Source organism: Trachypithecus francoisi, unplaced genomic scaffold (assembly GCF_009764315.1).
Source record: "Trachypithecus francoisi isolate TF-2019V2 unplaced genomic scaffold, Tfra_2.0 Lachesis_group0, whole genome shotgun sequence".
NCBI classification, from domain to species: Eukaryota; Metazoa; Chordata; class Mammalia; order Primates; family Cercopithecidae; genus Trachypithecus; species Trachypithecus francoisi.
In genome coordinates, this window is record NW_022681453.1 from 181,564,342 (window position 1) to 181,697,627 (window position 133,286).

Consider the following 133,286-nt stretch of genomic DNA (forward strand, 5'->3'; position numbering starts at 1 on the left):
CCCTGTCTCTACTAAAAATATAAAAAATTAACCGGGCGCGGTGGCTCAAGCCTGTAATCCCAGAACTTTGGGAGGCCGAGACGGGCGCATCACAAGGTCAGGAAATCGAGACCATCCTGGCTAACACGGTGAAACCCCGTCTCTACTAAAAACTACAAAAAACTAGCCGGGCGAGGTGGCGGCACCTGTAGTCCCAGCTACCCGGGAGGCTGAGGCAGGAGAATGGCATGAACCCGGGAGGCGGAGCTTGCAGTGAGCTGAGATCCGGCCACAGCACTCCAGCCTGAGTGACAGAGCAAGACTGTGTCTCAAACAAAAACTAAAACAAAAACAAAAACAAAAAACAAAAAATTAGCTGGGCGTGGTGGCGAGCACCTACAGTCCCAGCTACTCAGGAGGCTGAGGCAGGAGAATGGCGTGAACCCGGGAGGTGGAGGCTGCAGTGAGCCGAGATGGCGCCACTGCACTCCAGCCTGGGAAATAGAGCGAGACTCTGTCTCAAAATAAAAAAAGAAAAAAGAAAAAAAGAAGACTTCCCCCATTTTTTTTTTTTTTTTGAGACAGAGTCTCGCTCTGTTGCCGAGGCTGGAGTGCAGTGGTGCTATCTCAGCTCACTGCAGCCTCCGCCTCCTGGGTTCAAGCGATTCTCCTGCCTCAGCCTCCTGAGTAGCTAGGACTGCAGGCGCGCACCACCATGCTCGGCTAATTTTTGTATTTTTAGTAGAGACCATGTTGGCCAGGATGATCTCAATCTCCTGACCTCGTGATCCACCCGCCTCAGCCTCCCAAAATGCTGGGATTACAGGTGTGAGCCACCATGCCCGGCCTTAAAAATTTTTTCTTTAATTTAAATGTTTTGTAGAGATGAGGGTCCTGCTGTGTTGCTCAGGCTGGTCTCAAACTCCTGGGCCCATGAGATCCTCCTTCTTTGGCCTCCCAAAGTGCTGGGATTACAGGTATGAGCTACTGTGCCTGGCCAATGAAGCTGTTTTTTTAAAAAAAGCTGGGAGTGGCCGGACACTGTCGCTCAAGCCTGTAATCCCAGTACTTTGGGAGGCTGAGGAGGGTGGATCAGGAGGTCAGAGGTTTGAGACCAGCCTGGCCAACATGGTGAAACCCCTTGTCTACAAAAAATTAAAAAATTAGCTGGGTGTGGTGGTGTACGCCTGTAATCCCAGCTACTCGGGAGGCTGAGGCAGGAGAATCACTTGAATTTGGGAGGCGGAGGTTGCAGTAAACCTAGACTGTGCCATTGTACTCCAGCCTGGGCAACAGAGCAAGACCTATCTAAAAAAAAGAAGAAGAGCTGGGAGTAACAGATGTCCCAATTATTTATTCCTGTGCTGCAGCAAATGACCCCAAAATATAGTGGCTTAAAGCAACAGTCATACCATTATGTTTCACAATTTTGTGGATCAGGAATTCAGACAGGCTTGGCTGGGTGGGATGTGCAAGGATGGAGGTTTCAAGATGGCTTCACTCTTACACCTACCACCTTGGCAGGGACAGCTGGAAGGCTGGGCTCCAGTGGGTCCCTGTCCTTCGTGGAGATTCTGAGCCTCTTCATGTGGTCTCTCTAGAAGGAAGGTCAGACTTCTTACATCGTGGCTCAGGCTATGAGAGACCAAGGTGGAAGCTGCCAATTATCTTAAAGGTTAGGCCTGGACCTGAAATAGCATTACTTCTGCCATGCTTTATTAATCAAAGTAGTCATGTTCTGGGAGGAGGGAAAAGGCTGAGTTGGAACTGCCAGGCAGAGCTATGATGGCACAAGTGCACTCCAGCCTGGACAACACAGTGAGACCCTGTCTCTAATAATAATAATAATAATAATAATAATGATGCAAAATAAAAAAGGAAGCCATAATGGGTCCTAAGCAGTTGAGTCTGGGTATATGATGGTTGTAGGTGGGCCTTGTGTGGAAGAGTGATGGAAATAATACTGAGTCGGGCACGGTGGCTCACGCCTGTAATCCCAGCACTTTGGAAGGCTGAAGCGGTTTAATCACCTGAGGTCAGGAGTTTGAGACCTGCCTGGCCAACATGGTGAAACCTCATCTCTACTAAAAATAAAAAAATTAGCTGGTATGGTGGTGCATGCCTGTAATCTCAGCTACTCGGGAGGTTGAGGCAGGAGTATCACTTGAACCTGGGAGGTAGAGGTTGTAGCGAGCCAAGATTGCGCCACTGTACTCCAGCCTGGTGACAGAGCAGACTCTCTCTCTCAAAAAAAAAAAATTAAATTAAATTTAAAAACAAACAAAAAAAGGAAGCAATGCTGGACAGGGAGTTATGAGACTAGAGAGGTCCTCGGCTGCCAGGTTAAGCACCTGAGTTACCTTTTCTAGGTAAAAGGGTAGTCCTTGAATTCTACAGCAGGTGAAGTCAAGGAATGAGTGAAAGACAGGATTAGGCCAAACAAGGATGAATAAATGGCATAAAATTTTTCAGCTACAAAATCAGGCAGCATTTGGAGTAAGAAGCTGGTCAGGCTTAACAGCATATATTGATTTATATATCTTTTTATTTTTCTGCTTTATTTATTTATTTATTTATTTGAGATAAGGTCTCGCCCTGTAATTCAGTCTGGGGTGCAGTGGCACGATCTCAGCTCACTGCAACCTCCACCTCCCGGGTTCAAGCGATTCTCCTACCTCAGCCTCCCAAGTATCTGGGATTACAGGCGTGTGCCACCACGTCCGGCTAATTTTTGTATTTTTAGTAGACACAGGGATTCACCATGTTGGCCAGGCTGGTGTTGAACTCCTGACCTCAGGTGATCTGCCTGCCTCGGTGAGCCACCATGCCCAGCTCGGATAGTTTTTCGTATTTTTTGTAGAGATGGGTTTTCCTCATGTTGCCCAGGCTGGTCTCGAACTACCGGGCCCAAGCAATCCGCCCTCCTCGGCCTCTCAAAGTGCTGGAATCACAGGCATGAGCCACCACGCCCAGCCTATATTTTAAAAAAACTTTCGGCCGGGCGCGGTGGCTCAAGCCTGTAATCCCAGCACTTTGGGAGGCCGAGACGGGTGGATCACGAGGTCAGGAGATCGAGACCATCCTGGCTAACATGGTGAAACCCCGTCTCTACTAAAAAATACAAAAAACTAGCCGGGCGAGGTGGCGGGCGCCTGTAGTCCCAGCTACTCCGGGGACTGAGGCAGGAGAATGGCGTAAACCCGGGAGGCGGAGCTTGCAGTGAGCTGATATCCGGCCACTGCACTCCAGCCTGGGCGACAGAGCCAGACACCGTCTCAAAAAAAAAAAAAAAAAAACTTTCATTGTTTTTACCCTTATTATGAAAGACACAAATTTCATTTTCAAAAATCCAGAATGACAGTTTAGCTTTAAAATGGTTGGCAGCAGGTAGCCACTTTGGGGTCTTGAGCTGGGAATGACAGGAGGCAAGACTGCAACTTTCATTGATGGAGGAGAAGGAGGATGTGGTTTGTTGTGTGAGATGCTGAGGTCCAGGGGAGGGTAGTGATTAGACAATGACAAAATTAAGGGTCGGCAGGCAATTTGCAAACCACTCTGCTGAATACCAATTATTATACTTTTTTTTTCTTTTTTTCCCCCCTTTTTGTGGAGAACGAGGTCTCATTATATTACCCAGGTAGGTCTCGAACTCCTGGGCTCAAGCTATCCTCCCGCTTCTGCCTCCATGAGAGTGGGGATTACAGGCGTGAACCACTGCACACAGTGAATACCAATGATTAAAAAACAGTGAACGTGGGGCCTGGCGCCGTGGCTCACGTCTGTAATCTCAGAATTTTGAGAGGCTGAGGCAGGTGAATCATGAGGCAGGAGTTCAAGACCAGCCTGGCCAGCATGGTGAAATCCCATCTCCACTAAAAATACAAACAAACTAGCTGGGCATGGTGACATGCTCCTGTAGTCCTAGCCACTTGGGAGGCTAAGGCAGAATTGCTTGAACCTGGGAGGCAGAGGTTGCAGTGAGCAAAAATTGTGCCACTGCACTCTAGCCTGGTGACAGAAGGAGACTCCATCTCAAAAACAAACAAACAAACAAAAAGCAGTGAACATTTATTGAACACTTACACATGCTTGGTATTATACTAAACACTGTACATTTAGTAACCCATTTAACCCTGATAGTCAGGTACCTGTATCATTCTCATTATATGTATTAAAAATTTGAGGCACCAGGCCGGGCGCAGTGGCTCACGCCTGTAATCCCAGCACTTTAGGGGGCCGAGACGGGCGGATCACAAGGTCAGGAGATCAAGACCATCCTGGCTAACACGGTGAAACCCCGTCTCTACTAAAAAACACAAAAAACTAGCCGGGCGAGGTGGCGGGCACCTGTAGTCCCAGCTACTCGGGAGGCTGAGGCAGGAGAATGGCGTGAACCCGGGAGGCGGAGCTTGCAGTGAGCTGAGATCTGGCCACTGCAGTCCAGCCCGGGCGACAGAGCGAGACTCTGTCTCAAAAAAAAAAAAAAAATTTTGAGGCACCAAAGGGTTAGGTAACTTGTCCAAAGCTCCAGTTAAGCGTGGTGGAGCTCTCAAGTCTGTAGTCCCAGCACTTTGGGTGGCTGAGGCAGGAGGATTGCTTGAGGCCAGGAGTTTGAGACCAGCCTGGGCAATACAGTAAGACCTTGTCTCTAAAAAAAAAAAAGAGTAGTAGAGATGAAGTGTTAGTTTAGCTGAGTTCTGTAACCACCAAAGCTAGATATTTACTTTTACCTTTTATATGTGCAATTCGGGTTTCTCTTTTCTAATTTATAAAGTTCTAGGTGACCAGAGCTTCCATGATATCATCTGACATGTTGCTGTTCTGGACTCAGGTTTGTTGAAAGCAGCTGACATACTCTGTTAATGATTCCAAGGCCAGAGTCAGGCTGGAGTGAAGAGTTGGCCTGGTGTGTAAGAACTCCATCCCCCCTTAACTGGCAGGATGCAGGCAATGATTCAGTAGGTTAGGCTGGTCACCTCCCCCATCCCTTCACCCCCTGCCATCGTTCAAAATAGTAATTATGATGTAATGTTGGTTTAATGTTTAAAAAAATACTCTGATGATTTATGGACTTAAAAGTTATCTAAATGCACCCTGAGGATGATGGTGAAAGGTGCAATTTTGACATCAAAACAAGCGGGTGCATGGAATATTTAATTAAAGGATCAGATGAAGAAAGCAGATGCAAAGTCGCTTAGATGGAAATGTGGCCTAACCCCCCACCCCAAGGTCTGAGAGTGGCAGAAGCTAGTGTCACCTTTGAATACAAAACACGGCTACAGGCGAATTCAAGAAAGAGTGAGAATGTATTGCTTATATAATTTTAGGGCTTTTTTTTTCTGAGGCGGAGTCTTGCTCTGTTACCCAGGTTGGAGTGCAGTGGCACAATCTCAGCTCACTGCAACCTCTGGGTCCTGGGTTCAAGGAATTCGCCTGCCTCAGCCTCCCAAATAGCTGGGATTACAGGCGCCTGCCTCCACACCCGGCTAATTTTTTGTATTTTTGGTTTCTTTTAAAAAATGATTAATTATTAAACTACAAGATGATTTAAGGATTCTTGAAGGCATATAGACTCCCTTTCAAATGTAAACGAGTGGAGGAAAAACTGGAAGCCTGCACTCCTCCTCCTTTGCTAACAAAGGGTGTTTATTAGCTAGGATGGCAATGAAAAATTTAATACAATGTAGTTTATAGCAGTGGACCGTGTCTTTGGCTCCTCATCTGGATGTGTAGCTCTGGCTTCTCACGGATAAGCTGTAGAAAGCCTTATTAGATTCAAATACTGTCACTATGCCATATTAAAAAAAAATCATAGCTATGAGCTGTATTTCTTATACAAGAGGGGTTAAATTAGTTGATTTAAAGATTTCCCTCTTTCCTACTGGTGCTAAAAAATTGTTAAACAAAATTAGGAATGTGCTAATTTAACAATTTACACTACAGGCCTGCTGCCTGGCAATGTGCTGTCAATTCAAGAAAAGAAAGCAAGCAAGCTACTTCATGATGAGAAATCAAACCTCACCCCCACTTCTCTCTCTTTTCTTCCTTTTTTTTTTTTCCTCTGAGCAATGGTCCCCAGGAAACAAACCCACAAACCGCTGTCAAGTTTGATTCCTCTTTCTGGAGTTACAGCCTTCCTGCTCCTCCGTGATGGCTCAGCTGACACACCACCTCTGCTACTCGTTTTCAAAATACATGTTGAGTCTTAGGACCAGGATCAGGAGGACGATTGAGGTTTTTTTCCTTGTCATCTTTTCTTTTTCTTTCTTTCTTTTTTTTGGTGGTGGGTGGGGCCAAGCTAAGAGGGAGACAGCAGGTCTGCACCATCCCTCCTCTGACCCTCTGGGGCCATCTTCCTTCTGGCAATTCTCTTCCCCCATCTGTTTTCCTCTTGTTTTTGTTTTTTAAAAGAGAAGGAAAAACAATCAAAGAAAGGAAAAGAAACGAAACAAAATTACATGAAACATCTCTGTGGCAAGGCCAGTATGGTAGAAAATTATGGTTAAAAAATTATAGGAGTGCATTGATTCATGTGAGCATTCCATGTTTCCACACAGGTCTCAAATTATGGAAGAAATACATTGCTTAGGCAATAGATGGTGGCATGAGAAGCTTCCTCTTTAATTTTTCAATTATACAAAGTTTGCTTCTTCGTTTGGCAAAGGAGGGGCTCTGTTTTGGTTTTATTTGATCAGTAATTTTTCACTCCTTACACATTTCAGTAAATGTTCACTGATCTTCGCTTTGCTCCAGGTGCTGAGGAGGGAGCTCTGGGGGGAGCTGAGGGCTTAGGCATTCCTGGTGGGGCTGCCAGGCTCTTCCTTAGCCTGGGAAATGCTCCCATCACAGGACAGCACCCTGGCCCCTGAGATGGCTTCATCCTTTTGGAGAGGTACTTCTGCAGCTTCCTAGGGCCTTCAGCACGTGTCTAGCTCGGTTGATTTAAGGGCTCTTTCCAGGGTGATCATCCCATGGATTCCAATGAGCAAAACCAGAGGAGCTGGGGAGTTCCACGTAGTGTATTTTAAAATGTCTCCTTCTTTATGATCCAGGCATAGTTATGAAGGTTGGACACCGACGTGTTTTTTAAATTGCTTATCGAAGTATAAACAGTGAAATTGTGCACAGATCTCAAATGGCATTTATAAGTTTTGACAAATGTACACACATGGCAATCTATTTTTATTTCACTACCCCAGAAGGTTCCTTCATGCCCTTTCCCAGTCAATACCTCCTCATCCCCAAGAGTACTTTTCCACTCCCCATAGCTTAGCTGTCTGTTCTAGAATTTCCTGGAAATGGAATCACGCAGTATGAACTCTTTTGTGTTTGGGTTCTTTCTCACAACACGATGTTTTTGAGAGTCATCAGGTTGTTGCCTGTACCAGGTTAAATAGGGTATCACTAACAGCGAGATAGTGTTAAGAAGGGGACAATTTTTACCCCGTTGGCCTCCAGGCCAGATACTACCTAAATCCTGGTAAGTGGCTCTCCTTGCCCTTCCAAGTGAGTCTCTCTCCAGGGCCATGCAAGTTTCTCTCCCAGAACCGCTCAGGCGGCCTCGGGCACCACCCAGATGGCTGCGGGGCCATCACCAGGTCGCCTCCCCAGAACAGCTGCCCCCTGCTTCCCCCCAGTCCCATTAAAACTCAAAAGGGAACTCTGGCCCCTCTGCCGATCAGAATTCAGATTCGCTTAATTCCACGCATCCAACTGCACACAACCGTGTGATGTTTTGGTGATCACAGATACGCAGAGTCCTTTAAAAAAACGTAAAAAGAAAAAAAGAAAAGGTGGGTAAAAACCGAGATCTCCAAGGCAGTGGATATTAGTCTCGGTTGAGCCAGGGATTCAGAATGAAATCTTTTCTTTTTTAAATAAACGGAAGAGTCGTTCTCTGCTCCTCTCTCAGAAGGTTTCAAAGGTCGTCACACTGAAGCCCGGGGGCGTTCATCTCCCCAGCGGCCGGGAGAAGGGAGGAGGTTGGAGGGAGGAGGGAGGGAGCACACAAAAGCGGGCCGTGCTGAGAGGGCTAATGTTTCCTGTTTGCCTGGAGCCCCCTCCCCTGCCTCCCCTCCCCCAGCCCCCTCCCAGCACTCGGGCGGAAGTGAGTTTGCTCCTTTGGAGATTAAAAGGATTCCGAATTCCGATCAGTCCCAATAACCGGCGTACTGAAGAGAAGAGGAGGAGGAGGAGGAAGAGGCGGCAAAGCAGAGAAAGAGGGGGCGCGCGCGCGCGCACGCAACCCGAATTGGGGGAGTTGTGCAAAGCCCCAGGAGGCCGGGGCACGGCGGGAGCAAAGCCCGGTAGGCGCAGCGCGGCCGAGGCCACCCGCGTCCGGATCGGCGATTCGTTTCAGAAAGAAGATGACGCGGGCGCGATCCGGCGGCGTTGGCCACGCGGCTCCCGAGCTCGCCGCGCCGAGCTGTTGCCGGTTCCACTGATTCCAGCGCGCCTGAGAGAAGCCTCCATCCCCGAGGCTCGGGATCGGAGGGGGGACCAAGGCGAGGGCGAAATGGCCCAATGACAAAGGAAATGTGATCCCCCTTCGCTGCCAAGGTTTCAGAGAGGACGGACGTGAGGAGGAGGAGGGGCGCAGGGCGCGCGCGGAGCTCGGATAGCATTGCACGACGGCCCGCGCGGAGCGGGTACATCTAATATCTTCCTGCCGATGAATAATTCAGGGCGGCCCGCGGGGACCTGCGGCCCCGCGCGCTAAGCCGAAGGGGAAGGAGCGTGCGGGAAGCGCCCAGGCCAGGCAGGCGGGGGCACGAGGGCTCCGGGCCGCGTGGGGCGCGCGTGCGTGTTAAGCGCGGGCAGCCGCGGCCCGGCTGGGCAGGCGCGCGGGAGACTCGAGGCGCGTGGGACGCGCGTGCGTACTGCACGCGTGCGGCCGCAGCTGGGCCACCACGAGCTGCAGCTGCTGCGGGGCCCACCGCCCTGCAGACGAGGCCGCGCCTGGCGGTGCGCAAGCCCCAAGCGCAGCACGCCGGGCCACCCAGGAGCCCCTAGCCGCCGCGTCATGCGGCGGGGCGGCCGGCGTCGCGCGGGGAGACACCGGCTTGGCGACGCGCCGCTCCCGCCTTTACTAGTTTGGGGCGCCTTCCCCTCCCAAGAACAGACTAGATTCGTTTAAAGAAAAGCAACGCACCAAATACTCGTGGAACCAAATTCTGCTCTCGCCAGGACTGGGACTGGGACTGCACAGCGAACTCTCCTTTTGGGAACTCCTTTCGGCTACCGCGAAGCGAAGCCCCAGCTGCTCCGGGGAGTCTTCCGACCTCCCTGCCCCCGCTCGCCTCTCGCCGGTTGGCGCTTGTTCCGGTCTTCTCTCTTCGGAAGGCACGCGGCCCCCAAGTTATCCGGAGGAATCTGTGTTGCCGCTGGATAGTGGCATTTAATGCCTGCAGTGTCGGGGGTGGCAGCGCTCGGGCCGGACGTGGCGAAGCCAAGCGGGCAGCGCTGCTCTGGTGCCGGCTCCCGGATTGCAGGCCTCATCGATGCATTTTTCTGAGTGAGTCGGTGGCTCCCCCACCCACCTCGTCCGCTCTCTCCTCCTCCTCCTCCTCTTCCTCTCTGGTCTCCTCCCTCCTCCGGGCTAGGTTGCAAATGGCTTCGTTCCCCGAGACCGATTTCCAGATCTGCTTGCTGTGCAAGGAGATGTGCGGCTCGCCGGCGCCGCTCTCCTCCAACTCGTCCGCGTCGTCGTCGTCCTCGCAGACGTCCACGTCGTCGGGGGGCGGCGGCGGGGGCCCTGGGGCGGCGGCGCGCCGCCTACACGTCCTACCCTGCCTGCACGCCTTCTGCCGCCCCTGCCTCGAGGCGCACCGGCTGCCGGCGGCGGGCGGCGGCGCGCCTGGAGAGCCGCTCAAGCTGCGCTGCCCGGTGTGCGACCAGAAAGTAGTACTAACAGAGGCGGCGGGCATGGACGCGCTGCCTTCGTCCGCCTTCCTGCTCAGCAACCTGCTTGACGCGGTGGTGGCCACTGCCGACGAGCCGCCGCCCAAGAACGGGCGCGCCGGCGCTCCGGCGGGCGCCGGCGGCCACAGCAACCACCGGCACCACGGTCACCACGCGCACCCGCGCGCGTCCGCCTCCGCACCGCCACTCCCGCAGGCACCGCAGCCGCCCGCGGCTTCCCGCTCGGCACCCGGCGGCCCGGCCGCTTCCCCGTCGGCGTTGCTGCTGCGCCGGCCTCACGGCTGCAGCTCGTGCGATGAGGGCAACGCAGCTTCCTCGCGCTGCCTCGACTGCCAAGAGCACCTGTGCGACAACTGCGTCCGAGCGCACCAGCGCGTGCGCCTCACCAAGGACCACTACATCGAGCGCGGCCCGCCGGGTCCCGGTGCCGCGGCAGCGGCGCAGCAGCTGGGGCTCGGGCCGCCCTTTCCCGGCCCGCCCTTCTCCATCCTCTCAGTGTTTCCCGAGCGCCTCGGCTTCTGCCAGCACCACGACGACGAGGTGAGTGCGTGGGGCGTGTGTTTGCGTTCACCAGATAACTGCGTGTGTGCTCAACAGGGATCTCCCGGCCGGTCCCATAGCGAGGGGAGGAGGCCCTCTCCGGATTTGCTTTGTATTTCCTTTAGCTACGTGGCAGTCCTCGCTACTAAAGTAGATCATGACCTGGGAAGTCTGTGGAAGTGGATTCTGTGTAAGTGTCGCGAGGGGCCCCGAAATATCCCATAGCGTGGGATCCTCCCTTTTCCGATTTTAGTTTGTGTGTGGCAAAACGCGGCAATCGTCTTCAGTTAGGCATGAGTTGGGAAGACAGAGGTGTGTTTGTGTAGACGTGGCCTCCTGGCGCGGGCACGCCAGAGGCCTCCCAACGTGATGAGAAGGCGCTCCTTTATTTTCAGCTTTTTGTTTGGAAAACTCATAGGTTGTTGCCTTTAAGATAGGGCGTGAGCCCGGAAGAGATGGTTGTGTGGTGGTTGTGTGGGTGAGTGCGTGGAGTTGGTGTGCCTCCGTAGACCTGGTTTCCGCGTGCGCACTGGGGAGGGAGGGAGAGACTGGTTTTTTTGTTGCTGGGACAGCATGGTAGTCCTTGCCTCCTTATGTTGGGTAAGAGTGGGAGAGTCTGTGGATCTTTGAGGGCCAAAGGCCCGCGTCTTAAGCCCTTCTCTCTCCGTGGCTGTTTCCTATATTGTTTGAAATGCGTGTTCTGGCCCCTGAACTCTGCTAGCGTGAAATCGCCGTTCGTAGGCCCACGGCTCCACCCCGAGATAGAAGCAGAATAAGGGGACGACGACGTTACCTTCACCCGCCTGAGTCTCTTGGGCCGCGCCCGCCTGCCCGGACTCCAAGCCCTACAGGAACCGGTTTCCCTGGTTAGGAATGGTATCCACCCGGCTCAACCAGGGCCTCGACTTCCTTGGAAAAGACCAAGGCAGCCGTACGCTGCTGGAACGCCGGAGTGCGAAGGGTCTTAGGGCCACATCGCAACCCTCGAGCTTGATTTCGCCCTTTGGGCCGTCGAGTAAACTTTTGCTTATTTTTCACACCGTGTGAACCCTTTCTCCTTTCCTTTGGTATTACGCGAGTATCTTCTACTGCCCCGAACCCAATAAAAGTCAGGCCAAAAGTCTTGAGAAGCGGGCTCTGCCGGAGGGGGTCAGTAACTTGGGCGATCTACCTGTAGACCGGTGAGAGAGGGTGTGGGTGAAAGTCTTGATAGGGTAAGCTGGAGACTGCAGAGGCTTTAAAAACCATAGTGGGGGTCATGGCCTGTGTGAGCTGGAGAGTGGGTACCGAGCACCGCAAAGGTGAGCCCAGCGCTGCTACCTTTTCCATTCCTAACCTGTTATTTGGGGAGGAGGGCGGAGCCATTGCCTGATGGCCTTTAGCTGGCTTCTCCTGTTGGGAAAAAGTTGAAATTCTAATCTACTTGTTGTGGGCATCTCCTTTTAAAGAGTTTTTTCTAGGTAAGAAGCTAGGGGGCAGTTTTCATTTTTAAACTTTGAATGGACTCCTAGTTTAACATATTATGGGTTCATGTTCTGTAAGCACTTTTAGAAAAATGAATGATTGAGGTAAAATACCGATCCAAATCCCAGGAACAGAAAAATGGAGCCAGTTCACTTGCAGATTGGGATCAAATGCAGGGCGAGTAAAATGGGGTTGAATCCAGGAGTTTCCTTCCTGAGAGGTGCTTTTAGTTTAAATGTCTGTTTATATTTCTAGTTAAAGATCCACCTATATTTTTATTTAGACTGAAACAGTAGATGCTCAGTGTTGGCAGACTTGTAAAAGATTTATTCACTTTTAAAATTAGAAAACCCTTCAAACTGCATTGGGGAGTGTGAATTGAGAAGTGAAGCTCTCCACTCACCCTGGGTGGGAGGTACTCCCAAGCGCTTCAGATTCACTTTTTAGCATGTGCAATGTCAGGTTGAAGTAACTAAGACTTAACATAAAATTTGCACAGTTTTGAGCAAGATTCTACTTGCTCTCTTTAGCTTTTCATTAAAAAACGTTTTGGAAATTAATTGCTCGGCCCTTTTATTCATTCTTGGATTTAGAACGCCAGAAATTTGAGATTAAAGGTGACAAACCAGTGTTCTGAGTAGAAGACAAGTGTTTAGGAGAGAAAGCACTGCCAGGTAGTGAGGTTCATAAACGGTTCCACCCACAGCTTAAATAATTCCTTTTCTTTGAAGGAAGTGATCAGGTTAACAGTTTGAGAGTATTGTTCCTTTAAAAAGGACATCCCTCTGGCTGGGAAGGAGCTTTAGGACATTTACATTTGGAGGATGATAGGCCCATATCTTGACTGTGGTATACTGAATGCCTAAATCCACTTATTTAATGTGTATACTGTCTACCTCAATTTTTAAGACGAGCTCCTTAACTGAGTTACTTCCCTTGTCAACAGGCTCCATTAAATAATTCAGAGCAACACCTTTTCCTTATAGTTACTAAGGCCACCTGACCTTGGGAAGGAGGCCCAAACACCCTACCCCAGCCTGCAGGGTCTCTTGCCCAAGGAGACTTTCTTCCATAAGCGTCCCCTTGGAAATGTCTCCTTAGGATTGGCAAGTGAGGTGTCTTGTCTGAGCAATTGGCTTTAAGCCGTAGTGATGATAACCTGGACATCTTTGGGTTTTTCAACGAAATAATGAGACTTGCTTGCTGCTACTCTCTTTGGCTTATTTCAACAGCATAGTTGGGGCTTTTCACTAGTTCTGTGCCTCCAGAGTCCGAAAGACCTACAGGCTCCGTGGCCCAGCCAGCATCCGGGCGGGGAATCCGAGGCCGCCGTCCCCGGAACAGCTGGCCTCGGGCCCGCTGCGTGCCGCGGGTCCCGGGAGAGGCGGGCGCAGGCAGAGTCGCCACGGGCCTGTGCTGCCGCCCGGCTAGCCCGGAGCCTGCCTCGGCTCTGGGGACGTGGCCTGGCCGGCGGCTGCTCTTCTCCCTGCAGGCACTCGCTGGGGTGTTCACGGCCCCCTCTGGTCATGGAGAAGGGTCTTCGCTTGAGTTTTGGAGGAAGAGTTTCACAACTAGGGAGTTGTGAGCGCTGCTCCAGTTGCTCACAAGTGGCCTTTTAGCATTGTTTTGCTTTTGGCACATAGGACATGAGCCCTTTGCAGCCTTGGAGGCAACACCAGGAGCAGAAATCCTGGGTGTGTTCTGTGCCTAAGCTGAGCGTCAGGATTCTGTGAATGGCGGGAAGTTGAGCAAGGTTTGAACCCAGGAAAGCTTCTGTCACTAGTGGTGAGGGGCAGTGCGGGTGACATTGTTGCCACCTGGAAAACATTGTAGCCAACCCCACCCGAGGATGACAATATTGTTCCCAGTTAGGCGGGTCCCGGGGTGGAATTTTCTGGAGTCTCTGGTTGGAAAAAGGGGTGCAGGTGTTGATAGTATCCATGTGGTCCCTGTGTTGGGTTTTAAAATGCCACCTGAAGATAAAAGTTCTAGAATTCCAACCTGATTTGACCCTGAACATTGAGCACTCCCTGGGACTGTCTCCTGGCAGGAAACTTAAAGTGGCTTCAGACTCTTGGAACAAGGTTTGCTGCCTAAAATAATCGGTGGTTGTGTGAATTTCTGTTTTGTATCTTGCAAGTCACCATAAATGGGACTGTACCTGTATTCAGCACCAGTGTATATTATTCTCCTTTCCCAAAGTCTTAAGTTTTTTCGAGCGTGCATATACTCAGTGTATGCATGCTTATTTTTAAATTATATGCATGTTCTTGCTTAAATTATAAAATCCATACCAAAATATTTTTAAAAGCATAATACAAATTTCCCACTTATACTGTCCTATCTTTTCCTTCTTTAGAAGTGACCAGATGTAACTAAGTTGGTGAAATTTATGATAAACTTTGAGAATTTCTAGCTGAAATTGGGATTTTAATTGGAATCTGATTGATTCATATTAATTTCAACAGCTTTTTTTTTTTTTTTTTTTTTTTTAGTAAGGACAAGGAGAGAAAGTGAACAGAAATGGGTATTCTAGTATTTCTGTTACCTGCCTTCAACCTGCTCTACACTACTGGGTGAATATGTCTTTTGAGTGCAGACATCTCACCTACTGTCTGGAAAACCAAACTTTACGTGCCTTGGAAATAGTTACAGAGGTTGCTGCTTTGAATCCAGTTCAGCAGGTAGACATTTGGAAGCCTATTGAATTCAGAGAATGCTTGATAAAAATATATAGGAGGGAAATGTTCATTATTGATATGTTAATTGTTTAGCCTTTGTGGGTTTAAGCTATTTCCACTAAAGTGCATAGGAATGGATTTTTCAACATGGACCTTCAGGAAGTGGGGGGCCATGGCTAGTTTGGCAGGCCTGTACTGATGAGGTTGCCTTGAAGGCACAACGTGTCATGAACTGTGCTAGTAATACGGAGGCTGTTGTGGTATCAGCACTGTCTGGGAAACCTTTTGTGATTATTTGTTCAGTTTCCTTCCTTTGAAAAGATAAACTATAGTGATTTGGAGATTGCATAGATTTGATACAAGATTTTAATTTCCAATTCTAGGAATATACATTTTGGAAAACAAGATATTTGGAAACAAAACGGGTACTTTTTCTAGACTGCCAGGTCTTCATTTGACAATAGTATTTGTTCTTTATCATTGACATTGTTTTCTTTTTTCTTTTTTTTTTTGAGATGGAGTCTCACTCTGTCACCCAGGCTGGAGTGCAGTGGCGCCATCTCGGCTCACTGCAAGCTCCGCCTCCCGGTTTTATGCCATTCTACTGTCTCAGCCTCCCGAGTAGCTGGGAGTACAGGCGCCCGTCACCAGGCACGGCTAATTTTTTTGTATTTTTAGTAGAGACGGGGTTTCACCGTGTTAGCCAGGATGGTCTCCATCTCCTGACCTCGTGATCCGACCGCCTCGGCCTCCCAAAGTACTGGGATTACAGGCGGGAGCCACGGCTCGCGGCCAACATTGTTTTCAAAGTGAAATAGGTGTACTTGAAATGGGGAAACCCGGGAGGCGGAGGTTGCGGTGAGCCGAGGGGTCGCCATGTTGGCTAGGCTGGTCTTGAGCTCCTGACCTCAAGGTGCTCTGCCTGCCTCGACCTACCAAAGTGCTGGGATTCAGGTGTGAGCCACTGTGCCTGGCCGTTAGTTACTTTCTAGAAGGATCTCAGGAGGTTAAAATGTGTAGTTTCTCAAGTACTACTTAATATGGATGTAACTTTCTTCTCACATGTAAAATTATGAGCATAATTGGACTTTTTGTCTTTTTACTGAAAAAAATAACGAATAATCGTGCATGTATAGTAAGGGAGTTAGCTCTTGTGGAAGCTGTCAGTGAGGTGAAATGGCTAAAATGTTTTTTGAAGTGGTTTGCCCGGGTAAAACGTGTTTGTAAGTTTTTCTGGTTCAAGAAGAATTTTTATTAATTCTGTAGGTCTAAAATTTATCCCCCTCCGAGTTATTTCTGGTGCTAAAAGTCACCTGGTTTGCCATTTCTCCGTCCGATTCTCCACACAGGGCAAGGTTTATTTTGTCTGTATTCATTCTTAGCAAATAAAGGACCATTTCAGTGTCAGTTTTGACACTTAGGCAAAAGGGTGAGATGAATTCTATGCTATGCAGGCAGTTTCAAAATACTGCTTCCCCCATTCTCCCACTCCCACCCATAAAACTAATAAAGGTTAAAGGCCTGGCTCACTAAGGCTGTTTTTGCTATCTCTGCCATTTTGGAAGAGAGCAAGAGAAAGATAATGATAAAGAATTACATTTGCCTTAAGGGAGCAAGATGCCACCCATTGAAGCCTACTCTGTTACCGCTTTTCTTCTTGACCTTTCATGCATTGTGGCTTGCAAGAGTAAGCTTGATCCATCTTTCCTCTAAAGCTGATGTGACCTCCTACTTGTTCAATACTAAATTTTTCCCCTCCTTTTGAGGTTTTGTCTATACTCACAAACTGAGTTGGCTGAAACCAGATTGACTGTTTTGATTGACAAGACTCTGACTTGTCAACCTAAAAAGTGGGAGGAGTAGGGGGCCTAGTGGTGTCCCTTTACATTTGAAACTGTTTGACTTAAACTGTATTCCAAAGTAAATCTTTGCCTCTCCCATGCCGTTTCTTGCCTTCCTCATGGTGTAGATAAATGCAGTTTACTTACAACTGGCTTTGAAGGTAGAATGAAATGAAATGGGGGACAATCCCACTCAACTGCCATCCAGGGCGGGGTGCGGTGGCTTATGCCTGTAATCCCAGCACTTTGGGAGGCCGACGTGGGCAGATCACATAAGGCCTGGAGTGGGAGACCAGCCTGACTAACATGGTGAAACCCCTTTGCTACTAAAATTACAAAAATTAACCGGGCGAATCCCAGCTAGTGAGGCTGAGGCAGGAAAATCACTTGAATCTGGGAGGCGGAGGTTGCAGTGAGCCAGGATTGTGCCACTGCACTCCAGTCTGGGCAATAGAACAAGGCTATGTCTCAAAAACAAAAACGAACTCCCATCCAAACCTGAGTTTTAGAGATACTCATATTAGACTTAGGCTAATAGTGTTTTTGGTCATCCTTACTGTAGATTTTCTAATCCTAGATGGTTCCTAACCTGAACTTTAATTCCCATCAGGTGAGTTCTGGTTTTTTTTTTTTTGAGAGGGAGTCTTGCTCTGTCACCCAGGCTGGAGTGTAGTGGCACTACATTGGTCAGGCTGGGCTCAAACTCCTGACTTCAAGTCATCCACCCAGCTTGGCCTCCCAAAGTGCTGGGATTACAGGTGTGAGCTACCACACCCGGCCAGGTGAGTTTGTTTGTTTTTTTGAGACTCTGTTGCCAGACTGGAGCGCAGTGGCCTGATCTCTGCCCAGTTCACTGCAAGCTCCGCCTCCCGAGTTTTCGCCATTCTCCTGCCTCGGTCTCCTGAGTAGCTGGGACTACAGGCGCCTGCCCAGCTGATTTTTTTGTAATTTTTTTTTAGTAGAGACTCGGTTTCACCGAGTTAGCCAGGATGGTTAGCAATGTTGGTCAGGGTGGTCTCAATCTCTTGACCTCGTGATCCGCCCACCTTGGCCTCCCAAAGTGCTGAAATTACAGGCGTGAGCCACCGCACCCGGCCGTGAGTTTGCTTTTAATGAAGCTGTAGTTAAATTATCAGTTGGGACAAAAAATTAGCAGCCAGTTGTATTTCACTCAAAAACAATTTTCCACATAGAAGTAGTAGTCTTTAGCAATAAAAATATTGTTTTCAGTAATTATGTTAGCATATTGAAGTTGTGATTATTGGGAATGAGGTCCTTTGTCATGAAGGGTGGGGGGATAATTTTTTTTTTTTTTTTTTTTTTTTGAGGTGGAGTCTCGCTCTGTCACCCAGGCTGGAGTGCAGTGGCCGGATCTCAGCTCACTGCGAGCTCCGCCTCCCGGGTTTATGCCATTCTCCTGCCTCAGCCTCCCTAGTAGCTGGGACTACAGGCGCCTGCCACCTCGCCCGGCTAGTTTTTTGTATTTTTAGTAGAGACGGGGTTTCACCGTGTTAGTCAGGATGGTCTCGATCTCCTGACCTCGTGATTCGCCCATCTCGGCCTCCCAAAGTGCTGGGATTACAGGCTTGAGCCACTGCGCCCGGCCATAATTTTTTTTTTTTTTTTTTTGAGGTGGAATCTCATTCTGTTGCCCAGGCTGGAGTGTAATGGTCTGATCTCCGCTCATTGCACCTTCTGCCTCCTGGGTTCAAGCGATCCTCCTGTCTCAGTCTCATAAGTAGCTGGGTTTACAGGCATGCACCACCATGCCTGGCTAATTTTGTATTTGTCATAGAGACAGGGTTTCGCCATATTGGCCAGGCTGGTCTCCAAGGATTGCCCGCCTCAGCCTCCCAAAGTGCTGGGATTATAGGCGTGAGCCACCACGCCTTGCAAGGGGGCATGATTCTTGATTGTGATCATTTATATGAGCTTCTGCAGAATAGCACGTTTTGTCAACTTGAATAGGTTTTAAATAGAGCGGTGGGCACAAAAAAGAATAAAGTGGATGCAGATCAGTTGTGTAGACTGAGGACATATCCTTCTGGCTCTGACACCCTGTGAATTCCACGGGCCCTTGAATGGACTTTGGAGCCTGAGTGGTCAATCAGGTCAGGCGCCCCTGAGAATGAGAGCCTTTGTAAACATCTGTTGGCTGCTGCATCCTGTAGCTGTTGCTTCTGGAAAGTTTGGCCAGCCATTTTGTTCTTGTCCTAACCTTTTGCAGTTAAAATGTTTTTCTTGAAATGCCAGTGGATTTGGGGAAGTCGTTTCATACTCTTTTGAGACTGATTGGGATAATTACTAAAATGGTGTTATTTGCAGTTTTTGCATCTGTAAAATGAGGGTAACTCTTTGCGGTGTTGGAAGGATTAGAGCTGACATATAGTCTTATAGCACAGTGCCCTACAATTGAAGGCAATTTGAAACTTTTTTTTTTTTGAGGTGGAGTCTTGCTTTGTCACCCAGGCTGGAGTACAGTGGTGCAATCACAGCTTACTGCTGTCTCAACCTTCCCGGCTCAAGTGATCCTCCCACCTTAAGAGAAGGTGCATGCCACGAAGCCTGGCTAATTAAAAAAAATTCTTTTTGTAGAGACTGGATTGCACCATGTTGCCCAGGCTTGTCTCCGACTCCTGGGCTCAAGCCACCCTCCTGCCTGTCCTCCCAAAGTGCTGGGATTATAGGCATCAACCACCTCACCTGGCCCCTGTTTACATTTTATATGATGTGTTTGAAAACCACTAATTTTTCTTTTTAATTTTTTTGTAGAGACGGGGTTCTCACTTTGTTGTCCAGGCTGGTCTTGAACTCTTGGCCTCAAGTGATAGTGATCCTCCTACTTCAGTCTCCTAGAGTACTGGGGTTACAAGCATGAGCCATTGCCCTCCACTAGAAAACACTAATTTTTTTTTTTTTTTTGACACAGACTCTCACTCTATCACTCAGGCTGGAGTGCAGTGGTGTGATCTCAGCTCACTGCAACCTCTGCTTCCCGGGTTCAAGCGATTCTTCTGCCTCAGCCTTCTGAGTAGCTAGAACTACAGGCATGGACCACCATGCCTGGCTAATTTTTTTTTTTTTGGGACGGAGTTTCACTCTTGCCCAGACTGGAGTGGAATGGTGTGATCCCGAGTAGCTGGGATTGCAGGCATGAGCCACCACAGAGACAGGGTTTCTCTGTGTTGGTGAGGCTGGTCTCGAACTCCTGACCTCAGGTGATCCGCCTGCCTCCCAAAGTTCTGGTATTACAGGCGTGAGCCACTGTGCCCGGCCATGCCTCGCTAATTTTTGTATTTTTAGTAGATATGGGGTTTCACCGTGTTGACCAGGCTGGTCTCCAACTCCTGACCTTGTGATCCACCCGCCTGGCCTCCCAAAGTGCTGGGATTACAGGCATGAGCCACCGTGCCCTGCCACCATCACTAATCCTTAAAGCCAGGATATTGTATGGGGGCTGGGGAGAGGAAGGGAAACTGTGGCATATCAAGGAAGCAGATCAACTTGCTCAATGGAACAGTCTAATCTCTGCAACTAGAATATTTAGTAAGCATTAATGTCATGGTATTGTGTCTGTGTGTGTTTTTGTGTGTCTGTGCATGCATTGGAGGAGGCATCTGAAGAAGAATCAAATTGTCACAAGAAAGGCCTTAAGTCTTCATAGAAGAAACTTCTCCATTACAAATGGGAATGCTGAGTCCTGGGGTATGAAATGACTTGATCAGAAACTGTCCTGACTCCTAGTCTAGCACTCTTTCCACATTGCTATTTATGTGACAATAACATGTGTTACTGACAAATGTAGCTTTTAGAGATTAATCCTTAAAAAGCTGCTTAATACTAAATTTACTGCCTGAATTTTTTTTTTTTTTTTGAGATGGAGTCTTGCTCTGTCACCCAGGCTAGAGTGCAGTGGCACCATCTTGGCTCACTGCAACCTCTGCCTCCTGGGTTCCAGCATTCTCTTGCCTCAGCCTTCCAGGTACGTGGGACTGTAGGTGCATGCCACCATGCCCAGGTAATTTTGTATTTTTAGTAGAGATGGGGTTTCACCATGTTAGCCAGGCTGGTCTTGAACTCCTGACCTCAGGTGATCCACCTGCCTTGGCCTCCCAAAATGCTGGGATTATAGGCGTGAGCCACTGTGCCCAGCCTCTACATGTGTTTTTTGTTTGTTTGTTTGTTTGTTTTATTTTATCTTCTTGCTTTGACCTAAGTCATTAAGGAGTCTAAGTCATTAAGGAGAAAATTAAAAAGCATAAATGGGCTCTGGTCTCTTAGCCAAAAACTGAGTGTAACCATCTTGCAAAAAACTGCTTGTCATTCCAAAATTAATTTAGTAAGTATTACCAGAATGGTAATTTAGTGAGGGAGAAAGCTTTGAGTTTTGTTAATCTCTTGAAATGATAACTACATCTCATAGTATCAGGGTGCGGTGCATCCTCTGGGCATATTCTATTCCAGATTGCCGGGAATGGAGCCCGCCTCCTGCTCCTGTCCCCATGCCCTCTCACCCTGGCCCCGACACCTCAGAGCAATTGGGCATTAATGGAGTGGGGATTTTTACACCAAGTCTGGCCTCTGTCGATATCAGTGGATTTAAGGAGCAATTCTAGCTTTTGCCTGATTGTCAACTTCCAATGAGTTAATGCAAGTTAGGTTTGACCCTCAGAAGATGCCCAAGCTCTGCCTTCATTCCTTTGCAGAAACAAAGGAGACTTCTTAGTTTTCAAGCCATAGAATGCCTCCCCCTGCCCCAAATGTTGAGGGGTTGTTTTTGTTTGTATGTTTTGTTTTTTTGCCGGAACTGGAGTGCATTGGCGCGATCTAGGCTCACTGCAACCTCCACCTCCTGGGTTCAAGCGATCTTGTGCCTCAGCTTCCCCAGTAGCTGGGATTACAGGCGCCTGCCACCACGCCTGGGTAATTTTGATATATATATATATATTTTTTTGAGACAGAGTCTGGCTCTGTCTGTCGCCCGGGCTGGAGTGCAGTGGGGGCTGGAGTGCAGTGGCAGGTTCTCAGCTCACTGCAAGCTCCGCCTCCCGGGTTTACACCATTCTCCTGTCTCAACCTCCAAGTAGCTGGGACTACAGGCGCCCGCCACCTCGCCCGGCTAGTTTTTTTTTTTTTTGTATCTTTTAGTAGATATGGGGGTTCCACGATGTTAGCCAGGATGGTCTCGATCTCCTGACCTCGTGATCCGCCCGTCTCGGCCTCCCAAAGTGCTGGGATTACAGGTTTGAGCCACCGCGCCCGGCCAATTTTGATATTTTTTTTTAGCAGAGACTGGGTTTCACCATGTTGGCCAGGCTGGTCTCGAACTCCTGACCTCAGGTGATCCACCTACCTCTGCCTCCCAAAGTGTTGGAATTACAGGCGTGAGCCACTGTGCCTGCCTGCAAATGTTGAGTTTTGATGGACTTTTCCAACCACATTATATAGATGGGGGTGGGGGACCGTTGGGGGATTTTGGAGATGAAAGGGGAAGAGTAGCTTGAAAAATGCTCACAGCTTCTTGGTATAGGTAAGACCATGAGCCATAGAATAACGACTGGATTTAAGTCCTAGTGTTGCCCTGTGTGACCTCGGACAAGTCACTTAACTGACTTGATTTCTGACCCTTAAGATGGGAGTGATAGGGGTGGCTACATCTTCCAGACCTATTTATGGGGAGCTCTTTCACATGAAGGTGGTTTGAAAGAGGTAGAAAATTTTATGTTGTAATGTATGTGCCCATAACTGTAAATATCATGAAAAAATTTGGCTTCAACTTTTCCTGCAAGTTGCAGCCAAACAGCTAAAATTTCTTTTCATGAAATTAAACAATGTTGCTTATCTTCCTTTTTTTTTTTTTTGGAGAAAGAATCTCGCTGGGATGCCCAGGCTGGAGTACAATGGCGCGATCTCGGCTCACTACAACCTCTGACTCCCGGGTTCAAGTGATTCTCTTGCCTCAGCCTCTGCAGTAGCCAGGCGCGTGCAACCACACCCGGCTAATTTTTGTATTTCGAGTAGAGATGGAGTTTCACCATGTTGGCCAGGCAGGTCTTGGAACTCTTGACCTCAAGTAATCTGCCCTCCTTGGCCTCCCAAAGTGCTTGGGATTACAGGCATGAGCCATTGCACCCGGCCGTTATCTTCCTTAAAAGATATGTTTTGGTTGATGGCCAAGCAGTATTTGATGCCGTGAAATAACTTGGGCAGTTCCTCATTGCTGACAGAACTTGATGTATTAAAATTTGCCATCAAAATATTTGAATGCCTATTTCTGCTCAGTGTGAATTGTGCTCTTCGCTGAAGATGTGTAAGAGCAGTCTATATTCTGTTCCTTGCTTTAGTCTTGTGGTTTGACTGGGAATATAAAACTGAAAAGGAAAAGGTGAATTGCTGGGAGGGGATTCTCTACTTCCCTATATGGCCACTTTATATGTGGCCTTATTTAAATTACTAGATGAGATTTAAACGCTAAAGTTGGCCATGCACATTGGCTTATTCCTGTAATCCCAGCACTTTGGGAAGCCGAGACAGGAGGATGGCTTGAAACTGGGAATTTGAAGACCAGCGTGGGCAACAAAGCAAGACCCTGTCTCTGCAAATTAGCCGAGCACAGTAGTTGTGCCCCTGTGGTCCTAGCTACTGGAGGAGTGGGGAGGGTCTGAGGTGGGGAGGATCACTTGAGCCCAGGATGCAGTGAGCTATGATCATGCCATTGCACTTCAGCCTGAGCAACGGGATGAGATCCTGTCTGCAAAAGTTGATGGAATCCAAATAAGTTCAGATGGGGAGATGAGTTTGAGGCTGAATGAACAGTAATGTTGGGGAATGCCCAGGTGTGGTGGCACACATATGTGGTCCCAGTTACTCAAGAGATAGGATTGCTTGAGCCTGGGAGGTGGAGGTTGCAGTGAGCTGAGATCATACCACTGCATTCCAGCCTGGCTTGCAAAGTGAGACTCTGTCTCAATAAAAAATAATACAAGTTTAAAAATTAGACATTTTACCTAATTATTTCTACTTCTTTCAACATCCGTAAGGAAGATATAAGGGTCCCCTCCTCTTCCTCCCTTCCTAGGGGGTGGATGATTGATACATGGAAGAAATAATTGGTGTATCAGGGGCCAGAGCCACATTAATTAATAGATAATATAAAGAATTATTGACTGGGCCGGGCGCAGTGACTCACGCCTGTAATCCCAGCACTTTGGAGGCCGAGGCAGATGGATCACCTGAGGTCAGGAGTTCGAGACCAGCCTGGCCAACACATGGTGAAACCCAGTCGCTACTAAAAATACAAAATCTAGCCAGGCTTGGTGTTATGCGCCTGTCATCCCAGCTACTTGGGAGGCTGAGGCAGGAGAATCACTGGAGAAGCACTTGAACCCGGGAGGTGGAGGTTGCAGCGAACTGAGAACGCACCACTTCATCATTGCACTCCAGCCTCGGTGACAAGAATGAAACTGTCTTAAAAAGAAAAAAAGGGCTGTTGTTCCCAAACCTGCTTATTGTAATTAACCCAGCTCAAGTAAAGATGAAATAGGGGTGCAGAATATTGTAATTTCTATGAAAACTGGTTTGATAAAGTAAGCCCTGGGGAAACAACAGAGAGCAAAACAGTCCCACATCCCTGCTGTAGATTTCACATTTGGGATAATAAGATGATTCCCTGCCTTCATTGTGTCCTTAATCTGCTTCTGACTGGAGTGGAGGCTGCTGCTGTTGCACAGAGGGAGCATCTGTGGATAGCTGGTTTGGAAGCCCCTGGCTATCTTCCCGGTGTGAAGTAAGACACTCAGTGCATGATGGTTATAATCTTAAGAGTGAGATGGGGAGATTGAGTACAGGCTGCAGGAGTACTGAGCACGTTTTTTTGTTTTTTTTTTTTTTTTTTGCTCAGGCTCAAGTGCAGTGGGAAGAACGACCTGACTTTTTTGAGAATCAAATGAAATATTTTCTGCAGTAAGCCCTATTTATAAGTGAAGACATTGATGTAGAAATGTAATATGAGAGAATTAATATGGGGACAGTGCTGCATAGGGCTAACGGAAGCACCTACTGTGCCCCACCCCCATCCTTGATCGTTGGGGAAAAAATGCTTCTTTGTTTTTAATTTTCTTCATTTTCCTAATACAACAGGTTTCTACTTCCTTTGTTTCTGTCCTTAGCTTGAAAAGAGCCTTCGGGGATTTAGAGGAATATTCCAAGAGGAAAATTAGTTTTTCCAATTTAATTTGATTTTAAAAACCACATAGGTGCTGCAAATACAAAGAAAAAACACAACTCTGTTCAGCTGTGGACTGATCCAAACTATTTGGAGCTTTGGGGCTCAGAGTTACCTCCGTGTGTATGAGTGAAGTAAGGTTTTAAGTGTCTCCACTTTTAAACTGAAGTTTGGTAGGTGAAACAGAGTGATTGTGTTTGTTATGGTGATAAGTAGAAACCATTTGAAGAAAGGATAGCAAATCCTCTCATAGCAGGAGATAGTGATTAAGTCTAGTGACGTTTGGGACTTGACAAAGCAGCTACAAATTTCATGTTAAGCCTGTTGTGCAATAAATCCAGACTTGCCTTGGTTGAGATCCTACAGCTGAAGTTGTTACCTGTCTTCATCTGCAGCTTTATTGTTGGTTTAAGTAGACTGTGTGTTAATTACATACACAAATGTTAACGTACACAGGCATACAATGAAAGGCATTAAATATACCAGGGTTTCCTAGATCGGGGGAGTTTTACTTCTAGTATAGCCAGTTTTAAAGTTGGAAAATGAGCATTTCCTTTTCTCATAAAAGGAGGGATGGTGGGAGGCCGTGTGCGGTGGCTCACACCTGTAATCACAGCACTTCGGGAGGCCGAGGCGGGTGGATCACAAGGTCAATATCGAGACCATCCTGGCCAACATGGTGAAACTCTCGTCTCTACTGAAAATACAAAAATTAGGTAGGCGCGGTGGCGGGCACCTGTAGTCCCAGCTACCCTGGAGACTGAGGCAGGAGAATAGCCTGAACCCGGGAGGCAGAGGTTGCTGTGAGCCGAGATTGCGCTGCTGCACTCCAGCCTGGTGACAGAGTGAGACTCCATCTCGAAAAAAAAAGAGGGATGGTGTTCACATTTGGCCTTTTGAGCCTTCGTTTGTCTATGGCCTACTACAGAATCTGAGCACAGAATTTGTCTGAATGTAGTGACATTCTGCCCAAACTGGCAGAAGGAACTATCAGTGCCTTTTTGTCCTAACCCCATAGAATTTAATTTATACAGATTTTTTTGTTTGCTTGTTGAGACGTAAAACCAGTTAGTTGTCTTCCCCATCATGAAAGGTATGTAAAACATCGAATGGAATAAAATTTAAAAGCTGTGTGCAAGATGAAACTATGAAGATGAGAAGGAAGCGATGTTAAGCTCTGGTTTGAGAGAAGAAGTTGAGTTTCAGGCTCTGTTGGGTTCCCGTTATTGGCATGTTAAGGACATCTGGACAAATCACAGTTTTTGCATGTGTAACATGATGAGGGGGGAGTGGGGGCAGAATGTCCATGGTGTAACAGTTCTGTAGCTTCAGCAGGTTAAGAAACATTCTCATTTTAATTCCTTGACTTTACACCTATTTGTAAATGTTATCACTGTGCGAGGGTCCTCTCCCACCCAAATGGTAAAAACAGACAGATTGGCTCACTGTGAGCAGAAAAGAGGAACCCAGATGAATGAGTGCTTAATCAAAAGTATGTTAACACTTGATAGGGGTGAAAAAGGGAGGGAAGGGGTAACAATTTTGTTTTAAAGGTGTGTTTAAAAGACAACAACGTTCAATGGTTTTGGGAAAATGACGTTTTGTTTAGAATTCACAACGCTTGTCATTTTAGGTTGTAATTTTTCTGAGTATGTCTATGCCTGTGAGTATAATATTTGATGTTTTTCATTTCTCCTTCTTCACCATCCTTAGTCAGCTCGTAATTGCTGGATGAATAGAAAACTGAGATTTTTCTCAGGGATACCTTTTATCCTAGGAAGTAACTTTAGTTAACTCTAATCATAAGTAATATAAACCTATTTGTTGTTTGGATTATCTGTAAATTTTCTTTTTCTTTTTTTTTTTTTTGAGACAGAGTCTCGCTCTGCCGCCCAGGCTGGAGTGCAGTGGCCGGATCTCAGCTCACTGCAAGCTCCGCCTCCCAGGTTTACGCTATTCTCCTGCCTCAGCCTCCCGAGTAGCTGGGACTACAGGCGCCCGCCAGCTCGCCCGGCTAGTTTTTTATATTTTTTAGTAGAGATGGGGTTTCACCGTGTTAGCCAGGATGGTCTCGATCTCCTGACCTCGTGATCCACCCGTCTCGGCCTCCCAAAGTGCTGGGATTACAGGCTTGAGCCACCGCGCCCGGCTGGCCTGTAAATTTTATTTTTCAAATGTACCCTGTCCCACTTCTTTCCAAAGTGTGTGGTGTTCCAGGTTCGGGGGGTTCCTTTCAAGCAACCATTTACATACACAAGCATATAGAGTTTAGTCTTAAAAAACATGTGCCTTGTACTGACTTGCGGGTCATTATTTGCTCTAAACTTCGCCTTTATAGCGTGAAATTTATTTTGCCTTTCTTTGCTTCTGATTGCCTCTTTTATTTGGCTGTTGCCAGCAATGCACATCCTTGTGTCCCTGTTACCCTCTCTTATAGAAGGGAGATCCTCCCCTCCCCCGACTGCTTCCCCAGCAAGGAGATCTCTGGAACCCTGGAGAGGCACGTTTGAGATGTTAATAGATCCCAGCACTTTGCTCCTGAGAGCTTGCCTCCCACCAGCCACATTTCCTCCCCCTCCACCCCTCCCTTATTGCCATCAATCTAATGAAAAGAAGGGTTCGTCCTGTTGTTTTATTCTTCATTTCTGCAATTGCTATGAGGTGTGCGTGAGCTTTTTGTATGTTTATTGGCCATTTGAGTTTTCCTCCTGAGTTCCCTGCTCCTGTTCCTGGGCTGATTTCTTGGGTTTAAAAAAATTCAATTTGTAGGCATTTCGGATAAATACTGATTACTAGTTGTGTGTTACAAAGGATTTCTCTGAGGCCATGGTTTGCCTCCATTTAGTTTAACTTGGTATACATTTTAAATTTTAGTGTGATAGACATTGACTTTCTCTACATTTTGTGTCTTGAGGTCTCACTTTAGGATATAGTCTTGGTATATCATATGAGGTGGATCTAACTTTATTTAGAACAAACGATGAGCCTAATGTCCTGTCTCTGTTAGTGAATGGTTTCTTGTCCTTTTTTTCTTCCTACCTTAGATTTCAGGGAAGCCATTCTGAAAATAGCTATTGGCTGTGGATGAAGAGCAGGTATATGAAGATCCTTAACTTGTGAATACCAGCTGGCTTGCAGTCAGTTGAGTGTTCATGCTTCGTGGCCATATACTGGTAGCTATTAAGGAAATAGTCTCTGCAGACGTTCATTTATTCACAGCAGATGAGTGATGGTGCTTGTATTGGTCTAGGTCTTGTTACAAACCACCCATTCCTTCAGCATGTACCTATTCCCGGGCTGGGCTTTGTCAAAAACATACAGAATTGCTGTCTTACAGGTGCCTTTTCCCCCCTCAATTTTTATCTTCATTGGATTTTTAAATTGCAAAAGAAATAAGTAGTCACTGTAACACAGGCAAACATGAAGTATATTTAAAAAAAAAAAAACTTACCAGTTTCACTCCCCAAATGTAATCATTGTTAACAGCATGGATAATATCATTGTTCTTATTTCCTAAGCGTATGCAATGCCATCTTTATGACTGTCTGTAATTTAGTTGTGTACACATTGATATAAAGGTGTTTTGAAATATATATTGCATTTTGTACTGTCTAATAAGTCTGTGTTGCCACCACCACAATCAAGATAGGACATTTCCACCAGCCCAGAAAGTTCCTTTACTACGTTGCCTTTTAGTACAAATCTGTGGAGAATTTGGCCTGCTTCTCTGGTCATGGGTCTCAAAAAGATTTATGAAAATATAGTTTTAGGGGCTGTGGATATGGTCAAGTCTCTAAGGATGAAAAGTTGCAATGTCTGATGTCCTGGCTTACTACTGATCTGATAATAGTTGTAAAACTTACTAACGTCACCTGGCATGGTGGCTCAGGCCTGTAATCCCAGCACTTTGGAGAGGCCAAGGTGGGCGAATCACGAGGTCAGGAGATCGAGACCATCCTAGCCAACATGGTGAAATCCCGTCCCTACTAAAAATACAAAAAATTAGCCGGGCATGGTGGGACGCACGTGTAGTCCCAGCTACTCGGGAGTCTGAGGCAGGAGAATTGCTTGAACCCAGGAGGCGGGGAGGCTTCAGTGAGCTGAGATAACGCCACTGCACTCCAGCCTGGGTGACAGACTCAAAAAAAAAACAAAAACAAAAACCTCCTAAATTCTTTTTTTTTTTTTTTTTGAGGCGGAGTCTCGCTCTGTCGCCCGGGCTGGAGTGCAGTGGCCGGATCTCAGCTCACTGCAAGCTCCGCCTCCCGGGTTGACGCCATTCTCCTGCCTCAGCCTCCCGAGTAGCTGGGACTTACAGGCGCCCGCCACCTCGCCTGGCTAGTTTTTTGTATTTTTCAGTAGAGACGGGGTTTCACCGTGTTAGCCAGGATGGTCTCGATCTCCTGACCTCCTGATCCGCCCGTCTCAGCCTCCCAAAGTGCTGGGATTACAGGTTTGAGCCACCGCGCCCGGCCAACCTCCTAAATTCTTTACCTCTATGGCATTTAGCTTCTCAGAAGGCTCAGATTCTATCTCTTTTTCTGTTTTAAGGGCCACAATGCAAATGGCCAGGGCACATTGTTGTCCTCTGAGCAGATGCCTGCTGGCAGGCAAATTCCTCAAGGATTGCTCGAAAAATGTGGATGTGAATTTCATGTGGATGTGAATTTCACTCAATCAACACACTTTTCATTGAGCATCTGCCATGTGCCTGGCTCTCTCCGGGTGTTGGAGGACATAAAGCAATAAACAGGGCTTGCCCTCTGGAGACCCTTACATCACTATAAAGGGAAGTAGAATTACTGGGGATTTGGGGTACGGTGGATAATGATGTACATGTAGAAGTACTATATTATTTTGGATTAGATACTATCCAAGTTTCACTCTTGTTGCCCAGACTGGGGTACAGTGGCACGATCTCCAGCTCACCGCAACCTCCGCCTCCCAGGTTCAAGTGATTCTCCTGCCTCAGCCTCCCGAGTAGCTGGGATCAGAGGCATGCGCCACCATACCCGGCTAATTTTATATTTTTTAGTAGAGAGGGGGTTTCTCCATGTTGATCAGGCTGGTCTCAAACTCCCGACCTCAAGTGATCACCCGCCTCAGCCTCCCAAAGTGCTGGGATTACAGGTACCACCACGCCTGGCTTTTTTTTTTTTTTTTTTTTTTTTTTAAGTCAAGCACTTAAGGGGCATGCAGTGGAGAAGTGAAGTCCTGACGCAGAATGCCAGTTTCTATGTATTCTCCTAGCGGTGCTTGGTATAGGGGAGCTAAAGCTCTTTTGTCCTTGGAGGAAGATTGCTTGTAGAGGCTAGTGAATGCTTATGAGAAAGTTCATAGCTTTTCAGGCCTGCTGGTCAATTGGATGTGACAGATTGGTGGTTTCCATTCCTGAAGACTCTTCTTAGGAAAAATTTGGGTTCTGAGCTCCTTTTTTTTTTTTTGAGATGAGGCCTTGCACTGTCACCGAAGTTGGAGTGTAGTGTCGCGATCTCAGCTCACAGCAACCTCTGCCTCCCGGGTTCAAGCAATTCTCCTGCCTCAGCCTCCTGACTAGCTGAGATGACAGGCGCATGGCACCATGCCTGGCTAATTTTTGTATTTTTAATAGAGTCGGGGTTTCAGCATGTTGGCCAGACTGGTCTCGAACTCCTGACCTCAGATGATCTGCCCACCTTGGCCTCTGGGATTACAGGCGTGAGCCACCATGCCCAACCTAGAGCCTCCTTAATCAGAAATCTAAACTTACAAGGACATTTCATTTCAGGAGTGTGAGTGGAGGGTGTTTCTTGTCATGGACCAGCTATTATACATGCCATTCAGAACTGCCTTTCATGGATGATAAGGTCCTGTGTGAAAGTGACATGAATTTTTTCCGAGACAAGAGTCTCATTTGGTCAGTGAGACTGGAGTGCGGTGGCACCATCTCGGCTCACTGCAACCGCCGCCCTCTGGGTTCAAGTGATTCTCTTGCCTCAGCCTCCTGAGTAGCTGGGATTACAGGTGTGCACCACCATGCCTGGCTAATTTTTGTGTTTTTAGTAGAGATGGGGTTTCGCCATATTGGTCAGGCTGGTCTCGAACTCCTGACCTCGTGATCCATCTGCCTTGGCCTCCCAAAGTGCTGGGATTACAGGGGTGAGCCACCGCACCCGGAAGACGTGATCTTACCAAGGAGGGACATCTGATCCCCCAAGCCCCAGAATTTACAGTAGGCTTTTTTTTTTTTTTTTTTTGAGGCGGAGTCTCGCTCTGTCGCCCGGACTGGAGTGCAGTGGCCGGATCTCAGCTCACTGCAAGCTCCGCCTCCGGGTTCACGCCATTCTCCTGCCTCAGCCTCCCGAGTAGCTGGGACTACAGGCGCCCGCCGCCTCGCCCGGCTAGTTTTTGTATTTTTAGTAGAGACGGGGTTTCACCATGTTCGCCAGGATGGTCTCGATCTCCTGACCTCGTGATCCGCCCGTCTCGGCCTCCCAAAGTGCGGGGATTACAGGCTTGAGCCACCGCGCCCGGCCATACAGTAGGCTTTAGGCTGTTTCCTCGTGCATAATTGTTGAGTCTTCACTGTAGAAAGTCAAATTGATTATTGAGCTTTTTGTGGGGGCAAGGTCCCTTATCACTTGGCACTAGCAGGGTTTGGAATTGGTTCCTCATATCTAATTCTTCCTTCATGCGTGGATATGCTGGCAAGTCAGAGTTTGCTGGGCCGGAATGGGGTAGGGGCATTGAAGGTGGGGGGGTACTGCCCGGGGAAGAGGGTATAAGAGCCACTTGCAGGTCCCAGAAGAAAGACCTGGGTGCTTTTGAGGAGCTGGGTGTTTGGAAAATTGGGAAGCACTTTGCTGAGGACTCCACTGGCGATTAGAACTGTATCTGCAAAGCAAATGTTCAACCAATGTTTACAGAGTTAATTCAAACTGGCTGCAGTTTAAAAACTTGCCACCTCTGCCCTTCAAAGCAAGAGAGAACCTTGCTGTTCTGTAAGTATGCCCCAAAATGTCTTTCCCAAGGCCTCCGCAAGCCTCCTCCAAAACAGAAGTTGTTCGTCTCCTGTTCATCTGAAGATGTACTCACACTGCATTGTCAGTGGAGGAGTGCACCAGCACAGGGAGGGAGAAAAGTTCGCTTTCACCAATTCCTGTGTTCCCCACCCCTCTTCTCTTCCAGAGGTCCTTTTTGCTGGGGATCTCTGATTGGAATCTCTCTAGAATCATCTCATGTTGATGCAGGCAGTCTTTTAAATAGGTCAACAAACCCCGCTTTCTGTGCTTTGAAGGACAGTAAAATGTTTGCACTGGTTACAGTAAAAGCCAGTACATGGCATGAATACAAAGCCCCTCGAGATAAAGTTAATGATTAAATTCAGAGGTTTTGGCCTGTTTCCTGTACGGATTGCTCTCTCCTGAACTTTACTCCATTCTGTTTTGAGACAAAGCCCCCAAATTGCCTTCTGTGTTTATAAGGTCCAATTGTAATCTGTGCTGGAGCCTTTTCCCTGAGTTTTCTCCATTCCTCTGATAGGGCATGCAGGGGGGGTAGGCTTCCTTAGGGCCCCTTGCTGGGGCTGCTTTCTTCTGTCCAGTTTTGTTTGGATACCACCCCCAGCCCACATGCTTGGGGCAGGAGGAATTCCTCCCTGGGCTCTTTGTTCAACAGGAATGGCTGCCTTCTGGAATGTTGATCACCTTGGCCCAACTGGCTAACACTGGTGAAGCCTTGTGTTTCTGCTGCTGGGGAGCTTTCAGGGCTCAGCTGGGGGTGCAGGGGGGCATGCGTTTGGCCCTGAGTAGTGGCCTCCCTTCTCAGTCACCTCTGGGCTAGTCTAAGTGAGCCAGCTTTTATCTTATCCACAAACTGAAGATTCTGTCCCTTCCTCATTTGAAGAAGCCAGGGAGCCAGGCACAGGGAAAATGTGTCTTGATTATATGGATAGTACCCTGAGTGTGATATTATACTATTGTGTTGGGAGATGTTACCATTAGGGGAAACTGGGTAAAGAATACTAGGTATCTTTATCTAGTGAGGTGGCTCACACCTCTAACTCCAGCACTTTGGGAGGCCAAAGTAGGTGATCACTTGAGCTCAGGAGACCAGCCTGGGCAACATGGCAAAACCCTATCTCTACAAAAAAATAAAAAAGTTAACTGGGCGTGGTGGTGTGTGCCCTGAACCAAGATTACGCCACTGTACTTCAGTGTACTCCAGTCTGGGCAGTGAGTGAGGCCCACCCCCAACCCCTACCCCCCAAAAGAAAAAGCCCCAGAGGCGGGGGATTGGTTAATATGTTTAGTGCTGTACCCGTTCTTTGGCTTAACCAGGCTTCTCTACTGGTGAAGCGTTGTAAGGTTTATTGTTTCCTTTCTCAAGAGGTTTGTGGGACTTCACCTAACTTGGATTCCCAGGACTTACCAGGAAGCTTCCTTTTTAATTTATTTTAATGTTTACTTTTATTTAAAAAATTTCTGTAGAGACAGGAGTCTTGCCATGTTGCCCAGGCTAGTCTGAAACTCCTGTGCTCAGGTGATCCTCGGCCTCCCAAAGTGCTGGGATTGTAGGCATGTGCCATGGTGTCCAGCCAGGGTGCAGTTCTTGAACTCATGCCATACACCTAGGAACAACTCCACTTGTTTCTGAGCAGCTGTCTCTACCTGCTTTGCTCTAGCACAAAAAAGATTGCCTCTGTAATTTTGGCAGGGATTTCCCCACAGCTCAGCAGGGAGAGAAGGGAGGAGTTCTCCCTTCTGTCAGTGCTGGTCCTCATATGCTCAGAAGGGGAATTTGCAGTTCCATCACTGTCTAGATTTACTGTTGGGAAAACATTGTCCATATTAAAAACTGACAGTTTGATAATGGCATAATTATTTAGTGTTGCCCATTTTGCTTTGACTGCCAGGAAGCTCAGAGCCAAACTCATGGTCTCAATCCAGGAAGTCCCATCCGCATGCTGCTCTTCTCCTTTCTTGACTCGAGCTTGCTTGTGTTTGTCTTCTTTGTAAGCTGCTTTTCTTAGATTTGGATGAGAGTTCCTGAAATAAATTTCAGTGAAAATTGAGTGAAAGATGATGGGGTTATAAATTGTCCAGGACAGACAGGTTTTGATCCAACAAATCAGACTGCTGAGTAGGTAAAAGAATTAAGCCATTGTACCAGCATAGCACTTGTCAAACACGCACGTAATCCCCATGTATGCTCTGTCCCTTCCTGGATAGAGTCCAGACCCGTGCCAGGGGGCGGGTGCAGAGACTTGCTAGCTTGTGCCTCACAGAGAAGCCTGGGCAGTGAGGACTACAAAGCTCTCCTCTGTAAAAATCAAAGTGATTTGAGAAACCCCAGGGTTATTCATGTCCCCTTATACAGGCCTTAGCCAGGTGTAGGCTCTTCTGATCCCCGTCTCCCCGCCCCCACCCAGGAACGCTCTATTCTGCAATTTGGTACATCTTGAAACCCCTTCTTGAGAGGTGGGAGGAAGTGGTTAATCCCCACTTCCTTCCCTGGGAGTTTTATGGGCCTCTGGGAGCCTGCCTTACTCTGGCCTTAATGGTCATAAATGACCCTCTCTCAGGGCAGGGCGAAGCCCCTGTGAGTCTTTGCTTGGACTCTAGGCAGTTAGGTGCTTAATAAATGCTTTTTGATGGTGATTCCCTTGGTCTTCTGTAATTGGAGGGTGGGGGTGGGACTGCTGGTAGGATTATCGGGGTGTCGGCCACAGCCCCTCCAGCTGAGTATGGGCCTGGAACGTTGTGATCAGGCAAGGGCTTCCAGGGTGCTGGGACTAGGTTTGACTGAATTGGTCAAGTCATGCTTTTGTTGAGAAATACAAGAGGGGCAGGGCCTCACCCTCCAAGGGAGCCCTCTGCTTCCTGTTACTTTCACCCCCCAAGATCTGACCTGCATGGTAGCAGGGGGTAGGAGAAATGTGAAGGTAATCATAATGGAGGGTTGATCTGGATTTCACCTCAGGACGCTCCCCCCAACTCCCCAGGATCCTTTTTTTCATCCACCAGAGTTTTAAAGCATAGCAGTAACTCCCCAGTAAGCTTATTTCTTGGTTTGCCCAGCTCTTGGGACAGGCTTACCCAGGGGCCGTCAAGTAAGGGATACCGGGATCTGTGAAAATGGAGTGGATGGCCCAGTTGTGCTTAGCACATTTAATCTTTATTAGTGGCAAAAGAGCTCTGGGAAGGAAATCTGGGCAGGCATCACCTCTCCTGCTAGTAGGTCCCCCTCCCTTTCCCTGCCAACTAATCCCCGTGCCTCCCATTCTGCAGGGTTTTAATTAACTGTGTTTAATCTTCCCCGGGAAGCAGGCTTAATGCCCGCCTGCGTGCTTATCCCGTTACCCGCTGGGTTTTCTGTTCCAGCCCAGCCAAGGACAAGTAACATTCTGGAGGAGTCTTCGCCCAAGGGCCATTAGCTGAGGGAACCTCCCTGAGCTCCTTTCCTGTCGTGCTGCTCTTTGGGAAGGTGCAGAGCCGGCCCAGAAAGCAGCTAGGGTGTGGGCAAGGGTTAATCTGGGCCCTGCCCGCCCAGCCTGCCTTTGTGGAGGAGCTCCATAAATCCTGCTGGATTTAATGTTATGCAAATAACTCCAGATAATGCACTTTTTTCTGGTTAGAATCTCAAGATGTCTTAATGTGAAATACAGAAAAAATAAGTGTCCTAAAAACCGAAGAGAGCCGAAGTATTTTACGGGAAATTATTTGTGGTGACTGCCCACTATGTGCTTACCCATGCTTTCTGGCTTTGTCGTGGTTATTTTGTGTGGTTGTGTAAATCAGCCCTTCCCTGGTTAACAATGACCTGGGAGTTGGTTAGCCCTGGGGCTCCCTACCCTGTGGAGATTCTGATTCTCTGAAACCGGGGTGGGGCTCAAATTTGCATCTTTAACAAGTACCTCAGGGGATTCTAATGCTGGTGGCCCCTTTGAGAAACAGATTTAAATGTTGCCCTAGAAGGAAGGAGGGGACCTCGGGTCACGACGGAGTTCCCAGCACACTTTTGTTTTGTGAATTGGCATTTTACCCAATTGTCAGTCATAACTTTACTTTTATTCCCTTTCCTTGAGACTGGGTCTCAGCTTGTCACTTAGGCTGGAGTGCAGTGGCATGGTCACAGCTCACTGGAGCCTCAGCCTCTCAGGCTCAAGCAGTCCTGCCTCAGCCTCTGGCATAGCTAGGAGTCCAGGCACTCTCCACCATGCCTAGCGTCTCACCAGTGATCCGCCATGCCTGGCCAATCATAACTTCTCTATTTAATTTTACATGATGTCTCCTGAATTGTAAGTTGGTAGACCTGTATTATTATCAGATGCCCTGGTGGGTTTAAGCAGCCCTTGATAATAATGAAGCTTTAACTTAGCTGATGAAGTAGGTTAACCAATTTCAAGATGAACAATTCCTAGAATATTGAATGAACCTTTAGCCATTCCTCTCCTGAGCCACCTTGAAAAGATAGCCAATGGGGACATTCTATTTCTGAGAAGCCATTCCATACTTCCAAACTTCCCCAATTTTAATGACATTGGGATGGAAATTCAATTTAAGACAAGGTAATGAAGACAATGAGTTTTTGGACTAAATGTGAGCTAAACTCCCCGAAGCTGTTTCATGTGGGACTCTGCCTTCAACACAAGCAAGGGCAGCTAGAACTAGGTTATGGAGCTGCTCTTGGGGTGAGGCTGTGCATCTGAGGGCCTTGCCAGGTTTTCCCTTCTGGTTTCACCTCTAGTTGGCATCTCTGTTCTCTCTCTAAATGGAGCTGAACCGGAGCCACCTGGAGGCTTTCCAGGTACCTGTCTGGATTGTATAAAAACAGCTGGTGCTGTGCCATGGAGGGGAGTACAGTAATTTTCAGACAGAGCTGAAATGTTTGTGGCCATGTCTCCCAGACCATGCCAGGGCTTCCATTTCACTCCCAGGGTTAATTGGGTGAAAATGTGGGAGACACATGGCTCAGACCCACAGAAGGCTTGCAAAGATGTAGGAATCCCCAGGAGCCAGGGCAAAAAGGATGAAAAGGAATGCAGGTGTTTAGTATATTCAGGAGTCCCCAGTGTCCTTCATCTGTCTAAGCAGCTCCTGCCACCACACCATGAACAGTCTTGCTGCCACCTCGCTTGGCAGCCCTCCTTCCCTCTAGTGGGTTTGCAGGGAGTCTTGAGTTTGGGGTTACTCACAGGTACAAACCTTTGTTAAACTCGGTGGTCACTAGGTAAATGAGATCATATGATATTATAAGCCCGTTGTATGTATTGTTAATGACAATATGCTCTGAGAGAACAAAAGGCCTTGGGATCTTTCATGAGGTTACTGGGTCAAATTGCCATGTGACCTGGGCAAAGTTTCGGTTTGGATCCTTTTTTTTTTTTTTGAAACAGAGTCTCTGTCACCCAGGCTGGAGTGCAGTGGTATGATCTCAGCTCACTGCAGCCTCCACCTTCCAGGTTCAAGCGATTCTCCTGTCGCAGCCTCCTGAGTAGCTGGGATTATAGGCACCTGCCACCACGCCTGGCTAATTTTTGTATTTTTAGTAGAGACAGGGTTTCGTCATGTTGGCCAGGCTGATCTCGAACTCCTGACCTTAGGTGATCTGCCCAGCAGTTTGCATCATTTTTTAAAAAATGGAGTTGGAAACGATGGCTCACTAGCTTATGCATTTATTTATTGTGTTTTTGGGTGGGAAACTAACTTGGTAAGCCACTTCTTATTTTTAAATTGGCATAATAATTATATATATTTAGAGGGTACAATAAGATATTTGGTATATACATACATTGTGGAATGATTATTTTAAGGTAATTATCTCAGATACTTAACATTTTTTGTGATAATAATATTTAAAATGTTTAAAATCTGTTCTCAATACATCATTAACAACTGTGGTCACCATGCCGTGCATTAGCTCTTGAACACTTAAGTCTTCCTGTCTAACTGAAACTTTGTGTGTACCCTTTAACCATATCTCCCCTTGCCCCTCCCCTACACCCACCCCCATCCCCACCCTGCCCCCAGCCTCTGGTATTCTACTCTCTACTTCTCCTTTAGTTCTCTACTCTCTACTTATATGAGATCAGCTTTTTTAGTGACGTCATGTGGTGTCTGTCTTTCTGTGCTTGGCTTGTTTCACTTAGCGTAATAACCTCCAGTTTCATCCCAGTTATTGCAAATGACAAGATTTCCTTCCTTTTAAAGGCTGAATAGTATTTACCCATGCGTACATGGCACATTGTGCTGTCTTGTGAACAGTGCTGCAGTGAATATGAAAGACAGATAGCTCTTTGACATACCGATTTCAGTTATTTGGGGTATATACACAGAAGTGAGATTGCTGGATCATGTGGTAGTTTTGGTTTTATTTTGTTTTGTTTTGTTTTGTTTGAGACAAAGTCTCGCTCTGTCACCCAGGCTGGAGTGCAGTGACACGATCTCTGCAACCTCCACCTCCCTGGTTCAAGCGATTCTCCTGCCTTTTATGCTCTGGAGCAGCTGGGACTACAGGCTCACACCACCAGACCCGGCAAAAAATTTTTTTTTTTTTTTTGAGACTGAGTTTTGCTCTTGTTGCCCAGGCTGGAGTACAGTGGCACAATGTCACCACAACCTCCGCATCCTGGATTCAGGTGATTCTCCTGCCTCCACCTCCTGAGCAGCTGGGATTACAGGCATGCGCCACCACACCTCGCTGATTTTGTATTTTTAGTAGAGACGAGGTTTCTCCACGTTGGTCAGGCTGGTCTCAAACTCCTCACTTCAGGTGATCACTCATCTCGGCCTCCCAAAGTGCTGGGATGACCAACATGAGCCACCGCGTCTGGCCTAATTTTTGAATTTTTAGTAGAGACGGGGTTTCACCGTATTGGCCAGGCTGGTCTTGAACTCCTGACCTCGTAATACACCCACCTACCTACCTTGGCCTCCCAAAGTGCTGGGATTACAGGTCTGAGCCACCGCGCCCGGCCAGGGTAGTTCTGTTTTTAACTTTTTGAGGAACCTCCGTGCCCCTCTCCATAACGTCTATACTAACTTTAAGGTTGTGCATTTTAAATGAATTGATACAGGGAAGCGTCCAGGCCAGTGCCAGTGCCTGACTTACTGTATCCTTACATTTGGCAAGTACACATTGACTATCTGTTTTGAGCTTAGCTTTGTGCTCAGTTAAATGCAGCCCCTTCCATATGTGACAAATGAATGTGCTGACAACCAGAGATTCGCCTGGAGTCGGCTTCCTCCCACATTTGCCTCTGAGTCTTGGCTTAGCTGGCTCTCAATATGGCGCTCTGTTTTTTTGTTTTGTTTTGGGACTGGTAATATTTTGTGTATTTATGGGCTCAACCAACTGTGGATTGAAAATATTAGAAATAAGGCAATAAAAATTCAAATACAGTATAGTTATTGACATAGTATTTACATTGTAGTAGGTATTCATAACCAATCTAGAAATGATTTGAAGTATATGGGAGGATGTTCATGGGTTATATGCACATACTACACCATTTATATAAGGAACTTGAGCATCCTTGGATTTTGGTATCCAAGGGGGTCCTGGACACCCAGTCTTCCACAGATAACGAGAGACTGCTGTACTTTATACAAGCGTGGCAAAGAGCCACTTAATACTGTGTGACCTTGTGTGAGTTAATGTCTTCGCCTTAGATTTTTAATTTGCTAAATAGAGATGATAGGTAGACACTTAATGGTATACTGTGCGCTGACGAAATGCACAGATCTGAATATATGGTGAGTTTCGACAGTTGTGCACCCCAGGGTAGCGCGCATTTCTTTCTGCCCTCTTAGTTCTACAGGTCAGAGGAATCCTGCCAAGGGAGTTTTGCAAGGTCTGGCCCATAAACTCTTATCTTGTCTGCAGAAGTCAGCTGCTCTTGTCACTTCTTTCCCTGATAACCACCCCTCTTCCCTGGAGGGGTGGGGGCCTGAGTCATCAGGGCATGAAGCTGTTGTGGAAGGTTCCCTCCAAAGAAATAAGGGGATTGTCTTTGCTAATTCTTTGCTCTCTCTTCATCTTATATTTCTTAATACTGTTTTTTTTTAATGGTTCTTTTTGGGAAATGAGGCTCAAAAATATACCTAGGTTTATCTATGATTAGGATCCTGAGGTTATTTTTCCCTTGCCCCAGACAGTTTTAAAATGCCTGATGCCTCTTCATTTTTGCCCCTTAAACACCAGCCCTGGCCAGCTAAATGAAACCTGGGACAGTGGCCAGGCCAAGGGCCCAGTGGAGTCTGGGGATGGTGGGAATCATCTTGGTTAGCTGAGACTTGAGGTGACAGGAAAACCAGAAAGCTGTGCTTTCATGTGGTAGTGTCATGGAGTGGAAATGTCTAGATTTCAGAGCCCTGCCAGACACATCCCTAAGCTCCTAAACCCCAATTCCTCACCCCTATTCAGTGAGTTCCCTGAAACTCTGGGGCTCTAGGATTGGAGAGAGGTTAAGATGATACTTAAATTTTTTCAAACACTCTTATTTTAGGAACTGGGAACAAATGGGATCCTGGCCCTGGGCAGTCAGGGGAGCCTTAAGCTTGGTGTGCTAAGTGGACAGAGGACTTAAGGGCACGATAACTGCAATTTAATTTTAAAAGTTGCATGTTGGAAAATAAGCCCCTCAGTTTGGATGGATAAGGACAGAAGGAACACAGTCTTGTGAAACTACTTCTTGGTAGTTAAACATCATTTCAGGGTGAAGGCAGAGCGAGTTCATTTACCTGCCTTAGATGAGAAACCCCAGTACTGCAGTTTCCCCCAGGACCAATTTTTAAACAGTGTGGTTAGAGGAAGGATCCTGCATAGGGCCTGGAGTTTTGTTTTTTTTTTTTCTTTCTTCTTTTGAGACAGAGCCTTGCTCTGTTACCCAGGCTGGAATGTAATGGTGCGGTCCGAGCTCACTGCAACGTCCGCTTCCCAGCTTCAAGCAATTCTCCTGCCTCAGCTTCCCCAGTAGCTGGGATTATAGGCGTGCGCCACCACGTCTAGCTAATTTCTGTATTTTTAGTAGAGATGGGGTTTTGCCGTGTTGGCCAGACTGGTCTCGAACTTCTTGCCTCAAGTGATCCACCCACCTCAGCCTCCCAAAATGGTGGGATTACAGGCGTGATCCTGGCCTAGGGCCTGGAATTCTAATCTTTATTTCTTTCTTAATTAAGCTGTGGCTGTTTTACTAGGTAAACAGGCCTCCTTCCCCTTCCACTTTTTTTGTCTGGTGGGGTAAGAGTTAGGTGCATTGGCTGTGGATTCTTAACTTTTTGGTCAAGAACCCCTTTAAGAATCTGACCTGTGTACTTTCTCTCCGGAAGGAACTGCACACTCAAAATTTTGCACACTAATTGAGGGGTTACCGGGCCCTGAGATTGTCACAGTTGTGCACACAAATTGAAGGTAGCTCCTCCCATCTAGCTCCTAAGCTTGTGTGGCTCAAAGTGTTCTTGGGGTATATCTTCAGTGTCTTTCAAAGCAAGATAGTAATCTGTTATTTTGTATTTCCAAAAACGAAACAAAACCCCACACATCCGGGTGGTTTCAGAATTTAGGCCCTGTGGCATGGAGGTTCGTTGTGGTAAAACCTTCCTTCCAGTCTCCCTCCCATTCCGTGCCTCTTTTCCAAAGGCAGGTAATGGGAAAGAAAGGTGTTGAAGCACTTCTGAGTTTAAAATACTAATCCTGTGGCAAATCTAGGGTTTTCTATAGGAGGATGTGGTGATGAGCGGGTGAAGTTTGCATCGTTAATTGGGAATACAGATTTTTTGTGTGCGGTTCTCTAAAAGCAAGTGTTAGGGAGGGTGAAAAGCTAAGAGGAAATTGTTTCTCAAAGGATTTTCGCAAAAGGCATTTCCCTTCCCCCTCCTCTTATGTTTGACCTATTTATGTACTTTCAGAGTGTTGATGTCATAGTATTTCAAAGGGATATTGTATGTCTTGACTGGTAACTGCTTTTAAATAGGCCCAAAATACTGCCTCCTCCATTAATGATCGGCATGGCTCCGGCCAGGAATGGAAATTGTCAAATTGTCATAGAATGTCTTAGTCATCCTAATGACTAGAGTCATTCTCTCTCCTGCTTAATTCTGGACCTTCTTTTGCAACCACTGGAATATAATCAGCAAATAAAAATAACCTTTAAGGAAGACTAGCTTGTGTAGATGAACGTTCTTTGAATTTTAAGCTGAAATGCTGAGTGCAGGATGGAGAGAACGCTGCTAAGCAAGGTATCTTGACTGGCTTGTTAGTGAGGGTTTTGTAGGGGGACCGTTCCCTGCCCCATCCGCCTGTTTCTCTTGTGGGATTAATCATTTCCTTTTGACCTTGTGCTCTGCCCCTAACATGTTGCATTGATCAGATCCCGAAATCTCAAGTCATTCTCCACCCCCACCACCCACCTCATTCTAATTAGACATCCTGAGGTGCAGGTGGGGGAGGGCTTTAAATAGAAAAGGTATTCTCTATCACAATACACAAAATGAAAACAAATTATTATTTTTCAAAACAAGCCTCTCCACTTTCCTGTTTTGTTTTCTTACGATTCTGTCAAGCCTTTTAGAAAGCTCCGCTTTCTCAATGTGACTATGGAAATGTTACTGGTTCAGCTTACACATGTTAAAGCCTTGTGTTTCTTAGGCTGTGGGGAATAGTTTGTTCTTTTTGATAAGCCTTGCATCTCAATTTCTTCCTCACTCTCACTTTTCAGAAAATTTCTAAGTAGATGGTGAAATTTGAATTTCAGGCTACAATTAGTAAAATAATTGAATACAATTGGTAATAGAGTAGAAGACAGTGAACAAATGGCCAAGCCAGTAAGGAGGGTATGCAGAACTGACTGACTGATTTTGGTGTATTTCCCTCCTTAACTGAATCCACCCAGCTAAATATAAAGTTCTTTGAAGACTTAGTGTTGTGCTCACCTTTGGTTAATAAAAGAGAATTGGCAAACTGGAAACTTTTTTTGTTTTTGTTTTGTTTTGAGACAGAGTCTTGCTCTGTTGCCCAGGCTGGAGTGCAGCGGTGCGATCTCAGCTCACTGCTGCTTTCACCTCCCAGGTTCAAGCAATTCTCCTGCTTCAGCCTCCCGAGTAGCTGGGATTACAGGTACCCACCACTATGCCTGGATAATTGTTGTATTTTTAGTAGAGATGGGGTTTCACCATGTTGGCCAGGCTGGTCTCGAACTCCTGATCTCAGGTGGTCTGCCTGCCTGGGCCTCCCAAAGTGCTGGGTTTACAGGTTTGAGCCACCATGCCCTGCTATAACTGGCAACTTTGAAAGGGGTGGGGCAGTTCTACTCTATGTGACATTAATCTTGGGAAAATTAATTATTTCAAACTTAAATTTCAGGGTGGCAAAACAGAGGTCTGAAGAGTATCAAAATTGCAAAAGAGAGAAAGGAAAGCTGATTTTATCACTTAGGCATAGCAGCAGCTTGCTTTTGCCGGGTGGGCAGGAAAGGAATTTTCTCTTCACTTCCCACTTGCACGTACCCGAAACTCTCTGGAGCGTGCCCAGGGGGTCCTGTGGGAACAAAGGCTGTGTATTGGACCTGCTGCAGCTTGGACCAGGCTGTTTTATGGCCGGTCCTCGACCTTGGACCAAAGTGGCTACAGATTCCCTGGGGGTAGCCTTTTGGATTGTGGGGCTATGAATGAAATTGGGGACAGGGACAGTGTCACGGCCTAAAGTGGAGCCCCGGAGGCACATCCTGGAGAAGGACATTGAGGGCTGTGTTCCTTCTCTCTGACCAGAGGGAGGGTGGGGGTTGGGAGGTGGATAATTAGGTCTCTCCAGCTTCTCCATATGTCCACTACTGGGTTTATGCCTGAGGGTGTTGTGTAGACATTTGAAGTATTGGGAAGCAAAACAGTGGTTCAAACAAATGCAGTGATAGGAGAGTGGGGCTCTCAGATGTGAGAACTTACAGACGACCCACAGCAAGACAAGAGCATTTTGCCAGAGAGGTCTCCTTGTGCTAGGCTCATTTTAGGGAGCTATAGGGATGTGCTATTAAAGTCAGGCTTGTTAAACCCAACAGGCATTTATTCTCGACCTGTAGGGATAGGGAGCCATGGAGGAAAAGAAAGCAGTTGAATTTAGCAGTGGTTGATGGCACACAGGTAGAATTGCCTCTGCCTGAGGATTACAGAACCCTAACTGGGTACAGGAAGGTTTGTATTCATATACTGTCTTTAAAAAACAAAACAAAAAAAACCCTTTGGCATTTATTTAGTATAAGCAGTAATGAAACATGCAGCTTTGTAGCTTTGTCTTGGCAAATATTTCAGGAGCATGAAGAGAACAGCAAAAGGTATTTGCAATTAAGTTCTAAGTAGCTACAGAAATATACCCCAGTTTGGTGTGAATAAAAAGTATGGGCCAGGCGCGGTGGCTCAAGCCTGTAATCCCAGCACTTCGGGAAGCCAAGACGGGCAGATCATGAGGTCAGGAGATCGCGACCATCCTGGCTAACATGGTGAAACCCCGTCTCTACTAAAAAAAAAAATACAAAAAAATTAGCCGGGCGTGGTGGCGGGCACCTGTAGTCCCAGCTAATCAGGAGGCTGAGGCAGGAGAATGGCGTAAACCCGGGAGGCGGAGCTTGCAGTGAGCTGAAACCCGGCCACTTCTCTCCAGCCTGGGCGACAGAGCGAGACTCGTCTCAAAAAAAAAAAAAAGTATGAAATTTTGTTCTATGACATACAAAGAATGTGTGCCTAAGTCAGCACCAACACTGAACTCTAATCCAGGCTCTGCTCAGATGGGGCCTGTGGGAGATGCCAGCTACCCACATCTTGGGGCATCTGTCCTGTATGCTGTCCCTCTGAACTGTACCCCCTCACTATAGATTTGGTTATCAAGGAATACTTTTACCTATTTTTCTTCTTTTTCACAGATAGTAACATACTGTGTACATTACTCTGTTCGTATTTTTTCCATAGTAACGTATCTTAGAGATTATTATTATATTTTGAGGCAGAGTCTCACTCTGTCATCCAGGCTGGACTGTAATGGCACTATCACAGCTCACTGCAACCTCCGCCTCCTGGGTTCAAGCAATTATCCTGCCTCAGCCTCCTGAGAGCTGGGACTACAGGCGCCCACCACCATGCCCGGCTAATTTTTTTTGTATTTTTAGTAGAGACAGGGGTTCACCATGTTGTCCAGGATGGTCTCGATCTCCTGACCTCGTGATTCGCCCGCCTCAGCCTCCCAAAGTGCTGGGATTACAGACGTGAGCCACCACCGCACCTGGCCAGAATATCTCATTTTTTAAAATGGTTGCCCTGGAGTCAATTTATTTAACAGTTATTAACTAGTACTCTATTAATGGACATTTAGTTTACTTCCAGTCTCGTGTGGTACTATAAGTCATTTATTTTTAAGGAAGTGCTTCATTCCTGCCTGGGTGAACATCTAAAGATTGTCTTGTAACTTGTAAGTGTTCTTACGAGAGAAGGGACACCATTTTTCCTGAGGAGAAATGGAAGTTAAAACTTTGTGCTGAGATAATGTTGAGCCATTGGTGAGTTTGTCAAGTCTAGGGTTTGGTTTTGTCAAAAGTTTGTGGGAGGCCAGGTGCGGTGGCTCATGCCTGTAATCCCAGCACTTTGGGAGGCCAAGGCAGGTGGATCACTTGAGGCCAGGAGTTCAAGACCAGTCTGACCAACAGAGTGAAACCCCATCTTGACTAAAAATACAAAAATTACCCGGGCAAAGCATGTGTCTGTAGTCCCAGCTACTCAGGAGACTGAGGCAGGAGAATCATTTGAACTCAATAGGTGGAGGTTGCAGTGAGTTCAGACCACGCCACTGCACTCCAGCCTGGGTGACAGAGCGAGACTCCGTCTCAAAAAAAAGGAAAGAAAAGTCTTGGTGTTGGCCCCTTTGGGCCATCTTGGCTCACAGCAACCTCTGCCTCCTGGGTTCAAGTAATTCTCATGCCTGAGCCTTGCAAGTATCTGGAATGACAGGCATGTGTCGCCATGCCTGGCTAATTTTTTTAGTTTTTGTAGAGACTCAGAGGTCTCACTATGTTGGCCAGGGTGGTCTCGAACTCCTTGACTCCAGTGATCTGCTCACCTCGGCTTCCCAAAGTGCTGGGATTACACACGTAAGCCACTGCGCGCCTGGCCTACACTCCCATTTTAATAGTTTTGTTCTCTAGCACGTTCTCAAAGATGGTTATTTCTGGAGAGGCACCTCATTCGTGGACATATACATGGAAGGATGCTTCTGGACATTGCTTAGGCTGTTTAGGCTCTGAGAGGTTGTGAGCAGCTCATGGAAACCTTGAGATTTCCTCTGACTCTCTGTGGCTACCCACTTGACCAGAGCTCTGGAATGGAATCCATGAATGAAATTTTGATGGAATTAGCTGTGGGCAGAGCTAGGAAGGAACCTTAGTTTGAATATCCTCTTTGTTCCCTAGGCCTTACTCAAGGAGGAAACAAGGTATCACCTGGCTAAATCTTTCTAGCCCTCAGCCCTAACTCCTCACAAAGCTGTTTTATGTTCTTTAATAGATGAGAATGGTGTTACGATGATCATTTTCTGGCCACAGTTGGATGCTGGTGGGATACAGTGCTAACCACCCACTTAAGCAGAGCTATTGCATAAGCTGTTATTTCCTTCTTTCTGTTGGTTCAAATGTGTATTGAGCATCCATGTGCCAGACACTTAGATGCTTGGAATGAAGCAGTGAACAAGACGGAAAAGTCAGTTCCAGCCTTCGTTGTACAGTGATCTCCCTTACCCACAGTCAGCCACAGTTGGAAAATAGGTGAGTGCAGCACACGATATTTTGAGAGAGAGAGACCACATTCATATAACACAGTATATTGTGACACAATACCTTGTTATAATTGTTCTCTTTTAATATTGGTTGTTGTTACTCTTCTTACCTTTTATCATAATGTATAGTGAAAAATATAGTATATGTAGAGTTTGGTACTATCAGTGCTTTCCGGCATCCACTGGGGATCTTGGATGTATCCCCCAAGGATAAGAGGGAACTACTGCACTTAAATTCTAATGAGCAGGTGGTGTACAAGTGACTAGATACTGACTAGATACACATTTTCAGGGATTGAAAAGGGCTGTGAGGTACCTGCTTTCTCTAATAGTTTTCTTTACCTGGAACTTTCACTACCACCGCCCCCTCACACCCCCCATCCCTGCTTGCACTTTGAAGACTTGACTTCTCCTCCTCCAGGAAGTTCTATGAGATTACATCTCAGCTGGACTTAATTCAGTTGCCCCTTCTATTAGACTGTTAGCACGTTGAGGGCAAGGACATCGTAGTGCCAAGCATGAGGCAATAACGAAATGTACTGGATGTTAAACATAGGACCTCTGTTGGTGGAAGGTGGAAGGGGGGGTCAAAGGCTGTTTTGACTGGACATGAGGAAGAGTGGAGTCACTGGCCTCCTGCAGAGGAATTTGGGACACATAGGGTCAGAGGTCATCATTTAGCATGCTTTCTTTCTCCCACTCTTATTTGTGAAATCTCTCAACCTTCTTTTCAACGAGCACAGTAACCCAGAGAACCTGGGGCAGGAGTGCCTTCTTGGCTCATTGTCAGTCCTGCTTTGCAAATACTGTGATTTAACTTGCCTTGCCACTTCCCAGGCCGGAACCCTTCTGGGCTCATAACCACGCCTTTTCTTTCTGTTGGAACTGCCACGGACGTTTTTGGGTTTCATGTACTGTCCTCGGATGAATTCTCCACCACCACCCGGAGAGGAAATGTAGTATCCCCATTTATGGGTGAAAACAGAGCTCAGTGAGCCAACTTATCCAAAATTGCTGGAGAGGGACCACTCAACATTTGAAATCAGGTTTTCTGACTCCTCAACACAAGGTGGCCCAAAGTTGTGTCCTGGCCTCCTTCCACGTGGCTGGAACGATCGCTAACCGCTGGCCCCTCAAGGTCACCCAGCTATCACGTACACACTTCTCTTCAGGAGCTTTCACTGGGTCCCCTATTCCCTCTGTTTTACTTCGAATTCTACACTTCGGCCGGGAATAGCGTGCTTCTTTGCTCAAGCTGTTCTCTTAACTGGCAGATTTGTAAATCTACCACCTCAGTCCTCCTGGGTCTGTCCCATTCTCCCTGAGAAGCTGGCCGGGCACGGTGGCTCAAGCCTGTAATCCCAGCACTTTGGGAGGCTGAGACGGGCGGATCACGAGGTCAGGAGATGGAGACCATCCTGGCTAACACGGTGAAACCCCGTCTCTACTAAAAAAATACAAAAAAACTTTGGGAGGCCGAGACGGGCGGATCACAAAGTCAGGAGATCGAGACCATCCTGGCTAACACAGTGAAACCCCGTCTCTACTAAAAAATACAAAAAACTAGCCGGGCGAGGTGGTGGGCACCTGTAGTCCCAGCTACTCGGGAGTCTGAGGCAGGAGAATGTCCTAACCCGGGAGGCGGAGCTTGCAGTGAGCTGAGATCCGGCCACTGCACTCCAGCCTGGGCGACAGAGCGAGACTCCGTCTCAAAAAAAAATAAAAAAATACAAAAATACAAAAAACTAGCCGGGCGAGCTGGCGGGCGCCTGTAGTCCCAGCTATTCAGGAGGCTGAGGCAGGAGAATGGCGTGAACCCGGGAGGCGGAGCTTGCAGTGAGCTGAGATCCAGCCACTGTACTCCAGCCTGGGTGACAGAGAGAGACCCCGTCTCAAAAAAAAAAAAAAAAAAGCTATTTCTGATTTACCTGCTTATGCCACGGGCATGCTACTGCAGTGTCTCCTAGACAGTGGTTGAAGTTCTTGTTGAATGGAGTCATTTTGTACAAAATTTCTAGCCATTTTAAGCAATTTTTCTCTAACTGGCCTCATGTGCAATTCACTCTTGAACAATGTAGGGGGTTAGGGGCGCTGACCCCCTATGCAGTCAAATGTGTATGTGGACTCCCCCAAAACTTTATAGTATGCTGTTGATGAGAAGTCTTACAGATAATAAAAAGTCAATGAGCACATGTATTGTATGTATTATTTGTATGTTACATGTATTATATGCTGCTATATTCTTCAATAAAGTGAGCTCAAAAATAATGTTACTAAGAAAATTAATAACGGCCAGGTGCGGTGGCTCGTGCCTGTAATTCCAGCACTTTGGGAGGCCGAAGCAGGCAGACCACTTGAGGTCAGGAGTTCAAGACCAACCCGGCCAACATGGAGAAACCCTGTCTGTATTAAAAACACAAAAATTAGCCAGACATGGTGGTGGGCGCCCGTGATCCCAGCTATTCGGGAGGCTGAGACACAAGAATCCCTTGAACCCAGAGGGTGGAGGTTGCATCGAGCTGAGATCATGCCACTTGCACTCCAGCCTGGGTGATAGAGCAAGACTTAGTCTTGGGGCCGGGAGGAGGGAGGACACAAGAAGAAGAAGAAAATGTATTTACTATTTAAGTGGAAGTAGATCATTATGAAGGTCTCCATCCTCCTTAGCTTCATATTGAATAGGCTGAGGAGTTAGAGAAAGAGGAGGGTTTAGTCTTACTGTCTTAGGGGTGGCAGAGCTAGAAGAAAATCCATGTGTAAGTGGACCCTTGTGTTTCAAACCCATGTTGTTCAAGGGTCAACTGTATTTTGGTAATTCCTCATTTGTCTTACTGGTCCTCTCTGTCAGGGGTATATTTTCCAAATCACGCCATGTCTGAGCGTGAAGGGGGTGCTGTTAACAATTAAGCCTTAAAAAAAATTAAGCCTAGACATTGTGAGCAAACCTGTCCAGACTGACCAACCAACACCTCTAGAGACTAGAAGCTTCTCAAGTTATTTTTTCTTTCAAGGCTTTTAGCACAGTCTTAAATCTGATGTAAATAGTTTAAAAATTAGCAGTGAGCACAGCACACTTGACTATGAGGCCAGGATACTGTGGCCTCATAGTCTCTGAGTCTGAGTACAGACCAACTTTAAGAGCTGTTTCTAAAACAGATGGAGTTGGAGGCCCAGGAGGAAGTTCTGGGAGAGCCAGGAGGCTCAGCTGAACAGCCCGAGCCTCCCTGGCCACCTCTTCCTGGGGAAAAGTTTCAGATGCAGTGGGATGACTATTGTGGAAAGACTAAGGAAAAGCCACATAGGGCCTCAGAACAATTTGGGGAAAGGACAGAGCAAAATATTTAGATTTCTTGTGCCATGTGTATCACGTTTTCCTGACTTTAGGTGATAGACAAAGTAAAGAAGTAAAGGTGACTTTTTTAGGGCCAGATGGAGCAAGACAGGAATTTCAGGACCCAAGTAAAGACTAATTTGGGGGCTTAGAAAAGCCTCCCGAAAACTTCGATGATGTAACTGATACCACCTGATGGTCTCACCAGGTGTAAGAGCTTGTGAAATTTCTTTTTCCCATCATAGCAGGTCTGGCTTCGCCCATCTTTGTGAAGTTTACCCTTGCTTATCTGACGGAGTGCATGGTCAGGTTCTGCCTCTCACCACCTTTATAGGGCAGAAGTATGGGGATTCTCTTGGCTCCGTGACCTGCTGATTCTGGGCAGTGGGTGCCGGTGCCTATTTCACAAGTTCTGTTGAACAGCATCCAGCAAGCTTCGTTTGTTGGAATGAGGTAGGATTTCTGAGAAATGTTCACATCTGAGACTTGAAATTATTTTTCATTACCATCATTTGCTAAAAGAGGAAAAACACGATGAGTGGTACCGCAATTTTAAGGTTTTCTTTTTTCTTTTGGAGACAGTGTCTCGCTCTGTTGCCTGGGTGGTGTGCAGTGGTATATCGGCTCACTGCAACCTCTGTCTTCTGGATTCAACGATTCTCCTGCCTCCCAAAAAGCTGGGATTACAGGTACACACCAACATGCCTGGCTAATTTTGTATTTTTAGTAGAGACGTTTGTATTCACCATGTTGGCTAGGCTGGTCTTGAACTCCTGAGGCTAGGCCTCCCAAAGTGTTGAGATTACAGGTATGAGCCACTGTGCCTGGCCAACTTTGGGGTTCTGAAGAGGGGTTTGATTCCAGTGGTTTTACGTACAGTGTCCCCAAATGTTGGTCTTTTTTCTGATTGTATCTCATTACCATTTAGTTGACATTTCCCTGCCTGGAATGCTGCTGGCCTGGGTGCCTGGGTTCCCTGGCTTTCCAGGGGTCATTTCACTTGGTCTTTGCTTACATCCTGCTGTAATGACTGCTTCTTTGGAGTGGACTGTATATACACTGGTGGGAAGAGGGTTTCGGGGAAGCCAAGGGACTGGGACTTTATTTCTGGCCTTAGTGGAGCCCAGTAACATGGTTCCCGGTTTGGCAGCTGAACTGATAACAGTGGGTGGGTTGATCCCCATTTGATTCCTGTATGGGCTGGGCCCTTCTTCCTCAGGTCACACTACCTAAGACTTAGAATCCAGCTTTCCTGCCACCCAGTTCTGTTCCCTGTCGGGCCAGTTTCTTCTGCTTTGCCTAGGCCCTTTGGCCTACCCTTTGTTGCGCTTTCTCTTCCTCCCCTCCCCTGTCCTCTTTTCTCCCCTCCCCTCCCCTCCTCTCTCCCCTTTTCCCTCCCCTCCCCTCCCCTTCCCTCCTTAATGGAGTTTCACTCTTGTTGCCCAGACTGGAGTGCAATGGCACCATCTCAGCTCACTGCAACCTCTACTTCCAGGTTGAAGTGATTCTCCTGCCTTAGCCTCCCAAGTAGTTGGGATTACAGGTGCCCACCACCACGTCCAGCTATATTTTGTATTTTTAGTAGAGACTGGGTTTCACTGTGATCAGGCTGGTCTCGAACTCCTGACCTCAGGTGATCCACTCGCCTTGGACTCCCAAAGTGCTGGGATTACAGGAGTGAGCCATCACGTCTATCCCTCAACACCTTCCTTTAAAAAGGCCTTGAAATTTGAGGTATTTTGCCTTTTAAGCCTCGTTTCAGGTGCCCTACTTTTGGAGTAGAGGCTACAAATACTAACTTGAAAAGTGTTTTTAAAAATAAATCGTGGGGTTGGGCGTGCTGGCTGATGCCTGTAATCCCAGCACTTTGGGAGGCCAAGGCAGGCAGATCACTTGAGCTCAGGAGTTTTAGACCTGCCTGGCCCACATGCTGAAACCCATCTCTACTAAAAATTCAAAAATTAGCCGAGTGTTGTGGCACATGCCTATAGTCCCAGCTACTCTGGAGGCTGAGGCAGGAGAATCGCTTGAACCCTGGAGGCAGAGGTTGCAGTGAGTTCTAAGATCATGTCATTGCACTCCAGCCAGAGCAAGACTGTCTCAATAAAATAAAATAAATAAATAATCTTTTTTTTTTGAGATGGAGTCTCACTCTGTTGCCCAGGCTAGAGTGCAGTGGCTGATCTCAGCTCACTGCAGCCTCTGCCTCCCGGTTCAATCGATTCTCCTGCCTCAGCCTCCTAAGTAGCTGGGATTACAGGCATGCACCACCACAACGCCTGGCTAATTTTTTTTTTTTTTTTTTTTAAAGTAGAGACTGGGGTTTCACCACATTGGCCATGCTGGTCTCGGACTCCTGGCCTCGGGTGATCCACCCACCTCGGCCTCCCTAAGTGCTGGGATTACAGGCATGAGGTGCGATGACTTACGCCTGTGATCCAAAAACACTTTGGGAAGCCGAGGTGGGAGGAATGCTCCGGAGTTCAAGACCAGCCGGGGCAACAAAGTGAGTCCCTGTCTCTACAAAAAAATAAAAATCATTTTCTTTTTCTTTTCTTTTCTTTTGTTTTTTTGAGGCGGAGTCTCGCTCTGTCTCCCAGGCTGGAGTGCAGTGGCCGGATCTCAGCTCACTGCAATCTCCACCTCCCGGGTTCACGCCATTCTCCTGCCTCAGCCTCCCGAGTAGCTGGGACTACAGGTGCCCGCCACCTCGCCCGGCTAGCTTTTTGTATTTTTAGTAGAGATGGGGTTTCACCATGTTAGCCAGGATGGTCTCGATCTCCTGACCTCGTGATCTGCCCGTCTCGGCCTCCCAAAGTGCTGGGATTACAGGCTTGAGCCACCGCGCCCGGCCAAAAACCATTTTCTTTACAAGACTAAGCATCCCCCCGTTCCCCCGCTTTTGCACTGAAGATGTTTGCTCTGCTCTCACTCATTTTGCCTTTTACTTACAGAGAAAGATGTCAAGAAAGGCTCTGGTAATTGCTGGAATGTCTGGGGAAGATGAGGTACTGGGAGAGTGTGTCTGGCTTCTCTCTTTAATACTCTCCTTGACAGGTGCAGTTTTGGGGAATGCCATAGAAGAGCCCAGACTTGGTACTTGAGACAAATCCCTGTAATTCACAGACACGCCCCAGCACCCACTCCTCCACACCCCCACACCCCACTTGAGCCTCGGCAGTCCCCACTGCAGCACGTGCACTTCTTGCCATTCAGAGAATTCACAGAGGCCACACAGGTGCTATCTACTGCTTCCCAGGATGGGTCACTTCCCAATTGAAAAGTTACTCCCTGTGAGCAACTCTGTATTAAAACAAAATTTCTATAGTAATATCTTTCTGGCGGCCCCTCCCCCCCCCACACACACTTTTTTTGGGCGGAGAGTAGGCATTGCCTAGAAAGGTAAGCGGCTCTAAGCCTTATCAATGGATGGGACAGTAACCTTGATTCACTAACCCTAATCAAGACAGAAGGCAACTAAGTAACGCAGGGGACAAGGACACAAGATGATGGAACTTGCAGAGAGGAGGGAAATGTTAGGTTGTGTTAAAGGTAGAAAGCATGACTAGTAATATTTACTAACAGTTTTTATTACTAGTGTATTCTCATCTAAGTCTATTTCTGCTTCTCTTCTCAGGATAGTTTTACCCAGGTGATGAGTGCCTTCCCTTGCTTTAAAAAAATCTGCCTTTCTACACTATCTCAGCCACATGGGCGATTGAAACCTACTTAGCTTCTTTAGGAACTGAAATGGTTTCAGGTGTACACTGTTGCCCGCTGTTTCAGAGGCGAGGACTGAGTTACATGGCCACCTACAGAGTCTGACCATTTTTTAAATGTCACCCCCAAAGTACCACTGACTCTTGTCCATAGCACAACAGATTAAAACCGTGCCTTGCTTTTGCAACCTTGGAGGCAGCCGGAAAACTTGTATGTCTACGTCCAAATCTGTCTTTTCGTGTCCAGTTTAAAAATATATAATTTACATGGGCAGTGATCTCAGTGTTGGAACAAATCTCTTTTATTTGCTGCTGGAAGCTGCATGGGCCACTCATTAATACATCAGAGGTCAGATGCATGCCGGGGCAGCAGCTGGGACACTAATGATTTCATACGGCTTTGTATGACCGCTGGCTGCCTGTGGTGCTGTAAATCGGGACTCAGGGTTCTAATTTTTTCAAAACCTCCAGGGAGGTTGCCTCTTGCGAGATAGAACTTAAGATAATATTTATAGTAGAGGGCAAAGGAAAAATAATACCTAATGGGAACATTGTGGAAAAAATGGTAGCAACCTATTAGAAGTAAATTATGTGGGGCCATTGGAGTTAACTCATTTATAGGCTCCATGAGTATTTTATTAGGTCCTTAGCTATGAAGAGTGCTGCGCTGTGGCCAGGCTCCAAGCATCACCCCCTCAACACTTAGGTTGCCAGTGGAAGGATTCTCCCCTCACTTTTGGGAGGGAGGAGTAGAATTGAATCCCCCCTGCCTTTTTTTTCAGCCGGTCTTGGTGTGTCTCCCAGACCGAATGCAGTGGTGCATACATGGCTCACAGCAACCTCAAACTCTTGGGCGGGCTCAAGCCATCCTTCTGCCTCAGCTGTGACTATAGGCATGCGCCACCGTGCTTGGCTAATGTTTATTTTTTTTGTAGAGACAGGGTCTTACTTTGTTGGCCAGGCTAAGTGTAGATTTTGAGTTTTGATGATTTATATATACCTGTGTGATCAGTCCTCCCCCATCAAGATACAGATTATTTCCCTCACTCCAGAAGGATTCCCTTGGGGTCCCTCCAGTTCATCTCCCTTCTCACCTGCAACTACTATTGTGATTTCTTCGCGTTTAGTTTTATCTTCGTATGTTAATAAATGGAGTTATGCAATGTATTCTCTTGATTTTGGCTTTTTTTCACCAGTCTAGTGCCTTTAAGCTTCTTGTCTGTAGGTATATTTATTTATTTATTTATTTTTTGTTTGTTTGTTTCGTTTTTTGAGACGGAGTCTCACTCTGTCACCCAGGCTGGAGTGCAGTGGTGAGATCTTGGCTCACTGCAGCCTCTGCCTCCTCAAGCAATTCTCCTGCCTCAGCTTCCTGAGTAGCTGGAACCACAGGTGCCCGCCACCAGGCCTGGCTAAAGTTATATATTTTTAGTAGAGATATAAATATCTCTACTAAAGGGGTTTCACTATGTTGGCCAGGCTGGTCTCAAACTCCTGACTTCAAATGATCCACCCACCTCAGCCTCCCAAAGTGCTGGGATTACAAGCTTGAGCCACCATGCCCGAACTTCTTGTGTGTAATTACTGACGAACATCCTATTGTGTGGATGTACCACGGTGTATGTTGGTGTGGAAGTTTTGTTTTTACTTTTAAACATCCAAGACTGATTGATTGAGACAGGATTTCTGTCACCCAAGCTAGAGTGCAGTGGAATGATCATAACTTGCTGTAACTTTGAACTCCTTGGGCTCAAGCCATCCTCCCACCTCAGCCTTCTGGGTAGCTAGCAAGTTTTATTTAAGTAAACATATTTATTTGTTCAAAACTGTGTTTGGGAAGCAGTAATCCAAAACACAACTCTGGCATTTTCTAAGCCGTCACTCAGCATTGTGTAGTGTAACTTGGATCTGTTAGAGGATACCCCAAGCACAGGTGTGGCACTCGCCACCCTCAGAAGATGCCCTTTTGCTGCAGAGCTTTCAGGAAATGTGTGAGAGACTGAAGGCGGTGGGCCATGAGTTTGCCTCAAGCTGTCTGGGGTGGGTGCCAGCCCAAAAAGCAGATTCTGATCTGGGAGGCAAATAAGTCCAAAGTGCCTAGGGAGCTGGTGCCCTCTGGGTTTGCCAGAGGCAGAGTTTGGAGAACATGTTGTTTATTCGAGATCCCCTGCTTTGAAAGGCAGGATGCAGGATGTCAACAGGGTCCTGACACCCCAGTGCCCCCAGGGGCAGAGCACGAGTGTCTGCTGCCTGCCCTCAGGGCTCAGGCTCAGGCTCAGGTCCGGTGTAGGATGGAAAGTCTGGGTAAAGGAAATGGCAGGCATTCCCCCACTTGGCATATGTATTGTCCCACAGTTGGTATTTTGCAACATCATGATTATACTTTTAAATATTAAGTGGTGTGTGTGTGTGTGTGTGTGTTTGTGTGTGTGTGTTCACAAAGGCCTGGAGAAGTGCTAATTTTAGCTCAACGTGGGAGGTGCCTGTCATTTTCCCTGCCGGAATCTCCTTTTACCTCGACCTCTGCCCCTTATGACTCACCTGGAGGATTGCTCCTGCCTTGTAAAACTCATTGTAGCAGGGCCAGCCGGGCCTGTAATCCCAGCACTTTGGGAGGCCGAGACGGGCGGATCACGAGGTCAGGAGATTGAGACCATTCTGGCTAACATGATGAAACCTCGTCTCTACTAAAAATACAAAAATTAGCTGGGTGTGGTGGCACGCGCCTGTAGTCCCAGCTACTCAAAAAAAAAAAAAAAAAAATCCTGAAAGCATCATGTTTTAGCAATAAGTCATGTTGTACATGGTGGCTCACACCTGTAATCCCAGCACTTTGGGAGGCAGAAGAGGGCCGATCACTTGTTGACCAGCCTGGCCAACATGGTGAAACCCTGCCTTTACCATAAACAAAAAAATCAGTGTGGTGGCAGGCGCCTGCAATCCTAGCTACTCGGGAGGCTGAGGCAGAACACACTGAACCCAGGAGGCAGAGGTTGCAGTGAGGCAAGATCATGCCACTGCACTCCAGCCCAGGAGACAGAGCATGACTCCATCTCAAAACAAAACAAACAAGCAAAACAAAACAAAAAAAGGGTCCTGACGCGGTGGTTCACGCCTGTAATCCTAGTACAGGCGCATGCCTGTAATCCGTCTCAAAAAAGAAAAAAAAAAAAAATCCTGGAAGCATCATGTTTTAACAGTAAGTTATGTTGTACATGGTGGCTCACGCCTGTAATCCCAGCATTTTGGGAGGCTGAGGTAGGCAGATCACTGAAGGTCAGGATTTGAGACCAGCCTGGCCAACATGGCAAAACTCATCTCCACTAAATATACAAAATATACAAAATAGCCAGGCGTGGTTACAGGCATCAGTCATCTTAGCTACTTAGGAAGCTGGGGCAGGAGAATCGCTTGAACCCAGGAGTTGGAGGTTGCAGTTAGCTGAGATCACCCCACTGCACTCCAGCCTAGGGGACGGAGCGTGATTCTGTCACAAAAAAACAAACAAAACCAAAAAAACACCCAAAAAACCCACTGCAGCAGCCTGCAGAGGTCAGAATCACAGAAAACTACAAACACGAGTTACACCACCCTTTCTCAGGCCACGCTGTGCGCTCGGGGTTAGGTGGCAGCGAGAGACATATTCCTGAAAGTGCTTTGTCTGACTCTGCCAAAACTGGTCGAAGGCGTTTGCTGTGCTGCCCAGGGCATTGTTCTTATCTGGGTTTTCATCTTCCTTAAGAGAGTCATTGCTGGGGGAAAATGATTTTCTTCCAGGATGAACTCATTTTCACACTTTTAATAGTTCTGATAGTTCCTGTGAGCCACAAATGGGGCTGTTTCTCTTTTTATCAAGTCAGCAAGTAAGCTCAGCCAAATTCCAGCATTCAACTCTGTAAACAGAATTTAGTCACTTTCATTATCTGGGCCTTTTAATTTGCTAGGTTTTGTTGTTGTTGTTTTTAAGACAGAGTCTGACTTGTTCTGTCACCCAGGCTGGAGTCAGTGTCGAGATTTTGGCTCACTGCAACTTCTGCCTCCTGGGCTCAAGCAATTCTCCTGCCTCAGCCTCCTGAGTAGCTAAGATGACTGATGCCTGTCACCACGCCTGGCTATTTTGTATATTTAGTGGAGATGAGTTTTGCCATGTTGGCCAGGCTGGTCTCAAAACTCCTGACCTCCAGTGATCTGCCTGCCTCAGCCTCCCAAAGTGCTGGGATTACAGGTGTGAGCCACCACGCCTGGTCAATGCTTTGTATTTTATGTATGTTACTAGTAAGAGCTGTGTGCTCAGAGAAACACCCAGACATGGTGGTGTGCTACTAGAGTATGCTGAGGCTCTGAGCTCTGTGAGACTTTGGACAGGGCCATGTTAATGGAAAATAGTTCAGGGACTGGTGAAGCTGGACCCTTGGACTTCACCAAGGACCTGTGTGATTCTGGGGCCTGGTCCCACAAGCAGGGGAGCAGGTGATAGGAGAAGGAACTATTCAGCATTTGTGGAAGCCTTGTAGAATGGTGCATTGGGGGAGCAGGGGCTTGCTAGATGTGGTTGGTTGGCTGCTGTTGGGGAGGAGTAATGGTAACTGTTGGGGGAGCAGCAGTCGGTAGTGAAGAATTTTTGAAGAAAATTAGGGAGGAAGGGAGCATGGTGTGGCTTTTGGAGTCACATAAAAACTTTTAAGTGAACAAATGCTAACAGATGACATTTTATGACTGTCAAACTATGCTTCTCCCTGGGCACCAGCAGTTGCGGTGAGTTCAGATGCAGAGGTAACAGCATCCCTCTCTGATTTCAAGTTTTCCTTTCAAATTGCCTTGTCCATGGAGCCTAAACATTTAAATTGGTGATGAGTAGATGCCTCTGACCCCACTTGACGCTGTTCTTAGACACTCCCACTTTCACCCTCCCCCCCCTCCCTTTAGATCTTCTCGTGTTATATTGCTTATTTAGTCTGGGAATGAATCTTGTTGCGACAGACAGTATTACGTGTGTGCATTTCTTACCTTAACCTTTGAGGTCAGTTGAGCCTCATCCTTCAAAATTTCAGATTTTAGAAAGTTAATACTGTGCATTTACATAACATTATTTTTGCAGTGAAATACATAAAAATTTACTAAATGATATTAGGTAAAAATGATTAATCCTTTTCACAGCAGTTCCAGTTTTTAAAATTGTTTTACTGACAACTTTGTGTGTGTATGTGTATGTGTGTGTATATATACATAAATATTTTTGAGACAGGATCTCGGGCTCTGTGGCCTAGGCTGGAGTGCAGTGGTTCGATCATGGCTCACTGTAGCCTTCATCTCCTGTGTTCAAGTGATCCTCTTGTCTTGGCCTCCCAAAGTACTGGTATTGTAGACCCAAACCAGCATCCCCAGCCAAAAATCTTATATATTTATTGTGTACAACATGTTTTGAACTCCGTATGCATTGTAGAGTATGTATGTTGAGCTCATTAACATGCATTGCCTCACATATTTATTGTTTTGTGGTGAGAATACATAAAAATGTACTCAGCCATTGTCAAAAATACTATAATAACTATAGTACCTTGTTGTACATGAGTTTTGCTGCCAAATAGTATATGGAAAAACTTTTGTATTCCAGAGCATTGTTTTGGATTTTGGAGTTGCAGAAAGGGGATTGTGGGCCTCGGGGTTGTGTGTGTGTGTGTGTGTGTGTTTTAATTCCTAACACCCCTCTTCCTTTTTATTGCCTGAGATTCCTTCAATTTGTAGAGATACCATGAAGCAGCCCCGCTTAATCTATTTAACAGACGCTACTGAGACTGCCAGAACATAACACAAGACTTTTTCCTTGGACTGCTCCTCTTCTAGGCGCCTTTTCGGTGTTGGCACCCATCAAAGCCTTCTACCCAGGCAGAAGCAGATCTTAACTCCAGTCCCAACTGTGAACTGTGTCCATACTGACTGCCTCTCCTGGCATCCCCTGCTGGCCTTTTGTGTTTGGTTGTGTTGAGAACAGAAACTGGTACTTTGCCCTTCACATGGGTAAAGGTTGACCTAACTGAAAAGAATTTGGTAATTCTTACTATCCAAGCTTGCAAGTAGGTTCCCCCAATAACCATTATATCAAGTGAGGTAACAATTGAATATATTACCAAATTGAAAGCTAGGGTTTCTGTAAAGAACAAGGATGTTAACTGTGGCATTGCTTGTGATTTTTCAAAAATCAGGAAACAGTTTTAAAATTTTATTAGTATATACTGACAGTACATTCATATAGCAGCATACCATGCAGCCATTCAGAAAGCCAGGCATCTCTGCATGGAGTAACCCAGAACATTCAGAACGAGTTAATATAATTAAGAGAAACTTTTTTGTCTTAAAAAATTCAATCATGTCTAGAATATAGCTTTTTTTTTTCATGGTTAAAGTGGAGACAATTGAGCAAGACATTAGGGATATTTTTTTAAAAACTGTTTGCTTGTATTACTTTCTGCATTTGAACAAATACTTGTTACCTAGCTAAATAAAAAAGGTTTTGGAAACGCTCCTTCCCCATACCCCCACTAAAAGTAAGGCTAATTTGTCTGCAGCGGGGGGCCTCTCTTGTCTTTAACTGGTGAGCACTGTGTATGAACTGGGTCCCTATTCCTGTCTCCTATTTGTCCAGGCCACCGTTGTGGGGCAGCACGTGGCCAGAGCTACAGGAGAGGCTTCTGCTGAGGGTTAGGACTGAGGGTTTGAGCACAAGCACTCAGTCTGTCTAAGTCAAGTAAAGCTTCGTTTTAATATTACTTAATAGACATGTTTTGTGGCTAGACTTTACCCCTTTCAACTTGGCTTACCATTTTTAAAACGAATCCTCTGTTGTCCCACCTGAGAACCTGCAGAGTAACACACACAGGTAAGGCTTCTTGTGGGCCTCATTTGCTTCTGGAATTGGTTGTTGCCTCCACTTCTGTAGTGGGAAAGTCAGAAACCCTCTGGGGTGGGTGGAGATCGAGCCAGGCGTCACGGTTCAGCCTTGGTTTGTGGGAGGCCAAGTAAATGTCCTCAGTCATTTTAAGGGATATTGAACTAATCTTTAAAAAGTTTACAGCAGTTTATGTATTTTAGTTGAGACATTTTGATGAACTTAAATGGCGATCTGGGCCTTCATCCTTTCAGCTTACATTCTTCACTGATACAGGTAGTTGTATTTTAAACCTCAAGCTCATTTTTTGAGATGTGTGGGGCTCCAACAGAAGTCCCTTGGTGTGTGTGTTCTTGTTGGGCCACAGATAGTGAGTGCAAAATCTAAATTCCAGAGGCCTGGGTGCGTGTGCATTTGCATGTGCACACGTGCGTGCACACACGTTCATTAACAAAGCATTTTATTTAAACACTCGCTAAGATACAAACATGCGTATTTTGTATTTTTATTTATTTTTCCTTTAACCTCCCTCCGCCATTCCCCCCCACCCCCCTCCCAGTCCCCCGCCCGTTCCTTTCCTGCTGGGCTCACATTCCTAGGTCTTTGTCTCTGCCTGGTATTTTAGAAATTTTGGGAGAGGAAGGCAATGGGTGGGACGTTCTGGAAGCTGGGGGCAGGGAAGAGTGTGGTCACTTGCAGGGTCAGAGGTCAAGCCTCCTCCATTTAGCTGGGGCAGCCGGATTGTCGCCAGGCCCGAGGGGGCGTGTCTGTGCATCTGCCCGGGAAGCCCCAAACAGGCCCTGGAATTCCTGCTGCTAGACGACCTGTTCTTCCCAGTCCCTTCCCCCCTTTCCCGGGAGCCACTGTTCATGGCTACTCCCACATTTCTGGCTATAGGACCCTCCACACAGTTCCAGTTTATTCCCTTAAAAATAATTTTACATCTGTTTCAGAGATAATTGCACCCATGCACATCCTTACCTATCGATTGTTTTAACAGCTCTAAAATTGTGCTTTTTCAGTCTCAGAAATTGTGGTTAGATGAAACGTGGAGCTTCTAAATGAAGCGTGAAATCTTACCAAAGTTTTGTTCCAACTTTTAGCTGGAAGGTTTATAAAAGTGGATTTCATTTTATAGTTTTTGGACAATGCATTCTTTTAAAAATTCATTGTTTACTAATTACGAGCACATTGAGGCCATTCTTTTACTCACTGGTAGCTTTTTATTATCAACCGTTTGGGTGCTCCCCGCCCCCATCTCTGTTGCAGGCAGCCTGGAGCTGTGAAAGCACTGGCTTTTCTGAAAGCACAGTGTGTTCTGGGTACTTAGAACTGCATCGATCCAGCTGGGCGCGGTGGCTCAAGCCTGTAATCCCAGCACTTTGGGAGGCCGAGACGGGTAGATCATGAGGTCAGGAGATCGAGACCATCCTGGCTAATATGGTGAAACCCCGTCTCTACTAAAAAACTAGCCGGGCGAGGTGGCAGGCGCCTGTAGTCCCAGCTACTCGGGAGGCTGAGGCAGGTGAATGGCGTGAACCCGGGAGGCGGAGCTTGCAGTGAGCTGAGATCCGGCCACTGCATTCCAGCCTGGGCCACAGAGCGAGACTCTGTCTCAAAAAAAAAAAAAAAAAAAAACTGCATCGATCCTGTATAAAATGATACCAGGCAGGGATTGCATTCAGAGACCCCTTTCATTTGTCTATCTGGGCTCTCAAGGCTGGTCATGGGAGGGCTCTGGTGTCGGCTAAGGGCACCCTGCCTGCCTTTCGCTGCCATCACCGCCCACTACCTGCTCTGACCAGGATTTTTTTTCCTGGACACTGCATCTGCAGAGTCTTTTAAAACCTACCATTCATGGGGCATTGCAAATGTCCAGCATCATCCAGGTTCTGTGTTTTAAGGTTGATCCAAACCTAAGAAAAATCATCTTAATTCTTTATAGTTGCACAGTTGGAGTCTGGAGTGGCCACCCTGGCTCAGCCCAGAACTTGTTTTGTTTTGTTGTTGCTGTTTGTTTGCACTCTTAGCCCGTGTTGCCTAGGCTAAGTTCATTGCCATGGTCACGGCTCACTGCAGCCTCGACTTCTTGGGCTCAAGGGATCCTCCCACCTCAGCCTCCCAAGAACAGGAATGAGCCACCACGCCCAGCTAATGTTTGTAGTTTGGGCCAAGTGCTCCTCTAGCCTCGGCTTCTCGAGGAGCTTGGACTACAGGCATGAGCTGCCATGTCCAGCTACTAGAACTTAATTTTGAAGCTCTTTAGTTTCTGTTGTCAAGCCTCTGTAGATAGGCTTTCTGGGGTGGAAGGAAGGGGTCTCTGGAAGTACCTAGTCAGGACCCTTTTTTTTTTTTTTTTTTTTGAGACAGAGTCTCATTCTGTCGCCCAGGCTGGAGTGCAGTGGCCGGATCTCAGCTCACTGCAAGCTCCGCCTCCCGGGTTCCCGCCATTCTCCTGCCTCAGCCTCCCGAGTAGCTGGGACTACAGGCGCCCGCCACCTCGCCCGGCTAGATTTTTGTATTTTTTAGTAGAGACGGGGTTTCACCGTGTTAGCCAGGATGGTCTCGATCTCCTGACCTCGTGATCCGCCCGTCTCGGCCTCCCAAAGTGCTGGGATTACAGGCGTGAGCCACCGCGCCCGGCCAGTCAGGACCCTTTTTTTTTGTTTCACAGATGAGACTGAAGCCCAGACAGGTCAAGAGAAATGACTGGACAAGAGGGTTCCATAGCCAGGTTGTGCCAGGCTCAAGTTTACAGCCTGAGGTTCTTTTCTACTCACTAGCCATGGAGATGAGAGCAATGTAGGTAGTTACAATTTGCAAGAGCCTCTTATCCGAAAGAAGCAGGAGAGTGCCATTCAGTCCACACAGCTGTCTTGAGGGAAAGACAAGGGATGTGTTCTCAAGGTTGCTTAGCGGTTAGAAGCAGGGAGACCACCCGAAGGTTTAGTGGCATGTTTTATTCACATGTAAAAGAGACTTTTCTGATGGAAGGTTTTTCACACTTCACATCAGCATAGGAGTGATCCCTTCACTCCCTTGACAAATGGAGAGAGCAAAGGAAAGGAATGTAGTTCAAGCTGGTAGAATTGCTTTAGCGCCATGTCGTAAAAAGGGATCGGCCAGGAATTTTTCCTGAATGTATCCAGCTCAGCATCTTTTGGTTAGTATTTATACTTGAGAATTTTAGATTTAAAAGATTATTAGGATTAGATAATCTCTAAAGGATGGATCAGCTTAAAAAGCAACTGACTTAAAGGAGGCAAGTTGCTGTTGCCTGGTTTCAGTCTGCCACTATTGCTGGCAAAGCACTGCAGTGATCAAAACTGGCAGGAAAGTTGCAAACCTTACCACATTTCCCTTGTATAAAGTAGGATCTGGGCCAGGTGTGGTGGCTCACGCCTGTAATCCCAGCACTTTGGGAAGCCGAGGTGGGTGGATCACAAGGTCAGGAGATGAGACCATCCTGGCTAACACAGTGAAACCCCGTCTCTACTAAAAATACAAAAAAATTAGCTGGGCCTGGTGGCGGGCGCCTGTAGTCCCAGCTACTTCTGAGAGAACGGCGTGAACCCGGGAGGCAGAGCTTGCAGTGAGCGGAGATCATGCCACTGCACTCCAGCCTGGGGAACAGAGTGAGACTCCATCTCAAAACAAACAAACAAATAAAATAGGATCCATAAAACCTGATGGTTATAGCAGAACTGTTTACAAAAGTAAAAACACAATATCCTAAATCTTTCCTTTTTCCTGTTTCTGAAATTGTAAAGTTTCTGGAGAACCAATTTAACCCATGCTAGATCACACACTTCCCTATTAACTCAGTTAGCCCTGAGTAGAGTAACTGTGTGCTTGACTGAACCAGTTAGGGGGAGCATTTTTCTAGTGGACACATTTTATGCAAAGATTTTGGTTATTAATAAGCATCTTGGAGAAGGAAAGAAGCAGCAGTCTCCCTCTGTTTGCCCTCTCGGTTTGGAGCTCTCCACCTAAGAAAACTTTCTGGGCCGCTTCCAAGCCTTCTCCCCATCTGTGTCTCCCACAACACTTCTGCCCTGCTTCTCGCCAGAATGAGCTTCTATTCAGTCTGCGCGGAATCGCTTGGAATCTAGCATCCTGGATCTCCACCATACCTAGCAAGGTGCTTTGTACTGGGGATGAGAGAGCCAGTGTCACCTGTGTTGGACCCAGCTTTGCCAAAGGCTCATGTTGGCTTCCCTGCTGTGTCTTTGCTAACACTGTTCTTGAGCACCCCCCAACTCCTGTTTTCCCCCGGGGATGAAGTGTGGTGGTGTATTTGTGGAAGAATCCCCCTTGCATACTGCTTCCCTGCCTGTTGCATGTTAGCTAGCTAGCTTCCCCTCATGCCCAGGTGTACCAGAGGCAGATTTAAACTCTGCTCTTGAAAGCAATCCAGCAAACATTTACAGAGTGGTGCTAAGTGCCCTGCTCTGTGGAGAGATACACAGTAATGAGACTGGCCCAGTTTCTGTGCCAAGGAGTTTTCTCTCTCGAGAGCTCCTTGTTTATTAGCAGGTAAAGGTTGTGCCAACCCTTTCTCTCCCCGCCCCCCTCTCTCTCTCACTCCCTCCCAGCGTGCTGGGCCCCAGGGAAGTGTAGAACATCACATAAAGCAGTTCTGTCAGCACTGGCTGCCTCCCAGGTTCAACTCCTTGGAATAACTTGGCATGAAGAAGAAAGACAAGGAGCTGGCTGACCTTACCACTAGCTTTTTGCCTTCGTTCCAGAAACTTAAGCCTGTGAGCTTGCTTGAGTGCCTGGGAGAACCATGCTTTGCACTTTGCACTTTGCATTACAAGCTGTGGTGTGAGGATGGTTGTTACTGGCTCTTAACCTTGCTTTACATATCTAGGCTAAAGCAGCAAAGGAAACTCTTCTGGTATATTCTTACATCCAGGCTACCAACACAACTTAACAACTTTTCTGGATAATGAAGCTAAGATTCAGGGGAAACTCTCGTGCCGGGAGGTTTTTGTTTTGTTTGGTTTCTGCCTTTGAAGTGTCTCTGTTACAGTTCTGAGTGAGACTAGAGTGGGATGTGGCATTCAGTTGTGTTCCCCGCCTCCATTCCCCCTTGATTTGGGGCAGAGAGAGTGGGAGAAAAAGGAAAGCAGATAGTTTTAGTTATGTTTGCAGTTACTTCGCTGCTGTCTTTCCCTGTGGGGTGTGCTTGCTCATTTGGAAGCTGGTGGTTCGGTTGTGGGATCCAGGGCCCTCCAGTTGCTGTCTTCCCTCCTCCTCGCGTCCTGTATCTCTATTTATGCCTGTCCTCTCTCTGGTCACCAGGTGCTGCACCTGTACTGTGACACTTGCTCTGTGCCCATCTGTCGTGAGTGCACAATGGGCCGGCACGGGGGCCACAGCTTCATCTACCTCCAGGAGGCGCTGCAGGACTCACGGGCACTCACCATCCAGCTGCTGGCAGATGCCCAGCAGGGACGACAGGCAATCCAGGTGAGCCTTCCCTACCCTTCCGCAGTTCCCATGTGAATCGGGTCCCCCTTTCTGTCAGGTGGTATGGACAGACATTTGGGGCAGATTCCAGTGTGGGGGGTGGAATAGTGACCCAGATGAGCTCAGGTGACATCCCTGCAGCAGCGATCCCTTTAGGGGTTCTGGCAGTCTTGTGAAGATGTCAAGGAAATGTCCAAAGTTACTGGTCAGATTTCTAAGCACCTAACCTGGGTCCTAGCATACCACCTGCACGTGTGCCACCTAGCTGCCTCCCGAAATCAGAGCGGACATTGGCACTCCCAGCCAGGACCGCAGAAAGGCTGGGTGCTTAATGCTTACTAGTATTATATATATTATATATAATATATATATTATGTATATATAATATATAATGTATATATAATATATATTATATAATATATATATTATGTATATATAATATATAATGTATATATATATATATTATATAATATATAATATATATTATGTGTGTATATATATATATGTTTTTTGAGACGGAGTCTCGCTCTGTCACCCAGGCTGGAGTGCTGTGGCCGGATCTCAGCTCACTGCAAGCTCCGCCTCCCAGGTTCACGCCATTCTCCTGCCTCAGCCTCCCGGGTAGCTGGGACTACAGGCGCCGCCACGTCGCCCGGCTAGTTTTTTGTATTTTTTAGTAGAGACGGGGTTTCACCGTGTTAGCCAGGATGGTCTTGATCTCCTGACCTCGTGATCTGCCCGTCTCGGCCTCCCAAAGTGCTGGGATTACAGGCTTGAGCCACCGCGCCCGGCCTATTCTTACATTTTTTGAGATGGAGTCTTGCTCTGTCACCCAGGCTGGAGTGTAGTTGTACAATCTCAGCTCACCACAACCTCCACCTCCCGGATTCAAGTGATTCTCCTGCTTCAGCCGCTCGGGTAGCTGGGATTACAGGCATGCACCTCTGCACCTGGCTAATTTTTGTATTTTTAGTAGAAATTGAGTTTCACCACAGTGGCCAGGCTGGTCTTGAACTCCTGACCTCAGGTGATCCACCTGCCTCGGCCTCCCAAAGTACTGGGAGCTACTGAGCCCAGCCAATGCCTTTTATTTATTTTTGTTTTTGAGACAGAGTCTCACTCTGTCACCCAGGCTGGAGTGTAGTGGCGGGATATCAGCTCACTGCAACCTCTGCTTCTCAGGTTCAAGTGATTCTGCCGCCTCAGCCTCCCAGGTAGCTGGGATTACAGGTGCCTGCTGCCACTCCCGGTAATTTTTCTATTTTTAGTAGAGTTGGGGTTCCACCATGCTGGCCAGGTTGGTCTTGAACTCATCCTGACCTCAGGTGATCCACCCACCTCGGCCTCCCAAAGTGCTGGGATTACAGACGTGAGCAACCATGCCCGGCCTAATGCTTTTTAGACGGAGACCTTTATGATACAGATTTACTTATTTATATGTGAGAAATTAGTGAGCAGGAGAAGGTTGTGTGAGGTTCAGTGTCTACAGTCCTTTCCTGGATGGTAAATCCCCCGTAATTGAAACTGTTGTTTCTGTTGAATTCCTGTCAGCAGCGAGGGAGGGGCATGTGTAACTCTGAGAATTGGCAGGGTTCTCTTACATAGTTAGGTGATAGTGTGCCCGAATTGCTGTTAAATCTTGTCTGATTCAGGTGACAAGGTTTTAGGAAATCAGAAAATTGTGACGTTTTCCCTGTGTTGTAGGATACTTTGAAAGTCAAGAAAAGTTGTTCACCCTCTAGGAGAAATAACATAGGAACCATTTTAGAATATTTATATAAGTGAATTGTTTTAAAAGTAAGATTCTGGCCAGGTGCAGTGGCTCACGCCTGTAATCCTAGCACTTTGGGAGGCCGAAGTGGGTGGATCACTTGAGCTCAAGAGTTCGAGGCCAGCCTGGGCAACATGGGGAAACCCTACAAAAAGTACAAAAATTAGCTGGGCGTGGTGTGACACTCGCCTGTAATCCCAGCTACTTGTGGGACTGAGGTGGAAGGGTCGCTTGAGCCCCAAAGGTGGAGGTTGCAGTGAGCCAAGATTATGCCAGTGCACTCCAGCCTGGGCAACAGTTAAGAGCCTGTCTCGAGAAAGAAAAGAAAAGAAAAAAAACCCTGTTTTGAAAGTGCTAAAGAATTGAGATCATGTGTCTTACAGAAGAGGGAGGATTTGATTTAGTAAGTTTCTCAGCCGCTATCACATTCCCATGCATGATACTGAAACAGTCTTTTCTGATGAGTCAGATTTTATGATGTTCAGATAATAAAACTGGAAGTTTGAGAGACTTTCTGGAATGACTCATCCTGTCATTGTTACACCAGTATTGTTCGTCGTCTTTAAAATGCCTTGAGTGTCTCTGTGTTGCTCTTCTCTTTTGTCAGTGTCTTCACCTGTGCGTCATTCTGTTGTGTATCAGTGCATCTGTCCCTGCGGATGAGGTGGTTTGTGTCTTTCATTTTATGCCACGGCAGTTAGGACCTTGACAAACAAATGCCTTACCCTGCTGGTGTCTCCTCAGCACCGGTGCCCAGCCTTCACTGTGGCTCATACCTATAATCCCAGCACTTTGGGAAGCCGAGCTGAGTGGATCATCTGAGGTCAAGGAGTTTGAGACCAACCTGGCCAACATGGTGAAACCCTGTCTGTACTAAAAATACACAAATTAGCCAGGCGTGGTGGCGGGCGCCTGTAGTGCCATCTACTCAGGAGGCTGAGGGAGAATTGCTTGAACACAGGAGGCAGAGGTTGCAGTGAGCCGAGATCGTGCAACTGCACTCCAGCCTGGGTGACTGAATGAGACTCCACCTCAAAAAAGCAAACAAAAAGAGCCACTGGTGTCTAGGTCTGAACTCTAGATTGTGTTATGATTTTATTATGCTCTTACTGTTTTAGGAGATCGAAAACACTTGGAGAATTATTGAGAGAATGCTGGTACTCTCTGTGCTTAGTAGGAAAAGCCACTGTGGGGGAGAAAAATGACTTGTGGCCAGGCGCGGTGGCTCAAGCCTGTAATCCCAGCACTTTGGGAGGCCAAGACGGGCGGATCACGAGGTCAGGAGATGGAGACCATCCTGGCTAACACGGTGAAACCCCGTCTCTACTAAAAAAATATAAAAAACTAGCCGGGCGACGTGGCAGGCGCCTGTAGTCCCAGCTACTTGGGAGGCTGAGGCAGGAGAATGGCGTAAACCCAGGAGGCGGAGCTTGCAGTGGGCTGAGATCTGACCACTGCACTCCATCCAGCCTGGGCGGCAGAGCGAGACTCCGTCTCAAAAAAAAAAAAAAGAAAAGAAAAAAAAGAAAAATGACTTGTAACAATTTGCTGGAGACTTAAGGAGAGCACCCAACAAATCATGAGTGGTTAACATGGTGAAATCTCAGAGAAATGGAAATTCAGAATTTCTGTGGAGAGAAAAGAGTGTGGGGAAAATAGAGTCAGCTGTATAAGTAGTGAGAACCTAGGCATAAATCCTAGAGGTATGATCTACATGTTAGTTGAAAGTGTGTGCGCAACGTTAATCTGAATTCTAGATCATGGGGATTTTGGGTAGAGGCATTTTAGATCTGTTAATCTATAAGGCCACAGCCAGGTACACTACATAGATTGTGATTTCCTAGAAGGTTTTTGTTTGTTTAACCATAACTTGTGTGTGTTTAGCATCCTTAAGTCTTGTTCTGTCACCCAGGTTGGAGTACAATGGTGTAATCTCGGCTCACTGCAACCTCCGCCTCCCAGTTTCAAGTGATTCTCCTGCCTCAGCCTTCCTGAGTAGGTGGGATTACAGGCACCTGCCACCACTCCCGGCTAATTTTTATATTTTTAGTAAGAGACGGAGTTTTACCATGTTGTTGGCCAGGCTGGTCTCGAACTCTTGACCTCAGGTGATCCACCCGCCTCGGCCTCCCAAAGTGTTGGGATATCAGTTGTGAACCACCGCGCCTGGCCTTTATTATTATTATTATTATTATTATTATTATTTTAAGAGACAGGATCTCTCTTTGTCGCTCAGCTAGAGTGCAGTGGTGCCATCATAGCTCACTGCAGCCTTAAACTCCTGGGCTTTTAGGCGATCGATCCTCTTTCCTTGGCCTCCCACATAGCTAGGACTACAGGTATGCTCCACCACGCCCAGCTAATTTTTGTATTTTTTGTAGAGATGGGGCTCGCTTTGTTGTCTAGGCTGATCTCAAACTCCTGGCTTCAAAGGATCTTTCACTTTGGCCTCCCAAGGCGCTGAGATTAAAGGCATCAGCTACCTTGCCCAGCCTGACAATTTCTTAAAATGTAACACAAGTCTTCATCCCTTCATTTTTCTCATGAGATTGCAACAATTCAGTCACATCTTCAGACTCCACTTCTAATTCTAGTTCTCTTTGTATTTTCACCACATTTGCAGTGACTTCCTCCACTACTTCTTTCTGCTACAAGAAGTTGATCCCAACCCTAATGGATGACCTTGAGTTCAAGATTCAAGGTCATCCATTAGGGTTGGTATCAGCTTCTTCAAACATTCTATTAATGTTGATATTTTGACCTCTACCCATGAATCACGAATGCTCTTTTATAGTATATCCAGTTTTAGTCTATGTGCTGCCAAAGTGAGCACCACACTTGTTCTTAATGGCACCTGGAATGGTAAATTCTTTGCAGAAGAATTACAAATGAGTTTGTCCAGGCCCATCAGAGGAATCACTATCTGTAGTAGCCATAGCCTTACAAAGTTTATTTGTTAAATAATAAGACTTGAAAGTTGAAACTACTTCTTGATCCATGGGCTGTAGAGTGGATGTTGTGTTACCAGACATGAAAACAACTTTCATGTCCTCGTGCATCTCTAGCAGAGTCTCCTGGGTGAAGAGTCTTCTGGGTGACCAGGCGCATTGTCAGTAAGCGGTAATATTTTGAAAGGAATCTTTTTTTTTCAGTGGTAGGTCTGAACAGTGGGTTTAAAATATTCCACAAATTGGCCAGGCACGGTGGCACAAGCCTGTAATCCCAGCACTTTGGGAGCCCGAGGCGGGTGGATCACCTGGGGCCAGGAGTTAGAGACCAGCCTGACTAACATAGAGAAACCCCTTCTCTGCTAAATACAAAAAATTAGCCGGGCATGGTGGCTCATGCCTGTAATCCCAGCTACTTGGGAGGCAGAAGCAGGAGAATTGCTTGAACCCGGGAGGCAGAGGTTGCAGTGAGCCAAGTTTGCGCCATCGCACTCCAGCCTGGGCAACAAGAGTGAAACCCCGTCTCAAAAAAATAAACAAATAAATAAAAATTTTAAAATTCCATAAACCATGCTGCAGACAGGCATGCTGTCATCCAGGCTTTGTTGTTCCATTTGTAGAGGGCAGGCACAGTAGATTTAGCATAATGCTTAGGGGGCCTAGGATTGTCAGGATGGGTAATGACTGTTGGCTTCACCTTAGTCACCTGCTACATTAGTCCCTACCAGGAGAACCAGCCCGTCCATTGAAGCTTTGAAGCCAGGCTTTGACTTCTGAAGCTATGAAAGTCCTAGATGGCATCTTCTTCCAATATAAGACTATCTCTTTCCAATATCAGGCTGTGTCCTTCCAAAAAAAGTCTCCTTCTAAAAAAATGTCTTAAGTCTGTTGTTTAGCTGTCTTCATCAATTACCTTAGCTTGTTCTTCTGGGTAACTTGCTGCAGCTTCTATATCAGCACTTGCTGTGTGTCACCTTACACATACATGTTTTGGAGATAGCTTGTTTTCTTAAACCATATCAGCCAGCCTCTGTTAGCTTCAAACTTCTGCAGCTTCCTCATCTCTCACCCTTCATAGCATTGAAGAGTTAGGGCCCTGCTCAGGAAGGATTAGACTTTGGCTTAAGGAGATGTTATGGCTGGTTTGATCTTTTCTCCAGATCATTAAACTTTCTTCATATCAGCAATAAGGCTGTTTTGCCTTATTACTGTTTGAGTGTTCACTGGAGTGAACTTCTAATTTCTTTCAAGAACTTTCTTTTGCAATCAGAGCTTTAATCGTTTGGTGTGAGAGGCCTAGCTTTCAGCCTGTCTGTAGCTTTCTACTTACTTTCTTTACTAAGCTTAATCATTTTAGAATTGTGGGATCTTTTCTTTCACTTGAATACTTAGAGGCCATTGTAGGGTTACTAAGTGGCCTGATAAACGCCAAAGATCACTTGTCACAGATCAGCACACCAGATAAAGTAATAATGAAAAACTTGAAATACTACAAAAATTATCAAAGTGTGACACAGACAGTACGGGCTTTTGGGAAAATGACACCAATAGATTTGGTTGATGCAATATTGCCACAAATCTTCAATTGAAAAAAAAAAATAACTGACTGGGTACTGTAGCTCACAACTGTATCGTCAGCACTTGGGAAGCTGAGGCAGGAAGATCACTTGAGCTCAGGAATTCTAGTCCAGCCTGGGCAACATAGTGAGACCTTGTCTCTACAAAAAATCAAGGTTAGCCGGGCCTGGTGTTGAGCGTCTGTAGTCCCAGCTACTCGGGAGGATTGCTTGAGGCCTGGAGGTTGAGGTTGCAGTGAGCCAAGATTGCACCACTGCACTCCAGCCTGGGCGACAAAGCCCAAAAAAGAACATAGCAAGACTGGGCAACACAGCGAGACTGTCTCAAAAAAGAAAATGTGGGTTTTTCTTTTCTATCTATGAAGTACAATAAAATGAAGTATGGCTATAGTTTGTGATTATATTTTTTATTATTATACTTTTTGAGACAGTCTCACTGTGTTGCCCAGGCTGGGACGCAGTGACAGATCTTGGCTCACTGCAACCTCTGCCTCCCGAGTTCAGGCGAGGAGCTGGGATTACAGGCATGTACCACCACGTCTGGCTAATTTTTGCGTTTTTAGTAGAGATGGGTTTTCACCATGTTGGCCAGGCTAGTCTTGAACTCCTAAGTTCAGGTAGTCCACCCGCCTCAGCCTCCCAAAGTGTTGGGATTACAGGTGTGAGCCGCTGCGCCTGGCCAAGAATTATATTTTAGAGTGGACCACAGTAGCTCCCCATAGCCGGTATGGTCGCCTGCAAGTGTATGGGTGATGTTTGCATTCTCTTACCTTCTGACCATTGGCCTCTTTAAATACCGGTCATTATGCCACCACTGTTCTCCACAGTTGGCATCACTAATCGGTATCTGTATTCTTTCTCTTCAAAGCCAGATTTGGCTTGAGTCTCCTCCATACTGAGTGAGGAAGTGCACTGGAAAGTGCACTGATGGCGCCAGTCCAAATGGAGGCCCTCAACTTTCAAATGTTTGATTCGATCTGTTAACATCTCAAAGATGGTGAAATTTTCTCTCAAGCACCATGGTTGTTGGGTGATTTCTCTTTCCTTAGTGTGAAGTGTAATTTATCTGTTTTGGAAGTTTACCCAGCCTTTCTACATGGTCATTTCCCCCAACCCATCTGCCTTATATGTCCTTCAAATGCCCTGCTGTTAGCGCTTGGGAACTATTTCAGTAAGTCCTGGTCTGCACATCTTGGAATGCGGTGCTTGGCTGGGTCCTGCATAGTTTGGAAGGGAAACACCTCTTTTTCTACTATGCCTTGGGTAGGGCTTTTGTGACTCTCAGTCCAAGGAGTATCTTTGCATGCTTGCTGATTATTAAAATTGCAACAAAATCTTTGAATCCCCTGAACCTGTTTGAAAAATGGAAGGAACAGTTTTTATCATAAAATGTGAGTTCCAAACATGAGGGATAAGCCTGGCTAGGAGACTAGAGGAAGAGGTGAGTAGGGTAGTACACCCATTCCTGTGCAAAGGGAGTGGTTTTTTATTTGTTTGGTTTTGTTTTTGTTTTGTGAGACAGAGTTTTGCTCTTGTTGCCCAGGCTGGGCCTTTTTTTTTTTTTTCTTTTTACATTTGAAAGAAGGTAGATGTAAAAAAAAATCAGTTTGACAAGTAGTATGACATTAATATTAATAGAGAGCAGTTTGCCACCTCTACTTTCTGTTGAGGAATGATTAAGAAATGTTACAGACATAGGTTTGGTTGCCTTGGTCAAATATTAGCTTGGACACCAGTTGTGCTAATTAATAACAAATGCATCTAAAAATATAGAGGGTGCCAGTTACTAAGTTCTACTCTTCAGGCTCTAACCCTGTCACACTTTTGCCATGTGATACTGGGGCTGTGACTCTTTAAACTACATGTATGGGAAAAGGACTTCTTCCCTTTTTCTTCCAATTCATATTAATTATATTATTATCATATTATGTATTTGTTTTGAGACAGAGTCTTGCTCTGTCACCCAGGTTGGGGTGCGGTGGTACAGTCACAGCTTGCTGCAGCCTCGATCTCCCAGGACTCAAGCAGTCCTTCCAGCTCAGCCTCCCGAGTGGATGGGACTATAGACAAGCACCACCATGCCTGGCTAATTTATTTATTTATTTTTTTGTAGAGACTAATGGAAGGAAAAAAAAAACTCGGCGCAGCAGAGCAGGGGTCGGGGCCCCCAGCCCCCCACTGCTGCTCAGGCTGATCTCAAACTCCTGGGCGTAAGCTATCCTCCTGCCTCTGCCTCCCAAAGTGCTGGGATTACAGGTGTGAGCCACTGTACCCGGCCCCAATTCTTAATAGCACTTTTTTTCACTCCGACAGCAGAAGTTGGTTTCAATTTCAGATCTTGCCACTACCAGAATTAGCTGGACATAACCTCGCCACCTTATTCTGTGTTCTTGTAACCACAGCTTTCTTTCCTTTGTTCTTTCAAAGCAGAAGACGCTGCTTCTGCAGGTACTGTCTGCCTCCGTGTACTCTTTGCCCCATCAGTTCTCCCATACCTGTTTAACCATTTCCCTACGCTAAATTCTGTGTAAATGTCTAGGGAGCTCTCTTGCTGTCTCTCGCTTTCTCTCTTTTTCCCTGGATGAATCCTGACAGCCTGAGATACTACAAATGTATCAGTGCTGTTATGATACCTGCTTATGTGCGTGCTCATTTGATTGGCCATTCTAATTTTTTAACTTATAGGTAATGTGGATGTAATATCTGTCTGCTTCACTTTATTGGCTTCTGTATTAGTTTATCAGGTCTGTTGTAACAATTTACCATAAACTGGATTACTTAAAAACAGCAGGCCGGAAGTCCAAGATCAAGGTGTCAGGACCATGCTCCCTCTGAAGGCCCTCAGGAAGACTCATTGCTTTCCTCATCCGGGCTTTTGGCAGTTGCCAGCATCCTTGGCTTGTACCTGCATCAGTTTCCATTTCTGCTTTGGTCTTCACATGGCTTTGTTCTCTGTGTATCTGTGTCTGCACATGACCCTTTCTGGACATCAGTTTTGGGATTTAAGATTCAACTTAATCTACTATAACCAGGATCTTAGCTAATTATATCTACAAAGACCCTATTTCCACACAAGGTCACATCCTGGCCCCCATTTAGTTTAGCCCAAAGTTTGGAGGGACAATATTTAACCCAGCGCAGCTACCTAGTGCTTTGGTAAACATGATTATGGCTAGAGATGTGCAAATATAAAATTTATAGATCGTTCTGCTAATTGTTCTGCTAAATCCCAGGTGCCTTAAGTATCATGGGGCTTTGTACTTAGCTCCTCCTCTGATTGATATGTAATGGTACTTGAGACAGGATTGTAAAGATGGAGCAGGAGGGTTATAGAAATATGCTGTTCCCTTCCAGCTTCAGAAGGGAAGTGGCATCAGAACTGGGTTTGGAAATTTAGGGTGAAACGTTCCAGCCTGTGAGCCCTCTGGATCTACCTAGTTCCCCTGTGAATCAGTTCAGTGGATCCTTAGGACACACAGGATCCTCTTAGGCAGGGAATGCAGTGTGGCCGCTAACCACTGGAGTCATGGGTGGTATACTTTTTGTTTTTGTTTTGTTTTGTTTTGTTTTGTTTTTTTTTTTTAAATAGAGACCAGGTTTCACCATGTTGGCCAGGCTGGTCTCAAACTCCTGAGCTCAAGTGATTTGCCTGCCTCGGCCTCCCAAAGTGCTGGGATTTCAGGCGTCAGCCACTGTGCCCAGCCACCATGGGTGTTTTTGGGGCTGCACCTTTGAGCGTGTCTTGTATGCCATGAATGTGTCAGCTCTCATCCAGACTGAGTCAAACTGTTGGGCAGGAAGAATACTCATAAAAATAAGGTAGATTGTGTATTGTATGATGATGCCATCTATATGAAATACCCAGAACAGGCCAGGCACAGTGGCTCGTGCCTGTAATGCCAGCACATTGGGAGGCCTAGGTGGGCAGATCACTGGAGCCCACGAGTTCGAGACCAGCCTAGGCAACATGACAAGATTCCCCCATCTCTATTAAAAAAGAAAAGAAGGAAGGGGCGGCGGGGGGAGGAAGGGAGAAATGCCCAGAACAGACAGATATGTAGAGACACAGTAGATTAGTGATCGCCATGGGGGAGAAGGAGGAAAGTGGAAATGACTCCTTAATGGTTATGGCCTTTGCTTTTTGGGTGGTGAAAATGTTCTGAAGCTAGGTAGTGGTGATGATTATACAACACTGCACATATTAAATGTGACTAATGGTAAATCTTATGATAGGAGCTAAGTGGCCTGACGAGACACAATGGCTGAACTTTTGTCCCAGGTGTTTATCAGATGAGAATTAATAACAGTGTTTTACTCTGTGCCATGTGCTGAGCTCAGCTCAACCCATGCATTGCTCTGCATTTCCCTCACATCTACCCTTTACCAAGGTTGGAGAGGACCAGGAGCTTGTCCTAGGCCTTGCAACTAGTAGGAGGCCCTAAACTAACCCAGGATGGGAACCTGGGTTCCCTGACTCCAGGGATGACTGACTAGCCTGGTTTGCCCAGGACTGTCCTAGTTTTAGCACTGAAAGTTCCACATCCTAGAAACCCCTCAGTCCAGAGCAAATTGGGTGATTGATCACTCTGATTCCTAAGCCCATACCAGGCTCCAAACCCTTTGTGCTTCCCTGACACCCTCCTGATTGGATCACCTGCCCTGAAACCTGTTGCACCAAGAGCAATCACTTTGGAATCCCTGATTTAATACCTCGGTATCTCAAAGAAATCCTTGTGGCTTTTCAAGACACAGCATGTAATATTAATGAAAACACCATGCCTTCTGTCTGGATTAATTTTTTATGAACAATAATACGTCTGATTAAACTGGCTGATTTACTAGGACTGGTACAGGGTGATGTGTGTGGTGACGTGTAGATGATCTCTGACCACGGGGCACAGCTTCTTAGGTAGATCGGGGGATATTCCCAGTGTGCACTTGGCATTCATTCTGGCTGGGATTAGCTGTGTTGCCAGTCCCTTGACAAAAACAGAATGGATTACTCACTAGCCCATCGCACACCCTCACGTGAGGGATGGGCCTGGCCTATGGGGTTTTGCCCAGGCAGAAAGTGAGGCAAGGAAGTCTGGGGAAGCCACGTATGTGGCTGGAGTTGCACATTTTACATCTGATCCTCATTCCCCGTTTTCGGCTGTCACCCAGCTACACTGGTTTCACTGTGTTAGAGTATCTCTTAATAGTTCTGACATTCACTGTGTAGGTGCCATTTCTCATGCAAAGAAATCCAGCTCTTGCCAGCAACTCCTTTAGTTACATGTCAAAGAGATGCCAGTCTCGGCCGGGCGCGGTGGCTCAAGCCTGTAATCCCAGCACTTTGGGAGGCCGAGACGGGCGGATCACGAGGTCAGGAGATCGAGACCATCCTGGCTAACACGGTGAAACCCCGTCTCTACTAAAAATACAAAAAAAAAAAAAAAAAAAAAAACTAGCCAGGCGAGGTGGCGGGCGCCTGTAGTCCCAGCTACTTGGGAGGCTGAGGCAGGAGAATGGCGTAAACCTGGGAGGCGGAGCTTGCAGTGAGCTGAGATCCGGCCACTGCACTCCAGTCCGGGCGACAAATCGAGACTCCGCCTCAAAAAAAAAAAAAAAAAAAAAAAGAGATGCCAGTCTCTCCCTAAGTGCCTGTTTTCCTTCCAAGGGGGTGAATCCAGTGGTCTGGGAACCCAGGGTGTCAGCTTTTCAAGTCTGACAGAGCAGATTCAAATGTTTTGTACAAGGAATGACAGTCCTTCTAATGCCTTGAAGTTGTTTTTCCTTTTTGGTTTTGCAGCTAAGCATCGAGCAGGCCCAGACGGTGGCGGAACAGGTGGAGATGAAGGCGAAGGTTGTGCAGTCAGAGGTCAAAGCGGTGACTGCGAGGCATAAGAAAGCCCTGGAGGAGCGCGAGTGCGAGCTGCTGTGGAAGGTAACGGAGCACTCCCCGACCCACGCTGTGCCCACTCGGCTTCCATGAACCCCAGCAGCGCTCTACAGGACTCTTTTCAGATCCGGGAGCCAAGCTCTTAAGTGTAAAACATTTGATAATTTTCCAGAAAGTCTGTTGGCAGAAAGATGCAGGGGGTCCCTGGAACATTGTGGGTGCTGTTTGCGGTAAAACAACAAGAAGGCTTTTCAGAAGTACATGGGTAACCAAGACTGGAAGCGGTGAAGCGGTCTCCGTTTTTGTATTGCATTCACTCCAAGGGAGGCTAAAGAAGGGAGCGTAGTCAAAACTGTTGTTAAGAAAGGCAGGCTGGTAGGAAACATCCCTATTTTCGGTGACCTGGCTGGTTGCACTTCCTGACCTTGTGGAGAACCAGTTTTCCTCTTCGGAGGCAGTGAATGTGTCTCCTTTCTTCCTGTTGGAGCAGGAAGGAGTGCCGAGCACACTAGTGTGCTGTTTAGATAAAAATCAGCTGGAAGGACTACTCGCCCCACCCAGGCCAGCATTCCAACTGTTCCTTTTCTGATTTTATGTCCCCACTCAGAAAGGAGGAGAGTTATGTCTATGAAAGGACCGGTACTCCATGCCAGTTCTTCAACTATAATTACATCCTCCGAACACATGAAAAAGACTAGAGCTGACTTACAAGGGTATCCTTGTGGAGCGTGCCTGTTTCCATCTCCAAACAATATGATGATGGTGGGGATGGGCCTCAGTTTCTGCAAGTGACCTTTGCTAACTACTGTGCCCTGCATGTTCTGCAAGGCATCCCTGGATTTTGCATTGCATTTTCCATTTAGTTAACTTCACAACTGAATGCTTTCTGCCTCTTCTGACCTCTTAAGGAATATGGCTCAATTGCTTTCTGACAAGAAGAGACTTTGGAGGTGTTAGTCCAGGGTTTTTAATTCAGCACATTTTTTGAGCACCTTTGTGGGCATGACATCGTTTTCAGACACTCAGATGTCCCCATGGGTCTGCCAGTGTTATGCCACCCACGAATGTTAATTATAACTGAGGGGCCCACTTCTTGCAACCTGAGAGCTTTGTAGTGAACTCTGCCACAAACTCGCTCTTCTGGATTTCCTGATGAAAAAGGCCTTTGTGTGTGGGGGTTTCTGCAGCTTTCACCTTAGTTACCCTCCCTCCTGTGAGGCTGACCACTGTCCTCTCTAAAGGCAGTTCTGTTTCAGAAGAAGTAGCAAGTTTTTACTCTTGGGAGAAGCCTGTTGAAAGAAAAGTCAGTCAGTCCCTTCTTCATTGTAGTAAGCAGTTAGTGCATTCCCAAAAATTCATCCTCAGAGCATTCCAAAAGAAGCCTCCTTAGTTTGGACACTTTCGCTATAGAACCTTGCTCCGAATCCTGTGGGGGTCCCTCTCTGACTAATTACTGATTGCCTTGCCTGTCTGTGTCTGGGCATCTCTTTGTGACAAGTTTTGTTTTCCTGCGTCTCTGGTTACTTCACTTTAAGATATATAAGTGCAAGGATTAAGACAACCCTGTTGTAAATATCCAGTTGCCTCTCTTCCTTCGTTCTTGGGCCTTATGTATTTCCAGTGGACTTGGCTACCTCATGGGGTTAGCTGCATATATAGTTCATGGGTAAGAACCAAAGGTGGAGGTTTGGCTCAATGGGCAAAGCTTCTTTAATCTGTCCCCACGTGGGCCTCTCCGTACACGTGTAACCTGGTTCACTGAACAGATGAAAAAGCAGGAATGAGTCGAAATCATATAATCACCCCTCCCACTCTAAAGGGAAAGTCAGGTTGAAATCCAGCTCTTTCAACAGTGGACGCTTATTCTGAAATAGCCTTCTATGGCTTTCAGATCTGTAGAACAACTCAAGTCATGATCCTCTGTGAAAACTGTTTGGATAAGTTCATTCCCTTCACTGGGGAAAATTGCTTAGAATTAGAGAACTTTTAAAGAATAGAGAAACTGATGTTTCACTGGCAAAACAAAATCCCATATTTCTAAATAGCATGGTTTGAGAACCTCAAGCAGGAATTACTTCAGCAAGTTAAGCCTGGCTAATTTTCGTATTTTTGGTGGAGACGGGGTTTCAGCATGTTGACCAGGATGGTCTCAGTCTCCTGACTTCAAGTGATCCGCCTGCCTTGGCCTCTCAAAGTGCTGGGATTACAGGCATGAGCCACCGCACCCATACACTATGTGTGTGTGTGTTCTGTAAGAGGCTTCAGGCTTCTTGCGGGGTAAGACTAGCTGTGAAGTCCTGCCTGGTTTTGCCTCTGGTAGCCTCTCTGTCACTCTCTCCACTTTCACAGCTACTTCTGTTGGGTAAACCACCACCAACCCACAGCTGGGTGATCTCTGGTCTCTGTTCCCTCATTTGTTCCCCTTTAATAAACATTTCTGAAACTAATCCTTTTGTGTTTTTTGTTGTTGTTGTTGTTGTTGTTGTTGTTTTGAGATGGAATTTCGCTCTTGTTGCCCAGGCTGGAGTATAATGGCATGATATCAGCTCACTGCAAGCTTCGTCTCCTGGGTTCAAGCGATTCTCCTGCCTCAGCCTCTCAAGTAGCTGGGATTACAGGCACCACCACGCCCAGCTTATTTTGTATTTTTAGTAGAGACAGGGTCTCACGATGTTGGCCAGGCTGGTTTTGAACTCCTGACCTCAGGTGATCCAACCACCTTGGCCTCCCAAAGTGCTGGCATTACAAGCATGAGCCACGGTGCCCGGCCCCAAACTAATTCTGTAAGAATATGAATCTGTCGTGTCATTCCCCTACTGAAAGCTGTGGTTTTGAAATGCTGAGCCTGTGCCCACAGCAGGACCTTTGTGCTGGCTGTTTCCTTTGCTGAGATAGCTCTCCCTTTGGCCTTTTGTCTGTCTCAGCCTTTAGGTCTGAACTTGTGAAAGGCACTGTCCCTCAGCACTCTGTCTGTATCGGGCCCCTAGACACTGTCTTCCACATCCTTTTTCTTTCTTTCTTTTTTTTTTTTTTTGAGACGGAGTCTCGCTCTGCTGCCCAGGCTGGAGTGCAGTGGCCGGATCTCAGCTCACTGCAAGCTCCGCCTCCTGGGTTTACACCATTCTCCTGCCTCAGCCTTCCAAGTAGCTGGGACTACAGGCGCCCGCCACCTCGCCCAGCTAGTTTTTCGTATTTTTTAGTAGAGACGGGGTTTCACTGTGTTAGCCAGGATGGTCTCGATCTCCTGACCTCGTGATCCGCCCGTCTCGGCCTCCCAAAGTGCTGGGATTACAGGCTTGAGCCACCGTGCCTGGCCTTTTTTTTTTTTTTTTTTTTTGAGACGGAGTCCAGCTCTGTCTCCCTGGCTGGAGTGCAGTGACACTGCAAGCTCCGCCTCCCGGGTTCCCGCCATTCTCCTGCCTCAGCCTCCCAAGTACCTGGGAGTACAGGCACACGCCGCCACACCCGGCTAATTTTTTGTATTTTTAGTAGAGACGGGATTTCACCATGTTAGCCAGGATGGTCTCGAACTCCTGACCTCATGATCCACGTGCCTCGGCTTCCCAAAGTGCTGGGATTACAGACGTGAGCCACTGCGCCCAGCCCCCTTTTCCACTTAACGGCTATCACTATCGGACATGATCCTTATTTCTCTGTTTGCTTTCGAATACTCCTTTTCTAAACTACAACTCTGTGCAAGCAAGGACCATATTTTATGTTTTCTGTGGATTACGGCAGTACCTCCAATGCCTAGCAAAGTGTAGGTGCTCAGTAAACTCCTTTGTCAGATGGCTGTTTTTGGTTTTGGTGGTGGGATCTTGCTGTATTGCCCAGGCTGGAGTGCAGTAGTTATTTACAATTACAGTCATGGCACACTACAGATTCAGCCTCCTAGGTTCAAGTGATTCTTCCACCTCAGCTTCCCAAGTAGCTGGGACTACAGGTGCACGCCACTGTGCCCAGCTCTGGATGGCTGTTTTTAACTTTTATTTTTCTTTAATTTCTAGGTTACAGAAAAGTTGCAGTAATTATAGTAACTCCATATATTCCTTATCCAGATTTACTGATTATGTATGTTTTGTTCCAATTATTATTATTATTACTGTTTCTTGAGATGGAGTCTCGCCCTGTTGCCCAGGTTGGAGTGCAATGGCGTGATCTCTGCTCACTGCAACTTCCGCCTCCCAGGTTCAAGGGATTCTCCCCACATCAGCCTCCCAAGTAGCTGGGATTACAGGTGCCCGTCACCACAATTAGCTAACTTCTGTTATTTTTAGTAGAGACAGGGTTTTGCCATGTTGGCCAGGCTGGTCTCGAACTCCTGACCTCAGATGACCTGCCTGCTTCGTCCTCCCAAAGTGCTGGGATTACAGGCATGAGGCGTGCATGTGCATGTGCGTCTTGTGTGTGTGTGTGTATGTATATGTATATATGTTTGTGATCTGAGAGTGAGTTGGCATATTGAAATTTCACATAGCACTTTTACCCCTAATCACATTGCAATTATAGAAATCAGGAAATTTGATTTTGATACAGTACTAACATCTATTCTTCAGTCCATAATCAAGGTTCCACAATTGTCCCAACAGCGCTCTATTCCCCCCAGCCCCAGCCATTCCCGCTAGTGCAGGGTCACTGATTGCATAGTTGTCCTGTTTCTAGTAATTATCTTCTGTAACCCAGAACAGTTCAGGGTTTTTTTTGGTCCATTTTGCTTTTGCTGCCTTTGAAGAGAGCCCGGTGTCTTCTGTAGACCACCCCCCAATATGTGTTTGTCTGATGCTTCCTTGTGATTAGTTGTGGCTTATGTGGTATTTTCTGTGCTTGGCTCTAAGCCTCTGTGTCTTTCTCCACTCTTGCTTTTCCCTCCAGGTAGAAAAGATCCGCCAGGTGAAAGCCAAGTCTCTGTACCTGCAGGTGGAGAAGCTGCGGCAAAACCTCAACAAGCTTGAGAGCACCATCAGTGCCGTGCAGCAGGTCCTGGAGGAGGGTAGAGCACTAGACATCCTGCTGGCCCGAGACCGGATGCTGGCCCAGGTGCAGGAGCTGAAGACCGTGCGGAGCCTCCTGCAGCCCCAGGAAGATGACCGAGTCATGTTCACACCCCCTGATCAGGCACTGTACCTTGCCATCAAGTCCTTTGGCTTTGTTAGCAGTGGGGCCTTTGCACCACTCACTAAGGCCACGGGCGACGGCCTCAAGCGCGCCCTCCAGGGTAAGGTGGCCTCCTTCACAGTCATTGGTTATGACCACGATGGTGAGCCCCGTCTCTCAGGAGGTGACCTGATGTCAGCTGTGGTCCTGGGCCCTGATGGTAACCTGTTTGGTGCAGAGGTGAGCGATCAGCAGAATGGGACATACGTGGTGAGTTACCGGCCCCAGCTGGAGGGTGAGCACCTGGTATCTGTGACACTGTGCAACCAGCACATTGAGAACAGTCCTTTCAAGGTGGTGGTCAAGTCAGGCCGCAGCTACGTGGGCATTGGGCTCCCGGGCCTGAGCTTCGGCAGTGAGGGTGACAGCGATGGCAAGCTCTGCCGCCCTTGGGGCGTGAGTGTAGACAAGGAGGGCTACATCATCGTGGCCGACCGCAGCAACAACCGCATCCAGGTATTCAAGCCCTGTGGCGCCTTCCATCACAAATTCGGCACCCTGGGCTCCCGGCCTGGGCAGTTCGACCGACCAGCCGGGGTGGCCTGTGACGCCTCACGCAGGATCGTGGTGGCTGACAAGGACAATCATCGCATCCAGATCTTCACCTTTGAGGGCCAGTTCCTCCTCAAGTTTGGTGAGAAAGGAACCAAGAATGGGCAGTTCAACTACCCTTGGGATGTGGCGGTGAATTCTGAGGGCAAGATCCTGGTCTCAGACACGAGGAACCACCGGATCCAGCTGTTTGGGCCTGATGGTGTCTTCCTAAATAAGTATGGCTTCGAGGGGGCTCTCTGGAAGCACTTTGACTCCCCGCGGGGTGTGGCCTTCAACCATGAGGGCCACTTGGTGGTCACCGACTTCAACAACCACCGGCTCCTGGTTATTCACCCTGACTGCCAGTCGGCACGCTTTCTGGGCTCGGAGGGCACGGGCAATGGGCAGTTCTTGCGCCCACAAGGCGTAGCCGTGGACCAGGAAGGGCGCATCATTGTGGCAGATTCCAGGAACCATCGGGTGCAGATGTTTGAATCCAACGGCAGCTTCCTGTGCAAGTTTGGCGCTCAAGGCAGCGGCTTTGGGCAGATGGACCGCCCTTCTGGCATCGCCATCACCCCCGACGGAATGATCGTGGTGGTGGACTTTGGCAACAATCGAATCCTAGTCTTCTAATTGCATTTCCTAGGTTTCTGTGTTTGGGGGGGTGTGTGCGTCTCTCTCTCTCTCTCTTTCCCTCTCGCTCTCTCTTTTTGAATTTCAAAGAAGAAACAGTCTCAGGGAAATTTCTTTTTTCTTTTTTTTTAAAAGAGAACAAGAAAAGTACAACATTGCTTAAGTCCTACCTCATCTTTATTTTTTTACAGATGAATGTACTTATCTTTTCTGCAGGGATTGAGCCTGTGAAGTGATAATTTCTATCTACCTCATAAATCTTTACATTTCCTTCTGCAACAGGCCCTCTTCCCCTCCTCAGTGGAGTTTGCATTTCCCTCTTCCCCTGCGTGGGGCATGATATGCACAAGCCTGGCATCTGTATGGCTGGGAGGGCACTGGATGTGTGTGGTGGGGTGTATTCTGTAGATTGAGCCAAGGAAACACAAGAAAAACTACTAAGTAAAAAACAAAAAACTATAAAACATGGAAAAAATAGGATTTGAAATGCATAATTATAGAGTTTCTGTGTTCTTGAGAATACTGTGTTTATATGAGGTTAGATTATGTTGTGTCGTCTTGATCTTTTTGGAAAATCTTCTCTTTTTTTAAATGCTGCAACAGAGAAATTTCCTCTGTTCTCCGTTCATACCTCAGTGTGTTTAACATCCTCTTCTGCATCCTTTCTTCATCTTAGACGTTGTGGCTGTGGCTTGCTAGCCAAGAAAAGCAGACCCTTCATGTTCTAGGGTATATAATCTTTGTTTCTTTTAAGGGAGGGTGCGTGTGTTTGTTTCAAAGCCATCTTGCACCCAAGTAGCTGAAAATGACACACTGCCTCCCAAAGAACCTCTCCTTTTCACACTTTGGTTTCTTAAAAAAATATATAGATGGTAGCTCAGGATTTTTGATGAAGTGTATTCTCAAAAGTTAAGCTTTCTTATTTTGCTGTTAGGTTATAAAGGGTTAAATGGAAGAAAGAAGGAAATTAACCTCATTCTCAGAGAGAGGGTTTTCAGGCATGGGCTGATGTGGACATGAATGTGGGTGGACATGTGTGTGCTGAGCCAGTCAGGGAGCACATTAAAGAACAAGGCACCCCCAAACTATAGGAACTCCACAGAAAGGGCAGGGTGCGTCCTGACCCGAGAGCGCGTGTTGTTCTCTAGTCCTTGGAGCTTCTTTTCCTAAGAAGAGTAGGCAAAGGAAAGAACTTTCATTTTACAAGCACAATTTTCTTCCTGCTTTGAAAGTTCAGGGAAATAGAATGTTTGAAAGTCAAAATAATACCAACAGCCCAGTCCCGCACCCTCTGCTTGGGTCACTTTTTATAGGATTGTTTGCACCCAGGCCGTGCTTTAGGACCTCGTGGTTAACATGAATCCCTTTGAATATAAAGGATCTAGAAACCAAATTGTCCAAACCTGAAATGGAGGATGTAATGTCTTTTCTTAAACCTGTAACTCGGTACCAAAGAATGAAAATTTACGCCTCCCACTGCAGAACTGTGGGGTAGAATCTGTGTCACTTTACAGGACTGGTTGGTTGTAAGCTGGACTTCGGTACAAAACTTGTGCTTCTGGTCATTGTCTGTCTCTCAAGTGCAAAGCAGATGTAGCTGATACCCTGCTTGTCAGAATCCAGTGGGTTCCTGCATTGCCCCAAATACTGAAATAAGAACCACATTCTGGAGGAGCCCTCCTCAGGGAAAAGAGGGACTCGCAAACAAACGTCAGGGACTTACAAGGGAGACCTCTTGTTTAAAAATACTTAGGGATCAACTTCTGTTCTCTATTTAAGAGAAATTTCTATTGCAAAATGGATATAGTTTTAAATGAACAAAACAGATTAACAAATGGAGCAATTTGTTTCTGTTATCCCAATAGAAAATGAAATAATGGGGACAATGTGACAAGTCAATCAAGTTGCTTTTCCCCCGTATACCTCTTTTGGACATTTAATTTACTACTACTACAAGCTACACTGTCTCGTCCCATTGCTTTAATTCTAGGGTTTCTGAGTGACCAAAATGGGAAGGAAAAAAAAAAAACCTCATTTCACAGAGGAGAACTGCATGCAATAAAAGATTCAAAAGTTAGAAAGTAACTTCAAATTGCTGCTGGCTCCCAGATGCTGTTACAGGGTGGGAAGGTGTTAAGAAATCTTGTTTGTTAGAAGCTCCTTTTACTGTAGAATTTAATAGCAAATCCTTCCCCATTGCCTATTCAGTTGCCTTTTGGCCATGAAGCTCTAGGTTCTTTGGTAAAGAGTTAATATAATTAAGCATTTTTGCTGTTTTCTATTTTGGAGTAACTTGGTGCTGATCTTCCCTCTCCACAGCCGTCCAACAAACCACCCTTTAAATACCAAAGACAACTGGTTTTAAATGCTTGAAAAAAAATTTTATTGAGGAGATGGATCTTGATTAAAATCCTTTCATAGTCATTTTCATTCCACTCTTTTTTTTCTAATTTCCCCAGATGTAGGAAAATTTTGGGACCTGAATGAGAAATGTTCTTGGTGCGTAACAGTTACTAGAGCTCCTTATTTGACATTTTACTGTGAATGTGATTCAAAAGCCAAGATTTTCGCTCCATGGCTGAAATGATCAGGTCTTAATTTACAGACTTAAAAATTTGCAGGCTTAGAGCAACTAGAAACTATCCCCTGAAATACGTGTGTAGGTCAGAGATACTACTACCTTTGTCCTCAGTGGTGGTATATCTCCTTACCTTTCTGTATCCAAAATGGTGCATGACTGGTATTTGAGAAACATGGTCACACTTGGAAAGCTTTTGTTTTTAAAACATTGGCCGTTTTTGGCTGCCCACGATTGAGTCCTGACCCATAGGGAGTGGTGCGAAGCACTTTGGAGAGTTCGTTGTATGATGTGAAGTGTTCCAAATCAAAGGAAGGTGATAGAAGCCAACATTTGGCAGTCCCTAGTGTGAAACTGTGAAAAGTACCTGTGTTTAAATACTTAATCTCCTGCCCGTGATGAGGTAATGCCAGGGTAGCCAGGAGTTGGGTCAAAGAAGGGAGTCTTCAGCCTGATGGAAAAAATAAGGTCCTGGGTGTTAGGAGGTAGGAGAATAAAAAGGTTTCTGGGGAGTAAATGTGACAATTAGACAGTAGTCCCCATGGAGGTCTGATCTGGGTAGGTGGCAAGGGTTGGGTGGGATATGAGGTAAGCTCAGTTTCTGTTTGGAGATGCCCATTGGGTTTGGATATATAGGTTTGGGTATTGAGGTGTTAAAAGGAAATCTAACCCATAGGTAAAAACTACTTTTGCTTGACACTTAACATTTCAAAAGTGCTGTTTTTGGTCCCGAGATCTAATGTTGTCTCAGAACGTGTGCCCTGTTGTGGCTGCAAGTGGCACTCAAGTTGACTAGAGCACAGTGACCTGGGCTGTACCCCAAGTGCACTAACTCCTCAATGGCCTTTTAAGTCTAACTTACTTGGGAAAACACGTAACAAAGGGTACCATAAACCGAATCCACATTACATGTTGGGCCAAAAATGTTGCCAGAATTGAGGCACTTTGTGATGGAGTTGCAAGAGAATAGCTTGAGATCGGCTCAGTCGGATTTATTCTAGTTAAGCCAAAGCTTAATTATTTGAGGAGGAAAGTCTTTTAGGCTTGAAGCAGCAAAATACTGTTTATATATATGTTGCCTTCCTCATTGGGAGATTCTAAGATTACTCTGTTCTGGTAGGTGGTGAAAGGTATGCCAAAGTTTTAGGCTTGTTTTTCTGATTTTATTTTATTTTTTAATCCAGTGGTGCCAAAAAGTATTTAGGGTATATTTAAGGTATATTTAAAACATCACTCTGAATGAGTTTCCAACAGTCTGGGGCTGTATAAAAGTCACACTCTTGTACTTGTAGGTGATGGTGTCACAGGGCCAGGCCTCCAGAGGTCTACGGCTTTCTCTGGCTTTCTGTAGGGCCAAGGGCATAGGACACAGCATTCCAGACCACACTGACTGCTTTTGCTGAGTTTCTACCTCACTTGTGGCAAGTCATCTACCTCATGTTAGCATCTGACAGGTCTCAAAAAGAATAGTATTAATCCAGTGGGGAGTGGGTGGGAGTGGGAAGCTACCTCTAAAAGAAATGTTACCATAAATCTACAACTGATTTCTCCCAGGAGAAATGTTCTATTTACCTTGAAAGAGAAATGTAGTCATAAATCCAAGTAGTTCTTCGCAATCTGGCTTTTCCCCCTCCAAAAGAATTATGCATACCGTTACTATTGTTCAGTATTATGAAACTACTGGTTAATCTGGCCTATTGGAGGACTTAACTACAAATAAAGACCTTTAGGTCTCTTTCTCTTCAAGAGAAAAATATTTTATCTGTATTTCAAATGTCTGCAAATAATACCCTTTAGGAGCAATTCTAAAGGTCTAGTTCTTGGAAACATCAAATATTTGAAGGGAATGAGAATCCTCTTGACTTCATGATTGTATTTGTAGCTCTCTGGACCCAGCAGGACGTTCATCACCATGATGTTGCAGCAATCACTGTTTTGACTGAGCAGTGACTGTTGAAGTGTGTATTGCTCTTTTGTTTTGTGTTTTGATTTTTTTCTACCAAAGGTAACATGTTGACGGGTTTTTTTTTTTTTTCCTTGTTTATTAAATACTTGATAAAGTTGAGAAGCACATTACCAGGATATACTGTATTGACCTTCCCACCTCTCTTCTGCCCTAATTTTTGGTTGGTTGGAAGAGAGGAGGGTCCTAAGACCACTGTCATTATCATGAGGGGCTTATAAATGTCATGGTGAAGAAATACCTCGATGTCTATTTTTAAAACTGATCTTACGGGTTAACAAGCCAGCCTGGTGGGATGTTTTCCATCATCATTTAACCAATAATGGTTCTAAAAGTTTTGTGTATCCACATGGTCGTAGACCTCCTTTTAATGATTGTATTAACTTACAAGCTCAGGTAGTATTTTTCTTAAGACTCTATCTCAGAGCACACTGACTGAATGTTGATGTGTGTAGCAAAGTGTTTACTTTCTTTAAATAACCAGCTCTGTAACTCTGTAAGTTCTTTGTGTTTCTAGCCGTCTGTGTAGTTGTCTTTCTTCAGAGGAAGATTTTTCACATTTCTGGGATTTTCTTGCTTTTAGGGTGGTAAGATTCCTTTCTTTTTTTTCCCATTTCTCCTAAAATCGATGCAGGTGAGGGTGGGTGGGTAAGGGGTGTTGTTTTTTAACTAGCATGTTAGTTATACTTGGGTGGGCGGGAGGGTTGTGAAACTGAATCTTGCTTAATACTGTCCATTAGCTCTCATGCCGGGTCAGCAAAATGCTTTAATTTTTAACTGTAGAACATATGACTCAGTTGAGTCTTTTTGTCTTTTTTTTTTTTTTTTTATAAGTAAACACAGAATTGGGGGAATTAGCCTGGGCATGTTGCCTTATGTTAGAATGACTAAGTTAAACCTCTTAATTTGTATTTGTCCAAGGCAGACATGATATAAGGAATATGCACTACCGTAGTAACTCCCCTGGCTGCAGAAACCACACTGCAAGCCTGTCCGGGGTGGGGTGCTGATTGCCGTTTGCCGCTTTGAAATGGGCATTGCCGTGGTAATGTGAATGCCATCAATTCAGTAGATGGGTGGAGAAATGAAGATTTCCCCCCAAATCTTTAGGCAAAAGTGAGTTTTTGGTTGGTTTTGGTTTTTCCCCCCCCCCTCTTGGCTTTCACATTTTAAATCTTAAATGTTACTGTTGCAGGCCGCAGGCATGACAGGCAATGAGCAGGTGAAGAACCAATGGAAAAGTATTCAGAAACTCCTGTGAGCTAACAGGCTTCTGAATGTATCGCTGTGGTCCACAGAGAAGGCTGGAGAAAGTAGCAAGGAGATGCTGTATCAGCTACTACAGCCTTAAAACAAAGTTGGTGTCTCTTTGGACTTTAAAATTGTTCCTATGCAGCTTATTTTATTTTTGTTTAATCAAATAAACAAGAGGGTTTTTCCATGGCTACAGTGTGTCTGTGTGGTCCTTTAATCCATAGTAAATAAGGGTGTATGCACTGTACTGGATGGAAAGGGAGTCTCTGAGGTGGACAGTTCAGGGGCTGCACTGTGACTGCTGGGCCAGATTGGTGCAGTGTATAGAGGAAATGTTAAAGAGCCTAAAAGTTCTGGATTGTCACGAAATTTCAGACCTGGAAGTCCTGTGTGTATCTTCTCCCAGGGAGCTGAGTAGCAGATGTCCCCCTAGAGGCAAGTACTGATTCCCAACTGCCAGCACCCTGTCCCCCTTTTTCTGGAAGGTCTTGGCCTTATCACCTCTGCCTGAGTAGGGGTACCAGAGAGCCCTTTGGGGTCTAAACTGTGGCCCCAGGAGATGTGAGCAACTCGTCCAACTGGCTTCTCCCTGAGTTGGGGGGATACTGTAGATGCTAGGTGGGTAAAGACTGTTCTCATGAGCTTAATGTGTTCAGAATTTATTTGGGGATTTAATTTTTCACTGGACTTCATTTTCCCAACTTTGCTCACCTATTGTCTTTCAGTCATACAGCCTCAGGCTTGACTTTTGAATGCAGTATCTGACAAACTAGAGAAACCAGCACCCTAGGTTCAGCTTTTCTTGATTTTTTTTTTTTTTTTTTTTCCCCTGTCTTGTGTTCCTTTCTTGCTGTGAGACGTTTACACAGGTCCTAACGGTGCTGGGTCTTACACTACAGTACAGAAAACACCCTCCTAAAAGTGCAGAGCCTCAGTACCTGGCTTGGGAACCGCTGCTCTTTCCTTCACTCGTTCCCATGTTGGTGTTGATACCCTCAGCTTCAAAATTAACACATCCTGAGCAGTTGCAAAAAGACCCTGAAGTGTAACTTAGTGGACTCCGGATTCTTGTCTCCATTATTCCATCTTCCCGTCTTCCACCTTTTTTGGAAAAGTCCTCTCACTTTCCCTTTTACCCATAGCTGGACACAAGGGAAGTGTTTTTTGTTGAATATAAAAGTTGGGTGGATGCACTTTTTCTTTTAAATAAGGAGTCTTTTCTCTTTAATCTGTTAAAGACCTAAGAGAAGCTAATACAGTGAAGCAGGACCCATTTCTGAAGGAAGTGCAGGGAAGGGAAGTATACAAAGAACACCGGATCTTCAGCCTCCCTGATTTCACAGCCTCTTCGAAAGGGTGAGATGAGCCTTGAAAGGGCTTAAACTTTCTAAGAATGCCTATATCTCTCTGTAGCAGGCCATTAGGCTGCCTTTCTTAAAGGTTAACAGCCAATAATACAGTAGTGAGTACTGGCAAGAATGTGGAGTAATTGGAGCCCTCGTATATGGCTGGTGGGATTGTAAAACGGTACAGACACTGGTTGAACACTTCTTGACTGTTCATCATAGTGTTAGACATAGAACCCAGCAACGTCAGTCTTAAGCACATATCCAAGAGGATTGATGGCATGTCCACACAAAAACTAGTACATGAATGTTCATAGCGACATGATTCATAATAGCCCAAAATGGAAGCAACCCAAATTTCCCTCAACTGCAAACTGGACAAACAGCAGTATGTCCATTCGGGGGAATAATATTCAGCCATGAGGTACTAATGCATGTTATAACGTGGGTGAACCTTAAAGTGCTAAGGGAAAGAAGTCAGGCATATCACTGATTTCACATATGTGAAATGTCCAGAATAGGCAAATAGGTACAAATAGATTTGTGGTTGCCAGGGTCTTGGAGGTTGGGAGGAATTGGCAGTTTTCTTTGTGAAACTCCATGGCAGCCATGGGTGATGAAAATGCTCTGGAATTGGATAGTGCTTGTCGTTTCACAACTGGTAAAATACTGGAGATTACTGAACTTTACATATTAAATGTAAAGTGCATTTTATGGTATATAGATGATGATAAGGCACAGCAACAAATCAAATTTATATCTGACTGCATTAAAAACTTCTGTTTGACCGGGTGTGGTGGCTTACGCCTGTAACCCCGGCACTTTGGGAGGCCGAGGCGGGCGGATCATGAGGTCAGGAGTTCGAGACCAGCCTGGCCAACATGGTGAAACCCTGTCTCTACTAAAAATACAAAAATGAGCCAGGCGTGGTGGTGGGCACCTATAATCCCAGCTGCAATCCGTTTTGAAGGAGAATTGCTTCAACCCGGGGGCGAAGGTTGCAGTGAGCCGAGATCACGCCACTGCACCCCAACCTGGGAAACAGAGCAAGACTGTCTCGGGGAAAAACAAAAAAAGCAAAAAACTTCTGTTAAGTGAAGAGGTTTGATTTTCTTTTCTGACCTTCATGCAGCTAGTGTGAGCAGCAATGCAGTTGACCCTTGAACAACACGGGTTCCGCATCTGCAAACAGACGGAAAACATTTGTGGGATGTGAAACCGACCTATGTGGAGGGCTCAATTTGTATCCACAGGTCCTGCAGACCATATGGAATACCTGTGTTCCACAGAGTGGCTGCATGGAGTATATGCAGGTTCCACAGAGTGGCTGCATGGAGTATATGCAGGTTCCACAGAGTGGCCGAATGGAGCACGCGCTGTTTTTGGTAGCTGTGGGCGGTCTTGAAAGCAATCTCCCGTGGTGCTGAGGGATGGCTGTATCTCATTGCATCCAAGTGAACTCTTAGATCTCTCTTCACCTCCCATGACCACATGCAGTATTCTAGTATTCCTGGTGGCAGGAAGTGTCATCAGCCTGGATCTGGGAGAGGCTGACACAGCAGCATGCCAGGCAACCAGGAATGCACATGTAATACAAATATATACCCTGGTTGTGGTTTTATGTTTTAAAAATCAGTTCAATGAAGTACAGTAGGGAAATTATCAATAATGTATCGTAAATTTCAAAATAGAAGAGATTTGTATTGTTCCTAGCACAAAGAAAAATGTTTGAGGTGATGGATACCCCAAGTACCCTGATTTAATAATCACACATTTTACAAGTTTCAAAACTCATATGGACCCCCAAAATATGTCCAACTACTGTATATCAATTTTTAAATTACAAAAAATGAAACTTGAAAAACTAATGAACAATATTAAAGAAGCCAAAGCATAAGCCTCAGAATGGGAGAATATAAAGGTATAACTAATAAAGGATTGCCATCCAGAATATTTAAAGAACTACAATAAGGAAAACATACCCCAATTACAAACAACAAGGCAAAGGAGGGGGTTAAGTTCTTTACTGAGCTCAACTGCCCTAGACTAACTCAGGGAAATACAAACCAAAGCAGCAATAAGACACAATGTTATACTCATCCTTTTGATAGAAATACCAAAGTCTAATTATAGCAACTGTTGGTGAGAAATGGGAACTGTCCTGCACAGCTGGTGGGAGGGAAAAGGAGTACAACCTCTTTGCAGGGGAATTTGTCCATGTCTAGTAAAGCTGAAGATGGAGACATACACATGGGTCCAGTAATTTCACCTACAAATACGCTGTGGAGAAATTCTAGAACAAACAACAGCGTAAGAAGACTTAAAACAGTCGCTGCCTGGTCGTCTAGAATAGGTAATGCCAAGTATCTTGTCAGTGGGGAAATAGAAGAGTACCTTTGATATATTTATTCAGTGCAAGTTAAATTGAATGGGTCGCTACATGTGTGTAGGTACATCTAAAAATCGTATTGAGTGAAAGAAGTTCTAGTGAGATTTTACAGTATACCTTTTACATAACGTTTGAGAAAAGTACAAAACAAGACTACATATTTGCTATAGATTTGACTTGTTAGGCGAGCATTAAGCGGCTAGGTGGATGGCGTGTGGGGGGACTTCTTGCTAGAAGAGGAAGCTATAAAAAAAAGAACCAGTTTCTTTATGGTTACTAAAAATGGAGGTTGAGCAAGTAGATTAAGAAAGCCTCAGAACTTTGTTTTCCCTCTTCCTCCCTTTACAACTTGCTCATAAAACATGACAATAGGAGACAGAAATATAAAAACAATGAGGACAGAAATCGGTGTTTCTAGAAAGAATGGAATGGGTATAAAATGGGTATATACCAGGGTATGAAGCAGTAAGAAATTGCCTTTCCAGGACAGACAAGCAACTGCCCCCACCTCACCCCCACCAACACTTCCTTTTCTTCAAAACATGTTGTTTTCTCTACCTTTAACAACAATATTTGTCCCTAAGTATATAGCAATAGACTTAAAAAATGCATTTCAGGCTGGGAATCTGGCCTGGCGTGGTGGCTTACACCTGTAATCCCAGCACTTTGGGAGACGGAGGTGGGTGGATCACCGGAGGTAAGGAGTTCAAGACCAGCTTGGCCCACATGGTGAAACCCTGTCTCTACTAAAAATACAAAAAATTACCTGGGTCCTGTAATCCCAGCTATTCGGGAGGCCGAGGCAGGAGAATTCCTTGAGCACAGGATGCGGAGGTTGCAGTGAGCTGAGATCATGCCACCGTACTCCAGCCTAGGTGACAGAGTGAGACAATGTCACAAAAAATACAAAGTTTCGTGTCTCCCAAGTGACAATCCAAGTTTTTAAAATTTAATTGATGAGCACCAGAATAAAACACTTGAAGCATATAATTTGGTGGAATATTCAGACAGAATTCAACTTTTAGAGACTAGCATTTTTATGGTTTAGGTATACTTTACATACAATAAATTTCACACATTTTAGAACACGGTTCTGTAAATTTTAACAAAAACACAATCACATAACTAACACAACAAGCACCACCAGGGCAGAAAAGCCAACTTGGCTTCCTAAAGGAGACAGAAACGAATGTCTTAGTTTCATGGTCATTATCCATGAGATTGTAATACATGCTTAACCTGTCAAAATGTTAACATTTTTATAAAATAATTGGTCTTTATTGTTCAACTGTCATTGTCAATAAGACAAAGAAAGTGTTCCAGATTTAAGAAGAGAAAGAAAAAAAAAAGACCACAGAGACATGGCAACTAGTGCAATACTGTACATGATCTTGCTATAAGAACAATTTGCAAACTGGAAAATGATCAGTAGATTAGATATGTGTTCTGTTGATATTAAATTTCCTAAATTTGATGTATTTAATGGTTATGTAAGATATCTTTTTATGAAGATTTAAAAGAGCATGATGAATGCATTCTCTCAAATGATTCAGAAGAAAGAGTGTATATAGATGCACAGGAAGAGAGAAAAGAAGACAGTGATAAAGCAAGTATAGCAAAATGTTAAAAACTGGTAAATCTGGATGAGTGGAATATTGAAATTATACTATTTCTGCATATCTATAATTTTTAAATTATTTTAAAATCAATCTTTTTTTTTTTTTTTCTTGAGACGGAGTCTTGCTCTGTTGCTCAGGCTGGAGTGCAGTGGCATGATCTCTGCTCACTGCAACCTCCGCCTCCCAGGTTCAAGTGATTCTCCTGCCTCAGCCTCCCAAGTAGCTGGGATTAAAGGCGCCCACCACCACGCCCAGCTAATTTTTGTATATTTAGTAGAGACTGGGTTTCACCATCTTGGCCAGGCTGGTCTCAAACTCCTGACCTCGTGATCCACTGCCCTCGGCCTCCCAAAGTGCTGGGATTACAGGTATGAGCCACCAGCCCAGCCTAATAAACGTTTTTTTTTTTTTTTTTTTTTTTTTTTTTTTTTTTTTGAGACGGAGTCTTGCTCTGTCGCCCGGGCTGGAGTGTTGCTCTGTCGCCCGGCTGGAGTGCAGTGGCCGAATCTCAGCTCACTGCAAGCTCCGCCTCCCGGGTTCAGGCCATTCTCCTGCCTCAGCCTCCGGAGTAGCTGGGACTACAGGCGCCCGCCACCTCGGCCGGCTAGTTTTTTTTTTTTGTATTTTTAGTAGAGACGGGGTTTCACGGTGTTAGCCAGGATGGTCTCGATCTCCTGACCTCATGATCCGCCCGTCTCGGCCTCCCAAAGTGCTGGGATTACAGGCTTGAGCCACCGCGCCCGGCCTAAACCTTTTTTTACAAAGAAAGTTTAATGCTAACTGGTACTTTTAAAAAAATTTTTTATGGGTTTTTTTTTTTTTTTTTTTTTTTGAGACAGAGTTTCGCTCTTGTTTCTCAGGCTGGAGTGTAGTGGCGTGATCTCCGCTCACTGCAACCTCTGCCTCCCGGGTTGAAGCCGTTTTCCTGCCTCAGCCTCCCGAGTAGCTGGGATTACAAGCACCTGCCACCATGCCTGGCTAATTTTTCTAATTTCTTTTTTTAGTAGAGACAGGGTTTCACCATGTTGGCCAGGCTGGTTTCAAACTGACCTCAGGTGATCCGCCTGCCTCAACCTCCCAAAGTGCTGGGATTATAGATGTGAGCCACCACGCCCGGCCCTAAATGGTACTTACTTATATACCCTTCTCATCAGTGCCAGTTCCTTAAAACACTAACACCATTAATCAGCCTTCTTTGACTTAGATATCTTTGTTGACTGTATTTTAATATTCTCTACATTCTTAGAACCCACAGAACATTACAATTGTTTTATACAGTCACTATCCATTTAGATCAACCCACATATTTACCTCATTCTTTTTTCTTCATGCCTTCCTGCAACTTTGAGCTGCCTTTTGGGATTATTTCCCTCTGCCTGAAGAATACTGTTCGTTATTTTCTTTAGCAAGGGTGCATTGATGATGAATTCTCTCATTTTTCCATGTCTGAAAATGCCTGTATTTCACCTTTAATTTTGTAGACATTTTAGCTGGAAATAGAATTCTAGGTTGAAATTTATTTTCTTTCAGCCTTTTTTAAAATTAAATTTTCGGCCAGGCTTGGTGGCTCACGCCGGTAATCCCAACACTTTAGGAGGCCAAGGCTCATGGATCACCTGAGGTCAGGAGTTTGAGACCAGCCTGGCCAACATGGCGAAACTCCGTCTCTACTAAAAATATAAAACTTAGCCGAGTGTGGTGGTGTGCTCCTGTAATCCCAGCTACTCAGGAAGCTGAGACAGGAGAATCGCTTGAACCAGGGAGGCAGAGGTTGCAGTGAGCTGAAATCGCACCACTGTACTCCAGCCTGTGCAACAGAGTGAGACTCCATCTCAAAAAAAAAACTAAATTTTTATTGTGGTAAAATATACATAATAGGCTGGGCATGGTGACTCACGCCTATAATCTCAGCACTTTGGGAGGCTGAGGCAGGCGGATCACCTGAGGTCAGGAGTTGGAGACCAGCCTGACCAATATGAAGAAACCCCATCTCTACTAAAACTACAAAATTAGCCAGGCGTGGTGGCGCATGCATGTAATCCCAGCTACTCGTGAGGCTGAGGCAGGAGAATCGCCTGAACCTGGGAGGCGGAGGTTGTGGTGAGCCGAGTTGGTGCCACTACGCTCCAGCCTGGGCAACAAGAGCAAGACTCCATCTCAAAAATAATAATTATAAATAAATAAATATATATATATAAAAAATAAACTTACCGTTTTAGCCATTTTAACATGTACAATTTAGTGACATTAAGCAGATTTGCAATGTTGTGCAACCATCGCCACAATCTTTCAGCATTTTGAAAACAGATTTTCTTCAGGCTTCTGTTGTTTCTGTCGAGAAGTCTGTTGTTAACTTCAGTGTGGCCCCTTTGAGTGTAATTTGTGTTTTTGTAATGGGCTCTGTCCCTTTTATGATCTTTGTTTTTGTTTTTGTTTTGGAGACAGAGTTTTGCTCTTGTTGCTCAGGCTGGAGTGCAGTGGCGCGATCTCAGCTCACTGCAACCTCCACCTCCCAGGTTCAAGCGATTCTCCTGCCTCGGCCTCCCGAGTAGCTAGGATTACAGGGACCTGCCACCAAACCTGGCTAATTTTTTTTGTATTTTTAGTAGAGATGGGGTTTCACCATGTTTGCCAGGCTGGCCAGGCTGGTCTCGAACTCCTGAACTCAGGTGATCCTCCGACTTCAGCCTTCCAAAGTGCTGGGATTACAGGCACAAGCCTCCGCACCCAGCCTTCTGATCTTCTCTGTTTTCAGATGGACTTACTTGTTGATTTATTTTTATTTATCCTGCTTTGGATTCTTAGTATTGTTTAATTTGACTTGACATATTTCATCAGTTTTGGAAAGTTTTGGTCAGTTTCTTTTCAAATGTTTCTTCTACCTTATTTTCTTTTTCATTTGTTTTTTGAGATGGAGTCTCACTCTGTCATCCAGGCTGGAGTGCAGTGGCTTGATCTTGGCTCACTGCAACCTCCAACTCCCAGGTTCAAACGATTCTCCTGCCTCAGCCTCCCAAGTAGCTGGGATTACAGGCACCCGCCACCACACCCATCTAATTTTTGTATTTTTAGTAGCGACGGGTTTCACCATGTTGGCCAGGCTGATCTCAAACCCCTAACCACAGGTGATCTGCCCACCTCGGCCTTCCAAAGTGCTGGGATTACAGACGTGAGCCACCGCACCCAGCCTCTTATTTTCACTTCTATCTTTGGGACTTCTATTAAATATATACTGGACTTTCTCATAAATCATTTTTGTCTCACTGAATTTTCCATCTTTTCCAAAATCTACGTTTTTGAGTCAGTCTTGCTCCATCATCCAGCCTGGAATGCAGGGACATGATCATAGCTCACTGCAGCCTCAACCTTCTGAGCTCAAGCAATACTCCTGCCTCAGCCTCCCCAGAATAGCGGGGACTATATGCACATGCCACCATGCCCTACTAATTTTTAAATTTGTTGCTAGAGATGGGGTCTTGCTGTATTGTCCAGGTTGGTGTTGAACTCCTGGGCTCAAGGGATCCTCCCACCTCAGCCTCTCAAAGTACTGGAATTACAGGCATGAGGTACCATGCCCAGCCCAAAATGTACTTTTGAATTTTCCACATTTTTTATTTTTTCTGAGCTTTATTCTTGGATTTTTTTTTTCTTTGAGACAGGATCTCATTCTGTTGCCCAGGCTGGAGTTGCAGGGTCACAAGCATTGCTCAACCTCCCGATCTCTGGTGATCCTCCCACCTTTCAGTCTCCCGAGTAGCTGGGACTACAGGCTTGTGCCACCACGCCCAGGTAATTATTGTATTTTTTTGTAGAGAAGAGGTTTTGCCATGTTGCCCAGGCTGGTCTCAAACTCTTGGCCTCAAGTGATCTACTTGCCTTGGCCTCCCAGAGTGCTGGGATTACAGGGTGAGCCACCACACCTGGCTTCTTGGATTTTTTAAACCTGTTCCAGTTCACAAAAATCTCTCTTCATTTGTGTCTAATCTGCTGTTAAACCCATCCATTCAGGGTTTTTTTGTTTTTTTTGGGGGGGACGGAGTCTCACTCTACTGCCCAGGCTGGAGTGCAGTGGCACAATCTCGGCTCACTGCAGACTCCACCTCCCGGGTTCACTACTGCCTCAGCCTCCTGAGTAGCTGGGACTACAGGTGCCCACCACCACGCCTGGCTAATTTTTTGTATTTTAAGTAGAGACAGGGTTTCACCGCGTTAGCCATTATGGTCTCGATCTCCTGACCTCGTGATCTGCCCGCCTCAGCCTCCCAAAGTGCTGGGATTATAGGCGTGAGCCACTGCGCCCAGCCCCATTCAGTTCTTAATTTTGATTTTTATATTTTTCACTATTGAAAGTTTAGTCTATTGAATGTGGCTTTTGTTGCAAAGAAAAGAATAAAAATAAATAAATAAATAAGGAAGTTTAATCTGTGATATCGTCTTACAGGTTCAAGTTCTCTGAAATTCTAAATTGTGTCTCTGATCTCTTTAAATGTATTAGGTGTAGTTATGTAAAAGTGTTTGATAATTTTGTTGTTTGTTTGTTTTTGTTTTTGAGATGGAGTCTTGCTCTGTCGCCAAGGCTGGTGCAATCTCAGCTCACTGCAATGTCTGCCTCCCGGGTTCAAGTGATTCTTCTGCCTCTCAGCCTCCAGAGTAGCTGGGACGACAGGCACGTGCCACTGCAACCAGCTAATTTTTGTATTTTTAGTAGAGATGGGGTTTCACCATGTTGGCCAGGCTGGTCTCAAACTTCTGACCTTGTGATCTGCCCACTTTGGCCTCCCAAATTGCTGAGATTACAGGACTGAGCCATCATGCCGGCCCAATAATTGTTATTGTTATTGCTATTGTTATTGTTATTGTTGTTGATGCTGACGGTGTTCTCTTTCTTGTCTTATTTCTTTGTGTGCATGGTCACTTTTTTTTTTTTTTTTTTTGAGGCAGAGTTTCACTCTGTCACCCAGGATGGAGTGCAGAGGTGTGATCTTGGCTCACTGCAACCTCCACCTCCTGGGTTCAAGCCATTCTTGTGCCTCAGCCTCCCAAGTAGCTGGGACTACAGGCGTGCACCACCACACCTGGCTAATTTTTGTATTTTAAGTAGAGACCGGGTTTCTCCATGTTGGTCAGGCTGGTGTTGAACTCCTGACCTCCAGTAATCCACCTGTCTTGGCCTCCCAAAGTGCTGGGATTACACGTGTGAGCCACTGCGCTGGCCCTATTTCTTTGTGTGCTTGGTCACTTTGATTGTGTTAGATATTGTATTTCAAAACCTATTTGGGGGCATTGTTTGAATCCTAGAATAGTGTCATCTTTATCTAGACTAGGCTAGAGAGTCAGAAAGTCTCACCAGACGCCTTGGGCACTAACAGTGGGGATCACCAGGTTTTGGGGCTTGAGATGATTTGGAGCTGGCTTCAGATTCATGAGGCCTTGTCTGCTGTAATGCTACAGGGCAGCTCTTCCAAGTGCAAACTCGAAGTTAAGGGTGTTTACCAGGCATACCTTCCTCTAGAGGCCCCGGACTCGGACTTTTGTCCTTTTAGCCCTACAGGTAGTCAAAAGTGCAAAGAGCCTGTTGGCTACTTCTTGAATAATTGACAGTGCTCCCAAAGAGCTGAGTTAAACTTCTGGATTCCTGTTTTTTCTAAGTTCTAATAATTCTTCAGTAGTTAGTTAACTCTCTGAGGCCTTCGGTGGGATGTTTTCAGTATTTTTTCAGCTTTTTTAGTTGTTCTCACTAAGAAGATTGTCACTTGTTCCACTGGGGGGGAAAAAAGTAGAGGAAAAAATTAAAGTCCATGAAAAAGAAACAGAGAGGTCTATATGAGCTCGTGGACGTCCGGTGTGGGTAGCATGAACTCTGCGCGCACCAAGCACCTGCCCTCCATTCCCGGAGCATGGGCTATTGACTGTGGCTAATATGGCTGGGCGTGGTGGCTGAGCACACCTGTAATCCCAGCACTTTGGGAGGCTGAGGGGGGTGGATCACTGGAGGTCAGGAGTTTGAGACCAATATGGAGAAACTCCGTCCCTACTAAAAATACAAAATTAGCTGGGCATGGTGGCACACGCCTGTAATCCCAGCTACTCAGGAGGCTGAGGCAGGAGAATCGCTTGAACCCGGGAGGTGAAGGTTGCAGTGAGCTGAGATCATGCCAGTGCACTCCAGCCTGGGCAACAAGAGCAAAACTTCATCTCGAAAAAAAAAAAAATTAGCAGGTGTGGTGGTGTGTGCCTGAAGTCCTAGCTACTTGGGAAGCTGAGGTGGGAGGATCACCTGAGCCCAGGAGGTTGAGGCTGCAGTGAGCCAAGATCATGCCACTGCTCTCCAGCCTGGGTGACAGAGTGAGACTCTGTCTCAAAAAATCAATCAATAAATAAAATTAAAGAAAAAAGAAAAACATCTCTTTAAGGATTATCTGTGGCTCCTGAACTTCCTTCCTGTGCAACTTAAAGGAATAATTTCATCAACCATTTATTTAGTGTACATTTTTGAAGTGGCTCTACCAAATACATTTTTAGTGAGGGAATCCTGCCTTACCTATTTTTTAGAAACATTTTTGGAGATGCATAAATTTTTTTTCAGTGAAATTACTTGTTTTTCTCTACAAGTACCAATAAGTGGAATGTTACATTATAGGCAACTTTAACGGTCTTGTGTGTAAACTTAATGTTCCATAAGCCATGAAGGCACTTATATCCTATAAGATGAAACTTAAGACAAATAGAGGCCAGGCTTGGTGGCTCACGCCTGTAATCCCAGCACTTTGGGAGGCTGAGGTGGGCGGATCACGAAGTCAGGAGTTCAAGACCAGCCCAAACAACATGGTGAAGCACTGTCTTTACTAAAAATACAAGATTAGCCAGGTGTGGTGGTGCATGTCTATAATTCTAATTACTCGGGAGTCTGTAGCAGGAGAATTGCTTGAGCCCAGGAGACGGAGGTTCCAGTGAGCCAAGATCGTGCCATTGTACTCCAGCCTGGGCAACAAGAGCGAAACTCCGTCTTGAAAAAAAAAAAAAAAAAGAGAAATAGAAATTTGGAGACACGATTATGCATTTAAAGTGTTTTAATGCCGAGCATGGTGGCTCGTGTCTGTAATCCCAACACTTTGGGAGACCAACGTGGGAGGATCACTTGAGGTCAGGAGTTCACCAGCAACCTGGGCAACAAAGTGAGACCCCATCTTTACAAAAATAAAATACTAATAAATAAAGTGGATTTTTTGTTTGTTTGTTTTTGTTTTTTGAGGTGGAGTTTCGCTCTTGTTGCCCGGGCTGGAGTGCAATGGTGTGATCTCGGCTCACTGCAACCTCTGCCTCCTGGGTTCAAGCAATTCTCTTGCCTCAACTTACTGAGTAGCTGGGATTACAGGTGTGTGCCACCATGCCCAGCTAATTTTGTATTTTTTATTTAGTTAGTTAGTTTTGGTATGGAGTCTTGCTCTTGTTGTCCAGGCTAGAGTGCAGGGGCACAATCTTGGCTCACTGCAAGCTCCACCTCCCGGGTTCATGCCATTCTCCTGCTCAGCCTCCTGATAGCTGGGACTACAAGTGCCCACCACCACGCCCGGCTAATTTTTTGTATTTTTAGTAGAGACGGGGTTTCACCATGTTAGTCAGGATGGTCTCGATCTCCTGACCTCGTGATCCGCCCGCCTCAAACTCCCAAAGTGCTGGGATTACAGGTGTAAGCCACCACACCCAGCCCTAATTTTGTATTTTTTTTTGTAGAGATGGGGTTTCGCCATGTTGGTCAGGGTGGTCTTGAACTCCTGACCTCAAGTGATCCACCTGCCTTGGCCTCCCAAAGAGCTGGGCTTACAGGCGTGAACCACCACGCCCAGTCATAAAGTATTTTAAGCATTAAAACTTACCTACTGTTTTTTTCTTCTTCTTTGTTTTTCTCCTTTACCTGTTTCTTCCTCTTACCGCTATTTTTTTAACTTTTTATTTTGAAATAAGTTTAGACTTACAAAATAATTCCAAGATAGTTAAAGAGAGTCCCTGTCTATATTTCATCCAAATTCCACTAATATTAATGTCTTACATAACCGTGGTACATTTATTCAAAACTGATAAACTGACATTGGTACAATGCTATTAAGAAAACTGTATGGATGACACTTGTTTTCCCGCCTCCCAAGGAGCTGGGACTACAGGTGTGTGCCACCACGTCTGACTAATTTTTTGTATTTTTAGTAGAGATGGGGTGTCACCTTTTTGGCCAGGCTGGTCTTGAACTCCTGACCTCAGGTGATTCACCCGCCTTGGCCTCCCAAAGTGCAGGAATTACAAGCGTGAGCCACCGTGACTGGCCTTCCTTCATCTGCTCCAGTCTGTGGCAGTTTATTAGTCTTTCCTTGTTTTTCACGACCGTGGCACTGCTGGGGTGTACTGGTCAGGTATTTCTTCAGTTTGAATTTGTCTGATGTTTTAGATGATTAGCTGTGTTACGGAGTTTTGGGGTAGAACGCCCCAGAGGTGATGTGCTCTTCTCATTGCTGTTACTATCAATGCCTCTATTGCTATCAGGGTGTACATACTCTCAAAATTATTTATCATTGGTGATGGTAACCTTGATGACTTGGTCAAGGTGGTGTCTGCAAAGTTCCTTTCCAAAATCTATTTGTTTAAGTCTTATTTCTCCTTTAAAAATTATGTTTTACTGGCTGGGCGCGGTGGCTCACGCCTGTAATCCCAACACTTTGGGAGGCCGAGACTGGCGGGTAACCTGAGGTCAGGAGTTCGAGACCAGCCTGGCTAACATGGTGAAACCCCGTTTCTACTAAAAATATAAAAAATTAGTCGAGCATGGTGGTAGGCTCCTATAATCCCTGCTACTAGGGAGGCTGAGGCAGAAGAATCGCTTGAACCTGGTAGGTGGAGGTTATGGTGAGCTGAGATGGCGCCATTGCACTCCAGCTTGGGCAACAAAAGTGAAACTCTGTCTCAAAAATAAATAAATAAATACATTAATTAATTTTTTAAAAGAATTACGTTTTATTAAATATAACTTGTTTTGTCTTGGCTTCACCCATCACAACTGTGTGCTGCCTTTGATATTCTGTTTGGTACTGATTGTTTCCGTTTTCCCTAATAACATTGCTCCCTATGTCATTAAGTCCTGATAGTCTTCATAAATGACTCCAAAACTTCTCAACATTTTAATGTACTGGGACTTGAAATTTTCATATTATGGAAAAATTGCCTGTATATTTTAATTGGAAATGTGGTTGGAATCACCGTGTAAGGAATTATATTTACATGACTTTAGAAGCTCGTGCTTATATTAAGACTTACATTTTTCGTGGTGTTTATATACTGATCACCAAATTTCATGGTGTTTACATACTGATCACCAAACAAATATTAGTAAAATCTTGAGCACAAAAGAAGGAAAGAAAAGAAGCAGTCTAAATTTATTTCCTTTATACCATACTACCCAAAATACATACAACAACAACAACATAGCGTGAGATTCTAGGGTCCCCAGTAGCTGAAGTTTACTCTCATGTCCAGGTGTGGAATGGCCTTGGGCTTGGCCTGGACAACTCAGAAAAATGGCCTATAGCCCTTTTGCTGTCTTTCTCAGCAGCAACAATTTGCTCCCTAAAACTCACAAAATGATGTGTCATTAATTGTAAGAAGTCAGTCCTGAGTTAGTGGCTTTTCTGAAGAAGTTAGTAAGATAATCTTTTTTAAATTTTAGGACAAAAATATTTTGGCCCATTTTCTTGATTTAAAAGAATGTTTAGGCTGGGCGCAGTGGCTCACGCCTGTAATCCCAGCACTTTGGGAGGCCAAGGCTGGCGGGTCACTTGAGGTCAGGAATTCAAGACCAGCCTGACCAACATGGAGAAACCCCATCTCTACCAACAATATAAAATTAGCTGGGCATGATGGCGCATGCCTGTAATCCCAGCTACTTGTGAGGCTGAGGCTTGAACCGGGGAGGCGGATGTTGCAGTGAGCCAAGATCGTGCCACTGCACTCCAGCCTGGGCAACAAGAGCGAAACTCCGTCAAAAAAAAAAAAAAAAAGAAATGTTTAGTAAAATGTATTTATTGAAGCCTAATTTTGTCTGTTCATTGAGATATTGTTTCCCAGAGCTCTTTTCTGGACCACTCTCACTGAGGAGTCTCCTCAGTAGTTCTGCCTTGGATGCTGTTGTCCTTTTCATATAAATCTATGGGCTTAATTTTCTCGTTATTTGATATGATTTCATAGTGTCCTCTCAACAACCAACATTTCTTGCATTCAGGGTGAAGGGTGAATCTTAGATGGTGTTGGAGGTGAACTATGTTCATAGACGTAAGCAAAGCCAGATGGTCCATTTGGAGACTGAACTTGTGGTTGACCTCTAGCAGTTTCACATACAAGCTGGGGCCATGTTCCTACTTGCAAAATGATTTGTGGTGTATTGGCTCGTTCCTTCTAAATCTTCATATTTAGGAAGAGTGGTAATTTAGTTTGGGCATTATCTAGGACATTCTGATCATTAGATTTTCCAGTAATGGCAGATGAGGAAAAAAGCTCACTAGAGTCCATTTTGCTAAGTCTCTTTCTGACAATTTAAAACAAATTACTGTCTTCTCAGTTAACTTACCATTTCCAGTGTATCTTTATTTTTCTCTCAACAAGACTTTTTTTTTTTTTTTTTTTTTAGCATTTTTATACCTTAAAGAAAGGATGAGACACGGTCTTGCTATGTTGCCCAGGCTGGTCTCAAACTCTCGACCTCAAGCAATTTTCCTACCTTAGTCTCCCAAAGTGCTGAGATTACAAGTGTGACCCACCGCACCCAGCCTTTTTTCTTTTCTTTTCTCTTTTCTTTTCTTTCTTTCTTTCTTTTTTTTTTTTTTTTTGAGACGGGGTCTCACTCGGTTGCCCAGGCTGGAGTGCAGTGGCACAATCATGGCTCGACTGCAGCCTTGGCCTCCTGAGCTCAAGCAATCCTCCCACCTCAGCCTCCCAAGTAGCTGGGACTACAGGCATGTGCCACTATGCCCAAATAATTTCTTTTTTAAATGTTTGTATATATGCTGCCAAGGTAAGCACTCTTTTTAAAATGTTTCTAGGTACAGGGTCTTGCTATGTTTGCCCAGGCTGGTCCTGAACTCCTGGCCTCAAGTAATCCTCCTGCCTTAGCCTCCCAAAGTGCTGAAATCACAGGCACGAGCCATCATGTCCAGCAGTTTTGTTTTTTGAAAGCAGGGTTATGGCTTATATTTATTCTTGATTCTCTATACTTAGCCTAGTGACAGAAATGAAGGCTCTCCTGGAAGAAGTGAGAAGGTTGGGAAAGGAGCTCTTTTGTAGGGAAGAAGAAGACATGGAGTGGAGTTTGGGGCTGGGTTTGGAACCTGATACTTTCTGCAATATTGACAAATGTGACTATGACCTTTTTAGTCAAAAGTCATACAGACACATGGTTTGGCTGGGTAGTCACATGCTTTTGCCTGTTGAGTTTTGTGATGTGAATGTATTTTCTGCTGAACCAACCCCTTGGGGCCTGCTAAAACAGGTGGCTCAAAAACAACTTTGTTTTCTTGGGTGGAGTAATTTCCTGGTGTTTTTCTCGAAAGGTGTCAACTTTTATTTTAGTGATGGAGGCTAATCTTGACAACTTTTATGGTCAAGCATTCTCAGTATGTTTTAAAATGGGTTTCAGGCAACGTGTGGTGGCTCATGCATATAATCTCAGCACTTTGGGAGGCTGAGGTGGGAGCATCGCTTGAGGCCAGGATTTTGAGACCAGCATGGGTAACATAGCAAGACCCCATCTCTTCAAATAAATGAAAAAATTAGCTGGGTGTGGTGGAACAAGCCTCTAATTCTAGCTACTGAGGGAGCTGAGATGGGAAGATTGCCTGTGCCAGGAAGTCAAGGATACAGTGAGCTGTGATAGTGCCACTGTACTCCAGCTGGGTGACAGAGTGAGATCCTGCTTATAAAAAATTTAAAGAGGCCGGGCGCGGTGGCTCAAGCCTGTAATCCCAGCACTTTGGGAGGCCGCGGCAGATGGATCACCTGGGGTCAGGAGTTTGAGACCAGCCTGACCAACATGGAGAAATCCCGTCTCTACTAAAAATACAAAAAAACTAGCTGGGCGAGGTGGCGGGCGCCTGTAGTCCCAGTTACTCGGGAGGCTGAGGCAGGAGAATGGCGTAAGCCCAGGAGGCGGAGCTTGCAGTGAGCTGAGATCCGGCCACTGCACTCCAGCCTGGGCGACAGAGCCAGACTCCGTCTCAAAAAAAAAAAAAAAAAAAAAAAAATTTAAAAACAATTTTTTTTTTTTTGAGATGGAATCTGGCTCTGTCACCCAGTCTGGAATACAGTGAATCGATCTTGGATCACTGCAACCTCTGCCTCCCAGGTTCAAACAGTTCTCCTGTGTCAGCTGCCCGAGTAACTGGGACTACAGGCATGCGCCACCGCGCCCATCTAATTTTTGTATTTTTAGTAGAGAAGGGTTTCACCATACTGGCCAGGCTGGTTTCAAACTCCTGACCTCATGATCCGCCTGTCTCGGCCTCCCGAAGTGCTGGGATTACAGGCGTGAGCCACCGTGCCTGGCCAAAACAATTTTTAAATTTAAAAAATGAGGCCGGGCACGGTGGCTCACGCCTGTAATCCCAGCACTTTGGGAGGCCGCGGCAGATGGATCACCTGGGGTCAGGAGTTTGAGACCAGCCTGACCAACATGGAGAAATCCCGTCTCTACTAAAAATACAAAATTAGCCAGTCGTGGTGGCAAATGCCTGTAATCCCAGCTACTCAGGAGGCTGAGGCAGGAGAATTGCTTGAATTGCTTGAACCAGGGAAGCAGAGGTTGCAGCGAGCTGAGATCATGCCACTGTACTCCAACGTGGGCAACAAGAGTAAAGCTCCGTCTCAAAAAAAAAAAAAAGAAAAGAAAAAAAGAAATGGCTTTAATATACAATATCCAGTTTCTGTTCCTGGTAGTAAGTGCTATTCTTGTTACAAAAGGCTAAAGACAGGCCAGGCGCAGTGGCTCATGCCTGTAATCCCAGCACTTTGGGAGGCTGAGGCAGGTGGATTGCTTGAGGTCAGGAGTTCAAGACCAGCCTGGCCAACACGGAGAAACCCTGTCTCTACTAAAAATACAAAAATTAGCCAGGCGTGGTGGCACATGCCTGTAATCCCAGCTACTCAGGAGGCTGAGGCAGGAGAATCGCTTGAACCTGGAAGGTGGAGGTTGTAGTGAGCCTAGATCATGCCACTGACTCCAGCCTGAGTGACAGAGTGAGACTCTATCTCAAAAAAAAAAAAAGGCTAAAGACAATATTTTCTCTGGACTGAATTAACTGGCACTAATCTGAAAATTATAACTTTTTACACTATGTCCTAGCCACAGGGAGGGAGATTTCAACTGCAGCATGGGCCACCTTCTGCCAGATGAGGCACTGGTTATCTGTGTGAGGCTGGCACTGGGATGAGTGCTTAGTGAGAATGGGGTAGGGTGGGGTAGAGATGGAAACACAGCCTCTAATCTGGACTCAGCAATCTCCTTTTGAGGTTTGGCAACTCGGTTTAGGAATGTGCCCACAACTTGGAGGTTTGTGATGGGAATGAGAAGAGAAGGGGTGAAGGACCCACCCAGAACACACTGTTCCATGTCCCTCATGCAAAGAAGGGCTGGGCAGGTGCCAGCATGTCAAGGTTCCCAGCCAATTCTGGCAGATTCTCTGAGAAACAAGCTCTGTCGTGATTCCAGCACCACCCATTATTGCTACATCTTCCACACAACATGTCTCCTGAAAAGATCTCCCTCCAGGACATTATTCCAAAAGCAAGGCCAAGACGCAGGCAGAAGTCCACTTCAGAGGAATGAGAATGCGTGCTGGAGACAGAGCAATACCCCGGTGTGTGCCTTTTGTGAGTGGGGCAATTTGCTCAGTTGAGAAACAGGCCGATTAACCACCCTTGGTATTTGAAGAGCCACTCCTTACTCATCTGGGTTCTTTTCTGCTTTAAGTATTTTTATTCTTGATCGTGCCAGACAGGCGTGTGTGTTTGCACCTAGAAGGTCATTTTTATATTTGTCAGTTCTCCAGGAAACCTCTGCCACTACCGAATTCAACATGCTGTCAAACTGAACCCATCTCCTCTCTTCCCGCCACTGGCTTCCCTTTGTGACCTCCTCATTCCTTCCAGGGAGGGCTTCCTTCACTGTTTCACTCTCAGACTACAGGCTTTGGCAATGTCTCTTTACTTATTCATGAGTTTATCTGATATTCAAATACATATTCAAATACTTATTGAACATTTATTTATTTATTTATTTATTTTTGAGACAGAATATCACATTGTCACCCAGGCTGGAGTGCAGCGGTGCCATCTTGGTTCACGGCAACCTCTGCCTCCAGGTTCAAGCGATTCTTCTACCTCAGCCTCCCAAGTAGCTAGAACAACAGGCATGTGCCACCACGCCCGGCTAATTTTTATAATTTTTTTTTTTTTTGAGACGGAGTCTCTCTCTGTCGCCCAGGCTGGAGTACAGTGGCCGGATCTCAGCTCACTGCAAGCTCGGCCTCCCGGGTTTTACACCATTCTCCTGCCTCAGCCTCCTGAGTAGCTGGGACTACAGGCGCCCGCCACCTCGCCTGGCTAGTTTTTTGTATTTTTTAGTAGAGACGGAGTTTCACCATGTTAGCCAGGATGGTCTCAATCTCCTGACCTCTTGACCCGCCTGTCTTGGCCTCCCAAAGTGCTGGGATTACAGGCTTGAGCCACCGTGCCTGGCTAATTTTTGTATTTTTAGTAGAGATGGGGTTTCACCATATTGGCCAGGTTGGTCTCGAACTCCTGACCTCGTGATCTGCCTGCCTCGGCCTCCCAAAGTGCTGGGATTACAGGCATGAGCCACTGCACCCAGCAAACATTTCTTTTTCTTTCTCTTTCTCTTTTTTTTTTTTTTGAAATGGAGTTTCACTCTGTTGCCCAGGCTGGAGTGCAATGATGGGATCTTGGCTCACTACAGCCTCTACCTCCCCAGTTCAAGCGATTCTCCTTCCTCAGCCTCTCGAGTAGCTGGGATTACAGACATGTGCCATCATGCCTGGCTAATTTTGTATTTTTAGTCAAGACGGGGTTTCTCCATGTTGGTTAGGCTGGTCTCCAACTCCCGACCTCAGGTGACTTGCCCACCTTGGCCTCCCAAAGTGCTGGGATTACCGGCATAGGCCACTGTGCCTGGCTTCTTTCTCATTTTTATTAGCAGTTATCACTAGCTTGAATTATCTTGCTTATTATCTTTTCTTTCTTTTTTTTTTTTTGAGACAGGGTCTCACTCTGTGCAGGCTGAAGTGCAGTGCTGCAATCTCAGCTCACTGTAACCTCTGCTTCCTGGGTTCAAGCGATTCTCCTGCCTCAGCCTCCCGAGTAGCTCGGATTACAGACACTCGCTGCCATGCCTGGCTAATTTTGTATTTTTAGTAGAGACAGGGTTTCACCATGTGCCAGGCTGGTCTTGAACTCCTGACCTCAAATGATCCACGCACCTCGGCCTCCCAAAGTGCTGGGATTACAAGTGTGAGCCACTTCACCTGGCTTATCGTTTTTTACCTCTTCCTCATTGAGCTCATTCACTGCTGTACTCACATTGCCTAATACAGTGTCCAGTATGCAATAAATGCTCAACACATATTTGAAGAATAAATGAACAAATCTATGGAAGATATTTGTAATTTAGTAAGCAATACAAATTTAATGAATTATGCTTTTATTTATTTTATTTTTAAATTTTATTTATTTATTTTTTTTTTTTTTTGAGACAGGGTCTCACTCTGTGCAGGCTGGAGTGCAATGGTGCAGTCTTGGCTCACTGCAACCTCCACCTCCCGGGTTCAAGCAATTCTCCTGCCTCAGCCTCCCAAGTAGTTGGGATTACAGGCATGTGCCACCATGCCGGGCTAATTTTGTATTTTTAGTATAGACAGGGTTTCTCCATGTTGGTCAGGCTGGTCTTGAACTCCTGACCTCAGGTGATCTGCCCGCCTTGGCCTCCCAAAGTGCTGGGATTACCATGCTCGGTCTATTTATTTATTTTTTTTGAGATGGAGTCTCGTTCTGTTGTCCAGGCTGGAGTGCAGTGTTGTGATCTCAGCTTGCTGCAACCTCTGCCTCCTGGATTCAAGTGATTCTCCTGTCTCAGCCTCCTGAGTAGCTGAGATTACAGGTGCCCACCACCATGCCTAGCTAATTTTTGAATTTTTTTAGTAGCAATGGGGTTTTGCTGTGTTGGCCAGGCTGGTCTCGAACTCCTGACCTCAGGTGATCTGCCCTTCTTGGCCTCCCAAAGTGTTGGGATTATAGGTGTGAGCCACCATGCCCATTCTTTTCTTTCTTTTTTTTTTTTTTTTAGAGACAGGGTCTTACTGCTCACTGTGTTGCCCAGGCTGGAGTGCAGTGGCTATTCACAGGCATCATCATTACGCAGCACGTCTCAAACTCCCAGGCTCCAGACTGCCTCCTGCTTCAGCCTCCTGAGGAGCTGAGACTAGGTGTGTAGCACTACACCCCGCTTTATTATGATTTTTGTTTCATCTTCCATCGCGTCACCTTGTCTGCTCACCTTTATGTGCCAGGCATTATTCAGAGTACTAAGGATACTACAGTGAACACCCAATAAAACTGTGTCCTCATGGAGCTCACATACGGTATTCCCTGTTTCCAGTCTCTCACTGATCATTTGATTTGTCTTCCTCAAACGACCCCATCATTGGTTCTTTCCTCTTTTTTTTTTTTCTTTTGAGATGGAGTCTTGCTGTGTCACCAGGCTGGAGTGCAGTGGCGCAATCTCGGCTCACTGCAACCTCTGCCTCCCAGGGTCAAGCGATTCTCCTACCTCAGCCTTCCAAGTAGCTGGGACTACAGGCGCCCGCCACCATGCCTGGCTAATTTTCTTGTATTTTTAGTAGAGATGGGGTTTCACCATGTTGGCCAAGCTGGTCTCGAACTCCTGACCTCGTGATCCACCCTCCTCAGCCTCCCAAAGTGTTGGGATTACAGGCGTGAGCCACCACGTCCGGCCTTAAAAGTGTTTCTATCAGGAAGTGTTCCCAGAAAAACTCTTTAAGGAAATAGTGACATAAGAAAAAAAGGAGAGGCCGGACACCATGACTCACACCTGTAATCCCAGCATATTGGGAGGCTGAGGCTGGGATAATTTGAGCCCAGGAGTTCAATACTAGCTTGGGCAACATACTGAGCCCCATCTCTACAAAAAATTTTTTAAAAATTAGCTGGTCATGGCGGCACATGCCTGTAGTCCCAGCATTTGAGAGGCTGAGTGGGGAGGATCACTTGAGCCCAGGAGGGAGGCTGCAGTGACTGGTGATTGCACCACTACACTCCAGCCTGGGTGACAAAGCTAGACCCTGTCTCCAAAAAAAAAAAAAAAGAAGAAGAAGAAAGAAAAGTTACTTTCATATAAATTTCTCATTTTTCCCTTAACATCCACCTTTCAAGATAAATTACTATAGCTAAGCAAAGGCAGAGAAAATCCAGGCCTAAGACTCCAATTCTCCAGACCCCGGGTTGGGATTGCAAAGGAAAAATGGCTCTGGATTGGGAGAGACTTTGGAATAAGTGGGATGAGCTTATTACATGGAGGAGGTGTGGGTGAGGAGGAACCCAGTTCACTTGGGCCCAGATTCCTGCAAAGACAAATGGGTTCTAAGAGAAGGGAAGGGTCCCTGGAGCTCATTTCGGTGGTTTTGTTTTATGGAGTTCCCATAAAACATCCTGGGCCAGGATGAGTGAAGTGTTGGAAGACTACTGGTTCTATTATTATTATTATTATTATACTATATATTATATTATACTATATATTATATATACTATATATTATACTATAATTACTATATAATATAATATAATATTATATTATATATTGCTATATTCTAGGGTACATGTGCACAACGTGCAGGTTTGTTACATATGTATACATGTGCCATATTGGTGTGCTGCACCCATTAACTCATCATTTACATTAGGTGTATCTCCTAATGCTATCCCTCCCCCAGCCCCCCACAGGCCCCAGTGTGTGATGTTCCCCACCCTGTGTCCAAGTGTTCTCGTTGTTCAATTCCCACCTATGAGTGAGAACATGCAGTGTTTGGTTTTCTGTCCTTGCGATAGTTTGCTCAGAATGATGGCTTCTAGCTTCATCCATGTCTCTACAAAGGAGATGAACTCATCCTTTTTTATGACTGCATAGTATTCCATGGTGTATATGTGCCACATTTTCTTAATTCAGTCTATCATTGATGGACATTTGGGTTGGTTCCAAGTCTTTGCTATTGTGAATAGTGCCACAATAAACATATGTATGCATGTGTCTTTATAGCAGCATGATTTATAATCCTTTGGGTATATGCCCAGTAATGGGATGGCTGGGTCAAATGGTATTTCTAGTTCTAGATCGTTGAGGAACCGCCACACTGGGAAGACTGGTACTATTGCAGGTACAGGAGGCCAAGGTGAGAGATGAAAAGCCAGAGACAGGTCCAGAGGGGAGAGTGGGAATAAGTGGGAAGATTGCCAGCTAAGAAAATCTGAGTGAGGGCTGGGTGTGCTGGTTCATGCCTGCAATTCTTGCACTTTGGGAGGCCGAGGTGGGTGGATCACCTGAGGTGAGGAGTTCGAGACCAGCCTGGCCAACATGGAGAAACCCTGTCTCTACTAAAAATGAAAAAATTAACTGGGCGTGGTGGTGCGCACCTGTAGTCCCAGTTACTGTACTCGAGGGCTGAGGCAGAAGAATTGCTTGAACCCAAGAGGTGGAAATTGCAGTGAGTCAAGATCGTGCCTCTGGGGTCCAGCCTGGGCAACAGAGTGAGACTTCATCTCATAAAAAAAAAAAAAAGAAAAGAAAAGAAAAGAAAAGGAAAATCTGAGTGAGGATGTTAGTGGGGATCTGGAAGGCTTAGAGACACAGGTGGAGTTGGAAGTAGGAGAACAGAGCGATTCTGCCTCTAGTTCAGTATCTTGCCCAAGGTCAGAGAGGTGTCCGAGAACAGGAGGGTCTGGTTCCAGCCTGTGCTGTGATCTTTCTATATTTTGGTCCGGGTCAATCAACGGGGAGCTTTTCTCTTTTCTTGCCCAGCTTTTGTCATCCATCCCGCAGGAAAAGACCCCTGTGGGTCCTGGCCCAGAAATCTCAGCCTTCAGAGGACTCTAATTCAGATCCTGCTGCCTCCTCACAAAGTCTGAGTTTGTCTTAACTTTTGGCTCACATTTCTCATCTTCCAAGCAAACCAAGAACCTTTGTGCAAATCACCAAACCCTTCCCTGTCTTGCCCCACAGAACCGTGGTGGAGTCCAAACAATTCACTGTGTGGAGAATGTCCTAAAAATGGCCTCAGGCTGGGAGTCAAGTGTTGCTATCAATCTGCTGCAAAGCAAATGACATCAGTAAGAAGGGAAGGAGAAGCCCAGTTCAGCAATGATTTCAAAATTGTCACTTACTAGCAGGGTGATCTTGGGCAGGTCACCTCTCAATCTCAATTCCGTCACCTATAAAAATGGAGACTATTAGCTGTTGTGCAGGGTCATGGCGAGAAGTAAGTAAAATAATGGATGGAAAGGGCCTCACTGAGTATCTGGCTCAGTGTAAACCCTTGGTGAATGGGAGCCAGCGTGATGATGGTGGCTGCCTGTGTTAGGAAAGGCATTGTCTAGCACAAGGTGTTGGTAAAGGCATAACACACCAGTGTAGGTCTGAAATTCGCTTCACATAGGAAGAATCTTTTAAGATGGTGTTTTTTTGTTTGTTTGGTTGGTTGGTTGGTTTTTTTGAGACGGAGTGTTGCTTTGTTGCCAGGCTGCAGGGAAGTGGCGCGATCTCAGCTCACTACAACCTCCGTCTCCTGGGTTCAAGCGATTCTCCTGCCTCAGGCTCCCTGGTAGCTGGGACTACAGGCATGCGCCACCATGCCTGGCTAATTTTTTGTATTTTTAGTAGAGATGGTGTTTCACCATGTTGGCCAGGATGGTCTCGATCTCCTGACCTCGTGATCCACCCGCCTTGACCTCTCAAGTGCTGGGATTACAGGCATGAGCCACTGCGCCCTGCCTTTTTGGAGACAGGGTCTCACTCTGTGATTCAGGCAGGTCACCCAGGCTGGAGTATAGTGGTGCAATCGTAGCTCACTGCAGCCTCGAACTCTTGGGCTCAAGTGATCCTCCTGCCTCAGCCTCCGGAGTAGCTGGGAATACAGGCACCCACCACCACACCTGGCTAATTTTTAATTTTTTTGTAGAGATGGAGTCTCACTATGTTGACCAGGCTGACCTCAATCTTCTGGGCTCAAAGGATCCTCCTGCCTTGGGTTTCCAAAGTGCTGGGATTACAGGCGTGAGCCACTGCACCCAGCTAGGATGGTGTTGGATTGATAGACTGGGGATCTGTTTCACCTCTGACACTGGGTGGCTGCATCACAACTGATGAGGGCCATTCACTGGTCACTTTTGTGGTGAAAATAATCAGAGTCCTAGAGTCCTAGAGTTGGGAACATCTGGTCACCAAAGAAGATACACAGATAGCAAATACCTGTATGAAAATATGTTCAACACTGGCCGGGCACAGTGGCTCATACCCGTAATCCCAGCACTTTGGGAGGCCGAGACGCAGATCACAAGGTCAGGAGATCGAGACCATACTGGCTAACACGGTGAAGCCCTGTTTCTACTAAAAATACAAAAATAATTAGCCAGGCAAGGTGGCGGGCTCCTGCAGTCCCAGCTACTCGGGAGGCTGAGGCAGGAGAATGGTGTGAACTCGGGGGGCGGAGGTTGCAGTGAGCCGAGATCATGCCACTGCACTCCAGCCTGGGTGACAGTGCCAGACTCTGTCTCAAAAAAAAAAAAAAGAAAAAAGAAAATATGTTCAACACCATTCATCAGGGAAATGCACATTAAAATAACAATGAGATACTAGTGCAAACTTAATAAGAATAATAAGAATGACTCTTAATTATATAACTCTAGCCAGGTGCAGTGGCTCACACCTGTAATCCCAACACTTTGGGAGGCTGAGGCAGGTGGATCCCCTGAGTTCAGGAGTTCGAGACCACCCTGGCCAGCCTGGCCAACATGGTGAAACCCCATCTCTACTAAAAGATACAAAAAATTAGCCAGACGTGGTGGAGGGCACCTGTAATCCCAGCTACATGGGAGGCTGAGGCAGGAGAATCACTTGAACCCAGGAGGCGGACGTTGCAGTGAGCCGAAATCACGCCACTGCACTCTAGCCTGGGCAACAAGAGCAAAACTCCATCTCAAAAAGAAAAAAAAATTATATAACTCTAATAAGAATGACTAAAATCCAGAACACTGAGAACATCAAGGATGTGAGGATATGGGTAGCAGGAATACTCATTCACTGCTGTTGAGAATGAAAAATGGTATAGTGTCTTTGGAAGACAGTTTGTCAGATTCTTATATAATTACACATACTTTTTTTTTTTTTCAGAGTCTCTGTCACCCAGGCTGGAGTGTAAGTGGTGTGATCTCAGCTCACTACAACCTCCTCCTCCTGGGTTCAAGCTGATTCTCCTGCCTCAGCCTCCCAAGTAGCTGGGATTACAGGTATGTGCCACCACGCCCAGCTAACTTTGTGTTTTTGGTAGAGACGGGGTTTCTTTTTTTTTTTTTTTTTGAGATGGAGTCTCGCTCTGTTGCCCAGGCTGGAGTGCAGTGGCCGGATCTCAGCTCACTGCAAGCTCCGCCTCCCGGGCTCACGCCATTCTCCTGCCTCAGCCTCCCGAGTAGCTGGGACTCCAGGCGCCTGCCACCTTGCCCGGGTAGTTTTTTGTAGTTTTTAGTAGAGACAGGGTTTCACTGTGTTAGCCAGGATGGTCTTGATCTCCTGACCTCATGATCCGCCCGTCTCGGCCTCCCAAAGTGCTGGGATTACAGGCTTGAGCCACCGCACCCGGCCATGGGATGGGGTTTCTTTGTGTTGGTCACGCTGGTCTCAAACTCACAACCTCAAATGATCTGCTCACCTCAGCCTCCCAAAGTGCTGGGATTACAGGTGTGAGCCACCGTGCCCGGCCAGCAAGATTTTATTATCCTTAAAATATTGGTAAATATGATAGGCTAAAATGTTACCTCAGATAACTTTTTTCATTTCCCATTATGGCTGAAATTATTCCATCATGATTTATTACTAATAATTTATTACTAATTGTATTTCCTCTTCTGTATTTTTCTTTTTCCCTTTTGCCCAATACTGGAGCCTTAGCATCTTTCTTATCATTTTTATAAACCACTTATGTTATAAAGATGTTCATATAATTATGAGCGCTTTCTATGTGTATAATGCTGTTCTAGGTGCTGAATATATAGTATTTAACCATTACGCTAAAATATTTTTTTAAACTTAAAATTTAATTAATCGGCCGGGCGCGGTGGCTCAAGCCTGTAATCCCAGCACTTTGGGAGGCCGAGATGGGCGGATCACGAGGTCAGGAGATCGAGACCATCCTGGCTAACACGGTGAAACCCCATCTCTACTAAAAATACAAAAACGAGCCGGGCGAGGTGGCGGGCGCCTGTAGTCCCAGCTACTCGGGAGGCTGAGGCAGGAGAATGGCGTAAACCCGGGAGGCGGAGCTTGCAGTGAGCTGAGATCTGGCCACTGCACTCCAGTCCGGGCGACAGAGCGAGACTCTGCCTCAAAAAAAAAAAAAAAATTTAATTAATCAATTTATTTTATAAGTATGAAATGTATCAAAAATTTCCATGCCATCCTTGCACTGGGGCTATGCTAATCTTCTCTGTATCATTCTAAGCATATGTGTAGCCAAAGTGAATACAAGGCTAAAATCTTTACACTTCTTTAGCTTGTATTCTAAAATGTGAGATAGAAATGAAATATGAAAATATAATATTTAGTATTTTAGATGGGAAGAGCTGCTAAGGAGAAAAAGAAAAGCAGAATGAGGTTGATAGAATATGTCAGAAGGGGTTGAAATTTTCTTTCTTTTTTTTTTGTTTTGAGATGGAGTTTCACTCTTGTTGCCCAGGCTGGAGTGCCATGACGCAATCTTGGCTCACCGCAACCTCTGCCTCCCAGGTTCAAGCGATTCTCCTGCCTCAGCCTCCTGAGTAGCTGGGATTACAGGTATGCACCACCATGCCCGGCTAATTTTGTATTTTTAGTAGAGACGGGGTTTCTCCATGTTGGTTAGGCTGGTCTCGAACTTCCAGCCTCAGGTGATCCACCCGCTTTAGCCTCCCAAAGTGCTGGGATTACAGGCGTGAGCCACTTCACCTGGCCATAGGGGTTGAAATTTTCATTTGGATAGCAATGAAAGACCTCATTGGGAAAGTAGCATTTTAAATAAAACTTGAAGGGAATGAGAGAACTTACTATGCATACCTGAAGGAGGAATATTGAAAACACAGGAAACAACAAATGCAGAATATCTGAGGTGGCGACATGCATGGCATGTTAGAGGCAAAGGCGAGAGTGGAGAGAGAGAAGGAGCGATATTGGGAAATGAAGTAAGTATTAAGGGAAATCATGTGATACCTTGGCATCATTGTAAGGCCACCAGCTTTCGTATGTATATAACAATTTCATTTGGATATAATTCATATACCATAAAATTCATTCTTTTAGAAGTATACAATTCAGTGGTTGTCAGTATATTCACAGAGAGGTGCAGCCATTAACACAATCCACTTTAGAACATTTTCATCATCCCAGAAAGAAACCCCATACTTGTTAGCCATCACTCGCTCTGCCCCAGGCCCAGTCAACCATTAATCTACTTTCTGTCTCCATAGGTTTGCCTATCTGGACATCTCATATAAATGGAATAATAGCTGGTCTTTTGTGACTGGCTTTTTTACTTACCACAGTGTTTCCAAGGTTAAGTCATAATCTAACATGCAGCAGTACTTCATTTCTTTTTTATAGCTGAATAATATTTCATTGTATGGATACAACATACTTTGTCCATTCATCAGTTGAAGAAGATTTGGGTTGTTTTCACCTTTCAACTATTATGAATAATGCTTCTTTATAGAACTTTTATACATTGGTGTACAAATTTTTGTGTGGATAAATGTTTTTATTTCTCTTGGGAGTATACCTAAGGGTGGAATTGCTGTGTCATATGGTAACTTTGTTTGAGGAATTGTGAGACTGTTTTCCAAAGCAGCATTTTATATTCCCACTAGCAATAGATGAGAACTCCATTTCCTCCCCATGCTCACCAGACAGCTCCCTTGCCCCACCTGCCATGTGAGAACACAACAAAAAGATGGTGACCTGTGAACCAGAAAGTGTGCCCTCATCAGACAGGGGATCTGACAGTGCTTTAATCTTGGACTTTCTAGCCTCTGGAACTGTGAGAAATAAATTTCTGATATTTATAAGCCCCTCAGTTATTTATTTATTTATTTTTTTTGAGACAGAGTCTCACTCTGTCACCCAGGCTGGAGTGCAGTGGCGCACTCACGGCTCACTGCAGCCTCAACCTCCTGGACTCAAGCAATCCTCCTACCTCAGTCTCCCTAGTAGCTGGGACTATAGGCATGCCTCACTATGCTCAGCCAATTTTTATAGTTTTGGTAGAGACAGGATCTTGCTGTGTTGCTCAGGCTGGTCTCAAATTCCTGGGATCAAGTGATCTGCCTGCCTTGGGCTCCCAAAGTGCTGTTATTACAGGTGTGAGCCACCATGCCTGGCTCATATTTTTGTTATAGGTGCCCAAATGGAGTAAGGCAATGAGTTTTGCGATACATATCTTTATGGCAAAGTCGGCGGTCAGTTTTTATAAATTTTGCATGCATGCTTGAAAGTAGAGTTATTTATCTAATTGATGGTTTCAGGGAGCAATATTGTGTCTATTGAATCAAGTTGATTACTTGTACTGTTCAAATCTATGTGCTATCATCTTTCCATTATTGAGTGAAGTCATTACCATTATGGTATTATATTTGAAAATTTATCCTTGTAATTCTGTCAATTTTTCCCAGTAACTTTTTTTTTTTTTTTTTTGAGACAGGATCTTGTTCTGTCACCCAGGCTGGAGTGCAGTAAGTAGTACAATTATAGCTACTGGGCTCAAGTGATCCTCCTGCCCCAGTCTCCCAAGTAGATAGGACTACAGGTGCATGTCACTATGGCCAACTAACATTTTAGCTTTTTTGTAGAGATAGAGTCTTTCTGTGTTGCCTAGGTTGGTCTCAAACTCCTGGCCTCAAGTGATCTTTCCTCCTCGGCTTTCCAAAATGCTGGGATTACAGGCATGAACCACAGCACCTGGCTAATTTTTCCCTGTAATTTTTGATTATTTTATTTGTGTTTTTCTTCTTTTAGGGGAATAGAGTCACTCTGTCCATTTAGCATTTACCCTTGAACTTTAAACATACAAAATTAAAGTCCATCATATAACCTTAGAACTAATTAAATCTCTTGTCTGGGTGTGTTGGCTAATGCCTGTAATCCTACACTTTGGTAGGCTGAGGCGAGTGGATCACTTAAGTCGAGGAGTTCAAGACCAGGCTGTGCAACATGGTGAAACATTGTCTCCACAAAAAATACAAAAATTAGGGCCAGGCGCAGTGGCTCATGCCTGTCATCACAGCACTTTGGGAGGCCGAGGCGGGTGGGTCAGGAGATCCACACCATCCTGGTCAACATGGTGAAACCCCGTCTGTACTATTAGCCAGGCATGGTGGTGTGCACCTGTAGTCCCAGCTACTCAAGAGGCTGAGGCAGGGGAATCGCTTGAACCCAGGAGGCGGAGATTGCAGTGAGGTGAGATCGTGCTACTGCACTCTAGCCTGGCAACAGAGCAAGACTCCCTCTCAAAAAAAAAAAAAAAAAAAAATTAGTTGGGCGTGGTGGCACACACCTGGAGTCCCAGCTAATTGGGAGGCTGAGGTGGGGAGATTGCTTGAGCCCAGGAGGCAGAGGTTGCAGTGAGCAATGATTGTACCACCGCACTCCAGTCTGGGTGACAAAGTGAGTGAGACCCTGTCTCAAAGAAAATAATAATAAAAAAGGAATGGTGATATTCTTTGGATCTTCCAAATTCATTTTGAACTTCTGAATCTACACGTTATATATAAATAAGATTGAGCTGAGTAGCTGGTTACATTACTTTGTAACACATGACCCATGTCTAGTATGCAGATGAGGATGTGACAGTGAATTTGGAGTGGCAGTCAACTCTGGAGGCAATAGAAACATCAAAGAGAAACTCTTAGAGGAGCTAAAATTAACTATAACATTTAAAAACATATGAGATGTGGCCGGGCGCAGTGGCTCAAGCCTGTAATCCCAGCACTTTGGGAGGCCGAGACAGGCGGATCACGAGGTCAGGAGATCGAGACCATCCTGGCTAACCCAGTGAAACCCCATCTCTACTAAAAAATACAAAAAACTAGCCTGGCGAGGTGGTGGGCACCTGTAGTCCCAGCTACTCGGGAGGCTGAGGCAGGAGAATGGCGTAAACCCAGGAGGCGGAGCTTGCAGTGAGCTGAGATCCGGCCACTGCACTCCAGCCCGGGCGACAGAGCGAGACTCCGTCTCAAAAAAAAAAAAAAAAAAAAAAAAATGAGATGGGTGAGTTTATTTATTTACTTTAGAAATGGAGTCTTGTTTTGTCACCCAGGCTGGAGTGCAGTGGTGTGGTCATAACTCACTGCAACCTCGAACTCCTGGACTTAAGCAATCCTCCTGCCTCAGCCTTCTAAAAAGCTAGAACTATTGGTACATGCCACCACACCCAGCTAATTTTTACTTTTATTTTTTTGTGGAGATAGGAGTCTTGCTGGGTTGCCCAGGGTGGTTTCAAACTCCTGGCCTCAGGTGATCTTCCTGCCTTGGCCTCCCAAACTGTTGGAATTACAGGTGTGAGCCACTGTACCTGGCCTAGATGGGTGAGTTTAAATACTGTAACTCTGCTTTGGTTATTCTGTTATTTGTAAAATTCAGTTGATTTGAAGATTTTGCTAATCAATAAGTGATGTAAGTTACATTCAAAGTGGAGAATGTATTTGTTTCACTCTCATGATTCTAAAATCAGTTTTATAGGTTAAAATATATTCTTTTTTTTTTTTTTTTTTGAGACGGAGTTTTGCTATGTTGCCCAGGATGGAGTGCAATGGCAAGATCTCGGCTCCCGACAACTTCTGCCTCCCAGGTTCAAGCAATTCTCCTGCCTCAGCCCCCCGAGTAGCTGGGATTACAGGTGCCTGCCACTACGCCTGGCTAATTTTTGTATTTTTAGTAGAGACAGTATTTTGCCATATTGGCCAGGCTGGTCTCAAACTCCTGATCTCCTGTGATCCGCCTACCTTGGGCTCCCAAAGTGCTGGGATTACAGGAGTGAGCCACTGCGCCTGGCCAATATATTCTTTTTTTAATAATAAAAATGTTTTTGCTAGTGAATAAGTGATGTAAGTTACATTCAAAGTGGAAAATGTATTTGTTTCACTCTCATGATTCTAAAATCAGTTTTGTAGGTTAAAATATATATATATATATATATATATTTTTTTTTTTTTTGACATGGGGTCAGCTCCTCAGGAGAAGCTGGGACTATAGGCACACGTGATGCCCAGGTACCTTTTTTTTATTTTTTTGAGACAGAGTCTTGTTCTGTTGCCCAGGCTGGAGTACAGTGGCGCGATCTCAGCTCACCACAACCTCTGCCTCCTGGGTTCAAGCGATTCTCCTGCCTCAGCCTCCTGAGTAGCTGGGACTACAGATGTGCACCAACACGCTCGGCTAATTTTTGTATTTTTAGTAGACAGGGGTTTCACTATGTTGGCCCAGCTGATCTCAAACTCCTGACCTCATGATCCACCCGCCTTGGCCTCCTAAAGTGCTAGGATTATAGGCATGAGCCACCACGTCTAGCCCCAGCTACTTTTTCGATTTTTTGTAGAGACAGGGTCATGCTATGTTGCCCAGGCTGGTCTCAAACTCCTGGGCTGAAGCAGTCCTCCCACCTTGGCCTCCCAAAGTCCTGGGATTATAGGTGTGAGCCACCATGCCTGGCCTAAAATATATTCTTAAATTTGTTAATGTAGCTTGACTGACACTTTTGATCAAATCAGTCCCATTTTCCCATGATACATGAGAATGCCACTTTATCAGTCTCAATAGTTGATCATAAGGACCTTTCCTTTTATCCTCCTTGAATAAAGAAATTGAAATAAAATATATCTTGGAACTGGTAACAATGTGTACTATGTTTCAAATAGTGAGCCCAGTTCCAAAATAGGTATGAGGGAGCAGGGCTTTTATCATCAGGACATACTGTTGTAGCATGGATGCATTTTATTACATGAGCTTGTTACATCACCTCATTGTGTAAGTGTGAGTGGTATTCACTTAATTTTTGTACTGCAAAGTTATACATTTAAATAATATAATTAATATATAATTATATGTGTCTGTATATATCAATTATAATTAATGTATTAATACACTAATTATAACTAGATATAATAAATAAATTATAATATTTAATTATAATTAAATACTTAACTAAATCTATTGATTATAATTATATATACTATATACAGGCACACACATACAAGCTCTCTTACACACATGAACACATACATTTTTGTTTGATTTTGAGATCGTGCAGTGACATGATCTCAGCTCACTGCAATCTCCACCTCCCAGTTTCAAGCGATTCTCCTGCTTCAGCTTCCCTAGTAGCTGGGATTACAGGTGTCTGCCACCACACCCAGCTAACATGTTCACAGTATCATTTCATGTTTTTAATTTTTTATTTATCTGTTTTTTAAATTTTTTCTTTTTATTTATTTATGTTTTGAGACAGAGTTTCACTCTTGTTGCCCAGGCTAGAGTGCAATGGTGCGATCTTGGCTCACTGCAACCTCTGCCTCCCGGGTTCAAGCGATTCTCCTGCCTCAGCCTCCTGAGTAGCTAGGATTACAGGCACCCACCACCATGCCCAGCTAATTTTTGTATTTTTAGTAGAGACGTGGTTTCACCACATTAGCCAGGCTGGTCTCGAACTGCTGACCTCAGGTGATCCTCCCACCATGGCCTCCCAAAGTGCTGGCATTACAGGTGTGAGCCACCACACCTGGCCTGTTTATTTTTGACACATGGTCTCACTCTGTTGCTAAGGCTGGAGTGCAGTGGTGCAATATCAGCTCACTGGAACCTCTACCTGCTGGGTTCAGGTGATCCTCCCACCTCAGCCTCCTGAGTAGCTGGGACCACAGGTGTGAGCCACCACACCTGGCTAAGTTTTCTATTTTTTGTAGAGATGGGGTTTCACCCTGTCGCCCAGGCTAGTCTTGAACTTCTGGGCTGAAGCAGTCGGCCGGCTTCAGCCTCCCAAAGTGCTGGGATTACATGTGTGAGTCACTGTGCCCAGCTGTGTTGTTTCAGTATATAAAGTTTAAATATATCAGAAAACAGAAAATGACCATTTTTCTCTATATGACTTTTTTTTTTTCCCAAGACAGTATCTCACTCTGTTGCCCAGGCTGGAATGCAGTGGTGCAATCAAGGCTGAGTGCAGCCTTGACTTCCTGGTCTCAAGCCATCTTTCCACCTCAGCTTGAGTAGCTGGAACTACAAGCATGCACCATCACACTGGCTAATTTTTGTATTTTTTGTAGAGATGGAGTTTCACCATGTTGCCCAGACTGGTCTTGAACTCCTGAGCTCAAGCAATCCACCCGCTTTGGCCTGTCAAAGTGCTAGGATTATAGGCGTGGACTACCACATCCACATTCGGCCTATGTGATTTTTTTTTTTTTCTTTTGAGACAGAGTCTCACTCTGTTGCCCAGGCTGGAGTGCAGTGGCGCAATCTCGGCTCACTGCAAGCTCCGCCTCCCAGGTTCACACCATTCTCCTGCCTCAGCCTCCCGAGTAGCTGGGACTACAGGTGCCCACCACCACGCCTGGCTAATTATTCATATTTTTAGTAGAGACGGGGTTTCACCATGTTAGCCAGGATGGTCTCAATCTTCTGACCTTGTGATCCGCCTGTCTTGGCCTCCCAAAGTGCTGGGATTACAGGTGTGAGCCACCGCGCCCGGCCGTATTTTTTTTTTTTTTTTTTTTTTTTTAAGAGGAAGTCTCACTCTGTCACCCGGCTGGAGCGCAGTGGCATGATCTCAGCTCACTGCAACCTTCACCTCCCAGTTTCAAGTGATTCTCCTGCTTCAGCCTCCCCAGTTGCTGGGATTACAGGTGTCTGCCACCACACCTAGCTAATTTTTTGTATTTTTAGTAGAGACAGGGGTTTCACCATGTTGGCCAGGATGGTCTCGAACTCCTGACCTCAGGTGATCCACCCGTCTTGGCCTCCCAAAGTGCTGGGGTTACAGGCATAAGCCACCACGCTCAGCCTTATGTGATATTTTAAAAGTACCATTGCTAATATATGAAAAACATTTTGTGATAAAAATAAATTTTATTTTATATTAGGTATCACTTCTTCTTTATTTATTTTTTTTGAGACGGAGTCTTGATCTTGTGATCTGTTGCCCAGGCTGGAATGCAGTGCAGTGGGGGCATGATCTCAGCTCACTGCAACCTCCACCTCCTGGGTTCAAGTAATTCTTCTGCCTTAGCCTCCTGAGTAGCTCGGATCACAGACACCCACCACCATGCCTGTCAAATTTTTTTTGTATTTTTAGTAGAGACGGGGTTTCACCAAGATGGCCAGGCTGGTCTTGAACTCCTGACCTCAAGTTATCTGCCCGCCTAGGCCTCCCAAAGTGCTGGGATTACAGGTGTGAGCCACCATGCCCGGACTTGGGTATCACTTTTTATCTTGGAATGTTCTCAAATATCATGGCATGAGAGAACCAGTGGCCACATGAATATAGGGTAAATGCTAAGTCTTTCATATTTCATTTCCCTCTCCATACTAACATCTGGCACTTAGGGAGGCTTACTATCTCCCAGCCCTTAATCCTGTGGTGCTAATATTTAAACAGGGCCAGGGGCTGAGTGTTGATGTGGGAGTGTCCAGGAAATGACAGGTGCTAGAGAAGAATAGGGGAGAATAAAGAGGGGAGGAAAAGGGTATCTACTCCTAAGGGATGGGAGAGACAGTATTTGACACCTAAGGACTCTGAGGAAGGAGTAACTCTGAGGGGCTGGCCCAGGGTTCCTTCCACTGCTTCTAAGCAGGCTTGTTTTTCTTTATTAAAGCCTGGGTTTTGCAGTTCAGGGCCCCACTATTTGGCTTATCATGGTGCTATTAATTTTTTGACAGGTTTTTCTCTGTCTCTTTTTGTTACAAGATATGGTGCCACAATACCAGTCAGAAATCTCTGTGGCCACTGCTGCTGCCACCTCTTTCTGGGTCTTCGCTTGGGCCTCCTGGGCTCCCTCTGACTGCTTGGCCCAGCAGGCTGCACTTAGCTTGCTCCTGGGCCCAGATCCCATGCCTGCCATGGCTCCACGCTCAGCCTGTGACTGGACTGGGCATGCTGTGAGTGGCTTCTGTGTTGGATGCCAGTGTCTTGATGAGGGGAATGTGGTGGTGCATGAAAACTCAGAGATGCTAGCAAGTGCGGAGCCCCAGGGGTTGTTACAACTCTTGCCTGGGGAGTCCTGAGGTCTGAGCCCCCAGAAAAGTCACAGCTCTTCACTCCTGTAGCTTGGAGAGTGGAAGCATGTTACCGTTCTCTTTCTCTCATAGTCCAATGAGCAGGGTGCTGCAGCTGTTTCATTTCTACCACCCGCAGCTCAGTGAGTTCCAGGTTCTTGTCTCCCAACCAAGAGAAATAAAGTGCACAGACACAGAGAGTAAGACAGAGAAGAATTTTATTGAGTAACAGAAGGAAAGCTCTCAACTGCAAGAGGGGATCCTGAAAGCAGGTTGCTGTCTGTGAGACTGAATCTGGGGTTTTCATGGGCTTAGAATGGGAAAGTGCATGCTGATTGGTCCATGGGTGGGCCTGGAAAAAGCACCATTTGATTGGTTAAAAGGCATCCTCTGGGCCAGGCACAGTGGCTCATGCCTGTAATCCCAGCACTTTGGGAGGCTAAGGTGGGTGGATCACCTGAGGTTGGGAGTTCAAGACCAGCCTGACCAACATGGAGAAACCCCATCTCTACTAAAAATACAAAATTAGCCAGGCGTGGTGGCACACGCCTGTAATCCCAGCTACCTGGGAGGCTGAGGCAGGAGAATTGATTGAACCTGGGAGGTGGAGGTTGCAGTGAGCTGAGATTGCACCATTGCACTCTAGCCTGAGCAACAAGAGTGAAACTCTGTCTCAAAAAAAAAAAAAAAAAAAGGCATTGTCCAGGAGGAACCAATCAAAAGAGAGGGTAAGTTGAGGACACAAGTTCTCACTCTGGTCGTGGAATCTACCTGGAACTGGCACCTTGGTTTCAGGCTTTAAACTGTCTTTGGCTTGAAGGTTGGGTTTCACCAGGGGCCCATCTCTGTCTGCCTAAAAATCTGTCTGTTTCCTGTTGCTATCATTTTTACCCTAGACCAAAAGCAAGATGGCAGCAACAGATCATGGTGCACCTCTGCAGTTTGTCTGCTAGTGGCCACAGCCACCTCCTACTTCCACAGGTCCCACTCAAGGATTCTCAAAGCTGCAGGAATAAGATTTCTTTCCAGCTCCCTTCCTGGTTGTGGTTCCTCATGTCAGCTTCTTGAAGGCTGGGGTAACTATTTCCGTGTAGTAAAATTTCCTGTGATAGTCTTTCCTTTATTGCCTCTCTTATGTATAAAACGGCAGTGTTAAAATTCCTTATACTGAATGTACTGTCAATTTTCAAAGTTATTTACATGGTAAAATAAAAATATGTTCTTTAAACATACAAATCTATATATTTTTTTTTTTTTTTTTTTTTTGAGACGGAGTCTTGCTCTGTCGCCCAGGCTGGAGTGCAGTGGCCGGATCTTGGCTCACTGCAAGCTCCGCCTCCCGGGTTTACGCCATTCTCCTGCCTCAGCCTCCCCAGTAGCTGGGACTACAGGCGCCTGCCACCTCGCCCGGCTAGTTTTTTTGTATTTTTTAGTAGACGGAGTTTCACTGGGTTAGCCAGGATGGTCTCGATCTCCTGACCCCGTGATCCACCTGTCTTGGCCTCCCAAAGTGCTGGGATTACAGGCTTGAGCCACCGCGCCCAGTCCTATATTTGTATATTTTGTGCCTCCACTTGTGTAATAAGGAAAGGATAGACCCTTGCTTTAAGAAAGGAAGAAGAAGGCGGATGCAGTGGCTCACGCCTGTAATCCCATCACTTTGGGAGGCCAAAGCAGGTGGATCACCTGAGGTCGGGAATTTAAGACCAGCCTGACCAACATGGGCGAAACCCTGTCTCTACTAAAAATACAAATTAGCCAGGTGTGGTAGCACATTCCTGTAATCCCTGGTACTGGGGAGGCTGAGTCTGGAGAATCGCGTGCAGGCAGGAGCCGGAGGTTGCAGTGAGCTGATATTGCACCATTGCACTCCAGCCTGGGCAACAAGAGCAAAACTCCATCTCAAAAAAAAAAAAAAACAAAAGAAAAGAAAAGAAAAAAGAAAGGAAGAAGAATCTCAGCCAGGCTGACTGAAAAGTAGAAAGTCAGGGTTGGAGAAAATTGGTTATTCCAGAGACAGGATTTGCTAGCTTGAATGTATGTTGGGTGGTAGCCATTTGGGGCCAGGGAGGAGGGGTGTGTGCAGAGAATGTGCCCCAAAAAATAACTCTTGGGTAATGGAGTATATTGGTATCTAGTAACATGGAAGGGACCACTTTTCTTTGGACTCTAGGCACTGTTTCATGGAGACTCTGCTGCTCACCAACAGTCTTCTATAGTTATTTTAAAATGATGGTACCCAGGGTCAAACTACTGCATTTTCACCAATGGGGCTATAGTCTGGGGAGCAGGACAATATTTGGGAGCTTCATTTCTGGAACAAAGGCACTGAGATTGGCAGCCAGAATTGAGGAATGGTTCAAAAAACAGACTCATAAATCAAATAGTTACTTATGTTTCTACTGAATAGGTACAGCAAAGATTAAGAGGCAGGATTGTTCCCCTAGCCCAGCTCTAATTCCCTAATCTTGGTATTCTTTTTTTTTTTTTTCTTTTTTGAGATGGAGTCTTGCTCTGTCGCCCAGGCTTGAGTGCAGTGTTGTGATCTTGGCTCACTGCAACCTCCGCCTCCCAGGTTCAAGTGATTCTCCTGCCTCAGCCTCCTAAGTAGCTGGGATTACAGGCGCACACCACCATGCCCAACTAATTTTGTATTTTTAGAAGAGATGGGGTTTCACCATGTTGGTCAGGCTGGTCTCGAACTCCTGACCTCGTAATCCGCCCCCGCCCCCCCCCCCCCCAGCCTTCCAAAGTGCTGGGATTACAGGCATGTGCCACCGCGCCCGGTTCGCAATCTTTATTTGGAGAATTTGAGGAAGAGATCAGTGCTGTTCACATCCTTTGACCAAGAGATTTCCTCCTGGGATTCTGAGCTATGAACAATCCTCCTACGTGAAAATTCATTCAACTTGGCTGCTTTAGCTTCATTTATCTGGTTGTGATCATATAGTAGAGGTATGCCATGCTTTGTTACATTTTGTATTCAACCATTTTCATTTACCACTTCACAGTCTTCATAAACATAATTTTTGTGACAATGTAATTGGTTCATATGGTATCTGTTCCTTGGTTTGCTTAGCTGTTCTCATATTGTGGAATAGAATTTGTTATTCTTTCAGCATTACACATATATTATCCAGTGATCACCTTTACATATAAAGGTTTTTGTGTTGTTAGGAAAACAAAGTGAATGTTGGATTGCCCAATTATTTCTTGACTCTTTTTTTTTTTTTGAGCCAGAGTCTCACTCTGTTGCCCAGGCTGAAGTGCAGTGGTGTGATCTCTGCTCATCACAACCTCCGCCTCCCAGGTTCAAGCGATTCTCCTGCCTCAGCCTCCCGAGCGGCTGGGACTACAGGCACGTGCCACCGTGCCTGGCTAATTTTTGTATTTTTAGTAGAGAGGGGGGGTCTCACTATGTTGGCCAGGCTGGTCTCGAACTCCTGACCTCGTGATCCGCCTGCCTTGGCCTCCCCAAGTGCTGGGATTACAGGCATGAGCCACTGCACCCAGCCTTTTCCCTTCAACTTTTAAGTTCTGGGGTACATGTGCAGGATGTGCAGGTTTGTTACATAGGTGAGGTGTGCCATGGTGGTATGCTGCACAGATCAACGCATCATCTAGGTATTAAGCCCAGCATCCATTAGCTATTCTTCCTGCTGCGCTCTCTCCCGCTCCCCACCCTGACAGGCCGCAGTGTGTGCTGTTCCCTACAATGTGTCCACGTGTTCTCATCGTCCAGCTCCCACTTAGAAGTCAGAACATGCGGTGTTTGGTTTTCTGTTCCTGTGTTAGTTTGTCGAGGATAGCAGCTCCATCCATGTCCCTGCAAAGGAAGTGATCTCATTCCTTTTTATGGCTGCACATTTCTTGACTCTTGGTATATATAATCTTTGAGGTTTTTATTCTCTTTTAAAGCATTTGTGAATATGATGAGGTAAAAAAGTATCTCAGGTTTTGTTTTGCATTTTATTGTTTGCTAGAAAGATTGAGCTTTATTCCATTATTATTTATTTATTTTTTGAGACGGAGTCTCACTCTGTCGCCGGGGCTGGAGTGCAGTGGCCGGATCTCAGCTCACTGCGAGCTCCGCCTCCCGGGTTCACGCCATTCTCCTGCCTCAGCCTCCCGAGTAGCTGGGACTACAGGCGCCCGCCACCTCGCCCGGCTAGTTTTTTGTATTTTTTTAGTAGAGACAGGGTTTCACCGTGTTAGCCAGGATGGTCTCGATCTCCTGACCTCGTGATCCGCCCGTCTCGGCCTCCCAAAGTGCTGTGATTACAGGCTTGAGCCACCGCGCCCGGCCCATTATCATTTATTACTAATTGCATTTCCTATCTGAGAAACTGTATTTTCTTATATACCTTTCACACACATGACACTAAAGTGTTTTTCTTGTTTTTGGTTTTGTTTTTTTTGAAACAGAGTTTTGCTCTTATTGCCCAGGCTGGAGTGCAATGGGGCAATCTCACTTCACTGCAACCTCTGCCTCCCAGATTCAAGCAATTCTCCTGCTCCAGTCACTCAAGTAGCTGGGATACAGGTATGTGCCACCACATCCAGCTAATTTTGTATTTTTAGTAGAGACGGGGTTTCACTATGTTGGTCAGGCTGGTCTCAAACTCCTGACCTCAGGTAATCCACCTGCCTCAGCTTCCCAAAGTGCTGGGATTACAGGTGTGAACTGCTGTGCCCAGCCTCTTATTTCATATAAGCTAATTTATGCAAGATATTCATTTAGCAAATAATTTTGAGCTCTTCCCATGTGTGGGACATTGCTTTAGGTGCTAAGAAGAGTTAACAAACAAGCAAAAATTTTTCATTCATAGAATTTAAATCCTAATGTGTGGGACAGATAAGTAAAACAGGATTTCAGTATTTTAGGTAGTGAGAACTACTTTTCAGTTAATAGTTTGATTCTTTTTGTGATTTTTTCTTCTATTTAAAAAATCATGGGCCGGGCGCGGTGGCTCAAGCCTGTAATCCCAGCACTGTGGGAGGCCGAGGCAGGCGGATCACGAGGTCAGGAGATCGAGACCATCCTGGCTAACATGGTGAAACCCCGTCTCTACTAAAAAATACAAAAAACTAGCCGGGCGAGGTGACGGGCGCCTGTAGTCCCAGCTACTCGGGAGGCTGAGGCAGGAGAATGGCGTAACCCGGGAGGCGGAGCTTGCAGTGAGCTGAGATCCGGCCACTGCACTCCAGCCTGGGCGACAGAGTGAGACTCCGTCTCAAAAAAAAAAAAAAAAGAAAGAAATACTCACATAGTTACTAATATTTTGCTTCATTCTTCCATCTCATACCTTCCAGGATCATTTATGATATTCATCACTAAGCCTTGATGTTTTATAAATAAAATTCAAAACGCTTTTTTTAAAGTAGAAAAAAATGCATTAACTGAGAATCCTTAAGACTATAAAGATACTGAATTCCAATAGATAAGAATTTTTTCTTTGTGAAGCTCTTCTTCAGTGCACTGGTAGCTAATAAGGAAAAAACGGAAAAAAAGACTGAACAGTAACATTTTAAAAAGATACCTGGCCAGGCACGGTGGCTCACGCCTGTAATCCCAGAACTTTGGGAGGCCGAGGTGGGCAGATCACCTGAGGTCGGGAGTTTGAGACCAGCCTGACCAACATAGAGAAACCGTTTCTACTAAAAATACAAAATTAGCCGGGCATGGTGGCGCACGCCTGTAATCTCAGCTACTCAGGAGGCTGAGGCAAGAGAATCGCTTGAAACCTGGAGGTGGAGGTTGCGGTGAGCCAAGATGGCGCCATTGCACTCCAGCTTGGGCAACAAGGCTGAAACTCCATCTCAAAAAAAAAAAAAAAAAAGGCCAGATGTGGTGGCTCACACCTGTAATCCCAGCACTTTGGTAGGCTGAGGTGAGAGGATCACTGGAGCCCAGGAGGTCGAGGCTGTAGTGAGCTGTGATTGTGCCACTGCACTCCAGACTGGGGGAACAGTGAGACCCTCAGTAAAGAAAATAAAAAATAAAAAAGATGGACTTTATTAAACTGTATACAATATTTTTTTGGATAAATGCTTTAATATTTATTTTTACTTTTTTTTTGAGACGGAGTCTTACTCTGTCACCCAGGCTGGAGTGCAGCGGCGTGATATTGGCCCACTGCAACCTCTACTTCCCAGATTCAAGTGATTCTC

The 133,286-nt window shown here is 45.9% G+C and overlaps 2 protein-coding genes and 1 non-coding gene across 3 annotated transcripts; 1 reads left to right on the forward strand and 2 right to left on the reverse strand.

Moving 5' to 3' along the window:
* Window positions 1–6,085: 6,085 nt before the first annotated feature.
* Window positions 6,086–8,845, reverse strand: LOC117084312. The gene has a single exon (XM_033212909.1). It carries the CDS (start codon window positions 8,631–8,633, stop codon window positions 8,130–8,132), a length of 504 nt encoding a protein of 167 aa, XP_033068800.1. The 5' UTR covers window positions 8,634–8,845; the 3' UTR covers window positions 6,086–8,129.
* Window positions 8,846–9,104: 259 nt separating this feature from the next.
* Window positions 9,105–90,337, forward strand: TRIM71 (tripartite motif containing 71). The gene is made up of 4 exons (XM_033212908.1): window positions 9,105–10,440; window positions 65,683–65,850; window positions 77,938–78,072; window positions 82,900–90,337. Exons 1-4 carry the CDS (start codon window positions 9,589–9,591, stop codon window positions 84,349–84,351), a joined length of 2,607 nt encoding a protein of 868 aa, XP_033068799.1. The 5' UTR covers window positions 9,105–9,588; the 3' UTR covers window positions 84,352–90,337.
* A 27,911-nt stretch (window positions 90,338–118,248) lies between these two features.
* On the reverse strand, window positions 118,249–118,350 carry LOC117084614. The gene has a single exon (XR_004437542.1). It is a non-coding gene; the product is annotated as a U6 spliceosomal RNA (small nuclear RNA).
* Between the last annotated feature and the right edge of the window lie 14,936 nt (window positions 118,351–133,286).

Excerpts from the sequence above, each read along its gene's own strand:
- LOC117084312 (XM_033212909.1), bottom strand. The coding sequence starts at position 8,633 with ATGTACCCGCTCCGCGCGGGCCGTCGTGCAATGCTATCCGAGCTCCGC.
- TRIM71 (XM_033212908.1), top strand. The coding sequence starts at position 9,589 with ATGGCTTCGTTCCCCGAGACCGATTTCCAGATCTGCTTGCTGTGCAAG. Across the intron at positions 10,441-65,682 it reads GCCAGCACCACGACGACGAG|GTGCTGCACCTGTACTGTGA; the intron begins GTGAGTGCGTGG and ends TCTGGTCACCAG. Across the intron at positions 78,073-82,899 it reads AGTGCGAGCTGCTGTGGAAG|GTAGAAAAGATCCGCCAGGT; the intron begins GTAACGGAGCAC and ends TTTTCCCTCCAG.